Genomic DNA, 121,896 nt, shown 5'->3' with positions numbered 1-121,896 from the left:
CTTCTGTCTCATAGAGGATGCATCCTCCATGTTCTCCACTCCCTTCACATGTTTAACCTGAGCAGCCCTACTGGGAGAAGGTGCTCGGAACCTCACCTACCACCTTTGTCATTCCTATTCACCTTGGGCAGAGGAGATCCTGGCCATTAAACTATTTAAAAGGCAGATGACAGGAGAATGACAGAGACTTAGGGACTAGAGGTTATTCGAGACATCTAATAAATGTCTTCCTACTGAGGTGTTTCCTCCAGGGCTTCCTACTGGTGGGTCAGGTGGCTAAAATAAAATCTGTGTGTTTTTTTTAAAAAATGTTTTTGTGCCTGGCATATCAGTAGCTTTTCAAAGGCCTATATCCTGAGTTCCTGGAAGAAGCACAATGGCCCACTTCAACAGAGGAATGGACCCATGTGAGAGTCAGGAGAGTCAGTTATGGCCTGAAGCAGAGGCCTGAGCACATTCTCAGCTTTTCCATGGGATTTTCTGCAAATATCCAAGGCATACAATTCTGCAAAAGGCCATTTGGGAATCCAGCACTGGCATCATACTAGAGAAAGCTGCTGAAGGGACTTCTCACCAGGTGACTACCACTGAGATCCATGTAACTCCTGACACTTGCCCCCACCCTCCACATTCATGATCACCAGGTGCAGAGCTGACCTTACTTGGATCATCAGTGAAGCCAATAGTCATTGATACAGGAGGTAATTGTCTTAGACTTTTAGTCTCTAGGTTTCTCTTTGTTCTCCTGTAAGCTGTTTTTGAAATAGCCCAATGGCCAGGAGCTCCTTTTCCAGAAGGTAAGTAGAAATGACCAAAGGAGGAAAGGCTCAAAGCACTCAGCCCACCTGCTCCCAGTAGGACTGGTAAGGTAAAGAAGTGGAGGAAGTGGAGAACACGGAGGAGACATCCTTTGTTTAAGCTTGAATTTCCGGTTTGTCTGTGCATTTAGTTTGCTACCCCCTCCATGCCCATTTCTGTAGATAATAATCATAATAGCACCATTATTTTCTAAAATCTAATGTGTGCAGAGCCAGAGATGGCTAGATGCTCAGCAATCGCACTTTTTCAGCCTGCACAACCAGGAAAACAATTCTATTTTTTAACTTCCCTTGCAATTAAATTGGGTTCAAGTCCATGAAGGCAGAGTGATATCTGCACTTCTAGGTCTGACATAATCCTCCCAGACAATCCATTTGATCTCTCTTTTCCTTCCCTAGAAACTGCACAGGACACATGTTGAGGATAGTGACATTGTAAGATGAAAGGAGAATGGATCCCTGGTCTCTCTTCAGGGAGAACACTCTGACACACATTGAGCTGTGATAGAAATGAGACATAAATCACATGTTAAGCTTCTGATATTTGGGGTTGTTTGTTTTAGTAGCTTACATTACTTATTCTGACTAATACAAGCTTATCCTGACTACTAGTAATATGACTACTAATAATAATATATGCCAGGTTATTAGACACACGTGATCTCATTAAATGCCTGTAACACTCCTACAAGACATGTTTGCTCTTAGCATCCCTTAGATGAGGATGAAAAGATGTAGAAAAACTTTGTCCAAAGACTCACAGTAGGACATGACAGGGTCAAGAATCAAATACTGGTATCTGGCTCCCATGTGCCAGATAAGCTTGGCCTTCTTCCTGTGTTCATAACTGAGAACTGGGTATTGCTGGATTCTTATGAATGAGGCAGAACACAGCAAGTGTTCTGAAGGAAAGGTGTAAGAGTAACTAAAATATCATCTTTGTCACAGTGACTCCAATTTTAAGCTGTGCACTCATTATTGGAATCAAACATAGTCTCATGAAGATTTTTTGCCTGTCTTTTCTTTCTTTGTTATATCTAACCTCATGAGCAATAGATGGGAGGGTGGCCTAGGCTCTTCTGCTTCCCCTTCAGTGGGTGAATCTGATCATAAGGATAACTGGATCACCAAATGAGGATCTGAACTGGCCCTAATCTTGATCCAGAAAGTGATGCCTTTCCCTGATGACTTCTCCCATCCTTCTTGGGAACTTGTCCAGTCCTCAATCACTAGTCAGAGAGTTACCACCAGCCCAGATCCCTGGAGCTGATGAATCCTCTGTTACCTTGGGAGGCAGGGAGAAGAGGAGAAAATGGAGGATTTAGGTGTGTTAACATTCTAACTCTCACTCTTCAAGTCTCTACTGATTTTCATGTTCCTATCTCAGGTGAACAGGTGAGGCTTAGAGAGGATGTCACCTGCTCAAAATCCTGGGTCTTAGAGTAGACGATAGCATCTGAACCTTGATGTCCTTGGCTTCAGAGTCCCTTCTTTCAGGGTTCTCTTTCTTGATGAGGTTCATTTTCTATCAGCATTTTAGTGACCATCTAGAACTTCCTCACTCTTACAAATATATTTTGTTTTCTGGGAGGCAGGTAGTACCATGCCCCATTATTTTCATTCTGCATGGCCACTCTTCACGTTTTTTAACTGCTCAGAGATAAGTCATTTCCTTGTGAGGATCCAAGTGCTATTCTGCAAAGTCAACTACCTTCTGTGGATAACAGTGGAAATCAAAATTGGCCGAGTCTGGACTATGGATAAGCCCGCCCACCTCAGGGAGACTTGTGAACTTTTGTGGAGATGATTAATAAGAAAGATATTTCTTTGGGTTCTGCACAAGGGGTTTTTGTAGAGCTTGGAGTGTGGGTCTGTTTGAACATTCTTCCTGCAGCTGAGGGAATGATCAAGGACCCTTCCTGAAAGCTCCAAGCAGGAGGTTCTGGATAATTCCATACTCAGAGCCTGACCTCTCTGAATAAAAGCACAAGCTTAGCTGATAAAAATGGTGGTGGTATTTCATCACAATAGTGGTACTCCTTGCAGGTGTAAGTGATTGTATTGAAAGGACACTCTGAAGTATAAATTTGAGGACACTCTGAAACCAGCAGTTTTCAAGACAGTTTTTAAAACAATGGATTCCTTTCTTCAATTACACATACACTGCAACATGCAAAATTGTTGGGGCGCCATACTCCGAAGTATGGCACTTAGACATGCTAAATTGAAGAAGCAGCCTCAAGGTCTTTGACTTTCAAGTCCCCTGTCTTTTGATTCTCTGTTTGCCCTGAAGCTCAGGGAGGGCTTTCTCTGAAGCTCACTATTGACCCCAAAACTAGATCTTCCTGCAGAAGGTATTTAGTTGTGAATCTCTCCCTAAAATATCCTACCAACCCAGGGAAACTGAGGCATCTCTCTCAAAGGAAGTTGAGTTGACCGTACTCCCAGACTCAGGTAAACTTACCCTGCACCATTGTCTCTTCTTTGGGTCTGTTCATCTCCCATAAAAATCATTTCCTTCTCCTCTTAAAGTGCTGACAGCCCCGCTCTTTTCTCCCCTAGGAGAAGGTACTTAAGGCTAATGGCACATGGCCATTCCTTGAATGTTTTTTTATGATGCTTATGAGCTTGCATGTTAAGAACCTCATAGGCCTTTTCTCCAGTTAACCTGTTATTGGTTTAGTTCTACAGACTTAGCTACTGAACTTTCAGTAGAAAAGTTTGAACTTCCCTAGGAGATAGTAACAGTGGACAGCTCCAATGAAGAGAAGTAGGGGTCCGGGGCTTGGCCTGTCCCCTCCTTCTCTGTGCCCCTGGGCTCCTTGAGAACACAGCTGCAAGAGCCCAGGCATGATCCAAGTTCTTGTTTTCAGACCAGGAAACAGGCCAAGCCAGGTAAAGAGGCTCAGCAGCAACCTCCCCAAGAGGGCAGAGGCTGGAGTCTGGGAAGTAAATCTTCTTCCTCAGAATAGGCTCTCCCTCTTGGGTACAGTTCTTTCTTACAGTCTTTTTTTTTTTTTTTCTTTTTAGTTGTAGATGGACCCAATACCTTTATTTATTTATTTTTAGGTGGTGCTGAGGATTGAACCCAGTGTCTCACACATGCAGGTAAACGTTCTACCACTGAGCCCCAGCCCCAACCCTTGGAGAGTTCTTGAAGGAAATCAGCCCAGTGTGCTTTCTGCCTCAGTGACTCTCTGTTGTGAAGGGGCAGAGGCACCTGAGGGCATCTGGCCTGGCTTTTGGCTGCAGCAGGACTGTCATCTGATCGGGGAATAGAGTCTGAAACCACTGGGTGGAAGTGTGAAGGGGTCTTGTAAGCACTGGAGGCCTCTCTCTCATGAGAAGCCAAATGCAGTAGATGAGACTGGTCTTCCCTCTGTTCTCTTTAGAATCCTGCTGGAGAGGGTAAGGTCCTCTCTCAGAACTAGACTGCCTGGCCTTCTGTCCCTCTGGGGGCACCGCAGGCCTCACAGGCAGTAAGTAGCTCCTGCCATCCCCCCCAATGGTGGTCCTGCTTTGCTCCAGTCACCTCCTGAGCTGCCCTCCATACACCTTCCCCTTCAGGAGCTCACAGAGGGGCTGCTGGGGAATCGAAGACATCGTCCTGAAGCATTCAGAGTTCAGCCTGACTCCCAAGAGGACCTGCTCTGCTGCCTTCTTTTCCCTCACATTCAGCCAGAATCGACAACTGCTTCCCCAGGCCCTGAGTTTCCTAAGGCCCTGCCCAGGAATTGCCTCCGGCTCTGAATGCACTCTGCTGATCCAGTTAACCCCCAGTTGGGAACTGGCTGCCTTTTAGAAGGGACACCGCCCAGCTGCATAATCAAACATTAGGAGCTTGAACGAGAACTCACGGCTTAGAATTACATCCAGAGCATTGACCAGAATCTCAAGTCATAAATCATATTTCATTTTCCAAGAACGGAGAACATCTCACACACAAGCTGCTTCAAGCAGTAATTGGAGTGTGAGCAACAGAGACAGCAGGTCAACAACCTGTCCCAGCAGATTCAACTGCGGGGTGTGGGTCTGTGTCATAAAGAGTTGGGAATCAAACGCCCCCCCAGTGTCCTGTGTCCCAGCTCCTTTCCCAAAGCCCAGGCCTTGCTCCAGGCCTCCTCCCCAGCACTACACAGAGGCCCACTGGGGATTTTCAGAACTTTTACTGGATGCCTCTTTAAAGTGTCTAATTTTAATGAAGAAATCTTTCATCTGCCATCCTGTTTCCAGGAGACAGGTTTGGAAGGAATTTTCACAAGTCACTAAGGCCCTTGGAAATGTGTGTTTTGGTGGAAAATACAAGGCTGTAAGACAGGCACAGAGATGTTCTCACTGGGGGTTGGGAGGAGGAAGCAGGAGGAAATAAAACACAGAAAAAATACTTCGACAGCCAAATGGAGGAAGGATGCAGAGGGGCAACCAAAAGGGGAAAAAGGGTTTGACTGGAAATGTCTGAAAAACAATACGGCCAGAGAACACGGAGTCCCTCCCCAAGGGAAATTATATGCAACTCTAAGAAATGCTAGGGACTGAAGGCTGGTGCATGGCGGAGGGGGGAGGGAGTGATGAGAGGGGGAGGGGGAGGGGCGGGGGTGATGGGAGGGGGACGGGAGGGGGAGGGGAGGAGGGAGGGGAGGGGAGGAGGGAGGGGAGGGGAGGGGGAGGGGAGGGGAGGGGGAGGGGCGGAGGGCAAATGCATCCACAACTAGAACAAGGTAAAGAGTCAGTATGTACAACACACACACCAGAAGAAAAATCTCACGTTCATCCCCTCTGGAGCTTTTTAAGCCAAAAAGAAAAAATAAATAAATAAAACAAAACCAACAATAACTGCTGAACTGGAAAGCTGTGGAGCTGGACCGGCAGGTCTGCGGGGCTCACAGCTGTGAGTGCAGGGGGTGTGCTCAGACACAGTGCCTCTACACAGGAGTTCCCAGACGCTTTCTCCCAAGTACGTCCCATGCTGTACTTGTAACCAAGGAAGCAGCTTCCCCTGTCCCCATCTCCAAGGAGCTCCACAGCATTTCCTGTGGGCTGCATGATACCTTCTCCATTACAGTACATGGGACAATGATGCTGTTTTAGCCAGCTTTTTCACTGCTGTGACTAAAGGACCCAACAAGAACAATTTTAGAGGAGAAAAGTTTACTCCAGGGCTCCTGGTTTCAGAAGCCTCCATCCATAGAAGGCCGGCTCCATTCCTCAGGGCTTGTGGCGAGACAGAACATCATGGCAGAAGAGTGTATGGAGGGAAGTGGTTCACATGATGATCAGAAAGCAGAGAGAAACTCCACTTGTCAGACACAAAATATATACCCCAAATCCATACCCTCAGTGCCCCACCTCCTTCAGCCACAGGCCACCGGCCTTCAGTTACCACTCAGTTAATCCCTTCAGGTGATGAATTCACTGATTGAGTTAAGGTTCTCATAACCCAATCATTTCTTCTCTGAACCTTCTTGCATTGTCTCACATGTGAGCTTTTGGGGGACACCTCACATCTAAACCATAACAGGTGCCATCTTGGTAGGAGTTTTGTACCCCTGATCCTTCTTTGAGGTTCCCAGGGCCCCTGAGAAAAGGGGTAAATGAATATGTATAAATACATGCAGAGGGAGTTTAGCAGATGAGGCTATGGAATTTAAACACCATTATGAGCCAAATGGTAAGGTGGAGAGAGGTTGAGAGGGTGGGAGGTGCAATTCATGGGCTACTCTAAGAGCCCTGTCCTAAAAAGCCAAGTGAGAGTCATGGGATTCATACAGGTGGTTTTACTGACAGTGGCTCTTCAGGATCACTAAATCCACGGAAAGCATCCTTTAAGACTGACAAACAGAGGAACTTGGAGTTGGCAGTGATTTGCATTAGGCTTTTTCAAGCCTATGAATTTACCTTTTTTTAAAAAAAAATTGTAGTTATAGATGGACATTATGCCTTTATTTTATTTGTTTATTTTTATGTGATGCTGCTGAGGATTGAATCCTGTGCCTCATATGTGCTGGGCAAATGCTCTACCACTGACCTACAGCCCCAGCCCCGAATTTACTTTTGGTGGGCATAACAGGTGTTTCCTGTGATGCTGGTGATGAAAAAAAGGTATCTTTCCCTACCTCTTTCTGTTGCATGGTCTAAACTAGCACCAGATGATAGGGAGTCGAGAAGGAGCAGACTATCGTGACTCAAACATTTTTGAATACAATCATCATCCTGAACTGCAGACAAATGGTATTCTTAATGTACTTCTGTGTGCCCGGTTTTGTTAATGGGACATACTACTTGTAGATGCAGAATTTTAAGGAGGTTGTCTTCAGTCTGGAGAGAAAGAAACTGTTATTTGCAGCTTTTGCTAAGAGTGATAACCTTATTAAGTAATGGGATTCGCTGACTAACTGCTGCTAACAAAACATTGTTGCCAAACCTGTTAATCTAAATCCAGCCACAGAGCTGCCCTGCGAGGCACTTCTCCATTCCCTCAATCCCAAGGGATTTTACAGAAATATTTCTCATTTAAATAACCTTCATCTTTCAATATTTTTTATTGCTTCTGCTAATAGGTTAACAATAAGTTAGGAGCCACTCCTAGATGGATATCGAATCAACCTTGGTGAAGAGTTCAAGGAGAAAAGCAGTTCTACTTAAAAAAATGATTTTTTGATGAAAGGGGTAACGGGAAATCGTGTGAGTTCATTGAGCACTAAAATGAATGTCAGTTCTCAGAGATCAGAAGGCAAGATCCATCCATGTCCATTGTGTGCAACGGCACTTTAAATTCCTAGAATGAAGCAATAGCTCTTTCACAGTGATTCACATGGCACGTGGGAAATTCTCTTTTCTGGTAATTTGCCAGAGAAAATCAACCCCATTCGGGTCTTAAGAAATACTTCCCACTTAGATTCTTAGGAGAGACACCCCTGAGGTAGGTCGTCATATGGGTCTCAGTTACATAAGCTCCTCTAACTCCTTTCTTTCCTCAGAATCCTGATGGGTCTCATCTGCCTGGACTCTCAAGATCACAGAAAAGGTGACTCGTCATAAATTGTCTATTCTGCTGCTAAGTCATGGGCTTGTGGGCTGTTGGAACGGGCCAGGGCACAGCTGGGAAAATGTGGGGCTCCTCTAGTCCAACTCTCTGAGGTCAAAAAAGGCAAAGCAACTGCCCCAGGCCCTCAGCTGGCCAGTGCGAAAGCCAGGATTAAAATCCAGGTTGTGGCTTCTGTCCATCTCTTCCTCCATTTAAGAAACATGGAGTGAGGCTGGGGCAGTGTGTGCATACACAGAGTCAAGTGTGTACACCCTTGAGCATCAGCTTCACACCTCAACTCCCAAGCTGGCTGTGCCAGTCCCGTCCCTCAGGGAGGTCTGAGCACTCACTCTGCCCAGTTGCTTTCATCCAGGGCAGGATGCCAAATGCTGCCATAGACCTGCTTCCTTCCTTATTAGACCTCAAAGAATTCAAGGGTTCAGATTGCTAAGTTGGTGCTTAGAACTGACATTTAAAAAGACAGGAGAAAATATAACACTTATATCAGGATTTCTTCCCACTCTGCCCTTTTATAGTTACAGTACTACCATTCATATGACTGTAACAAGATTAAACCAGTAGTGGAAGCTGGGTTTTCAGAGCTTGCATCTTAACTATCGGAGGGCAGTAGGCTCAGAGAAGAGAATCAGTAAACCAGAGGAAGGGAGGGCACTTACAGGTGGGTTTTCTTATAGATTGGGTCAGGGAAACTTCGTGGGTACCCAATTTGGGCCCGTGCTGGGAAAAAGAGAGGCGGTATGAGCTTGGAAATGGTTTTATTTGAGGCAGAGCAAGTAGCAAGTTTCAAGTTTTCAGAATTTACTAAGTTTTCAGCAAACCTGGGGCAGAGGGTAAGAGGCTGTGCCCCAATGCTCCCTGACCTACTCCCAGGCCTTCCTTGCTGGCCTTCCCCAGATGCAGAGGACACTGGCACGGGAGTATTCCTCTTCCCCCTGCGGAACTGTTTTCATTGAGAACCATGTTGCCTTGGTCAAGGATTATTGCCAAGCACTAGGGACAGGATGGGAGCCTCTGAGCAAGAATTTGGCTAGATCAAAACCCAGAAGCAACCCTGACCCCAGACTACAACCAACCACCAGGAGTAGACAAAGTGGAATAGAATTCCAGATTCAGTGGACACTGTTAGAGGGGCCATGACAAGGACTGTCATTATTGAATCCTCCTGACTCCCATAGGAGGGGGCCTTCTAGTCCCTGACAAGGAAGAAGACCCTAGAGGAGAGACTGGCTCAAGATAACCCAGAGCCGACACTCTCCTGGGGGATCTGATCAAATCTCTAGTTCCTTTCCCGCACCCGCTGTCCCTTTGTGGTCACAGGCTTCAACAGGAGGGTCAGGGAAACAAGCTCCACAGAGAGCCCTGGGCTTCTGTAGGTGATGCCTTAGTGGGCTGTTGCAAGGGTAGGGACAGCCTGGTGACAGGGGCCCGCAGGCAGCCTTGACTCCTAAGGTTGATCAGATAAGTCACACAGGCTCATACAGATCCTACTCTTTACTAAAAATACAGACATACTTTTTATAGCATGAATAGAAAAAAAAAACTGCATCATCTTGATATCTTAAGATTTAAAAATCTTATTGAATCACACCCACGACCATGGTACACTGTCTTAGGGGGAAAAAAAATCCCTACTTATCAAAAATAAAAACACAAAACAAAACAAAACAAAATCATATCCCTAGACTATTAAAATAATTAGGGCCAGTAGTATTTATTTAATTATATTTTATATACCTGACTATAGCGTACCTACCAAGCATATCTGAAGGAAGATATGAAAAATATCAGAAACAGAAAAATAGACCTCTAAATAATGAACGAATTGTCCCAATGGAAAAAGCTGTAAGCAACATCAAAAAGGCTTTGAAAAATTAAATGCATATTTTGATGTGGTATCTTATAGGTAACGGTCTCTAAAAACACTGTATATTATATAAAAATGAGTACGTTCGTGAAGAACTCCTAAAGAACATGCTACACGTGCCAGCTTATTCCAAATGAGACATTTGTAAATATATGTAGTAAGGATATGCATGTTCATATACAGATAATGCATTTGTATGAATAGTATGTGATGAAATTAGAGAATAAATGACTTTAATAAACTCTACATTTTGAGGCACAGGAGGAATAGAATTCACGTTGTTTCTAAGTTTGGATGCAGCATCTTTTCCCCTCTGTTTTCTGTGCCTTAGTGTAATGACTGTTTGCATTTAACCTAGTTATCTTATGTTTGCATGCTTTGCAAACTGAATTACAGAATCAAATTGCCTATTACAGTTTCCCATTATGTGACACAATTACGTAGGAACACGGCGAGGTGAGAGGATTGTCCCAATATTAGGAAACACTGATTGCATCATGCTTGCAAAGAGCAAAAATTAAGGAGAGGCTCTTTCCCCAGGTGACAGGCTTTACAGCTCTTTCTCTCCTTTGAAAATACTGCTCACCATTACAATGAGTGCTCTTTCCACTGCGGTCTAGTCTGCAGAATTAGATCCATCAGTATTGGGGGGGGGGGCGGGGGAAGGAAGCAAGTAGTACCTAAAACTACGCCATTCTAAGCGAGAAGCTCCACTCTTCTCAAGCACTTCTAAATAAAACATGGAGTTGAAGTGATGTTCCTGGATTCCATTATGCCCATAAAAAGTGAAAGCACAATGACTTGTCAAGTAATTAGAATATCTGCAGTACATTTTCCAGGTCCTTCTTACTCCTGTGCCCCAGCACCAGCAAATAATGCATAGACTTTTGCCTGATGATCTTTCTTTCATATTCCCCAACCCAATTAAGAAGCACAGAGGTGTTCACACACATGCACACACACACACACACACACACACACACACACACACACCCTTTTCAAATCTTTAATTAGAAGGGAGGAAAGATCACGTAGGTAGAGGAAAGGGAATGGAGTCAACCCTCTTTTTCTCTGACCCGAGATGAGGAGATGACCCATTTGGACCTTGGTTTCTGGTGTGTTCAGTGCATGATGAAAGAAAGAAGTGTGACCATGGAGAGAGAGCAGCTGCCGCCCTCCAGACACAGAGAGATCCAGAGATCTGAGGCTCCCAAATGGGCTTGGGCGGAGTGGGGCAGAATAAAGAGGAGATTAACTAAGGCTGAGTTAAAAGAAAAAAATCTGCAAATAAACCCGTCAACTTCCAAAACAAAAGGCATAACATTTCAATCACCATCATTCCACCTCAGGAGCTCTGAGGACAGCGGTTTCCACAGGCTCACGTGCCCTCATTATTTAGCAAGAGTCTTGGATAATGACAGCCTTGCAGAGCTGGTAAAACACACCTTTTGGCCTCCTGAAGCTTTGTGATGTTATAATGGCACTTAATTAACAAAAAGTTTCTACTGCTAGTGAAAAGAAAAAAAATTAGCAACAGAAGACAATTTTGATGAAAGGATTTTACTGAATCAATTTATTTAGTTTCCTTGTGGGCATATAGAATAAAAAGTAAATTTACCCACAAATGTATTTGAAATATAAAATCTTTTTATTAATAAAATTATATCCAGGTATGCAGACAAGGGAGAGAAATGATCTAGTTAACCAATGTCTATAAGATGAAAGTTTTTGCCTCATAAAGCAAGTGATACTTTTCTTGAGGAGGAAAGGATCTCTTTTTTTTTCTTTCTTTTAATCCTCAAGTGATCAAAGATAAAACTGTAAGATGACCAGCAAATTAAATATTGTGGCTTAGAACACAATGGATACTAAAGGAAATCAAAGTCCCCCAAGTCTTTCTCTTGGACAGAAAGACTTTGGTTCCTAAAACAGGAACAAAAGTTTGACTTCTAGAAAGACCTTGAGGGTGCATGATTTTTCTGGGTGTAAGTCAAGGAGAGAGCATTCCTTTTCCAGAAAATTGCTGCCTTTCTCCCTCCCCTAAACCAAATTGTCCTTTGGGAAATTTATCATCATCTTCCTTTATTCAGAGGCAAACTATTTAATATTGCACATGTCTCAGCAGACTCGTAAATGTCTAAAACCAAATCTCACCCCAGAAATGCACTGGATTTAGGTCATTATTCCATGTCTTTGATGCTGGCCGGACCCTCTACTTAAACATGAGGCTCTGAACTGGCTTTGGTTCCAGAGGACACAGTCAAGGCTAAGTGGGGCAGGGCAACGCTGCATAGGGAATGCTCCCAGATGTCACAGTCCTCTAGGATTACAGTTTGCAAGGCACAGCATGGCGGAGAGAAATAGCTCATCCAGGTCACTTGGTGTTTGACCTTCGAGGCTGAATAAGGAGGGACACCTAGTGGGATGGGTATTACGCTTGGTGAAGCTTCAAGAGGTCTGCTAGTGGGACATCAGGGTGAGTCACAGAATGAAACTCCAAGAAGGGGTGAGGCTCTTGTTCCCAAACTCAAGCACAGAGCTGAGGGGACTAGACCTTGCAAAAAGGAAAGAATAAAAGGAGCTAGTGCAGGAAGCATGAGAGAGCCAAGGAATGCTGGGGGCAGGTGACAACTGGACAGTGAGAGCCACGCAGAGGTCAGCCCTGCTGGACCAGGGATGAAGCAGGTTACTGCTCATGCTTTCTTTCTTTCTCCCTCTCCTCTTTCTCTCAAAAGACATTTGAGCTGGTGGAATAGAAAAAAATAATGGTGGTGGGGGGGACATGGAGATAGGAGGAAAGAGTGAATTGGAAAGTAAAAAGTCATGAGAAAGGATGGGAAAGTGATGCTGATGTGGCTTTGAGGAGGAATTATGGGTCCCTGAGAGAGGAGGATCAGGAAACACCTCAATGACGATTTTGGACAGAAGGAGGGAGAGAAGCTCGGAATAATAAAGGAGAAGAGGAAGGAACCAATACCCTGTAAATACCATGGTATTTAAAAGGAACTGAGCCATATATGCTTTAAAGGTCACCTGGATGATCTTCTTTTCCAGAGGAGGTAAAGGTATGGAAGGAGATAACCTGGAGAGGTTGTTTTTTTCCCCTCTTTTCTTTTCTTTCTTTCTTTCTTTATTTGTAGTACATAATGTTCTGCCCCCCACAGAGTGATGTGGGACTCCTGGGGGAAGGTGTGGGAGTAGGTGGAATCCCAGCTCTGGGATTCTAGGGTTGTAGGTGTGAAGCTGATCTCGGTGTGTCTGCTCAGCTTACCATGCCCAAAGATAGAGTAACAAGATTACTTTGAATGTTCTACACCCAAATAATGTTGTCCTTCAAAATAGTTTATGCATTGCAGCTCCTTATACTGATATCTAATATATTTGACAAATGAATTATGACTGATATTGTTCAAACCATTTTTATCAAATGAAGAAATACACAAGAAATGGACAAACAAATGTGTATCAAGACACATCGTTTTAAACCTCAATTCGGTTCCCCCTGTTATTCACCAGACATGATCCAGAGTCTATGGCTTGCTCCAAGAAGAAAAATAAAACAAACCCCACCCTCAGGGGACAATGACTGTCTTCCAACTATACTTTGAAAAGAATATATCCTAGCTTTTAACGACAGTCCCTAAAGAGATATATTAAAAATATTCTAAGCAACGACAACATAATTGGAACACATGTCCAGGCTTTTAAAGTGATTTTTTTTGTTTAAGATAAACACCAGATTTTGGTGTGGTTATGAGGGGGGAAATCAGTCCTGTGATAATTTCTCAAACCTCCTATGTAATCATTGGTGGGGGAGATAAGAAAAGTCCCCGTTATTTCCAAATCTGCTCTCAAAGGAGGAGAGGAGCAAGATCAGAAAAGGGCAGGAGGAAGGTCTCTTCAATACACCTCCTGAGAGCTGAGCCCAGGGGTTGTGGGGAAGAGCAACCCAGAGGCCAGCCTTCTGGGAGCAGAGCAAGGTGCCCCAGGGCAAGACCCTGGTCAAAGTCCTTGGGCCAAGCTCAGGAGAAGCCGACCTGGAGCCCTTACCCAGCCAATGGAAACACAGCTCTTATTCCTGGGTGGCATCCCATATTGAGGAAGAAAAGGAACAGGTGTGTTTTAAAAGTAAAACTATAAATTATCAGTTGTTATGCTCTATGCTTGCAGTAGCACCTGGCCAAGCAGAATGTGAGACCTTTCCACAAATCCATGAGAGTGAAATGCAAGTGGCCCGTTGGCTGGCGTGTTCGGAGAGCCAGGGGAAGCCGAAGGCCTGCTGCCCATTTTTTTAGCCTGTCCCTTTAGCAATTCTTCAGTAAGGATAAAACCTGAGGCTTAAAATAAAAAAAAATCTAATGGTGCTTAGGAGGAAATATGAAAACTGGTCAAGCATTCTATTCACCAGTCAACCAGAGTATTAATACAGACTTCCTCTAAGACAGGTATTACTCCAGGCGCTGGGTATTGTCTGCTTTCCCCAAATACCAAGATCTCAAATTTTCATAGAGAATCCACTCCATCATCTAGAATCTTATCTAAGCAAGCCACATCCATTAGTGTTATGTGCACTTCAGGTCTGATTTTAAATCATTGCTGTATAGTTCTGAATGAAAGAGAATGTTCCAGAAAGCAAGATCTTTTACAATCCCTGCTGTAACCTTCCCCAGTTCCTAGTGTTGTTGTTTTAACTCACAGATACATGTTTGTTCATGCATGCACGCCCGAGATCTAACTTGGACGTGGGTTCATAAACTGCATCACTCTTCCATAAAGTCACGACAGGCTGTGTTTACTTTTCTCTCATCAGTCATAACATGTTTTTGTCTAAAGCTTCCTTAGTTCTTTATATCACTGATGAGTACAATTAAGATACGGGGTCTCAAATCTCAGAGTGCCTTTTTCACAGTTGTTTATGAGGCACGTGGCCTTCTTGATTTATGCATTATGTACCATATATGCTTATGTGACTATAGACAGATTTATAACCACACTGAAAATCCTCCCAGGTATCCCCCCACCTTTTGTAAGGTCACAAAAATTTCACCATTTTTCCTCCCTGACAGCTTAATGAAGATGATGCCATGAGCTGTCTGAGTTCTACATTTATATAAATGGTCCATTCCTCGATCCTAATGTAGTGCAACCTATTGCTGGGATCCACTTCTAATGCCAGTTTGTTTCATAGACTTGGTTACTGCATGGACAAGTTCTGTTAAAAAGAGAAAAATTTCAGAGTTGGCATCATCTCAAACGTCTGTGTTAGATTCTCAGACATCTGTCTCCCCGAGAAGTAACTTTTTCACAATCAGAGCTGTCCAACAGAGAAATAAGCCACTTCCTAAGGGAGGAGACATCTTGAAATGGGAAGTGATCAGGCATAGCCATTTCTCAGTATTGTGGGGGAGGGGGTCCAGCTCTGAGGGCTTGGGGGGGGGCAGATGAGGTTTGAGGAAGCTCCTTTTCCTTTTGAGGAAGGTAGCCTTTGGCTGCACATGATTATTGGAAAAATAACACTCAGTGTTATTTCTAAACAACTCATAGTGAGTTGTTTAGAAAACAAGTCAGGGGTTTGTTCCAAAGTTGGATCCAGTGGAAGATGTGTATGCTGGCCTTTTCAACAGGCATGGAGTACATGGAACTGACTCTGAGGCTTAGGCCATGTGGCTGCGCTCAGGATCAGAGCATGGTGGGATGACAGCTGAGAGCAAGTCTGAGTTGTACATGTTGACTCTGGACAGAAAGATGTTGCTGTCCCTATACATCAGGCATCATTATTCAATTGATTACTGAATCAGCGCTCAGCTTTGGGCTCTGGGGCGTGTCTCCTGCAGGTATCAATTCATGGTCCCGCGCCCTTGTCCAACTATGAAATGGAGGAAGGTGTCCTTCTTAAGCTTTACCTGCCATCTTTTCCTCTGTAGGAAATCAAATTCCAAGCTAAGTGTGCCAAGAACCCCCAGGAATGATGTAGGATTTTAAGAGCACAGGTCTGGGGCCCATCTTGGGAAAGCAGAGAGTGAAGAAAAGCAAATGATCCTCTAAAAATACGCTGTGGCCCAGTGCTGCTTCTCAGTGAGGGGAATTTCCTAAAGCCTGGGAGAGCAGGAGTGAGTGTTCTTCCCAAGTATAGCATTTTGGTGAAGTCCGTGTGTGATGATACCACTGTAACCACAAAGGAATTTACCACAGGAAGTGTCCCAGCTGTTGCTTATTAGCATTAGAACAAATTACACAAAGCAAATTGTTAGCAGACATGTTTCCATAATCTTTAACTAGTGGCAATAAATAAGAGCGATTCTCTTTCAAGTAAATGCTAGATTTCCAAAAATCCAGCTTCCAATTGTCCGTGAAGGGATCCTCTTGGATAGCCCTCTGAGGGAGTGACACTCTGGGAGCCCCTGCAGTGCCCACGGGGGATGGGGTGGGCAGATGCTGCTCCTGAGTTTAACATCTCAAAATGGAAACAGGAATGTCTAGGTCTCTGGATGTCTGACCATCTGCTGGATTCCCCTCGGGGGTTCTCAGTGTGGTCCTCTCATGCCACAGGGATGTAACCACATGGCAAGACAACAGGAGAGCTGGGCAAGTGCTCGGTTCTTAGGGTGTGTTTATGAAAAAAAAAAAAAAAAAAAAAGGACAGTTTGCATCCTTCTCCTTAACAAAATGTCACATTTTAAAATTATCTACTCCTACACAGTCCTGTGTCTTTGCTTTTCCCCTCTCCAGTGCTGGAGGTTGAACCCGGAGAGTCTCACACACGCTAGGCAGCAAGCATTCTACCACTGAGCTACACCCAGCCCTAATAAGCCTCATATAACAAAATGTGAGTCAAAGCCGCTCCTCCACCCACTCTGGAGAAGAGTTGGGAAGGTGTCCTTTTGAGCACACATCAGATAGTTCTCACCTCCAGCTTTACGTATACAAATCCTTAGCCATTTCTTTAGAAAGAGAGCAGATATTTCCATCTTTCAAGACATTTGACAATGACTAATATTTAGTCCCTGGTTACCTTTGGGCATTTGCAGTTTTATTCAGAGATTTGACAAAATTCTCCTAAAGCAATCTCAAGAAAATACTTTAAAAAACAATTTTAATTAGAAAAATAAGAAATGTCCCATACATCACATAAATATGAAAATAGGTTATTGCCAAATCATGGATCGGGATAGATTAGAATAACTACTACTCTTTTATTGTTTGCCTAAGGAATTTATGGTTTTATTTCCTTTCTTGCTGGTTTCCTTCTTAAGCAAACCAACCTCAGCCCAGTATTCCTTCCAATGTATTTAATATCATATGTGCTTCTCCTGAGGGGTTCTTCAATCCCTTTTTTTTTTTTTTTTTTTTTTCCTGTTGAAAGGAAAAATCCCTGGCAGCCTGTTGAAGGGAAATCATGGAAACCCAGTGTCCTCTCTGGTAGACCCTAAATGAGGCAGACAAGTACCCCTTGCCTGAGGTCCCCCATGAGGCCTCTCCTTGGTCACCCTGAAGCCCAGGCATGACATGTCCAGTCAGCTGCCTGAGAAGAATAGGCCCAGAACCCCAGAACCAACCCTGTCACCCAGGTGCCTCTAAGGCGCACCCTGCTGGCATAAGAGGGCACAACACTTAGAAGTAACAACCATAGGAAGACTCCAGGGGCTCTGCCTCTGTTGAAAGGCTGGGGAGACATTTTAACCCAAGCATATGCAAATCACTGACACATTCCCACTTCCTAAGGCTCTCTGACTACAATGGCAGGAGATACACACACACACACACACACACACACACACACACACACACACACATCTTTTACTTAAAGTCTTCACAAAGGGAATTATGTGCTTCATAAAATATTTAAAATGCCTTAGGCAACAGAATTGTCTCAACTTTTTTCAAGTGTTTAACAGACAAGTATAATTGGAAATGTTTGGAACACGAACACACACACACACTTTAATTTGGAATTATGCAAAACTATATCATTATTCAGTACAACCTGAAGGCAGGCTCCGGCCATGGAATAACAAATACTGTATCTGTCAAGTTGAGGCCCCCAAGTAGCTTTCATTTGGGCCAGTGTGACCCCAATGGCCTGACCGTTTAAAGTCTGTTTAGAGAAAAATGGCCTGGTGTGTTTTACATTTGAGAAGCTATTTAGCTGCCTGGTTTGACAAGATTTTTGAGAGGGATGAAAATTAATTATAATTACAGTATTGCCACAATAATTTGGTCAGCTAATTGCATGTCGGTACAAAAACAGGCAAGAAGAATTTATTCCCCAGGTTCTTTTCTGATATGGCAGCATTCATTTTAAGAGTAGTGAGATTTTTTTTTTTTTTTAAAGTCAAACCTTAAATATCATGGCTTCAGCAATCTGGCCTGTTGAAAGTTTCATGTGAAATGAGACAGCACCTGGGTGAGAGCAATTGCGTGGGAACCCAGTTCCAGTTTTCCCCTAGGCTTGAAATAGGAACATCTCTCCCCCTTGAAAACTACCCAAGGTATCTCTGTGACATTGCTCGGAAACTCATTTGAACTTGAGGGCACCATTGTCTGTGTGTTTGTAGCCAGAGAGGCACTGGTGAGGGTGGTTAGGATATTTTGAGATCTTAATGTGAAAGTCTAAAGGAAGCATATGTTGATAGAAGAGGCACCATAAATATCCATGGGCTGGACCAAACCCACAAAAGTGAAGAACCTGGGTTGTCATGGGATTTTTCTGGATCTCCTAGTTTTCACACTGGCGGTTCTGAATACATCAACTGTCCAGCTTCTTGAAGGAAGTTATCTAACTTCAGAGTGAGCACTTTGCATTAACAAACTTTTAAGGGACAGAATCTGTTACTCACTTCAACGTCCCAGAGACTAACCCAAGGCCTCATGTGGGGCAATTTTGTTATATGCTGAAACCAACATACATGAAGCTCTTCCACTGTCTGCTCAATTTCATGGGTAGGGTCGGAACATTTTTTTCCCCTCCCCTCTGTCAAACTCTATATCTAGCCACTGCTGGTGTGTCTAAAAGAGATTTTTCTATGATGTGCTTTCTCAAATGTTTCTCAGCAAAGTGGGCCCCAATAAGGTGGCATGCAATATTTCTTATGGTCCTCATCTAAATTCTGATTCATAGACAGTCCATTTGCAAATCCAATCAAGGCCGCCCTCAAGGCCATACAGGTCATGCCCGGTACAAGGGCAGCTGGTAGAGGGGTGAGGGAGCTGAGATCCCACCTGGCTGCACTTGCCAGCTGAGACCCCTCTTAGGCTGCATCCTGGAGGAAGCTGTGCCTTTTCTAATTCAAATTGGGGCCCAGAGAGGCCCTGAGTTCTTCTTGACCTGCATCCTCCCAAGGATTGCAAGGTCTAATATTCACCTCTTCATCTCTAACACTGTAGATGTTCTTTTAAGGAAGAGGACATGCCCATCAAAAAGGTGAATTTATTTCGAGGATATGTTTCCTATTCAGTGAGGAAACAGAAGAAAAAAGAGAAAGGAGAATGATACAAAAAATAAATAGCAGAGAAGAGGATGTCCTTCTGCCTAGTAAATTGTGAATTCATCGTCCTTCTCTGGACACAGCTGCATAGGGGTAGAAAATCAATTCTTTTTCTATTACTTCACGGTGAGGAAGGAAAACCTATTTGTAAATTGAATTAAACCCAATAATAGCGTGTCTGTGTATTTGTTGAGGATTAGAAAAATTAGCCACAGATACGACTACAGAATCTAGCAATGCAACTAGAAATCAACACTCTCCATTTTCAAAATTTAGTTAAGACATTTTTCTTTTCCTTTTTTCAAGAAACACCCATGGCTAAATGTCACTAAGATTCTTCGACATGACAACACATCAACACCTCAGTAAGGACTCTGGAAAGGAAGGAACTCTAAAGCCCCATCTGGGCAGAGAGAGCTTCCAAATTCTTTCCTTTGCTGTTGTGTATCAGTCAGTCAATAATGCTTGGATGTGAATTAGAACCCTCTAGATGACAATTTCTTCCCAAGTTGCAATGTGTGGAATAAAATTCCCTGTATAGGCTAGATTTTATTCAAAGAAACCCCAGGCCAGTCACTGAGTTCTGAATAAGCATCCGGCCGCAGTCAAGGGTCCTGAAATTTCATCAGCAGTCTGCCCTCTAGTGGGACAACACAGTACTTCAGATAAGTGCGAATAGAAAAGATCTTTCTTCCTCTTCTCTTTCAGAAAGCAAAAGAATTCAAGTTTTCCAGATAGTGCAAGGCGAGGCAGTCACCCTCAGAGCTGAATCCAGCAAGGCTCACACTGATGGGTCCCTGGGTGAGAACAGAGGCAGGTGGTGCTGAGGTGGATGTCCCTGCAGGGACAAGTCCTTCTCACATCCTTGGAACCCTCCGGGGCTCTCCTTAGGTGACAGCATTCAGTTCCCCACTCTCTCATTATACAGATAGCACCCACTCTAAGAGTGACCAACAAATCAAGGAATGTTAAAAATAATAGGCTTTTGGTATTTTTTTGGCAAATCATTAACATAGATGAGCCTTTTAAAAAGAGCCAGGTAGAATTTTTTTTTTAAAGGCGAAGATACACTCTTTCTATAAAAAAAGACCAAGTCATTGTGGCTGTTAATTTTAAGAAGAGAACCTATTTCATGATGTTGGCTGGATGTTGGTAAGGCAGAAGATATTCTTGAGTTTGTTGTCTTGGGCTCAGCTTCTATCTTTTAAAGATCTTCAGAACTTGGCTTGTTTCAGCTTGTCAATGTGGTAGCAGAGTTTCAGCGCAGGTCCCAGCTTCAGGCCTAGGTACTTCATGATCATGTCACTCTTCAGCAACAATAGGGCATTGCCATCAATCTCCTGGTGGGAAGAATCAGAAAATAAAGAAGAAAAAGAAAAGAAAACCCAGGAGATAGAGTAATCAGATGGTTGCTTAAGTTAAGGCATGCTCAAGGGATGTAGCAAGAGCAAATGGTTTATTTACAGAGCAAGATCCTTAGAAAAATTGAAGCAAACAAATACTCTGTGCTTCTCTTCCCATTATCCCCCTGGAATTGTCTGCTAAACTGAATATTCCTGATTAAAGATATCAAACATAACCCCACCTATGTTCCCAATATCCCACGGATATCATCCAATCAAGGGATAACAGAGCAAAAAGTGAAAACCATTATACCGGAAACCAGAGGTTGCCTCTTCTATTCATTCCAGATGCTGGCATGAGACCCTGACTTCCATCAGTCACTTTATTACTGACTTCTTTTCTTGGAGGCTCAGATACTTTTAGCCAATTTATAGATTAACTGCCAATTCTATGAGGAATTTCAGGTGTTTTTTGGCCTTGTGAATTATACAAGATGGTATACAGTAAATAATATGCCTGATTCACCCCAAAACTACTAAGGGAGTGAACCAATTCTTTAAAAGTCCTGGTGTAGCTCTGATTTGTCTCTGGAAATGGTAACCCTCCAGAATGCACATGGCATTTATGTACCTAGCCAGGCTGGGATTCCTTGCTCACTACAGTGCTGTTTACTAGGTCACTAGAGACAAAAGTTAGTGCTCTCCTATTGGGTGGTCTTGTGGGGAGAAGTGACACAGAGGTACAAGGGTCACCAGCCCCTCTCATATGTCTGTCCAGCAGCCAGTATTGATGGACCACCATCTTTTGGTCATTTACTCTCCATGTTCCTGACACAATGACAGGGGGGGCAAAACTCATCTGTGGGCCCCTCCCAGGAACCCCATTTCCTAATGTTCCCTCTTTATCTTAGACTCCTACCCTCTTCTATCACCCTGAGAAGACAGCCAGATGCCCCCTGCCAAGTCCGTTTAAGTGCAGCCTCCCCTGTGCTCCCTGATCTTTGGTCACTGTTGTCAGGTAAGTCAAATATATGCCAGATAAAATGTGGGTACCAAGCTAAGGACCATTCTCAGATCTGAGAGTGTGATTTTATGACAGAATCATTAAGTAAAATAAGGATCAGGGTAGGGGAAAATGGTTACTGTAACAAACAGAATAATGCCCTCCTCTCCCTCTAAGATGTCTATATCCTAATTTATGGAATCTGTGAACATGTTAGGTGACATGGTGAAGGGAACTAAGGTTGCAGGTGGGATGAAGTTGCCAATCAGCTGACTTTGAAGTAGGGAGATCAGCCTGGATTCTGGAATGGGGGCAATGTAATCGCAAGGATCCTTAGAAGTGGAAGAGCAGGGTGCAGTGGTTCATGCCTGTGATCCCAGTGGCTGGGGAGGCTGAGGCAGGAGGATCGCGAGTTCAGAGCCAGCTTCAGCAATTTAGCGAGACACTTAGCAATGCAGCAAGACTCTGTCACAAAATAGAATATAAAAAAGAGCTGGGGATGTGGCTCAGTGGTTAAGCACCCCTGGGTTCAATCCCTGGGATCAAAAAAAAAAGAAATCAGAAGAAGGACTGTGGAGAGGGCAACCTGAGAAAGATTCAGCTTGATGTCACTGGCTTGAAAGACGATGTTAGGGGGATACAAAGGAAAGAGAGTGGATCTCGATGCCAGAAAAGGCAAGTAAATAGATGTTCCCTAGAACATCCAGAAAGGAACATTGCCCTGCCAACCCGCCAGCTTAGCCCAGGGAGACCCAGGCCAGGCTCCTGACCTACAGAACTGTGAGATAAGAAACTTGGATTGTTTCAGCCACTCTATTTGTGGTAATTAGTTATGGTAACAATACAGAACTAACATGGTAAGTTTGGCAGGTAAAATATTTTAATTCTTACCTTTTATTCATTTACCATCTTGTCATAATTCAGAATTGCTGAAATAATTGTCACAATACTTGTTAACTGCGGTCTACCCATGAGCCGTACATCATGCTAAACACTTTATGTGCAATTTCTCATTTAATCCTCAAAGCAGTTTAGGAACAGGCACTATTACAGTTTGCCTGGCGTATTGTAGGTGTGCTATAAATGACTGTTGAGTGCACAGACAGATGGATGGAGAGGCAGGAAGATAGGCACTCCCGATGAAGCCCCAAATGAGAGAACAGATGGGACAAATATCCCTTAAAACAAAACCAAGTGGTTGTTCTGCTCTGAGAAGCCTGTGTTTGCAGCTGTCTCTCTCATCTCGGGCTCCCTCGAGGGTACCCCTCCGGCTTAGTCCAGACCCTCCAGCATCCTCCTTCTATGTCCCCAACACCCCACCGGTCCTGGCCAGGCCACCCCTTGCGTACGTGCTTTCGGAAGAGCTCCACGTGAGGCCCCAGAGCCTGCGGGTCGGCGTCTCTCACAAACCAGACCACATCCTCCACGGTCCAGGTGGAGGGGTTTCTGCTCCTTGGCCGTCTGGCATCCTGGGCATCCGGAGAAGGGCTCGAGGCTGAGTGGGATGAGCAGAGACGGGGAGACCGTGAGCCAGTAGGACTGAGGATTCAGCCCCTACCTGGGGCTGCCTGACCCCACCTGGCCTGGGAGGGGGTCCTCAGTGCCCTCCAGTCCCGAGTGGCTGCTCTGCCAGGAGCAGCGGGGCACAGGAAGCCAGCACTGCCCATCTATGCAAAAGCCCTCTGTGTGGCCTGGGGAGGAAGCACCAGAAAACGTCTTTCCTTCAACAAACAGGCTGACACTCTGACTCAGGTTAAGAGTTTTCAAGACCCTTTCTGCTCAGTTCTCTCCATGAGCCCCTGTGACTGGTGACCAGGGGAAATGAGTCAAGATGAATGTCCAAAGTGGCCTCTGTAGGTCTGTGAGCTAAAAGGGCTTGGGGCCCTCTCAGCCACCTTTGGCTTCACACTGAGATGATCAAAACAGGGCAGAACTGAGGGACCTCTGGGACCTGGTTCTTCATCTCTGTGGGACAAATCTGAAAGTCTTGGAAGTCTTGACTGTGAGTGGCTCAGCCTTATGAGCACGTGCAGAAAGACAATGTCACTTCATTCACTGTCCCAGGGAAACACCCATTGCCCCCACTATTCTGCAAGGCTGTCAGAGCACCCTGAAAATCTCCACCACATTGTGAATTCCTTGGCCTAACCCTTTGCCTGGTCCATAGCTGATCCTTGAGAAAGAGTAATGACACAGGTGAAGGAGGGAGGAAGACGGGAATGATTTAGATGCCTGGCAATATTTAAGGGTTGGCTTTGGGGGTGTATGTCCCAAATCAACTCATCCTCTTTCCCTAGAGCCACCTTCTTATCTCCCCCATTTCTAAAACCACCTCCTGCTTCTTTGCCCCCTCCCACACTTAATTATCACAAACTCTTGGGAGGATACCTCCTGTGCTAGTCTCTTCCCTTCTCTGCCAAACCTTGGGTAAGAACCTCTTAGCAACCCCTGCAGTGATTTCCCAATGGGTCTCCACTTTCCTCAAGGTCAAGGCTAGCTCCAGTTACAGTAATACAGTTTCTTGCTAGATGGAGGGGGAGAAGAGCTTTGGTGGCAGAAACAGGGTTAGATCCTGGAGCCACTCCCTGATAGTAATTTTTTGGCCATGATTCAATAATCAGGTGTAAAATAGCAGCACTCTCCAGCTAGAGGAGCAAGAGTGGGGGCTGAAAAGGGACAGGGCCAGCAGGTGCTCCAGGAGGGAAGAGGTGCCCAGCCTGCTTCCCCTGCTGTCCTGAGTACCTCATCTGGGCACACCTGTTATGCCCGATGTCCCCTAGCCTCCCTTCTGCACTCTCAGCTGGTGCTTTGACTTGTCTCTAAGAGGCATTTGCCCTCCCTCCTTCCCACTGATGTCCCACAGCCCTTGAAGCCCAGGTAACTCCTGCTGTCTGATGAACAATGTCACTCTCCTTCCTGCTGTCTGAATGTCACCTGCCCCCCTCCCCACATTTCATCCTGAACCTTGACTTGTTCTTCCCTTAGAATGCTTTCCACATTCTGCTTTGTAGTACGATTATTTATGGACTTTTCTAGAACCTCCAGTTAAATGTTACTTTCCTGAGGATTCCTTCCATTTATTCCACAGACATTTATGTCCCTGGTCCTCGGTGAAATGTTTAGTGAAAAACACAAATGTGATCCTTTTTTTTTTTTTTCTTGCAGTACTAGTATTGAACCCAGGAGTACATTGCCACTGGCCTATACCCCTAACCCCTTTTATTTATTTTTTAAATTTTGAGACAGGGCCTCACTAAGTTACAGAGGCTGGCCTCAAACTTGTGATCCTTCTGCCTCAGCCTCCCAAGTCTCTGGAGTTGCAGACATGCTCAATGTACCTGGCAGAGACCTTCTTATTCAGATGTTAGACATTACTTTGACTCTGCTGTGGATCTAAGTAGAGTAAGTATATTTGAAATGTGGGTTTGATAAATGTGAAATGAATCAACACACTTTGCAAAAACAGGTAATTTGTATACCAAAGCCTTGTAGTGGTGATCCTTAATCCTATTTTAAGGCTAGAAAAAGGTCGAGGCTCTGAACAACGAAGCAGCTTCCCTACAGAATAACTCTTAGAAATTGAGAAGCATTTGCTTGTTTCTTTAATCTCAGGGTAAAGTGGTTTTCTTCTCTTTTTCCCTTCTCCTCTTACTTCGCCTGAGAAGTGCCGGGTGCTCCATTAGTGCTGAGAAAAAAACAGCATCACATTTCCGAGTCTATCCTAAATATATAATGGTTTGGTTGAGAATTGGATTTACTTTGAGATTTTTCCTGCTTTTTCCTTGTTGGATCTGGAAGGGTCCCATAAGGTGGTTTGGCATGGGGCATATTGCTGGGAAACTGTTAATGTACCCCAGAGCCATCTGAATGCTGATGCATGCTTATTAAAGATGATTTCACTCCATTTAAAGACATCTGCACTCAACATGGGGACCAGAAATCACGGAAATCACATTTGCCTTTGGAGCCCGCCCATCAGAGCACGGGCGTTAATCAGGGCGGTAATAGATGCTCTGACTACAAAGGCGGGAAGTCTTTAGTCCAAGAATGATTCTAGAGTGATCAGAGCAAAGGTCAAATCTAATTTCCTGTGTTTGACAGGAAGGGGGAGAAACCAGACCAATTAATAGCATCATCCCCAGGATCCTAGGGTCCTTTGAGCGAGGTCAGGGAGATGTTTCCCATCAGCCACAGCCGCAGGCCAGGCAGAGGGGCTGGTTTGGCCTCAAGGAGGAGGCTCTCGGGGTGACTGTCTGTGTTAGTGGTATCTGGTGCCTGGTGCGGGCATTTTTTCACTTTTCCAGGATGGAGCCACGGCAGCCAGGCTGGCGGGAGTGTTTCTAGGGGAGCCTGTTAGTCAGACAAGGCAGAGAGCAGCAGGAAGCCTAAGTCACATCCTGGGAGTTGCTCCTGATCCAAAGCACATAAACTCGCTCTAGAAGGAAGAAAAATGGAACTTTCCAGCAGCAGGTTGGCAAAAGCCTTTACCCAGCGCTCTGTGCTCAGAAAGAAAATAAATACACCACCGCCTCCCCCCCCCCCCGCCCCCAGCTGCTGCAAAGGTGTCAGGAAGACAGATGGGTCCAGCCCGACACAACCAGGGCAGGCAGATGTGCTGGGTGAACGGTAAGCCGCGTTGGACTCAACAAATCTTGCTCCTCCGCGGACGGAGCGAGCAAAGTGCGCGCTCACTGTGCGCCTTATGGGACCGCAGCGTCCTCCAGCGCGGAGAACTGCGGGCTTGCGCGTGTCGCTGGGGGATGGGCTGCGGAGGCAGGAAAAGTGAAACCCAGTGGTGAATGGATGCATAATTAAATCTTCCTGTTTCTAAAGCTGAACTCACAGCAGAAATGGAACAGCCGTGAGTCAGGGTTTAAAAGCAGTCCCAGCCCCCTCCCCAGCACAGGTACTTGCACCATGTGTGTGAGTCTCCCTCGTCTTGCACATTCCCACAGCACACACATAATTGCCTTTTGCTCATTCATAATTCAGAGGAAAATTTAGCTGACAATGGAGTCCTGTGGGAGAGTGGAATGAACAATGAGCCCGGAGTCAGGAATCTCTGCCACCCAGCGCCACGTGACCATCCCTGGGCTTCTCCGCTTGTAAGAAGGGTGCTTGGCAGGATCTCTAGGGTCTCTCCCACCCACGGTGCTGGGTGATCCTTCGCACTACCAGCTGGTGACACTGAGGAAGTTTCTAGCCCCTTTCTGGCTCAGATCATTCTCTGTGGGCCTCAGTTTCTTCATCTGTGAATTGTGAATATCATTTGTGGCTTCTCAAGAGTGTTTTATGACTCGAGTGACTATGAGGCACAGTGCTGGAACCTGACAAGAAGCATCCTGAAGGGAGGTCCGTGGTCTTCCATACGACCCTTCCTCAGCTGCCCTTTCTCGGCTGTTACAAACCCTAGTCACTTCTTGGTCTCTCTGCATCTGGAGCTGGTAGGAAGGGGCCAGGGTGGTGGAAGGGAAGGAGAGGGTGGATCTGTTCCCAGCATCTCTTAGTGACCTGGTTTCTGTACTGGGCAGCCTCCCTGGAAACAAGGCTGTGTAAAGTCTATGAGGTGCCCAGGCTAGCCCATAATCTAGGCAAAATCAGGTGACTTGAAACAGTGTTGTTTTTCACTACTTCTGTCCTCTTACTTACAAGACAATGAGGTAAGAGACATAAGAAAGAGATTGGCCACTCCTTAGATTTTAAGTGGGTCTTTCTTTTAATCCTTCAAAACCAGCCACCCAACCAGTGGTGAGGACTGAGGCTGCCTCTAGAGAGGAGAGACCACAGCTCTCTGAAGTTAGTTGAGCAGGGTGGGACTCTTTCTTAGCCACCAGCAACACTGCAACCCACTAGCAAGCAACATGACATCTGGGGGAGCCTCCAGCCACCCCTCCTTCCCATTGCCCCCTCAGCTTGCCGCTGCTGCCCATTCTGAAGGATGCCACTGTCACTTCTCTGAGGAGCCCTTCCTGACTCCCAAGATAAGGCTCCGTCACCCCCTTTCCATCTGATACTCACACTTTTCCTTTACAGCAATAATCCCAGTAGTGATGAAATTTGTGCAGTAATTTTGTTAACATCTGTCTGGAATTGCATACTCTGAACAGGGCCCAGTCTGCCTTGTTCACAGCTCTATCTTCAGACCTGAGAAGGGTCCCTGGCCTATGGTGCTCAATAAGTATTTGTTGCTAGGATGACCCAAAGTTCTCCGAGTCTTATTGCCTCAACTGTAGAATCACCTGTCATCTTGGACTCTTGTGAGGATTAAATGGAATAATTCTGTAAAATATGGACTAGACAGAATTGAGAAAAAGCTCATTGCCATTCTTTTTCTCATATGTCACTCAAAAAGAAGAAGACGACGATGACAACTAGTAAATTTGTCTTTCTAAATTCCATGGCCATCAGGTCACACCTCCATTCTGGAAATATCTGGTCTACTATTTTTACAGAGTAAAGCCCCATCTGTTTCACATGGACCCCCCAAATCTTCCAGCATGATTTCCCCCACAGTCTCTGTACAAATTCTTTTCTTTCCCCGGAATGAATGAGCCCTTCCCACCCTTTTGTCCACCACCCCCTCACATCAAGTGCCCTCATTCTTCTCTTTCTAGCTGAATTGTTTCTGTTGTTCACTGTTGTGGTTTGGCTCTGGAATGTTCTCTAATGTCTTGTGTGTCAAAGGCTTGGTTCTTCAGTAGCAGCAGTGTTGAGAGGTGGGGAATCTGGGAAATGATTGTCCTCTGAGGGCTCTGATCTCATTGAGGAATTCATCCACTGGTGGATTAATAATTGGACGACATTATTAGGAGATGGTGGAAATTGTAGGAGGGAGGGCCTAGCTGGAGGAAGCAGGTCACTGGGGCTGTGCCCTGGAAGGGCAGATCTTATCCTTGGCTGCTTCCTCTTGCTCTCTGCTTCTGGGCTGCCATGAGCTGAGCAGCTCTAATTGGCTACGCTCTCTGCTTTGCTGTTCTCCCTCACCTCAGGCCCGAGCGATGGAGCCCACTGACTACAGACTGAAATCTCTGAAGCCACGAGCCAGAATAAATCTTTCTTCCAATCAGTTGATTTCCTCAGGTATTTGTCACAGCGATGAAGAGCTGACAAACATATTCACCCAATGCCGTGGAAGCAAAACCCAACCCACAGGAAGCATTTGGGCTGTGATAACAATGTCAGATTTATTTTGTTTCTTGATTCTGAATCTTGGATCAAGTTGGGGCTGGGAATTCTATAGCATGTTCTGTTAAATAAAAAAAGTCAGACAGCTTTTGCTATCTGAAACCTCTTTAGAGCTCTTAGTGATGGGATCTTGGCTAAGAGACAGGGAAGAGCTCCCAAAGATTCACCCGAGCCTCAGCATGTACCAGGGAAACGTGCCCCATGCACATGCACCTTTGGAGCCGGCTGGCAGCAGAGGTAGGCAGATACATCAAGGCAGCGGGAGGCCGGGGTAAGTATTCAAGAGAGAGGGAAGGAGGCTGAGAAATTTGTCATGTCATCGATACCCACCCTCCTGCCTGCAGCCTCATGCAGTTTTCTGGCTTCTGTGGTTTTAAACCATTTTGATTAGCACCATAGGGAGAAAATCCATTTCTAGGTTTCTTCCAGGGTTAAAGGACTTGGGTTAAACCTTCTGAAAGAGATATGGTTTCCTGATGCCTACTGAGTTCACTTGGGATGCAATTTCGGAGCGATGTTGAACAGTATTTGGAGCGAAAGAAAACCTTAATAGCCTCTGGAGGACACCCCATAGGGGTCCAGGCTGAAGAGTAGGTGGGGTATGTGTGAGAGGTGGTAGTTTTCTGGTAGTTTCCTTAAACTGCCACTTGATTCAACATGGTGGAAGTTTTTGGTTTCTGAACATTTTTAGCTATGCAAATTTTGTGCAAGCAAAGCACCCATAGAAACCTGCTCTGCAAATGTGAAGAGGCCCTGGTTAAAGAGAGGGGTAGGAGGCCTGGAGACCCGAATGCTCTTGTCCCTTCTTCTCCATCTTCTAGAATTTCAGAAGGAATCCTTGAAACCCTCAGGCCAGTTCAAAGATTCCTGGGGCAGTTTTAAAAGACACAAAATTTGAAATCTGTTGAAGTCAGTGGCCCAACACTTGATTGACCTCTTGATCCTCACTAAGTTGGATATCATAAAATTAATTGCTTAACAATAATAAAATATAAACATAATTGTCAATAAATCTTAAACAGTGTGTGGAAAATGGCTTAGAGTAGGTGCCCAATAAATAGCCTCTAACAAGCCACGCTCTGCTGGGGTTCATAGGAATTAAAAAATGAATGAGAGACTTTGCGAAGCTGAGAGTCTGGTCCCTACCATGGGCAGGATAGAATATGAACTACACGTGATAAAACAAAGTGCCACGGGAGGAAAAAATGGAGGAAATGAACATTTCTAATCGGGTGTTGCTGACACTGCCAGTTGCCTACCCAATATCCTTTTCCCATGTCTTCCTTTGTAATAGAATCTTCGATTTCCATCTGAATCATGGTTGCCTGGAATAGAAACCGCACTTCCTAGCATCCCTTGCAGCCAGTGGCTCTGTAAGTTCTGGCCAATGAAATGTGAACAGAGTGCAAAGTGAATTTGGAGACTCTTGGCATTGCCCTCGGCCTCCCTCGCCCTGGCCCACTTTCTCCATCTCATTGCTGGGACTTCGTGGCTGAGTGGTTTTTTTTCTGGTAGTTTTATTAGCACCCTGCAGAAGGCCGTGGTTCAGTGGAATCTTTGAGCATGTGGAAGGGCTCATATCCCCAGTGCCTCACAAAGTGTCCCTTCCACTGTTCCATCCAGGGGCAGCTTTACTCCCAGGAGGCTGGGTGGATTTGTGATTTTAAACATCCCACAGCCCCAGGAGCTCCCACTGATGGTGAACAACTCTGATGTCCAGGGTCTCGGTAATATTTCTAAGTTGCAAAAAGGACACACCTGCATTCAGGATGCAATTATGGGTTTGCAGGGTGGAAGGCGGCAGGAACTGGTGGGCTCTCTCTCTCCAATCTCACTAAGGCCTTGAGAGAGAGAAGTCCTGAGCTTGTGGGGCTCTCCTGGATACAGATGGGACTCCCGTGGAGAGAGGGCGTTCTGAGAGCCAGGTCCACAGGGGGGGTCAGGGCTTCTCCTCCAGCAGCTGCCTGTTGAGATTACTCAATCAGGGTCTATTCCAGGAGAACAAAAAGCTGGGAGATGGGGGGTGAGATGAAGAAGGAGGTCATCCCGGGCCCAACTAGAAGGAGGCACTGAGGGGCTGGGGGAAGGGAAGCTACTCTGAGACTCTTGAAGGAACCTGAATTCTCTGAATCCAGAGTCACCAGGTGGACTGAGATGGAGCCCACAATTCTTGAGGGAGTGACAGAAGTTCTCTCTAACCAAACTGTGCCTCCCTGTCATTGCTTGGAACTCTGCATTTATGACAAGGCCTGAGATTTCATCAATGTGAGTGGGAGAGAGAGAACCTATCTCCTTTTTCAAGAAGTAGCAATACTCCAAGGATTAGGATCAATTCAATCAGCAGGGTGTCCTGTGATCACCATCTCAAGAAAATGGGAATGGAATTGAGGAGAAAAGGAGGAGAGAAGGAAACATTTAAAGGGCAGAGGGACACCAGAATGAGGGTTTTGACAATCAGGGGTACCATGAGGGCAGAGACAATGAACATTTATGGACCGTCTCCTATGTGCCAGGTATTATGCCATCTCTAGGGGCAAACCTATGACTGCTCCTCATTCATTTTAAGACGGTGTTCCCCAGATCTTGTTCCCTTCATTGTTCCTACAAATTTTAGAAATGGAACATTGTCTCTCTTTTTTGGAAAATGGGGCTCTGCCCACTTCAATCTTCTGCCTGGCCAATGGCTCTGGGTGACATTGTCAAGGAGTGGTCTGCAGGGATCCTCTATGGCAAGAGCCTCCATGGTAGACGGTCTGTGCTCTGCCTCTCAGAACCACTGCTGCCTCCAGGGCGCTGCTCACCTCTGTTTCTGCCAGGGCAGTCCTGTGCTGGGCTCTGCTAGTCCAGGGTGGGAGAGGTTCCTTGAGGGGAGGGTGTGGAGGATCTTGAATCCTGAAAAGTGGCTTAAGTGTGTGGCTCATGGCAGCCATCGGTGGAAGGCAGAGGAGAAATGTGGCTGGCCACAAATGACAGCCACAAACCACACCTATGGGCAGCCGCAGAGGGGCAAGAGGAAGACTCCCTGCCTCCTTGGCCTGGGGCCTTCTTTCTTCTGCAGTTCTCAGCTGTAGAGTTGATGGCTGTGGTCTCTTGAGGGATTTGTTCAAGGGCTCCTTGGCCACTAAATGTATTGGCCTCTTACTGAGCCTAGGACTTGTACTAAATACACGTATGAATTTAATGAATCCTCCCAGTAATTCTAAGGGGTAGGTGCTGTTATTATTTTTAATCTAATTTTACAAATAAGGAAACTGAGGCACAGAGAAGACAGGAAGCAGCAGACCCAGGATTCCAGCCCAGCCTCTCTGACTTGTGTCCTTGACATTATCCACCTGCTCTATGGCCTCTATTCGTTCATGAAATATTGAAGGCTGAAAATGATTTTGTGAAGCATGCATCAGAAGGGCCTCCGAGGAATATAATGCAGCACTAAAAATAACAAGATCATGGCATTTGCAGGGAAATGGATGGCATTAGAGCAGATTATGCTAAGTGAAGTTAGCCAATCCCTAAAAAACAAATGCTGAATGTCTTCTCTGATATAAGGGGGGGTGACTCAAAATGGGATAGGGAGGAAGAGCATGAGAAGAAGATTACCACTAAATAGGGAAGAGAGGTGGGAGAGAGTGGGAGGGAGAAGGGGAATTGCATGGAAGATGGAAGGAGACCCTCATCGTTATACAAAATACATGTATGATTATGTGAGAAACAAAAAGAAATTTGTCACATTAGATTGGGTAGAGAGAGGTGATGAGAGGGGAGGGGTGGGGAGGGGGGACAGGAAGGGCAGCAGAATAAAATAGACACTAGTATTGCTGTATGTATATACGTGGCTGTATAACCAATGTGATTCTACAACCTGTGCACTTGGAAAAATGAGAAACTACACCCCATTTGATTCAAATGTATGATATGTCAAGATCAATGTATTATCATGAGCAAGTAATTTAAAAAAACCTGAGAACCAAAAAAAAAAAAAAGGACCTCCAAGCTTTCCCTATAATCCTCTATCCCTCCAAGCACTTTGGCATACTGCGTCTTTATTTTTTAATATTTTTCTTTAGTTGTAGATGGACACAATGACTTACTTTATTTTTATATGGTGCTGAGGATTGAACCCAGTGCCTCACATGTGCTAGGTGAGTGCTCTACCACTGAGCTGCAGCCCCAGACCAGCATATAGCATCTTTTTTTTTTTTTTTTTTTTTTTTTTAGCATATTGCATCTTAACAAGCTTTCTTCAGAGGGCACAACAGAGGTGGCAAAATAACCAGAATTGTGGGAATTTTGCTTAAGTCTGTTTCTGCCCAAGTATGCAAGTGTCACCTACCATGAAAGAGACAATTCTTTACCAAAGTCTGATTCTTCTTTTTCCTGGGCACAGAGCTACAGCTCCCAGACTCTGTCACAGTTCATTGTGACAAAATGATCAGCTCTTGTCAATGGAAGTGAGCAGAAGTGATGTGCCTCCCTTCCAGGCTCCCCCCTCCCCCCGCCCTCTCCACTCCCTTTGTCCCTGTTCATCCACTAGATGCCTGTGGCCTGCAGGTGGAGGGAATGGAAGAGACACCGAATGGACAGAGCCTGGGGCCCTGTCTTGAGATGGACACAGCAACTAAGAACAGCCATCTTGGACTCTTGAATAAAAACCTTGGAGGCCTTTGAGCCAGCGTATATTTTGGAGTCGACCTATTGCCACAGACAAGTCTGTCCTAAAATACCATTGTCTTTGCTGACGGTCAAAAGTTGAGATTGCTCACCTTTGAGAACAATAAAAATCCACCAAGGGGCTTGTGGAAACTTCTAATCTCTCAGTGGTCCCATGTACCAACAGCCACGTCCTCCTCCCTCCCCCACCAGGCGGTGTCCCCAGGTCAAGAGCAGAGAAGGCAAAGCCATAGGAAAGCCAGCGCTTGCATTACATTACCACATCTGTTTCCTTCAAGAGAGGTCCCGTTTCTCTTGGGGCTGGAGGCTGGCGGCCTCAGTCCAGGTGCTGCGGGGCCTCCAGAGGACACAGGACTGGTATGGGGACCACTGGTGGTGGTGGCAGGGCCTCCCCCGAAATGGCCATCTCCAGAGTTCAGCCTCTTGCAGTAGAGTGAGGAGGAGGTGGGCAAGGAGCCCCTGTGGCCAAAGGAGGAGGTGGAGGGGTCCATACTGTAGCGGTTCATGGCCACGGGGCTCACCAGGCACTCTTCGGTGTTGACCGTCTTGGCTGAGTGGGAAAGCAGCACAGAGAAGAGACATCAGAGCAGTTCAGGAAGCCACCTGAGCCTCGCTCCTGGCAAGCCCTGCCTGCCCTGGCAGCAGGGTCACCTCTATGTGCGAGGGTGGGAGAGGAGAAATGAACCCCACTGCATCTTTCCAAATGGCACACTGTCAGCAGATGGAAACAGCAGCCTCGCCATTTAAAGCGTATTTTAGTAGCAAGTGGGAGATGTGTCCTTCGTGGTTATAGGCGAAAAGTGATTATCTTGGCTACTGATGACTTGGAAATAAAATCTAAACCAAAGCCTCTTGGCGTTACCCTCTGTCCCCCTTTCCTCCCATCTGGTAGTCTCTGCTGGCTGGTCACCTCTCCCTGATTGCTCCCCTCTTGTCCATCACCACTGCCCACCTCCTGGGGTCAGGATTCCCAGGATAGATCAAACAGGAGTCACTGTGTCTCACAGTTGGGGAATCAGCTTTGGCTGGGGCTGTTACATAGGTTAATAGTGCTTCCTCCCCACATGCTCAGATCTAATACACCAAGGACACAAATGCTGATTGGACAACCCAGGGTCTTCCTCAGACTCTGCTCATGAGAGCCAAAGAGCCAGTCTAATGTGCAGTGGGGTGGGGGACCTGAAGAGTCTGCGGACCCCAACATCCATCCCCCAAGTCCATCAGGACTTTCCAATCCTTTAAAGCTCAACCTTGAAGTCTGTTAAACTGTCTGTGATCTATATCTGTGGCCCAAGTGGTGATTTCTTTCTTTTTTATGTTTGTTTTTTTTAAACAAAGTCTTGAGAAATGATGGAGATAGAGGAAGAAATTATTCTAGTTTCTCCCACCCCAGACAAAATCACTTATGTGTAGCTTCATCAATAATTATCTGTATATTAAATATCATCAAAATAGATCTTACTATCCCCCCGAAAAATGCAACCAGAAACAAAAAGACAACACTCCAAGATCAGCAATGGAGACACACGTTGGGGCCACAAGATCCGCACGTCTTCTCCATGTTTGGATTCCTCCCACAATGAAGGTATTGAAAAAATGAGAACTGGGAGAACTAGACAAATTTCTCACAGTTGAGGAGTCACATGGAACTGGACAGGAAATAAAACCTAGTGCAGGGGGCGTGCAGCTAAAGCAGTGCTTAGAGATAAAAATCATTGCTATAAATACATTTCAAAGCAAGGAAGATCTCAAATGAATAATGTCTTAAGACCCTAGGAAAAAAGAGCAAATTAAAATTAAAGCAAGCAGTAAAAAAAGGAAATAACAAAGATTTGAGCCAAAAGTCATTCAATAAAATAATGAAGCCAAAAGCAATTCCTCAAAAGATCATTAGGATTAACAAATCTCTAGCTAAATTGACCCAAAAAAGGGGAGAAGACAACAACAACTCAAATCACTAGAATCAGAAATGAAAAAGGAAATATTACTACCAATTTTAGACAAATAAAAATTATTAAGGGATACATGAATAGCCATGTGTCAGTAAATTATGTAACTTAGGTGGAAGGGATTAACTATTGGAACTGACTCAAAAATAAAGACACAATCTGAGAAGACATACTGCAAATAAAGAGATTGGATTAGTAATAAAATGAAAACTTTCCACAAAGAATGTCCAAGCCCAAATGACTTTATAGGTGAATTCTATCAACATGGAAAGGAAAAAAACAATAATGCCAATTCTTCACAAATTCTTCCAAAAAGTGAAAGAGGAAAGAATAACTTTCTAACCAATTCTATGAAGCCAGTGTTACCCGGATGCCAAAACCAGATGGACATCCTAAGAAAACTATAGACCAACATCTTATTTATGTGGATAAGGAAATCCTCAAAAGAAAATACTAGCAAAATGGAACCCAGCCACATATAAAAAGATTTATTTATATATCTTGACCAAGAAGGATTTGTCTTAGGAATGCAATGCTGATTAACATCCCCAAGTAATGTTATAAGCCATTTCAACAGAAGAACCGAAACAACCCAAAGACTATGTGATCATCCCTAGAGATACAGAAAAATATTTGACAAAATCCAAAATGCTTTCATGATAAAAATCACTCAACAAACCAGGGAACTTCCTCAACCTAACAAAGGGTATCTGCAAAACCCTGTAGCTGACATCATAGTTAATGGTGAAAGAATGAATGCTGTCCCCCTAAGAGTGGAACAAGCCAAGGATGACCATTCTTGCCACTTTTATTAATATCATTCTGGAGGTTCCAGCCAGGATAATTGGGTAAGAAAGAGAAAATAAAGGCTTCCCGATCGCTATGAAAAAGTAAAACTCTCTCTTATATGTACCAAATGCTAAGGAATCTAATTAAAAATTATTGGAACTAACACATCAGTTCAACAAGATCGCAGAAAACAAAATCAATTGTATTTCTATACACTTTCATCGAACAATATGAAAATGAAATCATTTAATATGTGATCTTTCATGGCTGGCTTCTTTCACTTAGCATAGTGTTCCAGGTTCATTCACACTGTAGCATGTGTCAGTAACTAATTCCTGTTAGTGCCCAAGTAATATTCCTTTGTATAGAATGTCACATCCCCCCCCCCCCAATCATTAGTTGATAGCCATTTGAGTTGTTTCCACTTTTTGGCTAATATGAATAATACTGTCATAAATATTCATATACTGGTTTTTGTATAGACACTTCTTTGCATTTCTTTAGAGTGTATACCTAGGAATGCAATTGCTTGATCATATGGTGATTCTACCTCATGATTCGATTTATATGGAATGTCCAGGATAGGCAATCTATAGAGACAAAAAGGAGATTAGTGTTGCTTAGGGATTGAGGTTAAGGTGTAGGGCACATAGCTAAAGAGTATGTGGCTTCTTTTTAAGGTAATAAAAATGCTCTCTAGTTGACTTGGCTGATAACTACCTATCTCTATGAATATGGCAAAAGCCATTCAATTGTATTTTTTTTAAATTTGTTTTTAGTTGTAGTTGAACAGAATGACTTATTTTTATTTATTTTTTTATCAAACCCAGGGCCTCACACATGCTAGGCAAGAGCTCTACTGCTGAGCTTCAACCCCAGCCCCCTGAATTGTATTCTTAAGTGGGAAAGTTGTATGTGTGAATTACATTTCAAAAAGCTATTTAAAAAAAAAAAAAAAAGATGTTGTCAGGAGCCCAGTGCTTCATGGACTGCAGGCTGTGAATACTATCCCAAGAGAACGGGGCAGCATTTTGGGGGCACTAGGACCCAGTGAGGTGAGAGCCTAAGGGTGTATGCTAGTGGTGCATCTAGTGAAGTGCTGCAGGATGTCTTTGGAGACCTGGAACTCTGCACTTCTGTCTTGATGGCCTCTCCTGCATCTCCTCTCTTTGGGTCCTAAGCCATCAGAATGAATGGGTCCTAAGCCATCAGTATCCTAAAATAGAACTGGCTATGGAGCCATATACCAAGCTGCTTCTGGAATGAATTGACAGGAAGGGAAACTGAAGTTATTGAGCACCTACTATAGGCCAGCACCGTTCTAAAGCTAGCAAGCAGTGAGGCTGTCCTTAAATTTCCTTCCTTATGAAGTTCTCATAATCTGGGACACCAATCCTTCCCAGGTTCCATATGGTAGATGCTTTGGTACAGGTGAGGAAGCACAGCAAGGTCTGGCATGGTACTTGGCCTAGAGGAGGGGCTTGAGAAATATTTACTGAGTAAACATTTGGGTCCCTGTTAACAGTCAGCCTACCATTACACAGAAGATGCATTGAAATTTGTAATGTAAGGGGCTTACCTACAAAGTCTTCATGTGATAAACAATTAAAAATGATTTAACAAAAACACTTTCAGTTTATTTAACATTTTAAGTCTGTATTAAATATGCCTACATAATTCTGAGAGTTCAAGGTAGAGATTGCTGATAATTCAGCACTATGGTTGGAAAATACAGATGCAGATGGAAGGCCCTTCTCCTATGACAAAATGTGGGAATGGGGAGCTTAGGAACATGCACTTATTGGTTTAAAACTGCCGAGCCAAAGGTAATAAAAGCCAGTCAATTTGGGCTACAATCCAAAAGGACTCATCACAAGATAAAACCGACCCCAGAGAGCATGCAGCAATAGCCCTCCACCGGGCAAACGGTGCTTCAGGGATTCCAAAGTCTGCCCAGGTGTCAACCATGGAGACCAATCACCACGCCCCAGACTCTGGCTCCGGGATAGACAGGTATGAACAGCCAGCTCAGATGCACGACATGATGGCTTTCAGAATGGATCCCTTCAAAACTGGCTCACACAGCATCTTCTCACCCTGATAAAGAGAAGTCCTAACCCTTACGTCATAACTGAGTGTGAAAGTGACTGGTCTGGGGCAGGATCACTGAGCACCCAGCCCGGCGCTCCCCCACGTGTTAGCGCCTCCCACTGGTGGGTCAGGGTACGGACCTTAGGTAGAACAGGGGGTGGGCATTTCCTAGGGCTGCAGAAATCGCGACCAAGCAGGTGGCTTTAAACAACAGAGGTTTGCTCTCACAATTCTGGAGGCCACACGTCTGAAATCAAAAGGGCAGCGACCTCTAGAGGTTCTAGGATCCTCCTTGCCTCCATCTGGCTTCTGGAGGTCTCCCCCAGTCAGCGTCTTTGGTGGTGCAGGCTGCATGCCAGTCTCTGCCTCCCTCCTGTGTTCTCCCCAGGCGTTCTGTCTGTCTCCAAATTTTCCTCTCTTAAAGGCCCCAGTCTTTGGAGTAAGGCCCACCCTAATCCAGCGTGACCTCAACTTGGTGATATCTGCAAAGACCGTATTTCCATGTAAATCCCCATATGCAGGGATTAAGATTTAAACTGGGGATTAAGATTTAAACATCCATCCTTTTGTAGAATAAAATTTGAACTTTCCTTTCACAACAGGTAAATGTTATTTTTGATAGTTGTGTATTTTAATGTCTATCAATAAAATGTAAAGAGCACATCAAACCAATGTCTTTTTTTAAAAAAAAAATTGTTTATTTTTGTAGTTGTAGATGGACATAATACCTTTATTTTATTTATTTATTCATTTTTTTTTAATGTGGTGCTTGAGGATGGAACCCAGAGCCTCACACAAGCTAGGTGAGCACTCTACCACTGAGCGCACTCCCCCAGCCCCATCAAACCAATTTCACTGATACAATATGTTTCATTGCTTGAGCCAACTAAAGGCTTAAGTTAAAAGAATAAATCAATTGAAAGAAACGTCTTAACATTGCTAAAGGTGTCACAAAGCTAGTAAAAATTGTGAAGATGGCATGTTAACATTTGAAACACACTAAGCTGAATCCAGTCTTTCTTTTCAGGCAAGGGTGTTGTCTACAGAGTAAAACAAGGACAACAACTGAGCTCCTTAGTTAAAAGCTCCCCAAAAGAGATGTTATCATCTCCCACTCAAGCCATTGTGCTACAAATCTTACAGCACAATGGAAAAGTTCTTCTTTATATCTAATTGCAATCCCTCTGGCTTCAATTTAAAAGATGAGTGCTGTATACATACCCTCTATGTTGTACAAAACTCACTAAGTCACTTAAGATACAGGTAGATGAATTATAGGTATGCAGAACCTCTAGTAGCTTAAGAATTTAATTAAACTGGGACATATTTATAATCTAAATTCACTATTAAAAGTTGGTTTTGTTTTTTGTTTGAAAGGAGCAAATCTGTATTTGGAAAGAACCACACTTTTCAAGAGGTTTTGTGGCTGACTGGAGACTGAACACCAGATGGGGCCAACAGACCTGGAATCATCCAGCACCAGCACCCGTGGAGAATCCAAATTCCACACACAGGCTCCTCAAAAACCACAGGGCTGACAGGTCAGGATGTTCGTGGTCATTTCCTCCCAGATCCTTACAGGACCTCTCTCATCTGAAATAAGCCGTGCTGTCTCCCTAGACCTCTCCCCCTGGAAGGATCCAGAATGGCTCCATTGAAGGCCATTTAACTGCTGTGCAAAATGCTGGCTGAGCAAGGCAGGATCAGCGGGAGCCTTTCTCTTGCAACCCCTGCGTCATCCAGAAGACTAAGAATGTAGCCTACAAAGCATCCCACAGGAAAAAAGAAGCAAGGAAGAATCTGCCTTTTGCACAATCACAAGAGAGAGCATGCTTAAATTGGCATCACGCAAGTGTCCCTGTGCACAGAAATCCGCCACATTTCGGGGCACAGTGTCTTGAGAACCTTCGGGAGAGCCTGGCCTTTCTTTGTCATCATTGCTCACCGGTGGACTGCTCTGTGTAAAGTGTGCCTATCCGTGAGGCCAAAGAGCACTCAGGGCACTTCAAACCCAATGGAGCCTCCTGGGACACCCGTGTGCTCATAAGTCACAACCTCCCTGTTTGGGGAACAGGGTTCCAAGGCTCCTGGAGTGGAGTGTCCCCCTGCCTCCCTCCCCCTGCAATGTCCCAGGTAGAAAGTGGGGATGGACCTCCCAGGAATGGAGGTCTATTTTGCTGGCTGGAGAGTGGGGGTGGCCCACATGGGATGCAGGGAACTTCCAAAGGGTAAGAGGGGCAGGAAGGAGAAATCCAAGGGCAGAGAGAGTGGAAGTCCCCAAGCTGGGAGGGAATGTCCCCAGCATATAAACCTCCAGCCCTCCAGACCAAGCTCAACTCCTCTTCACAACTGGCACCCAGAGTGCCTGCAGTTGGGGCTCAGTGGCAGAGCGCTTGCCTAGCACATGTGAGGCACTGGGTCTGATCCCCAGCACCACATTAAAAAAGAAAAGAGAAACTAAATCAACAAAATAAATAAAGGTAGCAGTCGGCATGCAGACTTGACCACTCACACGGAAGGGAGACGTCATTTAAAAAATTAAACAGGCACTTTGCTTTTATTCTCTAATCAAGTGAAGTCCTGAAATGGAATAATGTCACCAATTGCAAAATTATTCTCCCATCGTACTAGTTCAGCCAATCATCACCAAAACATTCCAGAGTCTTCGACACTATTCTTCCCCATTTCTAACGAGTTCCCTCTTTCTCTCACTCACACACTCCTCCCCCTCCCCCACTGACCTCCCCGTTCAGTCATAATTCCCCAGTCGAGGGGGAAGCTGCGCAGAGCAACCCCTCCTCCTGTGGCCATCACTGCCACTTCCCCCAGGCCAGGAGCCCTGCCCTTCCCAGGATCGATGGCCTGACCCTTAGCAGGGCTGCTCAACAGCCAGCCCACGGCCTGCCCAGGCTCTGGTCTGTTTCCAGAGGGTCCTCGTGTGAACCAGTGGCAGTGACAGCACAGACCCCCAGCCCTGAAGCCCACCTTAGAAAAGGCAGCAAAACGGTTGGCAGATTCCAAGAGCTGCCAGGTGCCACCACCTAGAGAGCACAGCCCTGGAGGTTCCTGGGCACAGGACAGGGGACCTGCAAGGAGAGAAGCAAACAGAGGCAAGGGCGGGAGGAAGCAGGTGTCCTGGAGCCACACCTCTTCCACTCAGCCCAGAAGCAGGTGCTTCTGTTCCTACCTGGGCGCTCCTGTCCCTGCCACCAGGCAGCCTCAGCCACACTCCTCTGGCGACTGCTGGTTCCCAGCACCCGCTTGGAGCTGCGGGGCCTTCTGCTGTGGACCTCAAGGGGACTTCTAGGTGGCAGAAGCCAGATTTCCTCCTTCCTGGTGCAGCCTCTGGCTGAGGCTCTGTTGGAGGCTCTGATTTTCTTTTCCCGGGCTCAGTCCCGCCCCTTGTTTGTGCAGATAAGCGCCTCTTTTTTTTTTTTTCCCCCCTTAGGGCCCTCTGTGGCCTCTTGGCCCAGCCTTCCTGGTTCAAAGGGCACCCAGCCACACAACCAAGAGGCTGAGCATTTCATTCGCCTCAATTAAATTTTCCATTAACTTGGTCTCTGGCCAGTATAGATTTTCTCTTAGAGCTTGTCTCCAGCTCAGACAGCTCAGCCTTAGGATCAGCCTTGACCCCCTCCGGTCCACTTAAGTACATTTGTACCTTTTCTTCCCTAATGAGATGCACAGAAACCAATCATAATTTTCACTCCTGACACCTGAACTTCTTTCGTCCTCTTGGACGTTTCTGGTTTACATAAGACTTTATTCTAAGCTATACATTGATTTTCCCCCCTTTGAAAATGTGAAACAAAGGCAATTTTGAATTGGCTGTTTGGAATAACAAATGCACTTTCAGTGTCAAAAGGAGAGCAGTCCACGACCACCTTCCCTGTCATCTTGCAGCTTTGCCAAGCCTCTACCCCAAGGCTCATGAGAACTCCGCAGAAGTAGAAGAAAGCAAACGTGGGTGGGTGGTACCCCCCTGTGGGACCCCTCCTTCCCCCTGCAGTCAGCTCTGTTTCCTAAACAGCCCCCATGCTTTGGGATCTTTTATAAACTTTAGGAAAATTAAAAATGGTCCTTAGGAACCGGTTCGAGTCCCTGAAATAGAAGACATCTTTCAAGTTTCAGCTCTAAATGGACATACTGACTTTGAGGAAGTCTCACAGTACTTCTATACAGTAATCCCCCTTATCTGGGAGACATCCATTCCAAGATCCATAGTGGATCCTGAAGCCACAGACAGTGCCATGTGCCGTATATACTGTTTTCCTGATGAGTACATACCCATGATAAATTTTAATTTATAAGTTAGGCACAGTAAGAGATTAACAATAGGGCTGGGGCAGTGGCTTAGTGGTAGAGCACTTGCCTGGCATGTGTGAAGCACTGGGTTCAATTCCCAGCACCACATATAAATAAATAAAAGTCTACCAGCAACTAAAAAAAGTTTGAAAAAAGAGAGATTAACAACAATAATAAAGATAGAATAATGAACTAATATTATAACGTATCGTAATGAAGGTTATTGGAATGTGGTTTTCCTCTTTCTCATTTCCTTCTCAAAATTGTATTGTACTGTACTCACCCTTCTTGTGCTGATGTGACAGGATAAAATACATACATGACAAGACGAAGTGAGGTGAATGTCACTGGCATTCTGATGTATCATAAGTCACTACTTAATGCTTTGAACCCAGCACCACAATACTATACTACTGTTCTGAAAACTCAGATGGCTACTAAGTGCCTAGTGGGCAGGTAGCATATTCAGTGTGGATACACTAAACAAAGAGATGATTTACCTCCCAGGTGGGACAAAGTGGGACAGTGTGATATTTCATCTTTCTACTCATATTATTGCACAATTTAGGACTTGGCCTCTTTTACAGGCTCTTCATACAAGGAGCTCTCACAAGTAGAAAGTACACTGGATGTTCACTAACATCCTCATTCTGCTCCTAGAGTCTTGGGTGTTTACATTTTTAATGAGGCTGGAGTTGTGGCTCAATGGTAGAGCATTTGCCTGGCATGTGTGAGGGCCTGGGTTCAATCCTCAGCACCACATATAAATTAATAAAATAAAAGATCCATTTACAACTAAAAAAAATTTTAAAAAATATACAAAATTATTTTACATGAAATGTTGTTAAAGAAGAATATTTTATCTTTTTGTTTTATTTGACTATTGATAATTTCTGTTATCAAGGTAGTCAACATGATTCAATATCATATACTCTATCTCATATTCAGGAGCCTTGAGCAATTAAAACAACTTAATTGGAACTGTCATTCATTCATTAAACTACAAGTACTGAGTAAATAACTTCCTTGATCTCTAAGATTGTAACCTTAGCCTTTTACAATGAAGTGGGATCCAATAAATTATTGGATATAGTAAAAATATGTTTCAAATTCTACAAAGCTCAGGCTTTTCTCTGGAGGTCGTTTAAAAAAGAGGATTGTTGACATGTACAGTTACTCATGCCTGTAATTTCAGCTGCTGGGAGGCTGAGACAGGAGGATTGTGAGTTCAAAGCCAGCCTCCGCAAAGGCAAGATGCTAAGCAACTCAGTGAGACCCTGTCTCTAAATAAATACAAAATGGAGCAGGGGGTGTGGCTCAGTGGTTAAGCATCCTGGGTCCAATCCCTGGTACCAAAAGAAAAAAAAAAAATTCAAAGCTAGCTTCAGCAACTTACTGAGACTCTAAGCAACTTAGCAAGGCCCTGCCTCAAAATAAAATAAAGGGTTGGCTCAGTGATGTGGGGAGGGGGGAGGGAAGAGGGGGAGGGAGGGAGGAGGGGGAGGGAGGGAGGGATAGAGATATTGTGTTTTTCCCTTTTAGCTCAATGTTTTGACATATGTACAGACATCATAATTTATTGAAAGATATGGTTAAACGCACAACCGATGGCTGTCCCCAGTGCATGTGGGAGCACTAGGACTTGACCCTTCATGCCAGCACATCCCTATTCCACCCCTCTTATTCCACACTCTGAGGGCCCTGGGCTTCTGCTGGTCCGGGGTGTCAGAAAATAAATGAAGGCTTTGGTATTTGCTGCAGGACTTGTGCACTCTTCTTTAACCTTTCCATCAAAACCTTCTGCAAGGATTCTTAAGACCTGAACTTGCCACTGACAATTTATTCTCCTTTGCAAATGACCCCCTTTCCCCTGCTCAGCTGGAGATCCAGAGAGCTCATTTTGTCTGTGTGGCTCCTGGCTGTGACAGAAAGAACAAAGCTCCGCCCCAATGTCCCAGTCCTTTGGCTCACACTGCAAGACCAGCAGCTGTAAGGGGACTGGACTAAAATGCCTTCCATCACTTCTTTTCTTGCTTCTTCCAGGAGAGCCTGTTTCAGTTCCTCCCCTACCCCAAATATTTATGGTGGCAAAATATATGAAACAACAAATTTACCACCTTAACCAATTTTATTTATTTTACCGATCACACCACTAATGGGAGCAAAACAACATAACATCTGCCACTTCACCCAAAAGCCCATGTTGACTTTTTTGTTACTGCTGTTTTGGTACCAAGGATTGAACCCAGAGGTACTGAGCCACTGAGCCACATTCCCAGACTATTTATTTTTTTATTTTTTTAAATTTTGAGACATAGAGTCTCACTAAGTTGCTCAGGGCCTCATAAGTCGCTGAGGCTGGCTTTGAACATTTAATCTCAGCCTCCCGAGCTGCTGGGACTATATATGCCACCATGCCTAGCTCAGGTTGACCATTTTTAAAAATTGCTGTTCAGTGGTATTAATGACATTCTAACGTTATGCACCCATCACCTCTATGTCCAGAACTCTTTTCATCTTGTAAAACAGAAACTCTGTACCCATGAGTCAACAACTTCCCTTCACTTCTTTCTTCCTGCTCTGCCATTTCTTATATTATTTAAAATACCAGGTCCAACAGGGCCTCATGTCTGGTGGGGTGGGGTTTTGTAAAGATGAGAAAGTTCTCCAGGTGGTTGGATGCAGGCTCTGCCTGCCTGTGACCAGTGTTGCCATGGCACAAAGGTGAACCCAGAAGGAAGAGAGAGATGAACCCCTCTGGAGTGAGGTTTCCACGGCAGCTTCACTGAAGGGGACTGGGATTTGGTTTGTTCCCTGACCTCTTTGCTAGAGGTGGCCCAGGTGAAATCCACTTGGTGCAGTCAGCCTTCTGAAATGGGAAACAGGGTGCACCCCTCCCAACCAGTGTTGGGCAAAGGGCCTTACAGGTAGCAGGACTTGGGAGGATAAGCAAAGGGCCAGGAGAGAAGACCTGCATGCAGTCTCCTCCCGAGGCTGCCCTCCCATGTGGCTCTGAGTAAGTGGCCTGGTCTCTGTGCATCTCATTGCATTAAATAAATGTCCACAACTGGCTAGATGGATGGAGCTGTAATGGCACTCACTCCACTTGACATACACTATCCCCTTTTAGAAATAAGTAATCTTTAAGAAAGATAGATGTCCTCCATGTGGTCACTCTCTGTAGAGCTATTATATTAGACAAATCTGTCACTGAGCAGGGAAGCGGATTTGCTTTCTAAATGTTGTGTGTACAGGTTCAGCCATAACGGGACATACCGTGAGGATCTGTTACTCTAGTACTTCCTGGTGCCAGGATCAAAGACCACAGCCAAGGAAGAAAAGAGCAAGTCTGGGGAGTAAATGACCCTCCTCATCAACCTCCTACCATCTGTGCATCAAAGAAGCTACTCAACAAGAAGTAAACAATTTGTTTACATCATGCTAAGCCTTCAAAAGACAGGAAACCCGCTACTCAATTAGATCTTGCAGAAGGGTTTAGCTCTCACAGTTGTGGTTTCTATAGAAGTTTGTTCTGCTATGTCGCATAGAATGCAAGCTAGTAAATATTCGTATGTATTTGTTCTGTTACAGGCTCTGCTGGGGATGGCTGGCCCTACCCCCAGGTCTATCTTGCAGGGGAGGTGACTCTGGACCTAGAGTCCTACAGTATAAGCTAAAGTCAAATACCGTCATGGATGTGGAAAGAAGGGCCTGGGAGATTAGATGGGCATCTTCTCAGGATTAGAAGAGACTTAAGGGTACCAGACTCCCTCTTGCAGGTTGCCAGGCCACACTGAGAAATTTGTCTGCCATTCTTTCTTAGTTTCACCTTCCTTCCTGGATCCACACATCTCTTTCTCACCTGGATTTATAGCTGTGCCACCTCCACCCAACCACTCTGTCCCTTGCGCCCCTCTCTTCTTCTCGACTATGGAATGCCTCCACTGGACATCAGAATCATCTTCAGCAGCAACATTTGTACCAAAAAGGAAGCATCTTAAAGACTGAAAGAAAATTCCCTATGTGAGCTGGACTCTGCCAGCCCACACTTGATCACTCAGAGTGTGGCCCTAACCAGCAGAACCTGTTAGAAGCAGGTGCTCAGGCCCCACCCCAGTCTGCTAGCCAGAATCTCGGCATTTTCTTAAGAAGTCCAGGTGGCTTCTGTGTACATTCAAGTTTGCAAAGCAACTAAAGGATATTTATTCCTGCAACTTTTTTTTTTTCAATACCCAAACATAAAAGAACATTTTCCCCAGGATCATTTCATGACTTCTGACCAATGTTACCAGATCATCTTTCTGCCTCCATCTCCTGATGCATCCAGAGGCTGCTCTACTTCCTAAAGCACTAGCCATGTTTAGACAGTTAATGGAACTGGAGGGATAGGCCCGCAATTCCTGATTCAAGCCAAGAACACTAACCTCTTGCAGCTGGGTGGTCTTGGAACCTGGTTTTCCCTGGAAATAGAAAAAAGATTCTTTTAAAAAAATATATTTATTTTTTAGTTGTAGTTGGACACAATGCCTTTATTTTTTATTTATTTATTTTTATGTGATGCTGAGGATTGAACCCAGGGCCCCACATATGCTAGGTGAGCGCTCTACTGCTGAGCCACAACCCCAGCCCTGGAAAAAGATTTTTGGAGAGAGAAGATATATTTCAAAAGTCTGAGGAAGATATTTGTAAGAAGTCCTGCCTCTGCTCCCAGGAAGGTTTTTTCAAGGGAGAAAACTGGTGTCCTTCCCTTTACCTCTGTAAGGCCCCTTGCTGGGACTCCTGGGGTCCCTGTTCTTCCTGCTGCCTAGGGATGTCCTCTGCCATGACTCCAACCCATGACTCTCAGCCTGGAAAGGACCAGAGGAGACATCATGTTCCTACTTCTCTGGGTTGTCAAAGTGCCTCTAGTGGCCTTCATAGGTGAACATGTACATATATTTGTCACCAGTAATGAGGACCTTCCACCCAAGATGCCCCTTCTACTTCTGAGTGGCTTTGACTTTTCAGAACTCTTTTTATGATGTCAACCCCACCTGATTCTTTGAAGGGATTGATTTCACAGAGCTCTTCCTGGTTATTTAACTGTCAAGTTCTGTACCTGGGGAGTGTTGCTTAAATCCACACCTCTGGAATTTCAGTGTGTCTTCAAAACAGCTGGGGGTCTGCTGGTCAAAGTCCTGGAGGGCTGCTGAGCTCTGCCATCCTCAGGGGACCAGAGGTTGAGTGGCAAGACCTTCGATTTAATGAAATCTACCTTCGAGTGGGTCTCACTTCTGCTTTTCAGCCACAGAGAACAAAGTGCGCATGACCTGCACTGGAATCGTGTCCTCCTGATATCTTCCTGGTTCCTTCCCATAGCACCCCACTTCCCTGGATGGCCTAAGTTGTCATAGCTTTGCATTTTCATATCAAGGGATTGCTGCCTTTTGACACGTTCTGGTGACAAACCCTCTAAGTGTGTGACACCAAGCTGAGACACTCTGGCCTGGACTGAACAACTTGGGGCGGAATGGGAGCAGGCATTGTTCTGGTTCAAATGAGCTCAAGACCTTACAATCTTGTTTAGGAACAATGTGGTCCTACGGATACCTGTGGAGCCTAATATCAAAAGGCTTCCACCCCTTCCTGCAGATGGCCCTTCCTGTCACAATGATGACAAAGTGGGAATAAACGAATTCATCCTCTAATGTAATAATGACTTGATATGTTAGACTGCAAGGGAACTGTGACAGGCAATTCTAACGAGGCAGTGTCTTACGCTAAAGGCCAACTCCCGAGTGGTGTCATCTGAGGGCTCATGGCACACTGGTAGGAAAGACATGGGTAAGGGGATTTCTCAGAGCCAACTAGGCCACTGCTTCCTGCCCTCTCCCTGAAGCTCCCTGAAGAGTAAAGACTCAGCACTTGATTCTGTAGCACCCAGGGCATGAGGAGCTATTGCCACAAGGGTATTTGATTTGGAGCTTCTTAGGGTTTAGATGTGCTGTCCCCCAAAAGCTCACGTAGAAGATAATGCAAGAAGGTTTGGAGGAGAAATGACTGGGTTATAGCCTTAGCCTAATCAGTGAATTAATCCCTGATGGGATTAACTGAAGTGGTAGGGTATGGCTGGAGGAGGTGAAAATTGGGGTGTGGCTTTGGGTATATTTGTATCTGGTGAGCGGAGTCTCTTTTTCTGCTTTCTGATCACCATGATGTGAGCTGCTTCCCTCTGCCACACTATTCCGCCATGATGGTCAGCATTACCTCGAGCCCCAAGGAATGGAGTCGTCGGCCTTCTCTGGACTAAGACCTCTGAAAGTGTGAGCCCTCAAATAAACTTTTCTTCACCTACAGTTGTTCTGGTCGGATTTTTAATCACAGCAGTGAAAAAGCTGCCTAAAACAGAGTTGTTAGTTTCTCAAAAGTAGTCTTGGGCCAGGAGCCACTGGGGTCATTCCTCTAGGAATGACTAGGAAGGAAACCAAGTCTCAGCTGGACATGCCAGCTTTGAGGAAGGCTGTCACCTTCCTGGAATGCCATGTCAAAACGGACCTATTTTAGTTTTAGTTTTGGTCAAGGCCACAAGACAACAGATACCACATAGAATAAAGTGTGAAGCCACTATGCAGCCCTTGCAAAAAAAGAGGTGGTGGAGAGCCAGTTTTTTACCAAGAGATGCCACTCACATCTAGCCTAGAAGCCAGATTGCAGTAGCTGAAAACCATTGGCCAGAAAAAAGAAAAAAAAAAATTGTGGCGAGAACTATTCAGTCTATTCCCAATGGCTTCAGCGTGGCCATGTGAATAGTCTGTATTTTTCAGCCATAAGGGAACACACTGTGAGGGTCTGTTACTCCAATACCTTGGAGCTTGGGAGATACAATGGCTGATTGTTCAATGCCCACAGGAGATCTAAGAGACTGCAGCTGGCTGGCAGAATAAAGGAGAGGTGCCCTCAGGAACCAGCCTGCACATCCAGATTTTGTTGGGGCAGAGTGTATGCTTCTCAAGGACCAGGGTGTAGGCCATGGGAAGAGAGATCTGAAGAGGGTTTGCCTTAGATTCCTTCCACAGGACAATCTGGAGGCACAGGGCATTTCAGCAGAAAGAAGCTGGAGGTGACCCCCAGAGGTCTTGGACTGTGGAAGGAATTGTAAGTGACCATCCTGAGTAGAGCTGCATTGGTACATGTCAAGGAAAGTGCAGGCAAGAGATGATAGGGTCACCAAAGAATCCATGTGAGACCCCACAGGATGAAGAATGCGCTTAAAACATTTGCCAGGGTCAGGGAACATGATGCCAACTCACAGCAGATCCTGGCAAGCTCTCCTGCCTCTCGCCTCTCCCCTCCTTCCTCACACTATTGTGAAGGGCCCTGAAGTCAAGATTATGTAGGTACGGGAGGTGCCAGAAACACCCACTGAGGATAGTTAGGGAAGCCAACCATGCCCTCTGTTAGTGCTGCAGGTGGCTGACCTGAGGCAAACCTGAGCCAGGAATGTGCAGAACACTACAGTATCTTTGAATGAAATTGAAAGTTCAAGCATCTCTCTGACCTGGGCACTTTCATTCTTGACTAGAGAACATTTTGTAACACAAAAGGAGCCAGAAAGATCATAAGATTTGTCTTAAATTTCCATCCATAGACAGGGAGAAACTGATTTCACAGGATAAATGTAGTGGATAGTAGAAGACTTGAATTATGTGGCTTTATGTCATGTCCCATGGGCCACTGTTTGATCAATGGAACAGTGAGGCCAGGGTTTGAGAAATCACACCATTCTGCTATCTCATTGCAAGATTCCATAGAAAATAAATTTATTTGAGAATGTTTCCAAGTCAGCTAACGCTCATAAGAAAGGCCAGATTGATAAACCATCAAAATCCAAAGAAACATTCTATAAAGCTCCTCCAGCCTCTCATTGAACATTGGGAACACGGGTGCAGAGGGACGAGAAGCCTTTTTCAAGCTCACACATGGAGACATGAAGAAAAACACAGACAAATACGTTATCTGCGTACATCAACCACATTCAATTACTACCAATTGGAAACTTGTGAAAGTCAAGTTTCTTCCCGCTTCCCACGTCCCAGAGGGATTAAAGCAAAACCATAGGCAAGGTTCTTGATAGTCTCCAAGAAAATCTATGCTAAGGATCTAAATTGATCCTTCCCCTGCCGTCCTCCTGGGCTTCAGGTATAGCCACTTTAAAAAAAAAAAATTTATTTGTAGATGGACACAATACCTTTATTTTATTTGTTTATTTGTATGTGGTGCTGGGACTCAAACCCAGAGCCTCATGCATGCTAGGCAATCGCTCTACCACTGAGCCACAACCCCAGCCCTAGCCACTCTTCTTTTTAAGTACCCTTTTGTTGAATGCTCTAAATCTTTCCATGACTGGTTTTTTTTTTAATATTTATTTTTTAGTTTTAGGTGGACACATTATCTTTATTTATTTATTTATTTATTTTTATGTGGTGCTGAGGATCAAACCAGTGCCTCATGCATGCTAGGCGAGCAGTCTGCCACTGAGCCACAACCCCAGGCCTGTGACTATTTTTAATGTCATCTGTTCCTCAAAAACTTTTCTTAGTTGATGCATTTGTCTTATCTAAGACCGTTTCGCACAGTGCCTGGAACAGAAGAGGATTATGCTTACAGAATAACCCCATGGCAGTTCCAGTTCCACTACCTGTGTGCTTTTCAACAATGCTGCCTTCAGAAAAAGACAAAAGGCAAAAAAATTTCTGTCTTACCTTGGGGTTCACATTCAACTCTTTGCAAATCCATAACTCGGGGCTGCTAAGTGGGGAAGGGGCCCCTCCCATGGGCATCCAGCCCCTCTGACAGACAATACCACACCGTGGCAAGTGTGGCCCCTGTGGCCTGGTCTGTCCTGAGCTATTCTGTGGCTGCTGGTACAAAAGAATCTCAACCTTTGGGTTACTTTCGCATCTTCTGATGGGCAAAATAAATACCAGCTCTCACTAAGACATTTTTTAAATACAGTCAAATTCCTACAGTAAGAGACACCTCGTAGCACTGTTTCTCCACGCAGGCAGGCAACTGAGACTCCCGGGCAGCACCACCTTCACCTGTTCTTAGCTCTGGATCCTTTGGGATCTCTTAATTCCATAGTCTCCCAGTCCTTCAACTACTCGATAATGATGAGCAGATACCCAAAGTCTAGATTATACTCAAGTGAGGAAAATCACTCCTGGAGTCTGAATTCTATCACCACAAGCCTCAAAGCCTGAATGTTAGTGCTTAATAGTTGAAGTGACCACTTCCTGCTGCTGCCTGGGGTGGGTACAGTCCAGGGACCCCTCAGTCCCAGCCAGCTCTGCCAGCTCCACCTGAGGTATGGCCTACCTGACTCCATCCGCCCTTCCTCTCGCTCCTGGGCCTTCTCGGAAGCACTGGGGGTCCCAGGGAAGGGCTGGTGGCTGAAGAGGTCGTCACACAGGAGGCTGCGGCACAGCTTGGCCAGGAAGCGCAGGACGTAGCCCACGCTGTTCACCACAGGCAGACTCCGCAGGTGCTGCTTCCCATCAAAGGAAGCCGAGACTGCAAAAGCACAGAGACAGGAACTCAGAGCTGGACACAGGATAAAACTGCCCGTGAGCCAGCCCTGAGAAGGGCCGTGTAAGTTCAGTTTGAAGTCAGTCGTGTTTGGATTTCACCTGCTGTCCCGCTATGTTTCTGTTCCTGGGTCTCATCCAGGATGACACGTTGCATTCAGCTGTCAAGTTCCCTGGTCTCCTGGGTCCTGACAGTTTCTCAGGGTTTCCTTGTTGACCTTGACAGCTTTGAAGAGTTCTGGGCAGGTATTGTGTGAAAGGCCCCTCAGCTTGGTTTTGCCTGATGTTTTTCTCATGGTTAGATGAGGTTATGGGTTTGGGGAAAGGAAGACCACAGACATGGAGTGCCCTTCAGGCCTGAGATCAGGGGGGACTGGATCTCCTCACCTGGCCAAGACAGCATGCCACACATTCCTCTGCTGTGTTCTCCATATCCTGTTCCTGGGGAGCAAGTCACTCAGCCTGTCCACTCTCAAGGACGGCGGGGGAATTCTACATGTCATCTGAAATTCTTCTGTGGGGAAGAGTTGTCCCCTGTTTAGTGATTTATTCAGTCGTTTCTTAATCTCAGCACACCGTGGGTTGTCCAAAACTATCTTATTTATTTTGTTGTTCAAATTGCCCTGACTCTTGTCTTTGGGAGCTCTCACAGGTCCAACTCCTGTGACATGCCCTCTCTTTTATTTTATTTAGCACCACTTTGGTTTTGAGCATTTCCATATGCTCCGAGTGAATCTTGTATTTTCCCTGCACTGGCCATTCCTTCAATAGTCCTGACTCCTTTCATTGAAGAATGATATTTAGAAATTTAGATTGGGGCACCTGGTGTGCCCATTGCTACTGAGGTGTCAGTGATTCTAAGCCCTCTGAGTAGACAAAGATAAGAATGTATATATGTATGCTAGCCTGCTATAACTACTCACTATCTACAGGTCTACCTAGGTATCCATATCTGTATCTGTCTCTATGTCCATATCTATAGAAGGAGATAGATGCAGATACACTGATACATCCAAATAAACACGAATTCACATTGAGGTGTTCAGTTCTAATCCTGAACCAGAGTTCAGGGGGTACTTCTGGAGAAGCATTTGGGGAAACAGTCTTTATAAAAGGAAAATAATCTCTCTGTAGTAAAAAGAAACTCAATTTCTAAACAGTTGCCTGAATTCAGAAGTATTATCAATTTCATAAAGCCCTGAGCATGCGCCTTCCTGAATCTCTCTCACAGTCCTTTCCCAACCCAGGACTACACTATTGTAATAATAAATCAAAAGAATCCATTTATTTCATGTAACTCTTTCCAGTTAGACAAGACCTTTGGTATTTACACCACACATAGGCCTTGTGACCATTCTCCTGAGGACAGTGGACCCAGGCTGCAGATGAGGAAGAAAGTAGGCCAGAATGACTTCCCAGCTCACCTGGCCTCTGTGTGACCTTGCCTTTCATTTCAACACTCCAGGTGGCTCTAATTGCCAGGTCCAGGGCAAAGGGCCGCCATGATGCTTATGAAGGGCATTGTTGTCCCAGCTGTTCTAGAAATTCCCTCTTAGTGTGAGACAGCCTCTTTCCCCCAATAGCTTCAAAGCCTGGGTGATACGGAATGAAACCCACAGTAGGAGGTTCCAAGGAGCTCAGGCCTATCCCATCAATCCATGTGCGTGTGTTCTTGGAAGTGCTTGGAAATCCCCAAAGTTATCACAGGAGGACATGGAATTCATGGGATCATAAAATTGACCCCTCTGAGACAGCATGGCTAAGACAGAACATCCCAAAAGGTGTTCCAGGAACGGGTTACAGGGCTCTGTGTTGCTGTCTCCTTAACCCCTGGTGTGGCCCAAGGTCCCTGCAGCCTCCTGTAGCCACAAGCTCTTTGGTTCCTTTGCCCCTTGTGCCAGCCCCCACGTGATCCTTTGCCGTGATGTAGGGACATTTAGAGAGCAGTGCCACACAGAGCGGCTTCTAAGTGGAGTGTAGGAGTCTGGCAATTCTCCTGGAGTCACTTCCCTCCCTAAGCCACCTTGGTGCTGTCACACAGCCTTGCCAAGCCTCCATCTTTATCTATAACACAAAAAACCTGAAGGTGACCTGAAGGTGGCAGTGTGAGGAGTCGGCTCTGTGCTGTGGCCTTCTCCAAGACTCCAGGAGAAAGTGCTCGGCCTGGCCTGCCTGGGAATTCCCTCAGCCAAGGAATCTTGGTGAGGCCCTGTCCACTCTGGCATTGCTCCTCCCCAGTGCCAAGGCCCTGAGGCCACAGAGAGGCCTGAGCAGGAAAGCAGGGCACAGGGTCAGCTCTGCAGCTTAGGCACAGGGACCACAAGGCACTTAGACAGGAGGCTCTCAGGAGTGGACTCAGTGTGAGGAGGAGCCTGCTCCTAGCCCAGGTCTGTGCCTTAGCCCTGCAATGCAGCAAGGAAAAGGACAGGCCTTCAACCTCAAGGGCAGCCCAGGACCCAGAACCTGTCTCCCGACAGAAGTCAGGAGAGGAATGGCCAAGGGCTCTCGGAGGACCTGACAACTCTCCTGCCCCCTCTATTTTGTGCTTCTTCTCTCTGCTAAAGTGTCTTGAAATTACCATGGGTCAGGGGGTGGGTGTGGCTCAGTGGTAGAGCATTTGCCTAAGGTATGTGAGGCCCTGAGTTCAATCCCCAGAGTCCTCCCCACCAGGAAGGAAGGAAGGAAGGAAGGAAGGAAGGAAGGAAGGAAGGGGTTAAAAATCACTCTGGGGCAGACACACCCTTGACAAAATCAATCCATGGCAAGTGAGACCCAGCTTCCCCCTGAGAGGGAACTCCAAAAGGTCAGCTGGCTCCATGGAGTCAGGGAAGCAGAGCTGGACAACCTGCCCACCCCCAGCCATGGCGGCTGGAGATAAACGAAGTACGCAACTTGGGTTACTCTGACTGCAGCCTCCCCTAGCTAGTCAGCCAGGTTCCCTGAATGGTCCTACTGCCAGAAAATCAGAGAATCCCTGACGCTTTGGAAGGACATCTCCCTAGTGCTGAGCCAAAGGAGACACCAGGCTGTCCCCTTGGTGACAAGGGCTTGGTGCTCCAGGGACTAGCAACCACTGTGTAGAGCCTGGGGTAGACCAGAAGGAGCCTTTGCAGGCAAGACATTTGAAGGGGACAAGAGCTCTCCATCCGGCCCCTCTCACTCGGTGGGAGCAACAGGGCTCCCTCTGGAAGCTGCTGCTGTGTGGGCTGTAGCTGGAGGAGGGCTGTGACAGCGAGCAAAGGGATTTCTCTGACATTGAGAGATCTTGTTTTTTATTTTTTTTTTTAAATAAACTCTTGAATTGGGGTTGAAAACATCTTTCATGGTGGTGGGTGCTGAGAGTAAGGAAGGGAGTGAGGAAGACTAGAGTGACAAGGGCTGATACTTTAGACAGGTGCCAGAAAAGGACTCTTTGGTAAGGAAGGCATCTGAGTAGGAACCTAGAGAACGTCCAAGAACAAGTCACATGGACATGTGGGGAAGAACATTCCAGAAAGAGGAAAATGGTGTTGCAAAGGCCCCAAGGCAGAAGCACAGTTGAAGGACGCAGGTAGAACAGCAAGGAAGTCACCATGGTCAGCAGAGACTAGGGGATGAGAGAAGTGACCTGGAGATGGAGGAGACAGCCAGGGCCGACTAATACAAGCGCGTGGGCCCCTGTTAGGACTTGGCATTTTACTTGAAATGACATGGGAGTCATTGGAGGGATTAGGGTACAGGAAGGGACATAATCTAACTTAGTTTTTTGTTTTGTTTTTTTTTTAAGAATCACAGTGGTTGCTATGGGTGATGAAAGGAGATTGGATCCCAGATGTATTTTGGAGGTAGAGCAATCGGACTTGCTGAAGGGTTGGAAGTAGGGATTGGGAGACAGAAGAGTCTAGAGAGGATTCAGATGTCCATTCTTCTTGTCTCTTTCTGGAAGCAACTTCTTGAGCCCTGACAGAAGCCTGGTCCTTGGAGCCCAGCAGGAGGAGGTCAGGCCCTGCCACACCACCTGAGGATGGCTACTTTCTCATCATTGAGACCCCCACAGCCCTCCTCGCATGACCTACCCCAGGGCTCACCTGACACCAGCTCGCCACCGTAGCCCTGCTTGACCAGGGAGAAGACCAGTTTCTGCTGGTGGGCGCAGTCGATGCACGCCTGGATGGCCTGCTGCAGGACCGCGGATGGCTTCTCCGGGCCGAAGCGCTCAGGAAGTTGCTGCACCTTCCTCCTCTCCAGGTAGGGCCCCGCGTTGGCTTGCTTGTTGATGTAGAGGCAGACTGGGAACAGAGACCACAGTGCCCTTGAATCAGATGTGCAGCAGGTCAGCTGACTGCTCCCCATGCAAGGTGGGGGGGGGGACTCTACAGACCTGTGCCCTTGGCCTTGACCTTGGGAAAACTGAAAATCTCAGAAGCAGTGCAGATTCTTCCCAACTTAAAAAGCAAAAGAGGCAAAAAAAAAAAAAAAAAAAAAAAGTCGCCAGACAGACACCCTACCGTCCAGGGCTTGCTCTCAAAGGAGTCTCCTGCCAAGGAGCACATATACAGGGGGATCCCTTCTGAGGCACTCAGGTCACTGATAAGGTGACCCAGGAGGACCATGGTATAAATGTATTTCCTCACTGGGCAGCACACATACAAAATATCCCCTCATCCAAGGGAGCTGTCAGTCTCAACATAAAGTTGGCCATTTCTTTGTGAACTCCCCATGAATAAAAAACTATCATGATACCAATCACTCCAGAGACTGCATATTCAATGAAGTTCTAAAGAGAGTGCTATTCATAATCTCAGAGAAAACAAATGTTTGACAACCCATTTAGGGGAGCTCAATCAATGATCCCCAAAGGTAATAAGATATCAGTACAAAAATTTTGAAAATATATCTCAAACTGTGTTTATCTATGTAGAGGTTATTTACATTCTTAACTCTATTAATGTATTGTATACATTTTTTACAGGAAAGTATCAAATTTATGTAATATAAAGCTATAGAAAATGTTAGAATGTCTACAATACTGATTTTCCATATACAATAGATTTCAGTAAATTACAGGGGAATCTTTATGAATTTCGAAGTTTAAAAGAAAAGGCAATGTCTCCTAAATCCTTCTTAAGGAGAAAACATTCCAACAGAGAAGACCACCCGCAGAGCTGATTATCATCAATATAAGTGACTTAGGCAGTTGGCTGAGGGGCTCCCACTTAGTTTACACAAGTTCCACTTAATTCTGTTCTAGGACAATGACATAATCTCCCACCCCCAAACATCTATTTTACCTATAATTTGACAATAGTTTCCTCATGGGTCAGCCTATTTCCTGTCCCCTACTACCAGAACATTTGTTTTCAGATTTTAAAATAACAGTTACGCTGTTATCACCTTGCTTAGAAAAGCCCAAAGTTTCTCAATGTCCTTGAAATCAAGCCACATTCCGTAAGCAAAGAGTTCTCTAGCCCACCTCTGGAGAGAAACAAACCCAAATAAGGTGGAAAAATTTGTTCTCTCCCTTTCAGTGACATAGTAAAGGCTGGTCTCACAGGTATTTATTTATATTCTAAAACATATCTAAAAAATAGAAGTTTACCAGGATGAGATAAAAATGTATGTTAAGAGCAGGTGTAGAATTTTCTTCCATACTTAACACCCCCAGTTTAAGTGTCTGCCCTTCCCATCATGACACACCCCACCCTCCCAGGATATAAACATCTTACCTTAGTGGCCACTAGGCAAGGGAGTGTTGAAGAGGGACTTTTTGCATGCATGTGTGGTGCTGGGGATTGAACCCAAGGCCTTGTGTGTGAGAGGCAAGCACTCTACCAGCTGAGCTATATCCCCAGCCTGAAGAGGGATTTAAGATCTCCTTAAGAGGAGACCAAATGTACTTTGGAAAGGTTAAGCAGTAACAGGAAAGATGGAGAAAGCTTGCTTTTATTGAGCACCTCTTATGTTCTCAAGACAAGCCTGAGAGTTGGGCATTATCAGTACTGCACAACCAAGGAAGAAACCAGGCTGAAAGTACTGAGAGGACAGCTTGAAGCCTGAAGTCCATGGTGTGACGGGGATTTGGACTCAAGTCCTTCTGAAGACAAGGGCTCTTTCATGCTCTGGGGCCAGCTCCCTTCCACTCCTTCCAGATGGTAAAGAAAGTCAAATTAGCAAGGGGTCTTTGTGCCAGGCACTGAGTAACATGACCCAGCCCAGGCCTTCACAGAGCCCTGGAGGGAGGTGGACCTCTTTAGATTCTCACAGGAGCTGGGGTGAGGCCAGGAGTCTGTGAGGGACACCAGGAGGAACTAGCCCAGCTCACCGGCAGAGCTCGTCTGGAGCTCCTGGCAGGAAAGGCAAAGGAGGCTTTCTAGAGGAAGGTGTGCCTGAGTCGAGGCAGAAAGGAGGACCCACCAGAAGGGAAGCCCATTCCAGATGGAGGAGGATGTGTTAAGACCCTATGGCCAGCCCTGGCGACTGACTGAAGGGCAGTAGGCAGGACCCCAGGGGGTGGAGCCAGTAAGGCCTATTCAGCTATATTAACAGGTTTGGTCTTTACCCAAGAGCCATGGGAGGGGACTGAGGGACTTAAGTGGGATGGGAGCAGCCAGTGGGACTGTGATGGGGGTCACTCTCTGTGTGTGTGTGTGTGTGTGTGTGTGTGTGTGTGGGTGGGTGTGTGCGCGCGCGCGTATGTGCGCACGGGTAGATGAGCACATCAGATTACTGTCACTATTAGAATGAAACTGTTGTGGGTGTTCTTTCAGAAAAATTAGGATGCACACAACCTGCCCACGCTGGAGGGTACTATGTGGGGCTAAAGGAGATTATTCTTAGGGGATCTGATGTGCAAACACAGACATGGAAACATTCTTGAGGTCAGCAGGCTCACATTGGTGCACCAGAAACTTGGCTCTGAAATGAAGCACCTAGCCACGCTTTCTTGTCCCACCCCCAAGCAACCAGTTGAGCTCAAATTGCATTGAAAACCAAGATTCAAATGATCTAAACTGCAAGGCAAGTAAACTCATATTTTCAGAGAATCTGGTTGTCCTATCCGTCCATCTGTCTCAGTGACACCATTTTAGTACATAAAGGAACTGTTAGATGGTGGGCCACACCGTTACCTACAGACCATCACAGCCTTGGAGTCCATCCTGCTGACCTACCTGTGAGAGCCTGTGGGGCTGCCAAGCTGGGTATGGTGGCTGCATCCTGAGGGATTGAGCTGAGGTCGGGCTCCGGAGTACTCCTCGGAGGTGAGAGGGCTAAAGGAGTCATGAGCACCCGAGACTTGAGCTGCAAGAGAGAGCCCAAGTGGTCAGTGGAAACCTAGAAACGTTCTCCGTGCCCTTCCAGAATCTTTCCCGGAGGTCAGTTAATTGCTGTTCTCTGTCATGCCTCTGAACTTTCCTATTGTGCTGCTTGGAGGAATGAGGTTCAGATTCAAGTTCATCATCAAGATTCATATTGGGGGTTTACACTCAGAGGTCAGCTCTGCACCACACCCTTATAGTGGAGCCACCCAGGAAATGATGGTGCCAAGCAATAGGTATAGAGTGTCACTGGTTGTGGGGCCGGGGTTGTAGCTCAGTGGTAGAGCACTTGCCAAGCATGTGTGAGGGGAACTTGGTTCGATCCTCAGCGCCACATAAAAATAAATAAATAAAATGTAGGTATTGTGTTCATCTACAACAACAATAACAAAAGTGTCACTCATAAGCCCTATGAGTGCAGGACACAGGATGGGAGGGACAGTTCCCCGCCTGTGTCCCTGTGCTCCCTAGAATCCTGTAGACAGGGCTTTGCCCACATCCAGGAGACTGACCCTGAAGCACTCCTCACTCTCTGCTGAGCTCTCTACTTGCAAAGATCACTGATCCTTCTGGAAAAGAAAGCAAGCAGGAGCCATCCCTCCAGGGACCAACACTGCTCTGTGCTTATTTCCTGCAGCAGACTCTCTGCAGCTGGCCTGCATGTGGACAGGAGTGCCTTTCCTGGTAGTGAGCAGCAGCCACCTTGAAGATCTCATTTGAAACCACAAATGAAGAGCTAAAATCTGCTCTTATGGAATTTGGTGGAGATGATAAGATCAATATCAACAAATCATTCTCTGTACCAAGCTTGGGACAGAGACAAGCTTTTAATCTTAGCTCTCTACTCCCAAATAGCGAAGCCATTAGTTACTAACCTTCTTCACCACTGACCTGTCTGCACCTCATTCCAGAGGAAGAAAGTCAGTTTCTGGAAGTGGGACCCAGGTGTCAGGAGTTTCAAAAGGTGCTCAGATTCTATTACATAGTTAAGTTGAAGGCTGTCGCTCAATCCCTGAGCTTTTCATCTTTTGCCAAGAAACCTCCTAATGAGTTTCCTTAGAGGGCAGACTTTGACTCAGGAGTTTGGGAACAGACCTGAGATTCTGTATCCTAATGAGATCATAGGTGGTACTGACTTTGGACCACACTTTGAGTAGCAAGGTTGTCTATTCGGTTGTTAACATACGAACAGTCCCCATCCATAGCCTGTACTTTTAGGATAGAATAATATTATTAGTGGTTGGTAAAAAGTATTGACTGCTAGTTACCCACTCATTCTACATTTATTCATCAAATATGCATCTTGGGCCTTTTTTATGCAAGATACTCTTCTAATTGCTGGGGATACAACAGAGAACAAAAAAGGCAAATGAAATAAAATTGTATCTTTACCCTTATGGAGTTTACATTCTATTGTGGGAGATAGACAACAAATGGAATACTTAAATACATATATTGACTGTTATATGGTGATAAGAACTTATGGAAAAATAAACAGGGAAAGGGCATGGGAAGGGCAATTTGGAAGTTGTATTTTGGGGTGAAATTTTAAAATGGGGTGGTTCCTGATTGGAATAAGATTAGGAAATAATGGGAGAGAGGCACTGGGATCAGGAAGTAGTCAACTCATTCAAGGAATTTTGTCATAAAGGGGAGAAGAGAATGAGACATAAAAAGAGGGAAAAGGATATTGTTTTTTTTTCCTTGAGGTAATGAACTTATCCTAAAACTGTGTGGGACTGGGGGGTGGCTCAGTGGTAGAATGCATGCTTCACTGTGTAAGACCCTGACTTCAATCATCAGCACCAAAATAAATACATAAATAAAAACCAAAGCACTGTGAAGATGGTTGCCCATATTTCTGAATATTTTAAACAAATAACTGCTGCTTTATACACTTTAAATGTGTAAATTGTATAATATGTGAAAGAAACTGTCAAAAATCAATCAATTCCTGCAAATAAGTAATAAATCATTAGAAAACAATGACAAAACTTCCATTCACAAAATCAAAAACTGTACAATGTCTGGAAATCTCATAAACATTGTGTAAAAACCTTCATTGATAAAATTATAATAATGAAGTAATAAATATCTCGATAAACAGAGAAATTAAAAAAACAAAGAAAGAAAAGTAAGATTAAAAGATTTTTACTCCCTGGGGCTGGGGTTGTGGCTCAGAGGAAAAGCTCTCACCTAGCATGCATGAGGCACTGGGTTCTCAGCACCACATAAAAATAAAAGTATGTGTTCACCTACAACTAAAAAATAAATGTTTAAAAAAAAGGATTTTTGCCCCTTAGGTACAAAAAAGATTTTGCACCCGTTAAGATAGCTACTAGTAAACAATCAAACAAAACCCCCATGAAATAGCAAATATTGGTGAGGTGGTACAGAAACTGGAACTCCTGTGCACTGTTGGTAGAGAAGTAAAATATAACATTTCTGTGAAAAGTGAAAGACATTTCCTCAAAAAAAAAAAAAAAAAAAACAACTGCCATACGACAGGCCCAGCAAGCCACTTCTGAGCACATACCAAAAGAACTGAAAGTAGGACCTCAAAGAGATATTTGTATATTCATATACATAGAGCACCATTGACAACCACCAAAAGTCAAATTCAAAGAGAAAATGGAGTCGCAGTTGCCAGGGCCTGGGGGAAGGAGGGAATGAATTACTGTTGAGTGAATTTAGAGCTTTAGTTTTGCAAAATGAAAGGAGGGGGCAGGGGATTAGCAATGATGGTGGAATGTGATGTACATCATTATCCAAAGTACATGTATGAAGACATGAATTGGTGTAAACATACTTTATATACAGAGATATGAAAAATTGTGCTCTACATGTGTAATAAGAACTGTAATGCATTCCGCTGTCATGTAGTTACCAGACAACATTAAATAAATAAATAAAAGCTATATTGAAAAAAAAATAAAGGTCTGGCTTCAGGGTAGGTGGATCGGGAGGTGGGATCTTGCAGGTCTTTTTCTGATGGCTTCTAATTTCCTTGGGATGCAGGAAGCTGAGCAGGAAGACAGGGGAGGTGAGCATGCTTGTGAATCAGGAGGGTGGGAGGACTGGGAAGGGAGTGTGGCTGCTGAACAGCACCAAGGGGACACTGAATGTGTGGAAATGCATTTAAAATGAGATCAGCCATCAGCAAGCCCATCGACTGCAGAGTGCTGTCTGGGTACAGAGTTTAGCTCTTGAGGGAGCCTCTGTATTCATCAGAAGCTAAGATTAACAACAGATTTCATCTTATTCTGAGCACAGCATTTAAAAAATTAAGGGCCCATCATGTAGCAATACATTGCCAAATATTATAAAAATAATTTAACAGAAACTTCAGTGGTGGGAATGAGACATCAGAAGCCTGCTGTGACTCAGTCACCACGGCTTTGGTGTGGCTTCCTCATTTGCCAAGGGGCTGCCAGTCTTTGGAGGTCACGCATCAAGGGTTCCTGGGAATACTATCCCACTCTGCACGACTTGTGATGGAGAGGCTGGCCATGAGTACCAGAGGATTCTGGGCAGGCCTCTGGAAGGACCTCAGCTTAATCCACCTTTGCAGGTTTACAGCCCTTTAACCCCAATCTAAAGATAATGACGTTCATCAGGGAAAACAGAATTGGCAAGCTGTCATTTCTCCCCTCCCTGTGAACTTCAAGAAAATCACACAGAGATCCTTGTGATTGATGATCCTTCCCTAGAAAGATGGATGATGATGATGATGGTGGTGGTGGTGGAAACTTAAACATCTAGACTGTTTATTGCTCATATAAATCTCACAACAACTCTAACATGTAATGCTAGGGAGAGTTGTAAATGACAAATATCTCATACACAAAAATTCCAAATAACTTACATAGATAATTCTTTCCCGAGTAGACTAACATAACTTGTCTTGAAGTGTGGGCTGCACATAGTGACCTCCTTCCAAACAGTACAGATGAAAATAGGGGTAAAAGTAGCTTTAACAGTGAGGAAAGCTGACAAATACCACCTCAATCCTGTGTCAAAGGTCAATATCACCAGTGATCTTGATAGTATGTACTTCATATGACGTCATGAAATGTCACTTACCTCTGAGGTCTTCCCAAAGATCAATAACCCCAGTCTAGTATTGAGAAAAACTGTAGTCAAACCCCAAAGTCAGAACATTCCACAAAATACCTGACCAGTACTCCTCAAAATTGCCCAGGTCAACATAAATAAGGAAAAACTGAGTAACAATTACATCTCAGGAGCTTAAGGAAACATGATGACAAAATATAATGTGGGATCCTGGAACAGAATAGAGGACAGCTAATGAAATCTGAATACAGTACAGACTTTGCTTAATACCAATTTATTATTATTGATTCACTGGTTGTGACAAATGTGCCATCGTAGCATAAGATGGTATCAATAGGAGGAACTAGGGGCAGGGTACTTCCCCAAGTTCTGTTCTGTCTTTGTAACTCTTCTATAAATCTAAGATAGAGGGCTGGGATTGCGGCTCAATGGCAGAGTGCTTGCCTGGCATGTCTGAGCCACATAAAAATAAATAAATAAAATAAAGGTATTTGGGGGCAGGGGCTGGGGCTGGGGCTCAGTGGTAGAGCACTTGCCTCATATGAGTAAGGCACTGGGTTCAATCCTCAGCACCACATAAAAATTAAAAAATAAAGGTATTGTGTCCATCTACAACTAAAAAAATTTTTAAAAACATCTAAAATTGAGTTTATTTTTTAAAATATTAAAGACAGAATCTGGCAGGAAAAAAAAGAATAAGTGGAGAGGAGGAGAGAAGAAAGTTCTCTTCCTAGCAGCAAAAGACTGGAAGAGGACCCACTGATAATCCTTGACCTTCAAAGCCAACAACAGAGGACAGATGCTAGTACCACTTAACCTGAAGTTCAGAACCTCATTCAAAGCCATGACGGAGTCCTCAGCCAGGACATGGCTGCCAATGACTGCTGCAGAGGCTTTCCTTTGCCTTAAATTACCATCGTGGATAATGTGGCAGGGCAACGTATTGGTCCCTGCCAACTGGAGCCACCAACAAAGGGGCTGGGAATCTGGGATCAGCTCATCTTTCTTTCTTTCTTTCTTTCTTTTTTTTGGTACTGGAAACTGGACCCAGTGGCACTTAACCAGTGAGCCACATCCCCAGCCCTTTTTATTTTTTTTAATTTTGAAACAGGGTCTTCCAAAGTTGCTTAGGATCTTGCTAAGTTGCTGAAGCTGGCCTCAATCCTGCAATCCTCCTGCCTCAGCCTCCCAACTTGCTGGGATTACAGGCCTATGGCACCCAGAGAGTTCATCTTTCTTTTCCACTTATAGACCCAAAATATGGGCCTCAAAATTTTCTTACTTCAGCTGTCTTTCAGGGGAGGACCTTCTGTAGGAGAATCATCTGCTGGAGAATCATTGGAGAGAACTTGGAGGGGATTTGTTTGCAAACTGAGAGTGTGTTCAGAAGGACACTAAAGGAGAAAGGGTCAGTTGATGTAAAATTCAAGTATTTCTCTTGTAATAACAGAAGCATTTACTAAAGAGTGGTGAGAATCAAGAGGAGGGTAATATGGGCACAGGGGTAGTAGTTGGGGAAGCATGAAGAGGTGTGGAGGCACCTGCACGTCAGCAGAGCATAAACCAACAAAGCACATTTTCTGAATGAGATTGGGTGGCAGAGGGCACATACAATGGCAATGAGATCTGGCTTTTGGATGTGGGTTCAGAGTCCAGCTAGCACACTCACCAGCTCTGTCCTGAGGCTTCCTACTATGGCTCTCAGAGCCTGCTTTTCTTTATCTGTAAAGTTAGGATGTTGATACTATTGAAGGGGTGAGGCAAGAATTCAATGTAATGTTTAACATGGTGCAAAGTGAGGATTTGATAAAGGCTAACTGGCATTATAGCTGTTATTATTAATATTGCAACTATTAGAAATTCCATAAATGTAAAAGAATCCCCAGTTTCTTATCCGTATAGCCATGGCAGAAGGGAGAAATTGGGACCCATTTACATTTTCTATGTGTATCACCTAAGATCACATCTTCACGAATCTTTGCACACACCCTCCTACCTCACACCTGGCAGATAATACTTTGTGAGCAAGTTGCTCCCAATACACCAAATGGTTCTTAAGTACTGCTTTTACAAGTGCTAGCTGGACTTTAAACCACATCCATTGATTCATTCAATCAATGAGGCAATCATGTATTCAACAAATGTTTATTGAGCACCTACTGTGTGCCTGGCGCTGTTCGAAGTGCTAAGAATTCCACTGTGAGTGGAGGACATGAGGTGCCTGTTCTCAGGAATTAATATTGTTGCAGGAGACAAACAACCAACACACAATAAAACTCATATTGTGAGAAGCACTGTTCTGAGAAGTGAAATATGATGATGTGATCAAAAGGGATCCTGTGTATATAAGTGGGTGACATTTAAGTCAGCATCTCAATGTAAAGGAGTGGTCTTTTGTGACTAAAGGAGGAACTTTCCAGGCAGATGATCTAACTCATGTCAGCCTCCTAAAGCTTGGCTTCTTCAAGGGACCAGGGAATCTGGGCCACTTCAAGGAACTGTGGACAAGAGGCAGAAGGATGGATGATGGGATCAGTGAGGTGGTCAGGATTATGTGATAAGGACTTTCTAAGTCAGTATTGTGGGATGAAATTGGGCTTCCCTAAAAATATGTGCTCAAATCTTAACTTCCACCCATAAATGTTGACTTTCTTTGCAAATAGGGTTATAGATGTAATCACATTGAAATTAAACATGTTGGATGATGGTGGGCTTTAATCCAATGACTGGTGTCCTTACAGAAAGAGAGAGAAATCGACACAGACACATAGGAAGAATGCCACATGGTAACGGAGACAGAGATCAGTGATACACAGAGCTAAGGAACACGGAGGATTGTTGGCACACAGCAGGAACCAGGAAGAGGAAAGGAAGGATTGTCCTCGGGGTCCTTCAGAGAGAGCACAGCCTGCTGACACCTTGATTTCAGACTTCTACTTCCATCCAAAGCTGTTGTTTCAAATCACCCAGTTTGTGGTGAAAAAAAGAGTTTGGATCTTATTCTAAGATCGACAGAAATAATTAGAAAATTGTGTGCAGGAAGACACAACCCAGATTTTGTTTTATAAAGGAAACTGTAATGTTGCAAAGACAGTGGTTGGGAAGAGGGAAGGCAACATGAAAGAGAACACTAGTAAGGAGGTCACTGCATGGTCCAGGCAAGAGATCCTGGTGGCTGAACTAGGGTGGAGGTAGGGAGGTAGAAACTAGTTGGGTTTGGGATGTGCTTTGAAGACAGAAGTGAGGTTATGATTGCAAAATCCAGGATAATTTTTAGGTTCATTCACATGATCTTTGCTTTGATAGTATATTTTATGTTAGTTTTAAAACGTTAGCATGTGTTTACTTATTGCTGCTTTAACTAATTCTGGGGGAGCAATCACACTGCTTTTGACCCTACGTTTCAAAATATGCCTACTCAAGAAGTAAACCTTCAGTGTGAAACTTCTGGGAGAGGACACAAAGAGGAAGTTGTTCACATTCCAACATGTGGGAAATGGGCATGATTTCAGTCATCAACTCCACCCCCCCTGCATTGCAGGGGAGTGGCAAGAAGATGGGACTTAGAGATCCTTATGGTTTGGCTACATGAGGTGTCACCCAAAAGCTCAGGTTCAGAAGAGAAATAATAGGGTTATGAGAGCCTACAAATTAATTCCCTAATGGGATTAACTTGAGTGGTAACTGAAGGTGAGTAGGGTATGATTGGAGGAGGTTATTGGGGGCATGACTTTATATATTTATATATTTTGTATCTGGAGAGTGGAGTCTCTCTTTCTGATTTCTGATCATCATGTGAGCTGCTTCCCTCCACCACTCTTCTGCCTTGATGTCCTGCCTCATCTCAAGCCCCAAGGAATGGAGCCAGCTGTCTATGGACTAAGACCTCTGAAACCATGAGCCCCAAGATAAACTTTTCCTCCTCTACAGTTGTTCTGGTCAGATCTTTTAGTCACAGCAGCAGAAAAACTGGCTAAAACAGAGATATTATCTGGTTTTTGTTGTTGTTGCTTTTCTTTTTATACATTTAAGACACAAAAATTTTATTATCATTTTACTTGTATTTTGCCATCCTGTATGACCATTGTTTTAATTTTAATTCTAGTTCTGCTGCCACCTCATATTAGACTATGAGAAACTCACTCAATGCCTCTGAATTTCATCTTCCAATCCATTAATGGGCTAGAGTTGTTGGTTGTTAAGCTCTCTCCCAACCCTTAAGGCTGTGTATATACCATTCAGTAGACAAATTTTGGAAGCAATGAATCTGAGTCCATGCCATAAATCAAATGCTCATTAGAAGAAATGTAGCATACTAAATTGAATAATAATTTAGCCTGCTTAAGACCTCAGACTTTAGTCTACTTGCCTGGTAGAAATGCAAATTATTTTCAATAACAGAAAGTTTGTGGCCAATGACCTAATTCCATTCCTAGGAGTCGATTGGGTCCACGGGATCCTCAACTGGATCCACTGATACCACCTTTTCGCCCTGCACATGGGGGATAGATTAAATACCCAAGAAATGAAAGCATCAGTATCCTTTGGCCTTGAGGCCCGCTTTGGGCAAATTTGGGATCCTAACTAAACATCCTTTGCACTAAAAGTTTCCTAGGAAAATAAAATTGTCCAAATACAATATACTGTGGGCATTGCAATGACATCAGAAGATGCTTGGAGGTGGGAGGGGAATGTGCCTTTCAGAGATGCAAATGATGTGGGGGAAGGACGAGGATGCTGGAGATCCTCCCAGCAGCTCTGCGTTGGGTTGAGATTCTCCATCTGGATCTAAAGAGGAGCAGGGAGTGGGCTGCTGCTCTGCGTGGGGTGGCGAGGAATGATTTAATCTTGCTGCCGAGAGGAAAGGCAAGAGAGACTCAATGAAACTGTACCCCAGGGTACCAGGAGCAAGAAGGAAGAAGGAAAACCACCAGTGAAGAAAGTGGAATTCAGAAAAACAGTTGTATCACTGAAAATCATTTAATGTCACCCTGTCCACCGTGCCCTGTGACCCCAACAATCTTGTTCAGAAGCAACACATTTCGAGAAATGCTTGGTGTAATTGGGTTTCTTACAGAAACTGGGGAGGGGGCCAAGTTTCATACATCAGCAGCTGTGGGGTCAAATCAATCAGCCCTGTTGATGAGAAAAGGGACGTTGGAAATGTGTTTCTATGTATCCTGCTTACAGCAGAACTCAGAGCAGGGGGTGCTGGAGCCAGCTAATATTTATCCATAAGAGATGACTTAAAGTTTCAGGAATATTGCATGTTTATTGCTAAATAATCATTATTAGAATCCAAGTGTATACATGCATAATTAAATAAAGCTTATTAAAAACAGAAGCAATAAATACTCAAAATTCATCACTTTCTAATCATTTTACTTTGCACCTGTAGCACCAAAGCTGTGCTTCTGAACATCCTTTCTCAGCCCATGTCCAGGTTTACCATAATATAGCTCAAAATTAGCTACACGGGGAATATCTTCACCTTGGAAATTGGCAAATGCTGCAGAATAGGACTGTATTTATTATTGTGTTCACTAACAGACTTGAGAAAATGATGGGTAAAAATGTTTAAAACGCTGACTAAACTTAAAAGTGTTTGAGTCTTAAAAAGTGATCTCTATGGGCGTCACATTGGGAGTGGCACGAAAAAAACTAAAATTCTTTTTTTGTTTTCAACAACTATTATCCAATTCACAGTTTTGACCAGCCAGATGGAAATCCTACATCAGAATAGCTGTACCTACCGAATAGAAGCTAGCATTCATCCTTGGAGCCAATCCTTCCTGTCTCTTTAAAAAGATTTCAGTAGTGTTTTTAGTCAGGAAATTTAAGAACATTTACCTGTTGATCTTTGGGAGTCTCTGAACGAAGGTCCAAAGCCAATAACAGACGCTTTGAGCTAAGAAGTAAGTGTTCTGTTTGAGAATGAAGGCAGCTATCTTCATAGCAGAGCATGGCTCTTCACAGAAGATATGATGTTAAGAGGCTTTTGCTTCCTTTGTCAGAGGTGACAGGGGGCAGTAAGGCCATAAAATGTGATGTTCACACCAGTGGCAAGCATGCCCCAGCAATGTGGCTGCTGGCCTGAGGTCAAGAGAAAGATGACCAGATGGGCCCTGGGAGGGGGCCTGACCTATGAACTCCAGGGGACATGACCGCCAGTTTAACCCTTCCTTTTCGGCCTGCAATTCACTCAAGTTAGCCTCAAGACTCAGAAGCAGTTCGCGCTCACTACTATTAACTGTTCTTGGGTCTTGAAGGGGGAAGCTTGCGTCAGTTCTTGGACCAGAGAGACCTCCCACATGTGCAAGAGCACAGAGGTGATTGACTAGTAGCTCGGAACACCTCCAGCCAAGAAGGGACAAACGTCCATCAGCACAGACCTGAGACGCAGTCAGCACAAGGAGGCCTCCTGAGAATCTCCAGAAAAGCCTGCCAAAGGCTCCAGATCATATTATTTCATTATGATAATATTATTATCATCAACACATCACTCTACTATTTTGACGTGATAAATTATATTTTGTTATTTTATAATACTGATGTTATTGCTGTATTATTTTATTGTTTTATATTGTTCGTATACTAGTACCGTGTCATAACAATAATTCTTACTATGCTTTTAGGGTCCAGGTGTCTGTTTGGTCTTCTCTCCAAGAACACCTTCCCCTTCAAATAGAAGGCCATAAACTGCTAGAATTGAGTCTGTAAGAAATGTTTACAGTAAAGGTAAGTGGACTCTGATGGAGGCCTTGGAAGTATTTTCTTAGTAATAAAATTCAAAATCTTTAAGGTCAGACCAAGTAAGATCTTATTTCGCTTGGTCAGGAATTCTTTTTAATAACTTCTGTCTCCTAACTGTGTCCCAGTTAGCTAAAATTGCCAAATTAGTGGCCATTTGGTAAATGGAGTGAGACTGTCCAATTTCCTTGCTGGTTTCTCCACAATTAAAGTCCTTTCATTAATGGTAAAATGAGGGTGTCAGAATCCAGAGAATTGTCCAAATAAAACCAGGGAGAGCTAATAGGTTGCCAACTTTATTTTGCCAGCTAAGAATATTTTTTAATTACCAAATCCTATCAGCATTTAACATTTAATGAATCAAAAAATTAGTTTATCACAAAAACAATAGCAAGCAAATATGCTTCCAAACAAAGGATAATCCTTTAAGTAGAATCATTTTAGCTTTATGAAGACTTCAAATGGTTATCTTTCTCATGTCATCATTGATGGGTGAGAACATCATTCAGTCTGGCACCTTGCCTGGAGTTATTCTTCTAGAATATTAAACTTATGTCTTGAGAAGCAGTCCATGATCTCTTGGCCTGAAATATTTCTCATATGTTTTCCTAAATATAAGGGAAGCAGACTCAAAAAAACAGTTGTGGTGGTTTGGGGATGTGGCTCAAGTGGTAGCATGCTCACCTGGCATGTGTGAGGCATTGGGTTCGATCCTCAACACCCCATAAAAATAAAATAAAGATATTGTGTCCACCTAAAAAAACTAAGAAGTAGATATTAAAAAAAAAAAAAGAGAGAGAGAGAGAGTTGTGGCTTTTTTCCCCAGAAAAAAATCCTACAGAGTCAGGAAAATGACCTGCTGGCTTTGTGCAGGACCTGTACCACCAGCCAACCAACCAAAAAACTCTCATCCTGACCCGAGGTGTCTCTGAGCATCAGGAGCATTGAAAACTGTCCTTTTTAGGAGACAGGAAAAGTGCAAAATCAGGTCCATTCCATGGATTGAATTTCCATTCTTCCTGGCTCCAAAAATGCTGTGTCTGTTGGTAATTTTCATTCTTGGGTCACAGCCCCCAGGGGAGCAAGAAGAAGGCCAAAGAGAAGAGAGAAGTTTTCAGTCTGTTTCTTCAGAGCCTGGACTTGCTTCTTGGCTCTATAAATAGAAGAGCTGCCCAGCTTAGCCCTCCAGATACAATTCCCAGATGCCAGCAATGGCACAGGGACCTGAGTGAGTGACACCTGCCCTGGGCCGGCCCCAGAGACACAACTCTAAAGCTGACACACTGTGAGTGAAGAAGGTCCCCTGTGTCAGAAAACGCAACAATGACAGAAGACTTTACCTCATGAGATGACTTAGTAAAAGCTTTTTTTTTTTTCCTACTAAAAGAAAAATGACCTTAAAATAACTTGGAGTAACCAACCTTCCCCACACCTACTGTTTTTATTTTCCAGCATTTGGAAGAACTGGGAGAAGCAACGGGATAAAGGTTGAATTCATTACCAACTGTTTCAGAAGCTCTTTCTGCTGACCTGAAATCATTTCCATACATTTTCCTAATATATGAGAGTTAATTGCCAATTTGCATTTGGGTTTTAGTATTCAGGTCTCAAGATGGAAACACAAATCTTAATTTCAAGAAAAACAAATGGAGGAAAACTTCTGAAACTCATTTCCTAATGCCCAAAAGACTTGTAGAGAACAAGCAGAATGTTCTTTCTTCTTCCAACATGTCTTACAGAAGGAGCTGCCCCTCGGGTTTGGGTTGGTTTCTGGGATTGTGGTTACATCTGAAGATCTATTGTCCTTTCAGTCTCTTCAAATCATTGTTAATTCTTAAAAGGGTCACAGGATTTAAAATTTTGCCTGCTTTGCCCTCTTGTAGCCAAACTTGACATCAGCACCTTCTATATAAGCAGGAAACTCAATTAACACCCTGAATTTTCCTTATGGTTACCCATTTTGAGAGGACTATTCTACGTCCTTTGATACTGGCCTGCTTGTGTTATTCATTTAAATGGCTCAGGAACATCATCTGCTTCTACTCAAAGGAATGACGAACGAATTCTGGGAAATGGCTTCAAGAGCCACCCCAGTAAGAACAGTCAGGGAAAGCTCAGTGTCACAGACACTAATTCCGATGCAGGCTTTAGTAACGTGTGTTCAGCTATGACCCCGAAATCTGTTCGCCTTACAGCTTCCCCATCTGGTGTAATTTGCTTTCTCCACTCGTAAAAATGCATGTGACAGCAGGCATTCTGTGCCACGTTGTAACAATGAGGCCTTGTCCCTCGTGTGCTGCCTGGAGAGAGGCTTGCTTCTCAGCCTGTGTTTACCAAGCTCTCCATCTTTCCCTGCGTCTTGCAGTGGGGTTCAGCCCACGCCCCAGGGGGCCCCAGCCCAACACTAGTTCATTGAAAGCCATACCTTATACCCAGGTTTCCGCCCCCTTTTCTTGGGCATCTTCACGGCTGGTAAGGAGCCAGCGGAAGCAGAATAAAGGTTGTGGACGGCCATCTTCACAGGTGTGGAGTGGAGTGGGGGTCGGCCTCGCTTTCTCCCCGGGATCCTCTGTGACTGCATCTCTGCTGGTGCCAGTCTTACAGAATGAGGTGACAAATCGCTCACAGGCAGAAGAGGTGCTAAGAATTGGTCCAGACATGAAGCAAAACAAAAACAGAAGTGTTTGGTTTGCAAGGCAAACAGATCCAGTTTGGTGACTTTGGGTGATACCTACCACTTATTGGAGGGGACAACCAATGAGGTGAAGGCCAGGCACCCCAGGAGTGTTCACAATGCTGCTGGGATCAGGGAGTTGACTGGCCCCCTGGTATAATCTCAAGGACAGCAACTCTCGAGGGGCCTTTCCAGGCAGGGAAGATGCTGGCTAGGTGGACCACACAGTCGATGCCTGGCAACCAATGAAACTGGTGATGTCATCAGTGACAAGATGACTTTGTGTCTCAGTTTCTCAGTTCAGCTTTGGACTATTATAATAGTGATATTAAATAAACATGGCCATTATCTCATATTTACTCCTACTCCTTCGATTGGGTTATAAAATGTCATGATCTGTTTTTTCCCTCAAAAAAAATTTGACAGTACAATTGTATTAAAGTGCATGATTCCCTCAATCAAAACATGGATAGAGATTTGCATACAGAGATGTTCATTTTAACGTAATTTAGAATTGCAAAAATGAAATGAATACAACTCAAATAACGAGCAACAGGGGAATAGTTAACATATCTACAGAATAAAACAATCAACTTGTTAAGAGCCTTTAGCATCACTCTTTGCATAACATGATGCTGAGAGAAAGAAGCGTCACACAAATTATGCAGATTGTTATGACAAAAAGTGGAAGACATGCCAAAACGCCACCACGGGAAAGATATTGGGACTGTGGGTAAGTGTCACCTGTGTAATGCTTTGTGCAGAACCCTGTGCTCTAATAATCCTAGCATAGCATTAAAAATACGAATCACAAGTTTCTCAGGTAGAATTGCCTAAACCCAGAAGCAAGGAGCAGCTGATGGACCCTGGGATCAGATTTGCCAGAATGTTCAGGAATTCACCAAGTGAGCAGAACATCAGACTTTACCTTGGGCTCATGTTTAGTCATAAAATTCATCTCTAAGGATTAGTGGAAGTATCCAAGGCTGCAGAAGAAATTGGGGAAGATGATGGGAACAGTCCTTACATCCTGACCAGGGCAGCAGTGGGGAACTAGACTGCTTTACCCAGGAAGCAAAATATGAAATAGAGGAAATTCTTAAAAACCTGGCAGGGGAACTTTGAGGCATCATTTACAAAGTTCAGGTGACTTTGTTAATTCTCTGGAGATTAACAGTATTCTATCAATAATCTTGATTGTTCTTAGAAATACCATATTTATATTTAATACATAGAATTTTAAACTATTAATATTTTATGGAATGCACAGTTGAGAATTTTTAATAGAGGAACAAGCTGTTTAGGATGTCAATTTTTCCTGTTTTGGTAAATTGAAGAAAAATACCCTATCTCATTGATTCTAAAATACGTATTTTATACACACATTTAACATCTTTGAAATCAAGGTACATCCTAGTACTTTAAGTATGTCAGAATTCCATTGGAAGCATTTTTTCTTTCCTGGGAGTACACAAAATATTGACATGTGATATAATTAAAAGCATCTTAATTATGATCAGTGAACATAAAGTCACTAATATGTAAGCAAAACCAAATCATTCTGGTTCTAGACTTAGTGTCCGGATTCCACAATGCCAATAAATGCCCCTCAAATTCCCTTTTTTATTTTTTCTCTTTGGTAAAGGGGCTACCAAAGATACTGAAAACCAACAAAATGTATTTAATAAGATTTCTGTTATGTGAAACTTGGTCTGAGTTCCATTTTGACCTCTCATCATGAAGTTTCTGTTTCATTATTAGTTAATCTGTGCAGACTTAGGAAACAGAAAGTGTTCCTAGTGGGGGAAGTGCTTCTTTACCTTTTACTTTGCCTTTAGTGAGGAGGTAGTAACTATCCATTAACATCAGAATCAAAAGTCAACAAGAGAAAACCCACCATGGAGAAGGTGTGAGGTTCTCCTCTCTTTTGAGAAGAGTCCCCTCAAAGGGTGAGCTGTCCTGCTCTGCTGAAATCCTTCCTCAAAAAACTCTTCTTGACAGGTTTGAAAGGTAAAGGAAGGGTAACAAGTCAAAGAGCACAGTATCCTAAGAATGTTTTCTTACAAAAACCAATTGTTTTTGTAAGCATCACTAACAACAAAAAATTGAATTTAAATGACAATAAAACGTCAAATACGAATGAATCTAATCAAAATCTTTATCATTAAAACTGAAGATTAATGTTCCAAAAAAATTTCAAAGTGTCAGAAATTTTTCCTAAAAATAAAAATTTAAATAATCTTTTCAGTGGATTTTTCTGTGGTTCCACTTCCCTTGCCCTATGAGGAGGAAGATTCAGGGCTTGTGCCGCTTTCCACTTCCTGCCTTCCACAGGAGGACATGGATCTAAGAGAATGCGATGGCCTTTCTGGACCTTTTAAATCTGATCAACCAGGAACCATGATTGGTGAAATACTGATGCCACTTCTCAGGCTCCTCAATTCATCACACCTGGATGACGACGTATCTCATCTATTAAGCAGAAATATGTTCCCCAATTCCTTGTCATAAATAAAAATAATTTTAAGTAATGAGGTTGCTTAAGTGAGCAAATAAGTGAATTTATTTGGGGAATTCTCTAAATATCTCCTTGGGATAATTTTATAGAGCTTGGAGAAAGGACTTCTAATGTGGTCCTTTCAATAACAGGCCTAGCCACTTTGAAAAAGAGAGGCAAAAGTGGATCCCCCTCCCCAAATCTCCCTTTCCAAAACTGATGCATGAACAGAAGGAGTAAAACTAACTAAGATAAATACTGAAAATAAGGAAGGGTCCCATCTTATGAACATGGTGGAAATAAGATGGATAGATTTTGTCTTATTTTATTTTTTAGGGAGAACATAACTGTGGATGATAGACAATGAAGATTTATCATTTATCTAAAGAAAAGTTCAAACCTAATAAGAAAGGAAAATACTCAAATATATACATTAAAGAGGCTGTTTTCCAGAATGAAGAGACCTTCTGTGTCTTCAGAAAATTTAAGAATGACGGCTGAGGTTGTGGCTCAGTGGTAGAGCGCTTGCCTAGCATATGTGAGGTACTGGGCTTGATTCTCAGCACTGAATATAAATAAATAAAATAAAGGTCCATCACCAGCTTAAAAAATTTTTAAAAAAAACAAAATTTAAGAATGAACAGCATAAGTTTTAGTGAAAATAATACAAAGGATTAAAAAAAAATTGTGCATGTGTAGGGAGAACCAACAGGTCATTTATAGTGGAAGAAATAAACAGGCTCATTCCCTTCAGCATCATTAGTTAGAAGACAATGGAGTCGCCATGCTGGCTTTCCCCCACCCCCAGGAATTTATAGTTGCCCACTTCTTACCCCAGGGCCTTTGCCCGGAATGATCTTTGTTCCTCTCTGGTTTACTCTTCCCTTTCTAGATCAGCTTGAGGTAGCTTGTCCTGACCTCTCATTAGGGTTTCCTAAACCTAGAGTTCCTCAGCTGTGACGCAGGCTGCATGTGCAACACATGCCATGCCACTTGGACAGGGAGGTAGATGGGAACATGGAGCTTTTGCGACCTGCTGTGTCCCTCACGTAGGAGTCATCTGTCTTCAGTCAGCACCCATGACACTGTGGCAGCTAACTTATTTGCAGAAAGAGCAAAAATCCCAGACCCTTCTCAGTTTTCCATACAGATTTAATAAGAAACAGAAGAACTCAGATGAAGAAAACAATATTTAAAAAAAAATCTACTTATGTTCTTCGTTAAGACTTGAAAGAAAAAAAATGATCATTCTATTATCGGACAGATGAATATTTTTTAAATAGAAATTCAGCCTACTCAGGTGTGGTGCTACATACCTGTAATCCCAGTGACTGGGGAGGCTGAGGTAGGAGGATGGCAAGTTCAAGACCGGCCTCAGCAACTCCTGTTTCAAAATAAAGAATAGAAAGGGCGAGGAATGTAGTTCAGTGGTAGAGCACCCCTAGGTTCAATCCCTAGCACCTACTCTCTCTCTCTCTCTCTCTCTCTCTCTCTCTCTCTCACACACACACACACACATACACACACACACACACACACACACACACACTTCACCTAAACTATGACATTAAAATCCAAATGATTTTAGAAAAGGACTGGTAAAAGAAAGGCCAGTGAAGGAGATTCAACCTGATGTTTACTAAAATGTATTATAAAACCACTGCATGGGGCTGGGATTGTGACTCAGCAGTAGAGCACTCGCCTAGCACGTGCGAGGCCCTGGGTTCGATCCTTAGCACCACATAAAAATAAATAAAATAAAGGCATTGTGTCCAACTACAACTTAAAAATAAATATTTTTTAAAAAAAACCACTGCTTTGGCAGCAGTACAATACAGGAGTAGCAATTGGATCAAGTGAAGTAGAGAGTTCAGCAATTACACACTTTAAATTTCCATTTCTGAAAACAACAACAAAAAAATATTGATTTCTAAAAAAAATTGGTAACATTCCTTATCAACACAGGAAAGCTCAATAAATAATTTATGAACAATTGGCATTTAGAAATAAATCAAACTTCAGCTATATTTCAGCAAAAAAATTCTAGGGATACAACTTAAATATATACATATAAAAAGAAATAGTAACAAGTGTTGAAGACAATGAGTCAACATTTTTGCATTTTTATACTTTTAGGATAAAGATGAGCTAAGTGTGTAGAAAACCCAGGAAGCAGATCCAGGAAGACCCATAGAAATGACTACATGACACACAATGCAAAATCATGAAAAAGACTGAAAATAAATGACAAGCTAAAGAAACTATTTGTTACATATGGCACCAACAAAAAGTTAATACAAAAACTCAAATAATTGAATTAAAGTGAACCCCTCAATAGAATAATGGGCAAAGGACACAGATAATTCAGCAAGGGAAAGAAGACAAGAGCAAGAGAGAGAGAAAGCAAATAGCCAATTATCACCAGAAAAGATTGGAAATTTGACTGGTAACTTGCCACAAAACATAAGTATTATTTCTCAGAGGTGTTATTTGTTTTCAGATTGATAAATGTGGAAACCTCTGACAACACTCCACGTTGGCAGGCGTGGAAATTGGCTAGCCTTTTTGCAGGACAACTGAATGGCGCTTAAAAATTTTTATATGTGCGCCGTGGCTCAGGCATGTAATATCAGCTGCTCAGGAGGCTGAGACAGGAGGATCGTGAGTTCAAAGCCAGCCTCAGCAAAAGCGAGGCCCTAAGGAACTCAGTGAGACCCTGTCTCTAAATAAAATACAAAGTAGGTGGGAATGTGGCTCAGTGCCCCTGAGTTCAATCCCCAGAACTACTCCCCCCAAAAAAACTTTATACGTGCAAACATCCTGATCTAACCTTATTACTCCTGAAGATGTATTGTTTAAAAAAAAAAAAAAAAACTAAAGAACAAAGATATATGGCCAAGGGTACTCATCACAGCATTACTTATAATTGTGAGATATTGAAAGCAATCAAAATGTCCCTCAAAACAACCATGATTTGGTATATTATTTCACCTTCATAATGTGGAATGCTGTGTAATTTTAAATATGTGTTTGTGTATAAGTCTGTACATACACACATGCATACATGAAAATTGCAAATGACGTGCCTAGTATAATTCTCTCCATATGTTTTTTATGGATAGAGACATAGATAAATTGGTGGGATTAGGCATAGAAAGAGGTCTAACAAAGAGGACCATCAAAAGGTTGATGGCAATTGTCTCCAGACAGAAAGTTAATAAAAGATGTTTTTCTCTTTCTTTGTATCATTTTGCACCATTTGAATTTTTAAAATCAGAGGTAGGAAAATTGTATGAAGAAAACAAATGAACAAGGAGTGAATGATTCTTATTCTCGGGAAGTTTCTATTGGATTTTTGTGCTCCTTTAAATGGCCTTTTGTTTTCCTATTTTCTTATGGTTTTGGTTCCCCAGCCACAGAACTCCAAGGCCCCTGCTTTAACATGCCAAAGAAAAATAATAAAAAGGCCAAAAGGGCTATTGTGCCAAAAATATCAGAGAAGGTTGTCTCTGAGCTGAGAAGATGATCCATAACCGACAGTACACAGGCTGCTTTTCTGGACCAGCTTGGTGCTCTCGTCCTCCTTGACACCGCCTGCCTCTAGGCCCTTCCAATGAGGGACCAGGTGACAATTGGGTGATTTCCCTTCCACCAAAGATTTCTTCCATCTCCAAAGATTTTCAGAGGCCTCAAATATAATCCAAGGACATCCTAGCTACAGATACATAATTTGATACAACCAAATATATAAACAACTTGCAAAGTTGCAAAATTCTGAAGGCCTTTATACTTCTGAGTTGCTCTGCTTTCGTTTGTGGACTTCAGGACAGACTGCCTCCACTGGGGTTGGATTTGGAAGTCACTGTGGCGCAAGAAGCTCTAGCAAACCTGAAAAGATTCTGTCCCGAGAACAGCCTGATCATCAGATCACTACGTCTCCAAGTTACAAACTGTGAGAGGTTGTCAAAGCCTGACTGGGCATATCAAACCAAGTGGTTTACTGCTTGTTTCCTAAGTCTCCCTCTTCTAATCAAAGCAAGGCCTGAGTATAAATATCACAAGTGAAACCAAGAGAAACTAAGGTCTGGTCTCTGAATTTGGGCTCACATATTACCCCTCAATCTTGCAGATCTATTACATAGAAACCAAGGTCCTGGCTAATGGTGCTTCATTAAGATAAAGATCAACAAAGGACCAAATCCAAATACATGGCAATCCCATGGGGCCCCTGAGTCATCCCGGAGTTATCCTGAGGCATTTATTCATTCATCCACTCTATTCTGTCACTCATTAGTTTACTAATTTAGCCAACAAACATCTGTTGAATAGGCCCTGAGTGTCAACCACTGTGCTTAGGCACTGCGCTCACAGATGAGAGTTAATAAGACACATAGCCCTGACAATCACCATCTGTAGGAAAGCAAAGGAAGAAAGGGAAGAAGAAAAAGGAGGTAGAGGAGGAGGAGGAGGAGGAGATGGAGAAAGGCAATATGAACGTGCAAGTAGGTGGGACAACATGGGGCTTATGAACTGTTACGAGAGCTTCATAGAAAGAAAGCAGTTTTTAGCAGATTTGGGAGGGACAGGGGCAGAAAGAGCACAAGAATGTAACATCACACCTAGGATTTTCCCAGGCAGAGCAGAGCAGGCTAAATGCACAGGGCTGGAGATAGAGCAGATATGTGCAGGTATGTTTCAGGGGGGGCCACCCTGCCTGGAAACAAGATCAGTGATTTTCTGTTGGTCCTGAAAGCATGAGGGGAGATAGTTTCAGAATCCCTAGTCTCCACTGACCTCTAAATCGTTCCCTCCTATTATTTTCATGGAATGAGATCCTGGCACCAGTGTAATGGTCTTTCTCATTGTTGTTTCAAAAATACAACCTCAAATTGAAGAAGACCTTAGAAGATGGACAGACCCCCATGCTCTTGGATAGGCAGAATTAACACTGTCAAAATGGCGAGACTACCAAAAGCGTTATACAGATTTAATGCAATTCCTATCAAATTATATTCTTCATAGAAAAAGCAGTCATGAAATTCATTTGCAAAAATAAGAGATCCAGAATAGCCAAAGCAATCCTTAGCAAGAAGAGTGAAGCAGGAGTCACCCAATACAAGAACTTAAAATATACTACAGAGCCACAGTAACAATAATGACATGGTATTGGCACCAAAACAGTCGTGGAGACAAATGATACAGAACAGAAGACACAGAGACAAACCCACATAATTACAGTTATCTCACACGAGACAAAGGTGCCAAAAACATTCACTGGAAAAAGATAGTGTATTCAACAAATGGTGCTGGGAAAATTGAAAATCCACGTGTAACAAAATGAAATTAAACCCCTATATGTCACCCTGAAGGAACTCAACTCAAAGTGGATCAAAGATTTTAGTACTAGACCAGAGATCCTGTGCCTAATAGAAGAAAAAGTAGGCCAAAATCTTCACCAAGTCAGCCTAGAATCTGAATTCATTAACAAGACTGTTAAAGGGCAAGAAGTAAAATCAAGGATCAATGATGGGACGGATTCAAACTAAAAACTTCTTCTCAGCAAAGGAAACAATCAAGAATGTGAGACCCTATAGAATGGGAGAAAATTTTTATCACATGCACCTCAGATACAGCATTAATCTCCATTATATACAAAAAACTTCACACCAAAAAAAAAAAAACCCCAAATAACTCAATCAATAAATGGGGTAAGGAATTGAACAGACACTTCACAGAAGAAGAAATACAATCGATCAATAAACATGAAAAAATGTTCATCATCTCTAGACATGCCAATCAAAAATACTCTTAAGACTTCATCTTACTCCAGTGAGAATGGCAATTACTAAGAATACAAGCAACAATAAATGTTATTGAGGATGTTCGGGGAAAGGCACACTCACACATTACTGATGGGGATGCAAATTGGTGCAACCACTATGGAAGCATTATGGAGATTCCTCAGAAAACTTGGAATGGAACCACCATTTGGCCCAGCTATCTCACTCCTCAGTTTATACCTAAAGGATTTAAAAATCAGCATACTACAGAGACACAGCCACATCAATGATTATAGCAGCTCAATTCACAAGAGCTAAACTATGGAACCAACCTAGGTGTCCTTCAAAAGATAAATGGATAAAGAAAATGTAGTATATATACACAATGGAATATTACTCAGCCTTAAAGAAGAATGAAATGATGCATTTGCTGGTAAAATGTATGGAGCTGGGGAATATCATGCTAAGCGAAATGACCAATTCCAAAAAAACCAAAGGCCAAATGGTTTTGCTGATATGCAGATGCTAATTCACAATAAATGAGGGGAGGTGCTAGGGAAGAATAGAGTTGCTTTGAATGAGGTAAAGGGGAGTGAAGGGAGGGGAGGGGGTATGAGGGTAAGAGGGATTGTAGAATGAATCAGACATTATTATACTATGTGCATATATGACTACATGACCTGTGTGGTTCTACATCATGTACAACCTGGAGAATGAGAAATTATATTCCATTTCTACTGTCATGTATAACTAATTAGAACAAATTTTTTAAAAAACACAACCTCAATCCTATTTTCTCTTGTTCTGAGGCTCCATGTTGAATTCACCATGAGCTGACATCTCTGGTGTGACTCTCTACCAGTAGCCTCACATGCATGTGAATGCTGTACTTGGGGTGATTTCCAATGATAAAGATGCATCTTGGCTTCTGTCTAAATTCTGCTCTTCTCCAAGGTGGCCCAAGCTCTTTTGCACAGAGACTATTCCTCCTCCACACACTGGTCTCTCAACTCCTTCACCACCTATTGTCTGACTACAAGTTTTAGCAAGCACTTCTAAAATTATGATTAATGTAGCTTTTTCATTGTTTTATAACAATATGATTTCTGTCTATTCACAGAGACCAGGAACCATGTTTCATATGCCACTCTGATGTCGTGGTACCTGGTACAGAATCACACCTGCAGAATGAACCATGGATTCCAGCCATCTCACTTAAGCTAATGGTGAGATGGCTACAATCAGAAGTGTTCCTTCATATTTTAAAGTTTGGTAAAATGGATGGAGCTGGAGAATATCTAGAAATATATCTAATACATTTGGATAGAAATATGTCCAATATAATAGAATACTTTAAAGGTCAACAAAATCTTCATAAGAATCAGAACAGCAATATCATTTGTTAAATTGAGAAAAGACATTTTAATACATATTTTTTCCTAATTCTGATGTTAAATTTGACTGACAGGAGCCAAATCCAATACTCAAATGTACTCATTCCTAGCACTTAAATTTTGTTCTCTGATACTATTTCCATTTTTTAAATTTATGCCATAAATAAAACTAGGTCTGAGGAACAAAGAAGGGTCAGGATTAGTTTGAACAGCCAATTAGTATCAGAACAAGGATAATTTAAAGGATATCAGGGGTGGTGCTAAGAGGATAGACAAGTTGTAAAATTTGTACATCCGTAATAATAATAGTAATGTAGCAAATTTAAATAAATTGTAAAAGGCAATAAGTTCCTTTTTATACTCAAAAGTCTTAGATAAGGTATACCAGACTATAATTATTTTAATATAATTGAAGAATGAACAAAATAGAATATAATTTATCTTGGTTGATTTTGGTAAATATGGCAGAACTTATGTATAGTTATGTTATTCCATTAATTACTGATATGCATCTGTCTCTATATATCTAAATAGAGATGACTAAGTACAAAGAAGTTGTAAATAAGTCAACTTGTTCTGGAAAAATAGGAATTGCCCTGGGAACAAAAGAAACGGATCGACCCATTTTCCCACATAATAACCAGGTAGAAAGAGAGTTTGGCAGAACGAGCAAACATGACGAACCTGCAGGACATCTTTAGAGACATTGTCATATGCAGACATGTACCTTCAACCCAGAGACAAAGCTTCTAGATGTGCCTCATCAGTACCCAAGACTCAGGGACCCCAATGCCTTCTCCACAGGCAGAACCAGAAATCTCACTCTGTGGGCGGTGGGGTGCCAGGAGCTCCCTGGGTCCTTGTACTGGGCCATGTGCTGTGAGGGAAGACTTGAAATGCCTGCCAACTCCACTCACCCTAGGCTGGCCCTAGCACAGCCTCCACCCCTGATTGCCGGAAACTTCCCTGGCCCCAGTACTAGTACAGCAGCCAGGGCAATAGAAAGCCATCTATTTAAGGGGAAGGAGGAAAGATACACACACACACACACACACATGCACACCTCAAAGGTGTGAAGAATTCAGTGGCAGGACAGCTGCTCAGCTATAATAGAAGTCTCCTTATTTTCTAGGGCCCCCATTCCCTCAGCCAGCCCGGGAAGAGGAGAGAAGACTGCCTACAGCCCCCAGCACTGCCGTTGGGCCCACTGGCCTGGAACTGCTCCTCAGAAGGCCAGGAAAAGCAGGGATCAGGCTCAGAAAGAACTGCCCGGGGCCACCTCCTAGCTTCAGGTGTCCATCCTTCTTTCTAAATCAAATCCCCACACTGGCCGGCCCTGTGCTTCAGTTGACACCCTTTTAGGAGACAGCACTTTGGAGATTCTATGTGTTGGTCCTGAGTTTGTTTGCCTCCTTACATTCCTCACAAAGGGGGCTGTTCCCTCAAGCTGGCTCTCCTGGTTCCTATGATAGCAGGCTGCTGACTGGTCTGCCCAGTGGGAGGAGGTGGCTTGACCTTGGAGCCGGGGAATGGGGATGGGTGAAGCCCAGGAACTGGCCCCCTTCTCTTTGCTTCTCTAGGTCTCTATCAGGAGCAGCCTCTCCTCTGGCTCCAGGCTCTGCAGGACAGGCCCACCAAAGTCCCAACCTTTGGTGGATGACCTGGCCCTGGCTTTTGCCATGCCACCTTTCCTTTGACCCCTTGAACCTTGGAGTGGTTACAACTGAGTGCCCAGCCTCCATGACTGTGTGGCCCCTTCTGTGCAGTCAATACTGAATGTCTTAAATACCAAAGACATTTCCTGCTTAATCCCTGACAGACATATGCGCAAAGGAGGCATTTGCCTGCCCTTTAGACAAGTCATTAAAGACCAGATAGAATGGGAACCTTATAAGAAAGGCTCTATAGGGCATTGCCTGTCTTTCCTGTCTTTTTTTTTTTTTTTCTTTTTGCAGGGGTGTGGGGGCAATACCAGGGATTGAACCCAGAGGGGCTTAACCACTGAGCCACATCCTCAGCCAGGTTTTTATATTTTATTTTGAGACAGAGTGTTGCAAAGTTGCTCATGGCCTCACTAAGTTGCTGAGGCTGGCTTTGATCCTCCTGCTTCAGTCTCCCAAGTGCTGGGATTACAGATGTGAGCCACTGCACTGAGCTTTCCCTGCTTTTTCAAAGGATGAAGTCTGCTTCTCTGTGGCCACAGTTGAGATGTGCCTACAGGCAAACCCATGGTTGTAAGAAGGGACCTGGAGAAGAACATGTGACGCTTTCTGCCATTGATGTGGCCAGCAGACTCATGGGTAAGAGAAAGGAGAGAGAATGACCTTTAAGATAACTGTTTAAACTTATATAGTGGCATGTATAGCATGCTAGCAAATAGCAGGGGAGGAAGATACATACACAGATACATACACATCCATACATGCACACAGCGGTTCCCCTCCACCTGCAGTTTCACTTTCTGTGGTTTCACTTACCCTTGCTCAACCACGGTCTGAAAATACTACTATAATGCAATGAGGAATTAAGATATTTCAAAAGAAAGAGAAACCATATTCCCACAACTTTTATATTGTCATAATTGTTTTATTTTATTATTATGTATTATTGTTAATATCTTACTGAGGCCAATGTATAAATCAAACATCATCACTGTAGGGAGAACAGTATATATAGGGTTCAGTACTCTCCATAATTTTAGGCGTCCACTGGGGGTCTTAGAATGTGTCCCCTGTTGACAAGGGGAGGCCATTGTCTATGTTTATAGATGCATAAAGTGTCCGTGCAAGTGTTTTTGAGATAGTAGCAATCGTGTCTTGCTGGCATAAGGAGGAAAACTAGGGGCCCAGAGACTGGAGACAGAAAGGGGTTTTTCTCTATAAGCTGTTTTCTAACTTTTGCATTCTGTATGTGTTCCAAAAGCAAAACAAACACACTCAATCTAAATGAGTGAGAGGCTCTGATCTGCTGTTTTTGTTAATCCTTCAGGCTCAGCTGCATTGGTGTGTAGGAGGTGGGTGGGGTCAGGTGCTCTGAACCCTGAAAAGATCACAGATCACAAGTCAATATGTGGGTGCTACACTCATCATGTCCCATGGTATGTGTATTTGCATCAGTCATAACCCAATGATTCAGTTGACCAAACCAGCAATCATCTCAGTGGACATTTATGGCACAGGAGGCTCAGTATTAGGTGCTAATGGAAATGACCCCAGGACTGGCCTCCAGTGCTGGCCCTACTCTTACCTAAAGAGGTGCACAAGTCATTTCACCATAGTGGGCCTCAGCCCCCTCATCTGTGTAGGCTTAGATCTCCAAACTCCCATTGAGCAAAACTGATAGATTCAACTGGTAAAAGAAACAACCAACCTTATTTAGACTGGGACAGCTTCTCACTGACACCAACAGGAAATGCCAGAAGAGCACAGACTCCCTTCATGTCGCTTGTCCCTGGATAACACAGACACAAAAGGGCCAAGATGCTTGCCTCACGAGCAATATGGCACCCTGTTGCTGCAGAGTTGTTTTCAAGATGCAGCTAAGCAGTTTTATAGCTATACCCTAAGCAGGGTGAGGCAGAAAAACCTCACTTTCCACCAGCACCAGGAGACCAAGAAAACCTGTTTAATGATGGCTTCCTGGACAGGTTGGGAGACAAGTGGCAAAAGGCCTGGGAGCAGCTGCTCATGAGCCTCCCACAGTCTCATGCTCTGGGAGGTCATGGGCCTTCTGCCAGACTCAGCTTAGCTGTGGTCAAGCCTTTCCTGCGTGGCCTGTGTGAAAACCTGCCTGGTCATTGGGGTGCTATGGTTTAGCCAGTTCCCCTAGGCTCCCCTCCTGCCTTTAGAAGCTAATCACTGGGCAGCGAAGAAGAGACACACGGACATGGTAGAAGGACAGCTGTGAAGCAACTCGTGTGAGGATGAGGATCAAAGAGCCCAGGATATGCAAAGCAAAGTGGTTCTGAGGGACTGAGGTTTTTCAGGGTCCCCAAAACAGGGACAGTCAGAGCCTATGTCATGGGTTAGCCTGACAGTTCCTGTCTACCTGACCTCACTAGGCCCCTGCATGCTGGAGTGGCCTTTGCTGATGACCTTAGAGGACTCCTAAGCCAAAGGCTCCCTGTGTACAGCCCCTGGGTCCCACTTGCCTGCTCTAGCTTCTCCCAGAAGTTTTTGTGGGCTTGGAAATAATAATGAAAGCGGCCTCCTCTGAGTTAGAACCTAAAGAAGAACAAGGACTCAAGGTAGGAGCTGAATCACAACTGGTCTCTGAAGCCTCTCTTTGGAGCCCTACTCATGGTTTTGTCTAAGGATGTTACTTTTCAAGAGACAGGACAGTCTCCTCTCTCCTTCAGGCATCAGTTTGTGCCTGACATGTGAATTCTTTCCCCTTGAATAGATGAAAAGGAGCCACCTTCAAAGACTTGTGTTCCTCAGAGAGGTAGCTTTCCAGCGCTCCTTCCCTAGAGCTCTGCTTGGAAGTTGCTACTCAGGCAGAATTATTCTATTCCACCTCCTTCCCTGGGTTAAGGTTGAGATATTTCCACCTCAGCACCTACAACATGTTATTCCATTTATTCAAATGTATGTCTATTCCTCCCAATATACCTGGGCCCCTTGAAGGAAGGGCTACATTGTGATCCACACATCCCCACCTAGTTCACAGTCTGCACATCTTAGGGTCTTAACTAATGTTCATTGAATGAATGAAGGATAGTCAGGACTGCCCCTCTTCCAGGAATCTTCCCACTCCCAGCCCAGTTCAGGGCATTTGCTTCTATTTGTTAGTAGTGGCCAGAGCTCCACCCATGGAAGACCCAATAGCCACTTTCCAAGAAAAAGGTCACCCAGCAAGACCCAGCTTATCACATGCTGCCAAAACACATCTTCACTTTCCCCATGTCTTAATTTTCACCATGGTTCTGAGATATGCATAACTGTCGTTGGATTTAGAGAGGAGGAGCGTGGCCTGGAAGGGTTACATGAGGATTGCCCATCCGTGGACAGAACTCGAAGTCCACCCCAGGACTCTTTGCACAAACCCCTACAGCAGTTGTCTCCCAGGGTCCACCCTAGAGCTAGTTAGGGGGACAGGAGGGAATCCCCCCGCAAAGCCACATCTTCACATGTCTGTAGGCTAAAAGAGATGGCACTGACTCTAAGTGAAAGCCGAGGGGGTGTAAGATAACCCAATAACTTGCTGGCCCCCAGACAACTGGGTGCAGGGAACAGTGCAGTTATTTATCAGTGCCTACAGCACTTGGAGGCACCCAAATGTTTGTTAAAGGTTGGAAAAAAAAATAGAGCAGCAGTAGCAAGACAGCACTTGTTGAAGGTGCTGGTCTCTGCTAAGGAGGCTGCGGCCAGAGACTTTCTCTCACTCTGTCTCTGAACGTGCATTCCGTGGTGTAAGGGAAAGCACTTTATAGGGCAGCTACAAGCTACAAGTACTACTTTCTTTTTCAGCAAACCACTGTTTCCTGTTTTGTTCTCTATTTATAATTTACATTTAGTTTTGAGAAAACACTAGTGGTTTGGTGTTTGGGTTGTTTCTAGTTCAAACTTTATCTACTTTTATCTAAAGCAAACTCTCTTTTCCAGATGGCCCAGTGTGGTATAAACCAACTGTATACCTAGATTCCTTTCAAATATTATGCTAAGAAAAATCCTTAAAACTTCAACAATGAAGCAACAAGATTCAAATAACACTAATCACAACTCTGCCTGTCAGCACCTCACCCAGTAGGAATCCTTTCACCAGCTTCGAAGGCTGATGAATTCCTCCAGGACAGGGCTTCTTTAGACAGCTGTCTTCCCAACACAAATATTTCATACAGATGTTCAGGCATTCTGAAGTTGTTCATTCTGAAGTACAGCAATGTGTTGACTAGGATCGCTACAATGTGATACTCTCTGGAAAACACCAAAGTATCTTAAGTACTTTGTGGAAACTATATAATGAGATGTAGCAACTCCATGTCTGCCCTGGAAGACTAAGAAAGATACAACATCTTGGGAGCAAGAAACAGCGTAAAAGAAACATGAGAACGGCACTGGAACCAATGGCCCCCACCTCTTCTGCAGGTTGAGGAAAATGTATGTTAGAGGTGAAAAGCAAGAGCAAGTATAGCTATCTTGAAACCAATTTTGTTCCTCTGTTTGATAACTGAAAGCTTTGCTTCCTTCCCCAATAGACTAGGACCATGTTTCTGCAAGGATCAGGACAGCTGATTCTTGAGTCAAAGTGGGCAGTAATTAGACTGGCAGAGTGACCTCAGGCTTCAGGGTCCCCATCTATCAAACAGGAATTCCAGTACCTGCCACGTCCACCAGGCTGCCATGAGGATCCAGTGAGAAAATGGCCATGAGAGCACACTGTCATCTGCAGACCCCCGTGGGATGGACATTACTGCTGTTCCCAGAAAAATAATTCTTTTCTTTTGTTCTTTTTGCAGAGAACAGAGTCCACAGGAATGCTATTTCCTGACTACCTTGTTTGTAGTGTCCCTAAAGACAGCACACAACAAGGCAATTTATTATTATTTGCCAAGCAAAAGAAATATACCCAATGAGTCCAGACAAAGCCATGCTCGTCTCTTCCTGCAGAGTGTCACATTAGTCCTGTTGCTCATCTAAACAGTGCCCGCTGCATGGGGTGAAGCTGCTGGTGACACCCTGGCATCAGAAGGGGCTCAGAGCCCTCTATAAAGCAAGATGGCTGATAGGAAAAGCAGGTGCTGGATGCCGGCTACTGGCACCAACCATCACCAGACATGAAGTCACTGCTGACTATTTCGCTCTCCCCTTGAGTTTCACCAAAGAAAATCCAAGGGTCTTTAAATACTAGGAATGTTGGGGCTGTCGCCAGGTCTGAGCACAGAATGGGTAAAGGGGAGGTGGTGGAACGGGAGCCCAGGAAAGTTCTCCCTGGGTGTAGTTTCTCCACCTTACAGGAAGGAAAGCGAAATGCTGCTGAATTGGCATCTTCTGATCAGTAAGGGTCACGAAGACTCCTCAATTGTCCTGGTGAGGGTGGTCACAGCATCATACCACCAGGTATGGTGTGCAGGTCACTACCCCTTTGTCTGCTGTCCCCATGTGGCCACTCTCACACAGCCTGTTGGCCCCTCAGGCTTCACAAGTTCTGTAAGACAAGGGTCCAAAAGCAAATTCTTGGCTCTCAAAAGGGAAATGCTGGCCAGAAACAGACTCTCCCTTTACTCCTCCCTGCAACCATTCAGCAGCATTTCTGAGTACCTGCTATGTGGGGGCACCGTGCAGAGCACTGGACTGTGAAGAGGAACCCAGAACAGTGCCTTCCCCAGGCACTCTCAGGAGGGGGACTCTCAGGAGGATGACTACAGAGCACCTGCAGTCATCACGTCTCCCCTCCTCCAGTCCCAGCCCAGCTCTACTTGCTCTCATCTCCCCACCCCCAGGTCCCTTGGCATGGTGGTTAGGTCCTATTGGCCGTTGTGTGCAGACCTAGTCCAGCTGGAGTCTCCACGTCCCACATCATCAACACACAGCTTCCCCACCGCCCCCACCATCTCAGTCTCAGAATGGCTCTGAGCCTGGTACACTCTTACAGTTTGCCTGGAGAAGCAGCCACAAAGTCAGAGCCTCTGTAGACCAGGCTGTCACAAAGCCTCCTGGGGCCTTCCTGGAACAACGCCTTACATGAAGCACCCCGCCTCTGGAAGGCAGTAGTTCCAGTTCTCCAGTCAGTTAATTCCCTCAAATCTGTGTCCCCAGTGCTATGGGTACTGTCCCTGGTTTACACACCCAGGACCCACCTCACAGTACCAACAAGGCAACAAATAGAAGATGAATAAATAAGTGAATTAATGAAACAGATACATGCATATATTATTTTGCTAAATTCTCATATAAGCTTTTAAAACAAGTATTATTATGTGTCCCCACCATACAGATGAAGAATTCTGTCAAATCTGTATGATTGACAGCTCAGAAGGGCCTGAATCTCACCAGCAATCATGCCCACCCAGTCTCTCTCCACCAACACCTGGTTAACAAGATACGAGCTGCTAAGATCCAGGAGTGTCATCTTCCAGGGCCCTTGTTTTCAGCTGAGGTGGGAGATGTTGCATGTTAAGGCCAATTCCTACAAAACCAATATGCAACAATCAATAGCTTTCCTACACTGATAATGTCACTGAAAAAAAAATCAGAAAAACAATTTCATACACAATAGCTTAAAAGAAAAAAAAAACCCCTCAAAACCAAAATACTAACCAAGGAAGAGAAAGACATCGACAAAGATAATTACAGAACACTGAAAAAGAAAACAAAGAAGACACTAGAAGTTGGAAAGACTCTCATGTTCATGGATAGGCAGAATCAGATTAAAGTTGCCATATTGCCAAAAGACATACATAGACCCAAAAAAATCCCCATAAAAACATCAATGACTTCCTTCACAGAACTAGAAAAAAAAAGTAATAAAATTCATTTGCAAGAATGAAAAAAAACCAGAATATCTAAAGCAATTCTAAACAACAATAAAAACACTGCTGGAGGCATCACAATATCTGACCTCAAATTATATTATAGCAGCAAAAACTGAGTTGTACTGACATAAAAACAGACACATAAACCAATATAATCAAATACAGGACACAGAGTCAAACCCACACAGATACAGTCATCTGACCCTTCACAAAGGCTCCAAAAGCACACATGGGAGAAGACACCCTTTAAAACAAATGGTGCTGGAAAAATTGGTTATGCATATGCAAAAGAATGGGACTAGATCCCTAACATGCACCCTGCACAGGTCAACTCAAAGTGGATCAAAGATCTAGAGATTAGTCCAGAAATTTTGCAACTGCTAGAAAATGGCATAGGGCCAACACTTCAACTGATAGGAGCAGGCAATGACTTCCTAAATAGAACTCCTAAAGCTCAGGAAATAATACCAAAAATTAATAAATGGGATAACATCAAACTAAAAGTCTTCTGCACAACAAAGGAAACAGAAGTATGAAGGAGAACCTGTAGAGTGGGAGAAAAGCTTTGTTAGCTACTCTTCTGACAGAGAACTAATATGCAGCATATATAAAGAACTCAAAAAAAAAAAAAAAAAAAAAAAAAAAAACACCACAAATACTGTTGGGAGTCACCCAGGCTCCAAAGACTAATTTCCCCATCCCCGAGAAGAGCCGTCCAATGGTGAGCCTTGCTGACTCACATGATCCTTACCCTCCAATCAGACTAGCCCTGCTGGCTCACATGATCCTTACCCACCAATCAGACTAGCCCTGCTGACTCTCATGATCCTTACCCACCAATTAGAAAGCACCCCATGCCAACTGTCAAACAGTTCAACCATTAAACTGGCATAACTATCAAACCACCGATGGCTCTATAAATATGCAGAGCTGTTCCTCAATAAACGGGTATTTTCTCCAACATTCTTTCAAATACCAATCAGTAAATGGGCAAATGAGCTAAACAGACACTTCTCAAAAGAAGAAATACAAAGGGACAACAAACATATGAAAAAAAAATGTTCTATATATTTAGCAATTAGGGAAATGAAAATCAAAACTACACTGAGATCTCATCTCCAGTTAGAATGGCAGACACTAAGAATATCAATAATAATAAATGCTAGGGGTTGTGGCTCAGTGGTAGAGCACTTGTCTAGCACAGGTGATTCACTGGGTTTGATTCTCAGCACCACAAATAAATAAATAAATAAAAATAAAGGTCCATCAACAACTAAAACACACACACACACACACACACACACACACACACACACACATGCTAGAGAAGATGTGAGGCGAAAAGGAAAACTTTTACATTGTTGGTGGGATTGTAAATTCATAGATCCACCATGGAAATCAGAATGGGGATTCCTCAAAAGAACAGGAATGGAGCCACCATACGACTCAACATTTTTTTACCCTACAATATTAAAGTCATCATACCATAGCAGTACATGCATATCCATGTTTATGATAGCATAACTCACTGTAGCCTAACTATGGAACAAACCTAGGTGTGCATCAGTGGATGAACTGGTAAAGAAAATGTGAGAAAAATATATATTTATCTTGCAGCATCTCCCACCTCAGCTGGAAACAAGGGCCCTGGAAGGTGACATTCCTGGATCTTAGCAGCTCATATCTTTCTTACCAGGTCAGTGGAGAGAGACTGTGAGCATTATATCATCTTTGCTGGTGAGATTCAGAAAAAATATTTTTTCTTTACCCATATATAAACATATATTTTATGAGTCAATCAAATCTTTATATATTCTGGCCATATTTTATTTATTCTAGTCATATTTTTTCTCACATTTTCTTTACCCATATATAAACATATGTTTTATGAGTCCATCAAATCTTTGTATATGAATATATATACATGTACACACACAATGGGGTTTTTTTTAGCCATAAAGAATGAAATTATGTCATTTGTAGAAAAATGGATGGATTTGAGAGCACTATGTTAAAAAAAAAATAAGCTCAACTCAGAAAGTCAAGAGTGGTATGTTTTCTCTAATATGTGGACAGAAATGAGAAAGGAAGGGTGGGGCAAAAGTGTGTGTGTGTGTGTATGGAGGGGGGTCATCAAACAGAGGGGCAACCAGTGTAGGAAGGAGACCAGGGGAAGGTGTTACAGAGCTGAGGCCTTCCAAGAAACTGAGGCAGCATGAAGACTCCCCTTCAAACGCTGATTCTTGCAATCAAGTCAGAAAGATTTCAGACATGTTTTCAGAGTAACAGGAATGAGCTTATTGAAGGAATAAGAAGAGGTAAAGGAGACACTCTTAAGAGAGAGAGAGAGAGTGGATCCCTTCAGAGAGGAGAGGGACAATGTGCCTCTCCTACACTCCAGTTTTATTGGGGGATCCCAAACAAGTTTACAGAGAGTCCTTACCAGGTCCACAGCAGGATGACATTAGACTTTCAAGTACCCACTGTCTAAGTCACCTTGGCCCATGCTGACCATTCTTACAGATTTTATGGTTAAGAGGAACTCTCCTTATCGTCCAGACCTTCCCCTTTAGGGTAACTTGGGTTCCTCTTATCAACATTATTTGAGCCTACATTTCTGGGGCAATTAACAGGTAGTCTGCTGAGGAATGTGACATATCTTGTCCACTTAGACCAGGCAGGGCTGCAGGTAATTTCTTCTTGGAAAAGGGTATGTGCAGGTCAACACAGTGGGTCACTTTATAGAATTCTTCTCTTACCGCATGTTCCCATCACCCTCATCTGTCTGTTCCCTAACGAAGGAAGAGGGAAGAGAAAGGGAAGGTACTGGGGAATGAAATTGGCCAAATCATATTGTTATAGTGTGTACATGTATGAATTTGTAACAATGAAATATGCAACAATGTATGATTAGAATGCACCAAAATATAACAATAAAAAATAGAAATAAAATCTGACTCCACAAGACCAAAAAGTCTGGAAACCTCTCACTCACCCAAACAAGAGGATGATTTTATTACTCCATGTCTGGGCTGGGTGAAAGCTTACCTGACCTCTCTGGGCCTGGCTTAGGATGGATACTCAGTCAATATGATTTGATTGACTCATAAAATGAAAGGGAGGATGAGAGCCACACAGTGACCTGATTGTGGACTTGACTTCTTGGTTGCTGAAGGAAAGGTCAAAAAGGAAAACAATAACACCTTTGGGCCCTGCTCCGTCTCCTGTGGCCTAGGAGTCCGCACAGGGCACCAAAGGTTCACAGGACCATTTTTTCCAGGGCTTCGCCCCTATCTCAAAGATCTCTCTGGGCTGCAACAGCAGCTAAATCAATTCTGCATTCACTTCAGTGTTCACCAGCTGGAAAAAAATCCATATCTGTATGAATATTTACTGAACATTTAGGCATTTGTGTCAGACCCTGAGGATACAAAGGGACAACAGGACAAGCTTGTGCACCCACAGGAATGCCCTGGCCAGGACGGGCCCTGGGCCTCTGCCACGGGGCAAAGCACAAAGGCAAAGAACACAGAGATCTATCCTTGGGTAAATTCCTCATTTTCAAAGGGGAAGAAGAACAAGGACTTAACTCACTCACTGCTTAAAGTAACTGAGGGGTTAGCGGATGACAGACAAAAGCCAGACCCACTCTGGACTATTTTGTTTCTGCTTAGTACACGCAGGGGAGGATCTCAGAGATGTGGCGGCAGATCACGTGCCAAGAGGTGGGACAGAGATAATGAACTCAGCTCTTTTTTCTTTCTCAGTGAAACTTTCTTTTTTTTTTTCCTTTTTAATTATTCATGACAGTAGCATATATTCGGACATATCATATGTATATGGAGTATAACTTCCTATTTTTGTGGCTGTGCATGATGTGGGGTTACACTGGTCGTGTATTTATACAAGAACATGGGAAAGTTATGTCATTCTACTGTCTTTCTTATTCTTCTCCCTTCCCACTTCCCTTCATTCCCCTTTGTCTAATCCAATGAACTTATATTCTAAACTCCCCAATCCTTATTGTGAATTAGCATCCTCATATTAGAGAGAACATTTGGCCTTTGGTTTTTGGGGGACTGGCTTATTTCACTTGGCATAATAGTCTCCAGTTCCATCTATTTATCAGCAAGTGCCATAATTCCATTCTTCTTTAAGGCTGAGTAATATTCCATTGTGTATATGTACCATATTTTCTTTATCCATTCATCTGTTGAAGGGCACCTAGGTTGGTTCCATAGTTTAGCTATTGTGAATTGAGGTTCTATAAACATTGATGTGGCCATATCACCATAGTATGCTGATTTTAACTCCTTTGGGTCTATGCTGAGAAGTGAGATAACTGGGTCCAATGGTGGTTCTATTCCAAGTTTTCTGAGGAATTTCCATACTGCTTTCCATAGTAGTTGAACTAATTTGCAGTCCCACCAGCAATGCATGAGTGTACCTTTTCCCTACATCCTCGCCAACATTTATTGTTACTTATAGTCTTTTTTTTTTTTTAGTTGTAGATGGACACAATACTTTTAATTACTTTATTTATTTTGATGTGGTGCTGAGGATCGAACCCAGGGCCTCATACTTGCAAGACAAGGACTCTGCCACTGAACCACATCCCAGCCCATTACTTATATCCTTGATAATTGTCATTCTGACTGGAGTGAGATGAAATCCCAGCTCTTAAGCCGAATGAGTTCATATCTGAGCAGGCAGGACACAGCAGACCTGGTTATAGATGTGAGGTCATAGAGCTGCATTTTAAAAGTTCCTGAGGAATCAAGGGAACAAGAGAAATACTAGAAAAGCAGAAGAGGGCATATTTTATCCCAAAATTCAAAACAAGTTGGATTTTGGATATGAATAGCTGTAGAATTAGTCTCAGCTGATTTTTAAACAAACTTGTAAGTGCTTATAAAAGACTGTGCTTATCGTTCATAATGTGACATTGGCTCCTTAAATTAGGTTTGGGGGTTAACCTAACTAGATTTACTGAGAGGCAGGGGCTGGGCAATCAGGTTGGAAATAAAGGAGAAATGCTATAACCACGCACTGTTTATGTGGCCGCTGAGCTATGGGTCTGTGCAGGAGGCTGCTGCCAGGCTGCCGGACCAGGACGGGGCTCTGGGGACAGCCAGTCCTCCTTGGGCTGTGGCAGAGAGCAGGCGGGAGGTGACTACAATCGCTACAGGGCCAGGACAGCCAGGAGGGCTGAGGGCACAGAGGAGTGCGTGGAGGGTGGAAGGTGGAGGATGGGGGGATGGAGGATGGAGGGTGGAGGATGGGGGGATGGACGGGGGATGGATGGAGAATGGATGGGGAATGCATGGGGGATGTGTGGGAGGATGGATGAGTTATTACAAAGTATTTGACAAATTTTCCCCAAGATTGTTTCATGGTCAGATGATAACATGTGAACAAAAGGTTAACACAGTTGGATAAAATCATAGCTCATGACACACTACTCAGGTTCCAAGTTACGTGGTTGATGGCAGCACCAAGCTACGGATTGTTCCTAGTGGTGTGCCACAGGTGTCTGGAGAATTCAGTTACATTCCCCACAATGACATGGGGGACAATTTAGAAAGCAGGACTGTCAGATAACCAGATGAACCAAGGCTAGGAGGGACAGCAATGCCACAGATTACAGAACTGACATTCAAAAGTGTTCACTTATATGGACCAAATCAATCAAATGAAACTTTCAAAAGCCAAAATATCATTCACGAATGTACAAGAGAGACTTGATGAACAAGGCTTCCTGTGTGAAAAAGATTTAGAAATTTTAATGAAGTAGACACCTCATTTAGATTATGATGTGGATCATTTTATCAAAAGAGTTCATGGGAAAGTCGGTTATATAGCATCCAGATTAAAAGAAATGATAATCCCATCATCCACAGAACATCTGGAGTTTCACATTTGTTTCTGGAGGCGAGAATTTAAAGAAGTATTGACTCCAAAAGGAAAGGCATGTGGAACTTTCCTTTGTGGAAGAGTTGAAATAACCAAGGGCATCTAGCTTGAAAAGAAACAGATTGTTCCATTTCGCACCACGAGATAGAACCCCAATATGGAACGCAGCCTCCGACATGGCCTCCAGTGATCCCCCCTGTATCAAGAATTTAAATGATTAATTAAAAGGATGATTACTCAGAATTCTTATTGTCTAAGATCCAATTTTATTCAAAAGGGAGTAAGCAGTAGTTAATGTACTTCCTTATCTCAGCAAGAAGTACATGAGATACCATGCATTATAGCCAGTGGGTATTTATTCTACAGGACAGGAAACCCCTGCCTGCAGGTGAGACCCAGGACCCATAACAAGGAAATGCGCAAGGCAAAGAAACACTATACACAAGCTGAAAAGTTCCCGGCAGGTCAAGCTCATTCTTCCCCATCATTTAGGAGTGTGTGTTTCTCATCGTGACCTAGTTGGAATCCAATTCTCTCTGCTTTCACCCTTTCTGTCACTTTTTTTATAGGCACCTCTTTATCTAGGGGCAAATCCCAACCTCTAAGAAGCTCAATTTAGTAAGGACATTAGAATCTATTAAAATAAGAAGTTCAGCATGGGAAAAGAAAAATATTGTCTCTATCCCAACCATCAATCTCTTTTATTGTGGCCTTGTTATCAGTCTCCGGTTATATTTCATAATAGGTTTTCAGAAAGTATCTTTGCTATGAGACCCGAGGGGCAGAGGTAGTCAATGAAGATGAAACCAAAAGATGTGATCACAGCAGAGTGACGGTTGGGAAGAAGGTACTCAATAGATGCTTATTGAATTGTTTTGTACTGGATTGGATTGAATTGGACAGATTTAAATTGAAATGCTCAGACTGAGGCATTTAATAAAGCTTCATCTAATTGAGCTGAACGGGCAAAATAAATCATGGTGAATCCGTATCCTGGGACACAGTACCTCCTTTAGAAAATGATCATTCCCTTGTCCCAAAGCAGCCCGGAGGGGCACATTCAGGCTATTCTGTGTGCCAACCAAGAACTGTCTCCAGAATTTATTATTCCATTAGAAAACAACCATAAGAAGAGGCCACTGAGTATATACAACTACCTCATTTGTATGTTATCAAAATTGTGTACAAGATGATATGTGTATATCTAAAATAAATATGTATACTTTAGAGCACATTTTTAGCTTATTGATTCAGAACTACCTGAGTACACCAGAAAGATGCTTGAATTCCAAACTTAATTCTTTGTTAACCCAGCAATTAGAATATTCGTTTTCTCATGCTGTCATAATTCATTACCCTAGATTTGGTGGCCTCATTCTCTCCCAGAAGGCCAGAATTTTGCAGCATTGTTCCTTCTTGGAACCTGAGGGAGAATCTGAGGTTCTGTTCCATGCCACTTTCCTGGCCTCTGGTGGTTGCCAGGGATCCTTGCCATTACTTGGCCACATCACACCCATCTCTTCCACCTTTGTACATGGACTGCTTCCCCCTTCCTGCCTCTGTTGTCTCTTGTCTCCACATGGACTGAATATAATGACACTAGTCATTGGATTTATGCCCCACCCCAATCCAGTGTGAAATTGTCTTAACTAATTACATCTGCAGAGATCTATTTCTAAATAAGTTCATATTCTAAGGTTCTAGGTAGACACGAAGAAGGCACTGTATTCAACCCAGTACAAATAGTAAACATCAACCTTCTCATTGGGAGAAATACCACCTTTTAACAGGGATGGGGGTATGTTAATGAACTCACATATAAATTTCTGTAGAAGTCCTTTGCCATTGTTTAGAAGCCTTTTATGGCTCTATCTTTGAGAAGATAAGAAAATCTAAGAGGACTTCTTGTAATGTTGGCATGATTTTTTTTTTTAAGCTTCCGGCTAATTTGTGCAACAAAAGTTTTCCTTTTGAGTTAAGATTTTCTTTTCTTTTTTTTTTTTCCCCCTGCAGATTGTACCAGAGGTATTTTATCACTGAACTACATCCCTGGTCCTTTTGTTGTTGTTATTTAAGGCAGAGTATCACTAAGCTGGTTAAGGCCTAAATTTCTATGGCTGGCCTTGAGTTTGTAATCCCCCTTCCTCAGCCTCCTGAGTAGAGTTGCTGGGATTACAGGCAAAAATATTTGTCTTAATTGTGGTATCATGAAACTCACAGGTCTTAACAGTACAGTTGAGTGGTAACAAACATATTCACCAAATGTAATTCATATCCCAATCAAAATACTGAACATTTCCATCACCTTAGAAAGTTCATTTATGCTTCTTTCCAATTAACCCTGCTCCTCCAAAGGCGACTGCTATTCTATTTTTTTATCACCATAAATTAATCTCATCCATTCTTAAGCTTCACATAAATGGAGTCATACTATGCATACTCTCTTGCATCTGGCTTCATTAGCTCATAGTCATATTTTTGAGTATATAGTAGCCTCACTCTTTTTGTGGCTGAGTAGCAGCTCACTGTATGAGCAAGCCACAATCTGCTCATGCACTCACCTGTTGATGGACATTTGGATTTTTTCCAGTTGTAAGCTATTTTTAAAAACTCTACCAGCAACATTACCACACAAAGCATCTGTGGATATATGTTTTTATTTTCTTGGATAAATACTTAGGAGTGGGTCATAGATTAAGTTTATGTTTAACTTTATCAAGAACTACCATGCAATTTTCCAGTAATGGTACCATCTTCACCTCCACTGGCTTTGTAAGGAAGCCAGTTGCTCCATACTGTGACCAGCATTGGCGCTGTCAGTCTTCCATGTTAGATCTCTGGTAGGTGGAATTTATTTTGCATCTCCTTGAAGTGTAGAGATGTTGAGAACAGTTTATGTGTATATTGGGCATTTTAATTTCTTCTGTTTCTGTTCTAATCTTTTGCCCAAATTTTTATTCAGTTGTTTGCTCTTTTTCATTATTATTATCAAGCTATACGAGTTCTTTATAAATTCTGAAGACAGGTCCTTTGTTTAAAATATATAATGTAAAACATCTCTCTCCTTCTGTGGATTGCCTATTCATTTTCTAAATAGTGTCTTTTAATGAGCAGATATTTTTAAGTTTTGATGAAATACAATATAACAACCTTTTATTTTAAGATTAGTGGCTTCTGCACCATCTCCAAGAAATTTTTCACAACCCAAGATCATGAAGATGTTCTCCTATATTTTCTTCTAAGTTACAAGCTTTGCTGTTTTACTTATTACAGTTTGAAGTCTGTGATTTATCTTAAATGAACTATTGTGTGTGGTGTGAGATAAGGTTCAGGGTTCATTCTTCCCTTGTACAGATGTGCAATCATTCCAACACCAGTTTTCCAGAGATGTTTCTGTCTCTATTGAGTTACTTTAGCCCCTTTATCAAAATCAATTAATCACCTAGAATCAAGTCTATTTCTGAACTCTTTATTCTACTTCATTGATGTGTCTGCCCATCCTTATGCCAATACCAAATTCCCTTGGTTGCTATACCATTTTAGAAAGTCTTTTTTCTTTTTATTTTTATTTGGTACTAGAAATTGAACCCAGGGATATTTTACCACTGAGTCACATCCCCAGCCCTTTGTTACATTTTGTTTAGAGACAGGGTCTCTCTGAGTTGCTTGGGGCCCCGCTAAGTTGCTGAGGCTGGCTTTGAGATCACAATCCTCCAACCTCAGCCTCTCAAGAGGAGTCTTGAAATTACATAGTATGAGTTCTTCAACTTTACTTTCCTTTTCCAAGATTATTTTGTATTTTAATTTTTATATAGTGAAAAAAACTTGTTGGCATTCTAATTGTAAATGAATTGAATCTATAAATTAATTTGGGGAGAATTGACATTGAACCATATTGAGTCTTATAATCCATACTGTGGTATTTCTCTCCATTTACTTCAGATACCTTGAGTTTGTCTCAGAAGTGTTTTAGTAGTCTTTGGTGTAGATATCTTACACATATTTTGTTAAATATATTATGAAATATTTGGGGGGTTTTGATGTTATTGTGGATGGCACTTTTATTTTATTTTCCAATTGTTTCTTTTACACAGAATAACAAAAAGAAGATCCAAATAGCTACAAGACACACTTATTTAAAATTGCACATAGGTTGCAAGTAAAAGATCAATAAAAGACACTGTACAAACACTAATCACAAGAAAGACCTAATGTCACACAGTTTTTTTTTCAGAAATAGAGATAATAAGGAGAGTCAAATCATCAAAAGACATAAAAATCTTAAATGTGCATCACAATAACTGAGTTTCAAAATACTTGTAGCAAAAGCTGACCCAATTAAGGGGACAGACAACTTTGCAATTATAGTTACAAATTTTAACCCTGTACTTTTAGTAATTGATAGAACAAGTAGACAACAGTTTATGAAGATACAGATGATCAGCACTATCAACCAAATTAAGTAATATTTATAGAACACTAGACCTTCAACTACAGAATATTCTTTCTTTTCAAATACACACAGAAAATTAACCAATATCAACCAAAATCTGGGCCATGAAATGAGTCTCAATAAATTTCTCAGTACAGATCAGAAAGGGCACTTAGAAGTTAATAACAAAAACAAATCAGGAAGACACCGAATATGTGAATTTTAAAATATTTTACCAAATAAGCTTTAGGTTAAGGAAGAACTCATCAGAGAAATCAGAACATATTTTGAAACTGATGGAAAATGGAAAGAAAAACCCAACATAGTAGAACTTAGGGTTTTAAATATGCATATGAGAAAAGAAGAAAGATCTAAAATAAATTATTTAGATTTCTACCTAAAAAGAAGAAAAAATTAAAGACATAGTAACTATAAGGAAGGAAGCAAATTAAATTAGGAACAAAAACCAATGGACTAAAAAACACAATAGAAAAGTATCAACAAAGTCAAAAATTGTAAGGGTTCTGTACTAACTTATTAATTTCATTTTAAATCGGAATGTGTATGTGTGTGCTCAACTCGTATAACTTAAAACTATAATTAAAAAATTAAAAAGTCTGCTACAAAGTTAAGACCTGGCAGAATGCCCACAGCTGCCTGAGGTCAGACCCCAAGGCAAACTAAGCTCCAGGGCTCTGCTAATGCATTTTAATTTCAGCCTTTCAGATGCAGGGCATCTAAAGTAGAGTCCAAGTTGTAGCTCAGTGGTAGAGTGCTTGCCTAGTATCTGTGAGTTACTGGGTTGGATTCTCAGCATGGCATATAAATAAATAAATAAGATAAAGGTCCATCAACAACTTAAAAAATATTTTTAAAGAAAAGAAAAATGGTTTGGGGATGTGGCTCAGTGGTTAACCACCTCTGGGTTCAATCCCCAGTACAAAAAAAAAAAAAAAAAATTAAAAACATGTTCAAGAGAAAGAGCAGATTGAAAGAATGTCTTGTGGAAGGTGTTTGAGTTGGAATGAGTCTCAGGCAGACAGGGTAGCCAGAAAGAGGGGAAAGGGTTTACTTTTTCTGGAAAGGAAAAGAGGGAGGCAGCCTCAGATTTATTAAATGGCAGCTGGAGTCTGAGTTGGGCCTTATACATCAGCTCAACGACTCCTCACCATCAGCTGTGCTGTAGGCACTGCTGCCGTGTTACAGGGAGAGAACAGTGAGAGCCAGAGTCTGAGGACGAGGGGAGAACTGGAGAATTCTGGGGAATTGAAGCAGGGGCAGGAGACATGGAATCAGAATCAAGGGTGATGTAGCCAAAACCATCTGGTGTAGTCAAAATGTTTGCCAACCTCTCTACTGAAGTGTTACGGTTTGGATGTGAGGTGTCCCCCAAAAGCTCATGTGGGAGACAACTCAAGAAGGAGGAGAAATGCTTGGGTTATAGTCTAATCAGTGAATTAATCCCTGATGGGGTTAACTGAAGTGCTAGGGTGTGGCTGGAGAAGATGGGAATTGGGGAGTGGCTTTTGGGTATATATTTGTATGTGGCCAGTAGAGTCTCTGTTTCTGCTTTCTGATCACCATGATGTGAGCTGCTTCCCTCTGCAGTACTCTTCCACCAAGATGTTCAGCCTCACCTCGAGCCCCGAGGAATGGAGCAGTCAGCTGTTTATGGACTAAGACCTCTGAAACCGTGAGCCCTCAAATAAACCTTTCCTCCTTATAATTGTTCTAGTCAGATCCTTTAGTCACAGCAGGAAAAAAAAAAAAAAAACTGGCTAAAACATGGACCATCAGTTCCATGAAGGCAAGTATTATATCCTTCTTCACCCTTATTCTAGGACAACACCTAAAATACAGACATGTCAATAGACAAAAAGGAAATATGAATAAATGAGAAAAGCTTTTCAACAGCATGCTCATTCTCACTAATTGTGAGGAGGATTGAGATCCTGTCTTTTAAGGTAGCATGTCCTGTTCGCAACTAAAAGGCTCAGGGGTCACTCCAGTTGAACTGGGCTAACTGGGCTGCACGAAATAACCATACAAGAGACACAAATACCTTTTTCTTTGGGGTCGTTGTGACGGATCCTCTGACCTTAAGGGTCTGCAGGAAGAGAGAGAGAGAGAGAGAGAGAGAGAGAGAGAGAGAGCACGTTGACTCCTTTTATTGAGAAGACACTATTCATGTGAGGCAAGGGGTCAGGTTTCAAGGGGCTGAGTCTATCTTCCCGATGTCCACTGTCAGCAGGTTGACTGACATCTAAGTAGGCCACACCCAAGGGCACAGTAGGAGAAGGGGACACAGGCACTTCCATGGAAGATCTGTCCTAAACAGGGCAAGGGGTTATATTACAAAGGAACAGGTGAGCATAGCTCCACCCAAGGGGCTGTAGGAAGCCACGCCCAGGCAAGAAGACACAGTCAATCGAACCCTAGAAGAGCAGGGGCAGTCTAGCAGCATGGGTGCCTGACACCACATCGCCCAGCAGGGGAGTTAACTCAATCAAGTTCGAGGTTGGTCTCCCACAGTGTCCTGCCATTTTAATACCCCTGCTTAAATAAAGGTGAGGGATGGCAGCCACTGCAGGACCACTTAGTACAACAACCTGAAACTCTAACACTGGGCTGATTTTACAGGCCCTGATGCTTCTGTTAGATGAAAGCTGTCCACCTACACCTGAAAACCCTGATTATGCTCAGACCCAGCCAAAGCCATATTTTCAACTTGATTCTATGTTCTAAGACATAAAATGTTCACGTTAGCTCAGCAAAGATCGATGTCAAATTTCACATATATGGTGAGCTCTTTTATGGGCCCTCGGATCTGAGAACACACAGCTATCATAACATCGGCGGGTAGACCTGATGAGAAGTCAGCCTGGCTCTGAAATATTGTACTCCTGATGACTATAAGGACAATGGCTTTGGAATGCGACAGACATTATCTCTGAGGAGAACCAGGACCAGTGGAAATCAGAGAGCATGAGGCCATGGCTGAGTTTCGGGCCTGAATATTCCTATCAACCTCGGAAGAATGTCTAAGCAGAGAACCCTTCTTTTCTTCTCTTTCCGCATTGAAGGACTAGAGACCCCTTATTGCTCTAGTGGACCCTCACCTGCCCTCAGCCCTCTGCAGGGGCCATTAAGTTATTCCATGTGCCTCACCTATCACAGGTGCTCCATAATTATTCATTGAGTCCACTGACGCACTAACAGATATTAGGAACACCACCAACACTTTCTACTTCTCCTCTGACTTCGTGAGATGCAGTGACCACCAGACAGAGTGTAACAGTGGCTCGGTTCCTTCATACTAGTCTCTGGAGGGACCCAGTACCTCTACTAGGAGTTTTCTAGTACTTACCATTGGGCCTCCAGAGCCAGCATTCATGTTCCTGAACCATCACAGAAATAGCTGGCTTTGAATATTAAGTCTCCCGTCCTGGTCTGAGGGCCTCTTACCTCCATTTAATCCCATCTCCCAGCCCCAGAACTAAAAGTGAAAGAGATGGGGACAGAGACCACTAGGTCTGATGGATCTGGCCTTTTCTGAGGCTACACTGCCAGAACCCAAGGGCAACTGACAGCTGTTTCTCTCAGTTCTCTGCTCTTTCCCCATGTGGTGTCTACACCTGGGTATGGCTTCCGGCCCTACCTGTGGGAACCAAGCGGCCTGCCTGACGGGAGCACTGGCTCCCCCCCCCCCCCCCCCCCCCCCCCCCCCCCCCCCCCGGGCTCAGGTGCTAGCTGGCAGCCAGAGAGCCCACATCAGCCCTGGGGGAGGGAGAGGAAGGAAAACGAAATGAGTCTTCAGGGACTGGAGAATTATTTGGTGAAATGTTCCTAAGCTTTTTCTGCTTAATACCCATAAATTTCAGGGACCAGGTATGCTAACAGCTTTTGATTTATGATGTCTTTATTTTCACATTGAATTTAAGTCAATTTATGAAAGGTAGCAAGAGTAAAAGAAGCCTTTAAAAAAAAATGCTTTGGGATCCATCATGGGTCAAGCCATTTCTGTCAATCTCTGCCACCACTTCGTTAAAACAAGGGCTCAGGGTGCTGACAGCTGGGCAGCTAATTACTGTTGGACTCTGGCCCACCAGCCTCCTCCCCTCCTGGAAACTCTACCCCCCTCCCCCAGGACCCTGCCTCTGGCAAGGCCTCTTAATGACTGCTGAGGGCCAGGAGGAAGGCCTGCCTTGGGTACATTTGGTGGGGACAGGTCTCACTCAGCTGCCACGGCCTACAGATATTCCCAGGACCTCTAATTAAAATGCCTGCAGCCAAACCTCTGAGCTCCCGTTTCATTGCTCAGGGGTTACAAAGCTCCCGCTAATGCTGAACTCAAATTAACAAAACGCTGCGTCAGCCTTTCTTGCCCCATTACAATGTTATTGTCATATTTATTAGCGTGATTCCCTGTAGGTCACTGGTAGGAGTATCTGGAAAGTGAGTTAAGCATTCTCCTCGGCTATATGGGGAAAGTGCTTCGCCACCTCCCTGCGGCTCACAGAAACTTGGTTTGCAATTTGTGTTCACAGAGACTGCAGGCTGGAGACACCGCTCAGCTTCTTGCACTGGTTGGGGACTAGCTTTTTGCAACTGTAATTATCTTCCATTCATGCTACTGTAAAATGACTAGGTTGCTGCCACTGCTTTTATTTCAAAGAACAGTTCTATTATTCGTTTACTAAAATTTACAATCTACAGCACTTCCTTGAATTAATTATAGTCTGAGGGGAAAATAAACAAACCTCACTGATCACGTTGGTCTAAATCACATTAGCCTAATTGCGTGATGTTCAGAATTAAGTTTACTTTTGCACCTCTTGCTAAATTACTCCCACCCTCCTCAGGTCTGAATGCCTGCTGCCTCGCTGGACTGTAGGAGGCATATGTTACCCAGAGGAACAGGAAAACAGAGGAGGAAATCCTTCTTGGAATGTTTGACAAGGAAGGAAAGATACCTTACTATTACAATTTGTTCTTGGCAAAGGGACATACACCCCAACACATTCCTCCCTGCCACCAGAAACACACTCTCAGATCCTGCAGCCAGAGAAGATTAAGAGTCTGGCTACTGGGGCTGGGATTGTCGCTCAGTGGGTACATGTGAGGTCCTGGGTCGATCCTAAACACACATAAAAATAAATAAATGTATCGTGTCCAACTACTATATATATATATATATATATATATATATATATATATACATATTTTAAGAGTCTGGCTACTATAAATGGTCTTGAAGGACACATCAAATTTCATCACATGGAGAAGCAAGAGAAGAGAATTCCAGGACACAGAAAGAAAAGATGAAAAAATACAGAGGCTTGAGAATGTGTAGAGAAGGTAGAAGTCTCAGGTGGCCTTTTCTTTTCTATTTTCGAGTATGTTTTAGAATGTGTATAAAATATTAACATGTATGTATGCAATCTGAATATACATGGAATGGAGATGCATATTCAAGAATGCGTATTATAGTAATATACAAATATTGCGATGATTTAATGGAGAACATGGGCAAAAAAATTGACAACCACCAATGTAAGCAATGGACTCTCAGGTAAGCAACTGAATGACTGAATCAGAGCTCTGTTTTGCATGATGGTGTCCCCTCCAAAATTCATGTTGAAACTTAACCCCTGATGCAACAGTTTTAAGAAGGGTGACCTTCAGGAAGTGATTAAGTCATGGCAGTTCTGTCCACACGAATTTGCTCCCTTATAAAAGGACTCAGGTTGAAGGGAGTGCTCTCTTGCCCTTCCATCCCCTTTGCCATGTGAGGCCACTGCATTCATCTCCCCTGGAGGATGCACCATCAAAGCACTATCTGAGAAACAGAGAACAGACCATACCAGGTACCAGTCTGCCAGCATCTTGGACTTCACAGTCTCCAGAACCATATGACATGAATTTTTTCATGTTTAAAAATTACCCAGTCTAAAGTGTTTTTTCAGAGCAGCACAAACAGACCAAAGTAATCAGATCTGTGTCTCACAGATATCCTTGGAGCAATGCATAAGGTAGATTGCAGGGAGGAGCAACTAGAAGCAAAGAGGCAGAGCAAAAGAGGTATGGCTGTGGTCCCCATGAAGGGTGCTATGAGGATCTGAGCAAGGGCAACAGAGGAAATGAGGAGAAAAGGGACACAGGAAACTCTCCTGAAAGTAGCACCTAATAGACTTGTTTTCCAACTTGAAGGCATGGAAGAGTATGGGATTCTAAAACTTATCTTGGATAACTGAAGAACAGTGATACATTTTAAAAAATAAAGAATATTTCAATGAGAAGGGGGTAAATGATGAGTCTGGTTTTGGATCTGTTGAGTTTAAGGTGCCTGTGGAAGATATAAGCAGGGATGTCCATTAAAACAGTTGAAATTCCAAACTGGAGCTCAGTAGGGCCAGCCAAGCAAGCCCTCAGGTTCATAATCCATCTCCCCTCCTGTCCATACCTCCATTGATGCACCCAGAAAACATGGGAGCACCTCTGTACACCAGGTACCCTGAACATGGTCAGTGCCAAAGGGGTAGTTAACAAGCAGAGGCTGTTCCTGGGCTAATAGGGCAGAGCCCTGGTGCTGGCCACTGTTAGCACTAGCTCAGTCCTAGAGGCTCAGTCTTGATACTTCCCAGCTGGGTGGTGTGAGGCTGTCACTATTGGTAAGAACCCAAAGCCCAAGGTGTTTATTCTCACCCTTCTCACCGTGGACCACTGCATACTGCCTGCCCCACCAGGTGGGGCCAAGAATCTACTGGAAATCCTCAGTTGGGGTATCACTGAGTGGCATGTGGATAAGAAATTCACCTTCTAAACCCCCAGGATCACTGGTCTAAAGGTAAGGTGGCTCTCCCAAGGCTTCTGCCAGTGTGTGGGATGTCACCCATAATAGTGACAGGCCAGGGTCAAATTCAATTCACACCAACAAGTGTGTGGGTTTGAGTCATATAAGAAACACATTTTCACACCTCTCCATGCTCAGTCAGCACATCTTGTCCTCTCCTCAAGTTAAGGTGTCTTCACATACACAGGTTCTTATTAACAATGGGATTCAGGAATGCAGGACTTCTGTCCTAACCCTTGCACTGTCACTGATGCAGCGAGATATTTAACTCAGGGTGTCTCAGGCTCCAGGAAATGAAGCTTGTTAACCATTAAAATGTTTTAAAACATTTTAAAATTTGGGCCCTAATAATTATTGCCCATTTCAACAAGTTAATCTCTTAAGAACTGGAGGAAAAATCCAGGTTGACAGTTCAAGAAAACCTAATCAAAGTTGGATTAATAATTTTCACTTAAATAGAACCCATATCATCAAGAATCCCCCTTCCAGTTGGTGCACCCTTGAGTGAGGTAAGATACACAAAGAGACCTGACTCAGCTAGCAGAAGATCTGAGGTGCCAGACTAACAGCATCAGTACAACCCCTTTTGTTGGGGTTTATCAATTTTAGGGCTTTGTGAACTTGTACTGTGCAGGGAGGGGAGGGGCAGAAGTGAAGAGAGGGGATATAGAGAAATTCCAGCTGCCTTTTAAAAGGTATTTGGGGACATCAAGATTACTCCTCTGCTCTGGAGGAAAGTTGGAAGCTTTGTGAATCTCTTGGCTCTCTAGAGTGAGATTACAGGAATGTGACTGGCCTAAAATTCCAAGAATTGTTGGTAATTTGATAAGAGATAAGAGACCACTATGAGACAGGTTTACCATTGATAGTTGTTATGGTTTAGATATGAGGTGTCCCCCAAAAGCTCATGTGTGAGAAAATGTAAGAAAGTTCAGAGGTGAAATGATTGCCTTATGAGAACCTTAACCTAATCAGTGCATTAATCCACTTGAATGGATTAACTGGACAGTAACCGTAGGCAGGTAGCTATGGTTGGTGAAGATAGGGAACCAAGGGCGTACTTTGGAGTATATGTTTAGTCCTCGGTGAACTGAACATTCTCTCTGTTCCCTGGTTGCCATGTTCTGAGTCGCTTTCCTTCTCCACACTTTTCCACTATGATGTTCTGCCTCACCTCGGGCCCAAAGCAATAGAGTCAGCCGTCTATGGACTGAGACCTCTGAAACCATGAGTGCCAAATAAACTTTTCCTCCTCGAAAATTGTTCTTGTCAGTTCTTTTGGTCACAGCTGCACAAAAAGCTGACTACAACAGAAGTTTACAGGGAAGTAGCTGGAAACATCCAGATGAAATCTTTAGCACTTAAGACTGACTTGTTCCCCAACCCCAGTAACCCTCGTTCGCACCCAATGTGACTATGTTTGGAACTAGGCCCTTTAGGGAGGTAATTAAGATTGAATGAGGTCACAAGGTGGGGCCCTTATCCAATAGAACTGGAGCCTTAAAGAAGAGGAAGAGATAGTAGGAGATGCAGACTCAGAGAAGACGCCAGAAGGACCCAGCAAGAGAGTGGCCCTCTGCAAGCCAAGGAGATGGGCCCCAAAAAACCCTACTGACACCTTGATCTTGGACTTGCAGCCTCCAGAACTGTAAGAAGATAAATCTCTATGTTTATGGCAGCCCTAGAAAATGCCCATAAAAACTATGAATATGTTTTCTTCTTTAACATGGAAAACAGATCACTGTTTTTATCTTATAAACATACCATCAGAATACATGCAATGCATTGTTGTGAACTTGCTTGTTTTCCTTATTGCACATTGAGCTTCTTGGTGTTCCTCATTTTTCTTTCTGAATCCACTAACCCTTCCTACTCTCCCTGGCCCCACCATGTCTCCTCATTTTCAGATGTGTGTGTGTGTGTGTGTGTGTGTGTGTGTGTGTGTGTAAGCTTCCATCCTATCCTTGTCTCAGACACACACTGATCTACAGCACTCCAGTTGAGCTGGCACTGGCCCAAAGGCCCCATTCAAAAGACAACAGCCCTAAGTGACAGAAATGTCTTCTTCAATCCCACCCACTGAAAACCCCACCACTGATTTTCTATTCTAGATTGCTGAGAACAAGAGGACTGTGGAAAATTGAAGGGTGGCTCAAACATCTCCAGAACTAGAGTCACCAACAAGGATGTTTTTCTATAAGCTACTCTAAAAGTGAAGGATAACTGTCCCAGGTGACATTACAGGAAGGACTGTTGCCCAGGTTGGTCTCCAACTCCTCAGCAAATCCTCCTGCCTCAGCCTTCCAAATGCTGAGAGGTGCATGCCATCTTACTCAGCAAAAATAAACACACTTTTTATGAAACTTTTTCAGACTCATAAATTCAAATCACATATTTATTGTTAAAAATATAATTATATACTAACTATAAGCCAGGCGTAGAGGCACATACTATAATCCTAGCAGCTTGGGAGACTGAGGCAGGAGCATTGCAAGTTCAAAGCCAGTCTCAGCAACCTAGCAAAGCTCTGAAACCTGTCTCAAAAGAAAAAAATAAAAAACAGGGGCTGTGTCTCAGTGTTTAAGTGCCCCTGGTTTCAATCCCCAGAACTTTATATATATATATATATATAAATTAAACACATACTTATTTAAAACTAATACTTCTCCCTGAAAATGCCTACTTTTGATGATAACTATATACACTTTGGAGTGGGGATAGGGAGTAGGTTTTAGAATGATTATGGAGAAAAATATTTATCTCTCATTTCATTCCTTACCAAATGGATATCAACTATGTTTTATAGTGAGCCTTACCCTCCTTTTTAGGTAGTAAAATCCTTCTTTCTAAGGCATCAAAATAATACACAAAATTATAGAAAGAGTGCCACATGACCATGATATCAGTTCCTGCATTAAAAACTCCTCTAAACTGTGTGGCTCAGCTTATCTCTCCACTTTGTGCATCAGGAATTTAGGGAAAACGCAATGATGCAGTTTGGCATGTGTGTGGCATCCCGGGGGTGGTGGGCCTGGAGGGCGTACTCCAAGATGGGTTCTTTCTCTACCTGTCTGTCTCTCCTTCAGTGTCCCTCCTCCAAGATCTCCATGTGTGGCTTTGGTTTCTCACAGCATAGCAACCTCTGGGGAATTGCATTTCTTACGTGGTGGCTCAGGGATCCTTGATTAGTCAGGTGCTTGGGGAGGTGGGAGAAGGTAAAATGAATGACAGGGTAGAATGATGTATTCCACAGGTGCTCAACAGGGGCAATATCGTCCTTTTCAGAGGGTTCTTTTTTTTTTTTTTTTTGAAATGTATTGGTGATTGGCTTTATTGGGTACCATGTTAGAGGCACTAAGAGGGCAGAGACCAGGAATTTTGGCTGTCCTGTGATGAATGGAGCAGTGTGGCATGATAAACCATCGTCTGGCCATATAGAAAGACCTCATTTTTCTAAACCTAGGAATAACTTTATTTTGTGTATGAACATAGTATATGTCTTCATCTGTTTTCTGTTACTATAACAAAACACTTGAAGCTGAATAATTTCTAAAGAAGTTTAATTAGCTTAAATTTTGAGGCCCAGAAGTCCAAGATGGGGTAGCCTCATCTGTGCAGGCAGGCCCTCTAGTGAGGGGCTCCTTGGCTACAGCACATTGTGACAGTTGCATCATGGCAGGACCATGTGTGAGACGGACAGATCACATGGCAAGACAGGAAGTCTGAGAGATTCAGGGATCCATACTTGCTCTTTGTTTTTTTTTTCCCCCATATTTTTTTACTGGTGCATTATAATTGCGCATAATGGTGGCATTCATGGTTACATATTTGTACCAGGCTTCATCTTTTTACGAGGTTCACCATTTTTATAAGAACTTTCTCTACTGGCAATTTACTAGGGTCCCAAGAGAACTACTTTAATCCCTTCCAAGAGCAGCATCCCAATGACCTAATTGTCTTGCCCGAGGCCCGCTTCTTAAAGGTCCCAGTACCACAACACCCCCTCCTGCAGGACAAGCTCCCAGAACATGAAACTTTAGGGGACACACTGGAACCATAGTTAAACCATAGCAATGTATTTCTACTCAATTACAGACTTTGTGTTTTCAGAGATGCAATTAGTGTATACAATGAGAGAACACTCTTCTTTATTTTATGCAGAATTCCAAGAGTTATCATTTTGGAAAACCGTGTCACAGGAAGCTCCTGCTACCTGTTTTAGACTGCACTAGAAGGTACAGCTCCACTCGGAGCCCCTGGGAGCAACTATCAGCACCTGATCACATAAAATTAAACTCATATTTATTAAAATAATAGTTTTCCCTGAAAATGCATACTTTTTGATGGTAACAACTGTATATCCTTCAGCGTGGGGGTGGGGAGTAGGTTACTCTGGACATTATGGGGAGTGGGGAGTAGGTCACCTGCACCAGAAGGAGTTTAGGAATTACTTTGCTTTCATTCCCATTTATATTTCAATTAGACATCATATTAATTTTTTTTTCTTTTCTTTTTATACTGGGCATAGAATCAAGAGCTTCTTGTAAGCTAGGCAAGCATTCTATTACTGAGCTACACCCGCAGCCCTAATTTTTCTTAAATGACAGGTAGGGGCAGGTTATGTTATCTGGGAATTTCACCTCAGGGTTGTAAACAGGGTGTTAAAAATGTTAGTAATAAAAAAGGGAGGTTGAGTCTGACAGGACAGAGAGCCCACTGCTTTAAAAAAGAAAAGTTTGCTGTGGACCAAAAATGCCTTTTCAAGTGGAAACACCAGGGAATCATTTCCTTTCTGGAACCTGCTGGTCTTGGAACTGCCCAGTCTGGCTGAGCAGGAGCAGCTGGCTCTGAGGTATGAATGAGCTCTTTCTCCTCAGCCCTTGCAGGTGAAATCCCCAGTCCATTTCTCAAACTAGAAAAGACTTGGCAAACTTTATATGGCCATGTGGTTCTCAACAAGCTAGGTAGCAGAAGTCTCAGTTTCCCCATGTGTGTGATGGAGATAAAAACAAGCCTTCCCGTGTTGACTTCCTGTGCGCATCAAAAGGTATATTTAGCTTCCCCCAGCCTCCTTGGGTATAGGACACTCAATAAATGCAAACATGGATTTATTACCATTTGTATAGCACTTCAGGTTTACTAAGCCCTTCTCAATGTTGTTTCCTTTAAGAACCTGGGCACGGGGGCTACCAAGGAGATCCATCCCCAGGAAGGAAGAGAGGTTCCAGGAATTTCGGGGATGTCCCAGTACTGGCTCTGACCACACTGGTAGCCAATTAGCTGGCTTTTGGAATTGGAATCTATGTGGCTCCAGAAGGAGATGTATTCTGTGCAGTTCTGAGGATAAAGTGGGTCCTCAGAAGATATAGGTGCCAGAGAAGGAAGTTGGGGGAAGTACAGAAGCGAAAAGCTACTCTTGCTGACAACTGAAGCATCCTAATAATGGAAAGGTGGGGGCTTGACCTTGTCCTGGGAGGGATGCCTTCAAACCCATCTCACCTGGGAATCTGGGATTCACTTGTAGACCCTGCTCAGAGTGTAGGCTTTTGCTTTCATGTCTTTATTCAGTTATCAGATGCTTTACCCTCAAGGTCATCATTTTGGTCATTATTTTAACCTTTCAACTTCTACAGAGAGGTAATCTGTCTGGGGCTTATGTGGATCCATGGACCCCATATAAATTCTCCTTACCCTGCCCTAAACCTGTGTTCTCAGGGATGAGAAAGAGAACCTCTGAAAACTGGTAGTCAGTACACAAAACACATGAGCAGAACACAGGAAGTCTGCACCAAAGGGAGGCCTGGGTTTCCTTAGCTTTGTCCACGAAGCCACAAAACCTCACAATGTCCTCTGATAAAAAATCTATGAGGTCCTTGGTCCTACTAAAATTTGTTTCTCTTAAGGCATGAAAATGTCAAATATAGTCTTAAGAAGTAACCTGACCAATTTCAGAAATACATATATATAGTAAAAACTCAACTTAGCACTTGATCTCAAAAAAAAAGATTTGGGCTGTTTCCAGAGAAGTATGTATCAAACAAACCTTTTTAAGGTACTTTTTCCTCAGTCTGCTACGAGGACACTTTAAGTTTCTTATTCTTCATTGAGTTCATGCCAAATGACTAAAAGGGAGGGCAACAGAAAGGACCAGTCCTCTATGCTATCACATGTCACTGGTCCCCACACATTCTTATACACATCACACCCCAAATTGAGTTTCTGACTTCACATCCCTGGGGAGAGTTTATACTCACCTGGTCTCAATTAAAGCAACACACACTCATACAGCCTTTCACTCGGGGACCAATTAACCATTTCTACATCAGATGCTAACATAGTCCCCACCATACCATTTGCCCTCTTTATTTAAAATATTTAATATTCATTATGTTACAAATACTTATAACAAGGGCTATATTTTCACACTGTGGGTGGTGATTTGAGGCATTAGAACCAGTTTTCCCCCACTATTTCTGAGCTTTGTTTGTAATGTGCCAAAGTTATGTGTGTATATATGTGTATATACACACACACATATACACACATACACATACATATGCATACATACCTATGTGTATACATACATACATATACATACATATGGATATATATCCACTTGAAGCTTTTATGAAAATGATGTCTTAAAACTGATACATTCAGGGCTGGGGTTGTGGCTCAGTGGTAGAGCACTTGCCTGGCACATGTGAGGCACTGGGTTTGACTCTCAGCTCTACGTAAAAATAAATAAATAAATAAAACCAAGGTATTGTGTCTATCTACAACTAATTTATATATATATATATATATATATATATATATATATATATATATATATACACACACACACACACACACACACACACACACACACATTCAAATATGCTCAAGCACATTTTGGCATCTGAAAGGGAGAACTCCCAGCACAAGGGGCAACACACAAAAGACTGTTGGACTGACCCCTGCATCTCAAGGCAAACTCCCCTGGTGCAACAGTGGCAATAGCACAAACTAAACTTGCTCAGATATAACCAGTGACCACAGACTGCTCACGATTAAAACATGATGGACATCTGTTCCCATAACTCTGATCAATATAGCCAGCACTTTATCCAACAGTCTCTTTGGAATAAATAGCATGTATTAATAGCTGATTGATTAAAATTTTCACATCATCATCATTTCCTAACAATGGGGTTCTAGATCCTAAATTATTGTGGGGAAAAGAGGTCAGCCTCTTTTTTGAAAGGCCATGAGGAAAGAGAAGGATGCTTAGAGTATATAGAAGCTCAGAAATGGTTCCACCCAAAGGAATTGTTTGAGTCACATGATCTCCAAATTCTGGCTCCAAAACCAGAAGTACGAATGCCCCAGAACTGGCTTACACTTTGTGTTTTTCTCTTCAGTTCTTCCTTTCCTCATTCGCCAAGACAAGGGCTGCCTGTCAAAACAGGATGCAGATCCTGAGGCCAGCCCCAGGCCGGCTTGGAAGCTGTATCCAAGGCAGAACCTCAGACATAGCCCTCAGAGAACACACTGGGCTGGTGAGAGGGCTCAGGGCCTGGCTCTGGCCACCAAGGAAAAACACACTCCTGGTATTCAACCCTGGTTTTCTCATCATAGCAATAATGTCCCAGGATGACCTATGGATAAAAGATGAAGGAAAAGGAGGAAATATTTCCTTCAATGCCCAAAGAAAAGGATCCATAGATCTAGAAGCTGAGAGCCATATGCTCTTGTTAGCTATTATTGAATCCTTTCTAAAGTGCACCTGCAGATATGCGAAGGAAAGGAACTGTCAAATCCTCATTGGAAAGGAGAAGGAACAGTTCCCTCCACTGGGTTTTATTACAGTACCTCTTTGTTTGGTGACATTTTCCCTCCTGGACTTAGACTCAATTGGAGGGTCTAAGTCCTATTCTTTGCTTTGCCCAGCTCAGCATTTGTCCCCAAGTTTACCACCTACCTTAACAAAAGGCTGCCCATTTCTTTAATATTACTTCCAAGCCATCTGTTTCTGACTTGGAAGAATGAGGGCTTTGGGATCTAAATAATCAGCACAGGAAGAGAAAAGGGGCAAAGGTTTTTGTTACCAAATATTCAGTTCTCAAAAGTTGAGTCACCATCACAGGGCCAAGCAGACAACATCACCTTCTTTCAAAGTACAGCACTGACACTATTTTTCCCTGGCACATTAATGTTCTCATGACAGCCAACTCCATTCCTCTGCTTCTGTGTTGTGTGCCTTCTGGAGAAAGCAAGACCGCTCACTCCTCAGCCTTCCTCAAAGGCAGATGGCACCTGGCTGCAGGAAGGTGCAATCATTCTCGGAAATCAATAAGGGGGGAACCAAGCTCTGATCAATAACTACAGCTGCCAGAAAGAAAAAAAGCACACCTGCCCCTCCACAAACAAAAATTTAGGTACAGTGTGCCTGAGCTGGGGGAGGAAAGAGGAGTATATATAGTTTCACATCCCTGGATTCTACATAAAACTTAATTGATGTAACTGGTACAAACCATAGTAATCTCAGGGCAGTCTGCCATGTGGATCTGAGAATATACTCCCATGACTCCAGGGTGTCACACAGACTCAGTGGAATGACTTTTCAGCTTAATATAAAGTGAGGACTGCCACAGGGTGATAGATTCCTTTCTGCTTTCAAACAGTAGCCCAAGAAGCAATCATCCCAAGAAGCAATAGAGGTGTTTTATCTCCTCAGTGATGGTAAAGGGACCCTCCTGATTGCAAGCACTGATTTATTCCAGAATGCAGGAGTGCTGCTTGCTGCTGGTCTCTACCCCACCGGCCTGAAGGCAGGAACATTCTTGGTTCATGCCTCTGTCAGAACTGCCCGCCTAACCCAGCAGGAAGCCTTGTCACTAGTATCCCGTCCTGTCTTGGCTGAGAGAAGCAGGAGCCCCGCAAGACTAACGCTTGAAGAATCCAGTGACTTCTGTAAGGGTGATTTGCATCCCTTACCACTTGTCTGCCAGTCACTGGGGCCATGGGGCTGCCCCTCACGGCTGCCCATCAGTGACCAGCAGCACTGGAAAGCTGTGTGAGTGTATCTGTCTGTCTAAAAGGTCTGTATGGCACAGACTGCTCTGAAATGCCTCTTCAGACATTACTTGGTGTAAATCAGGGTAAACTCAATTCCAAACCGACTGGACACATCTAAAATGGCCCTCCCGCCCACAGCTCCTCTTCTCCGACACTCACTCTAAATCTCAGCATCTGACAAACCACGAGTGAGCGTTTGCAGAAATATGAGGGAACAAGTCCTTGCCAGAGCTGAAAACGAGATGAATGCGCCAACAATGGAAAACACTTAGCACCCCGTGGGCTGGCAGCCAGGGCACCGGACCTGGTGTGGGCGCACCAACAAACACAGGATTCACCACAGCGATTTAGAGCTGAGATTTATAGCAGGGACCAGAGTACTGCGCTCCTGCAGATGCAGAGGTTTTCAGAGAAAAGGTAGAATAGGAAAAATGAAGAAAGAAAGTGACAGATTCAAATGCAAACCAAATATTCTGAGCTACTCTTTTGAGCTCAGAAATTTTACCGTGATTTGGGTGATTTCAATGGTCTTTGAACCACATTGGGAAATGTCACAATGGATGTTTGAATTAAAATCCAGAGGGTTTGCCAAAGGACCAATTGTTAAAAATTGGCAGCACTCCAGAAAACTTGCCAGGCTGCATACTGCCCGAGGCTCAGAGAATTGCTAATTCCAGAGAAAGTTAATTATCACCTTATTGATAAAGGGGTAATTTTTAAAGCTTGTGGTGTAGCTTTTGTGACTCATTAATTAAAATTTAGGGTAATTTACTAGACACCCTGGTGGCTTCTGTTACATTATATTTGTACCAAAGTATTTGATTTTTCTCCCAAGAGTGTTTCAAATCCCCCTGGCCCCTCCTTACCTGTTGTCTGTCTTAGAAGGAAAAAAAAATAAAAAACGTGTAAATCTCAAACTAGCCTTTCAGGAGATGGCAGAGTTAAGAAATAAGATGTCTGAGGATGCATTTTTTAAAATCTCCTTCTTAGAAATGTCAAATTTGCCCACCAATAGAAAGAAGCTTGTGTGCTCACACCCAAGGAGACTGCTTTCACAAACACCATCCCCAAAAACATTAGGCTAGAATTTATGTTTCTTGATGATCAGATTGCAAGAGGGTCTTTCTTCATTTCCTTTCTCCCTCCATCCCCAAATAAAATCTCAGGGATCAGTGAGAGAAGTAAACTGGAGGTACTAGGAATTCTGAAGCCCTCAGCCCATGAAGGGGCAGTGTCCCCTCAACTGAGTTTCAGGACTTGTGGGGCACAGGGACAGTACACTCAGCTACCTGTGATGCTGAGGTTTCCAAGAGCACTGACTTGGGAGGGAAAAAATATCCCAAGGAAATTTACAGGGACCCTATGAACAACACATCTGAGCTTTACCCACCACCTCCGTCCTGACCAAAAGTTACAAGGGATGCACCTCCGTGTGTGTCATGTGCCCTGGGGTCATGCAAAATTGTCAACAGACCTATGAAATGTTCTAAACTTTAACTCCCCAGATTTACAATGTAAAGGTTATTCCTGTCTGAGCATTTCTTATTATGATTTCAGAGAACTTCAGTTATGTTTCCTTAAACTTATTGAAGTAATTGAGATCTAGAAATGAGATTAAATAAAAGCCACCACATTAGAAGAGGTTTGAAGCAATCTGTTTGTGATTTTCCCATTCTTAAGAGTTTTTAAAAATTTTAAATTTCTGTCCTTATCCTTTCGGAGTATTGCCTGATTTTTTGGTTTTTTTTTTTTTTTTTTTGGTCATTAGCACATCTTATTGAACATTTTAATAGTCATCACTTTTTTGAATTTTCATGCCAAAAGTTCTGAGGGCAAGGTCACTGTATCTGGCTCCTTTCCCAGCAGCTGATCAGCTCAGCTTACCTGCTGCTAGAGGCGAGCAACGACCCCCACCCGGGGACCTAGCACCAGAAAGTGAAACTGCTTAGCTGGTTTCGTTGGGCGAAAACACACCACCAAAGGCAAACACCCTAGGAAAGAAATGCACTTTTGTTTCTTTTATTGTTTTTTTGTCTTGTTATTACTGTTCTTTGGCTTTCTCTCTTTTGCAACAAAATAAAAAGTAATTTGGGTGCCACAGGAGAGAAATTTAAACATGTCACACATAAAAGAACTGAGTTTTTGTGGGATCTGCACTTTTTAAAATAATCCCATAAATCAAACAGACTGATCAATTTATCAAACCGAACACAGAGTCCCTCCACATACACAATTTAAAGAGTTAAAGAAAATGCATTTATATTTTTTTAACAATATGTCACAAATGTGTTTAAAAGGTAGATTTTGAAGCCACCAAACAACTTCTCTAAAACAGGGGTTCTATATTAACATTTTGAGTTTTGACAATCACTCGGTACTATTCAAACAATCCCTGTTTTCAAGATAGTTCTACCAAGCAACACAACATGAGTCCCACGCAAATACTGCTCTATGAGTGCCTTTATATTTTTTATACTTTTATGATTTTATTCCATATATTCTATCTTCAAAAAACAGTCTCAAGAAAAAAAAAAAAAAAAAACAACTATGTCCCTAACTCTTCAAAAATTGTTTCTGTGGTCGGAAAGGAAGAAAAAACAGTGCACAACAAACACCTCAATTCTGAAGCGCCTGGATGACTTTCTCAAGAACCACAGTGCCTGAGACAACTAAAAAGCCACTTTCTCAGAAAGCTGATTTTTTAATCCTTTTGAGAACTGTCATAGAATCCAGAGGTAACACGACCAACCACTCTCATTTACTGTCACAGATAGTGAGAAAACTTTGATCAAACACATCAGTTTCTGGTAAAATTATTTACTCTGCAGCCGCATCTTATGCTCCCCGGCAGGTCCTGTCCTGCCAGCAAGAGACACAGAGAGGAACCTCAGGCTCCAGAGGGAACATATGGAGACCAGGTCAGGTCACACAGTGCTCCACCTGGGAAGGAGGTGACTTTGTACTTGAACTTGGGAAAACTATTCCTAACACTCCACGGTCATCTGGACTAAAACCAGCAACCAGCAATAAACACTATTCTCATCTGTGACTGGTAGATTAGGAAAAACCAACACAAAGACAACGCGGAATATTCCATCCGGGATGTTCAAGATAAAAATCAATTTAAAAACAACACTTTGACTGTTCATAGTTCACCAATTTTAATAATCAAATTTTAGGTAGATATTTTCATCTCAGGACACACTATAATTTTTTTTAATTAAAAAAGCAGAGCAAAGAAAAATTATTGCGGAAAAAAAAGGTAGCCAGTTATTTGAGTTCACATTTGGAATAAAAATAACTTTCTATATATTTAAATGCAGAGTTAAAACGTAGTGAATGTGTATACATCCAAAATTTATAAACTATATGCCACATCTTTCTTCCTGGGTCCTGGTTAAGAAAGCAAACATTGATTTTGAAAAGGAGGAACTGAAGTTTACCTGCTGGACTCTGTGGTTTTAGTGCAGGACACCGTGCATTGCCATAGGGGCAGGCTTGCAACCCAGGAAAAACTAGAATAGGTCTTCTGTCATGCTGACAGCTAGAAGAGAAGGATCCCGTGTCAACGACACACCCTCCAATTGTGCATCTCCCTTACCTACAGCTTGTTCACCAGAGCCCTGATCAGGGTGTTGACCAGGCCGGGAGTGTTGACTCAGAAGACAGATGACTTTCGGCACATGCGAACAGAGTATTGCAAAAGCTGTCTTCCACCCGTGTGCTAGTAGCTCACAGTAAGTCTCCAGCAGCCCTGCTCTCCGGCTGCAAACATCTCATTAGACTAATGCATTCAGCACAGGCAGAACACTCGATTTACCATAGCTACAGCAATGAATTTCCATTACGATGACAGCTTCAACCACATCATGTCCGGAAAACCAGCCAACCACTGGCTTTTAAAGAACACACACATTTTACATGCAGAAAACGAGGCCTGTGTGTGTGCCTGTGTGTGTTTCATGTTTCCTTCCTCTTAGCAGCCCAACTAAGAGAAATGTGCAATGTAGCTTTTTGTCGACACGAGCTGCAAGGTAATGACACTTCTGCTTCTTTGGTAGTTACGTCCTTGTAATAACCTGAATTATGTCACAATTGTCAGAATGGGTGTTTCCAACATTTCAGTTTTCATTACCCCTCCTCTGTTGCCATAGAAACCAGACTGTAACATCATCTCTTTGTCCCAGTCCTGCAGCAGTGAGGGCCAACACTGGGCTTATAAGATAGGGGTGATCTGACAGAGTGAATATTTGACTTCAGACAAAAAAAAAAGGAAAATGTTCCAACAACATCATCGTTCAGGGGAGCCCGAGTGTTCATCACGAAGTGAGCCTGTGCAGGTGAACACACCATGGCTGTACATATTAACTCTGCAGCTGCCCAAAACACCTGTGTACAGGTCATTAACACTGAGCCTTGACTTTGGCTCCAGACCTGTGTGTGTAAGTACATAAGTGTTTCCACACTCCCAAATATGTTTGCAGCCTGTGTAGGGTGGATGTCCCTTCTACAAAAAAAAGGGCTTAGAAGATAGCCATGCTGCCTTCTCTGGGACAAATCAGTTTATACTGGTGAAGGGACTTGTTCTTG

The 121,896-nt window shown here is 43.5% G+C and overlaps 1 protein-coding gene across 1 annotated transcript; it reads right to left on the bottom strand.

Moving 5' to 3' along the window:
• Positions 1–19,412: 19,412 nt before the first annotated feature.
• On the bottom strand, positions 19,413–120,975 carry Scml4 (Scm polycomb group protein like 4). Its single transcript, XM_076859880.2, has 9 exons — positions 120,908–120,975; positions 76,718–76,785; positions 72,656–72,870; positions 59,260–59,389; positions 56,179–56,379; positions 51,903–52,097; positions 33,671–33,961; positions 22,908–23,053; positions 19,413–20,552 (listed from the first exon to the last, which is right to left on the bottom strand). Exons 3-9 carry the CDS (start codon positions 72,809–72,811, stop codon positions 20,427–20,429), a joined length of 1,245 nt encoding a protein of 414 aa, XP_076715995.1. The 5' UTR covers positions 72,812–72,870; positions 76,718–76,785; positions 120,908–120,975; the 3' UTR covers positions 19,413–20,426.
• Positions 120,976–121,896: the final 921 nt, after the last annotated feature.

Source organism: Callospermophilus lateralis, chromosome 6 (assembly GCF_048772815.1).
Source record: "Callospermophilus lateralis isolate mCalLat2 chromosome 6, mCalLat2.hap1, whole genome shotgun sequence".
In the NCBI taxonomy this organism is placed as follows: domain Eukaryota; kingdom Metazoa; phylum Chordata; class Mammalia; order Rodentia; family Sciuridae; genus Callospermophilus; species Callospermophilus lateralis.
The sequence above is the reverse complement of the archived record's forward strand: the minus strand, read 5'-3'. Positions and strand labels throughout refer to the sequence as shown.

Coding starts and splice junctions, on each gene's coding strand:
- Scml4 (XM_076859880.2), bottom strand. CDS start 72,811: ATGCAGTCACAGAGGATCCCGGGGAGAAAGCGAGGCCGACCCCCACTC. Junction 59,390..72,655: donor GGCGGAAACCTGGGTATAAG/GTATGGCTTTCA, acceptor TCTCTCTTGCAG/CTCAAGTCTCGGGTGCTCAT. Junction 20,553..22,907: donor TGGAGCTCTTCCGAAAGCAC/GTACGCAAGGGG, acceptor TCTTCCCACCAG/GAGATTGATGGCAATGCCCT.